A 144,179-nucleotide genomic window follows, 5' to 3' on the forward strand; every position below is an offset into this window, starting at 1 on the left:
CCAAATTATGAATGTAATGGATCTCAATTTAAAAGAAAAACTATACCCCGGAAGTGCATTAATGTACATAGTTACCATTCAGTTAAAAAAAAAAAAAACAACTAGATGCCATTTTAGAAGACAGGATATGCTCCTAAGATTACTATTTTTTTTTTTTTTTTTTGAGACAGAGTCTCAAGCTTTCCCCCTGGGTAGAGTGCTGTGGCATCACAACTCACAGCAACCTCCAACTCCTGGGCTCAAGCGAGTCTCCTCCCTCCGCCTCCTAAGTAGTTGGGACCACAGGTGCCCGCCACAATGCCTGGCTATTTTTTGGTTGCAGCCATCATTGTTGTTTGGCGGGCCTGGGCTGGATTCGAACCCGCCACCTTAGGTGTATATGGCTGGTGCCTTAGCCACTTGAGCCACAGGTGCTGCCAAGATTACTATTCTTTATGTATTTGAGGATTTTCATTAAACTTTATTCTTCTCTAGTCCTGCATACCAAGCAGTTTTCCTCATTTCTGTCAATATCTTTTATATTAGTCATCTGCAAATAAAACAACATAATTTACTCTTTTCACAATGTACTGTTCTAACTGACTGAACAGCTGAAAACTACTACAGCACAAAGTCAATGCATTTAAAAATTTTTGCAACAAAAGAATAAAAATATTTTATATTAAGTTAAAAAGTCATTATTTAATTTTTCTCCAAATAATTATAAGAAAATCAGTCTAAAGTAAAAGATGTAAACAATTTCATTTACTGAAATTAATCAACGAATTAAATGAAAACAGATTTAATTACATCATAAAAGTGAAAAAAAATCCCACTATATTAGTTATTTCTGTTATGAAGATTACCCTTGATAATACCTACTTCTTTCCAATCTGTGTCTCGAACTCTGACAGTATTATCTACAAAGGAAAAACAAAAAACAAGAGATTTAAAATCACTTCACTCATCAGCCATTAAACAGTGGGTTGTGTTTTTCCCCTGAGGAAGTTGAAACTTACTCCTCAAGCACAAAAAAATAAAAACCCATGAATCACTTGTACTTTCTTCACTCTGATTCAAATCCTTTCTTTTTTTTTGAGACGGAGCCTCAAGCTATCCCCCTGGGCAAAGTGCCATGGCATCACAGCTCACAGCAACCTCCAACTCCTGGGCTCAAGAGAGTCTCCTGCCTCAGCCTCCCAAGTAGCTGGGACCACAGGTGCCCACCACAATGCCCAGCCATTTTTTGGTTGCAGCCATCATTGTTGTTTGGCGGGCCCAGGCTGGGGATTAGAATCCGCCACCTTAGGTGTATGTGGCTGGTGCCCTAGCCGCCTAAGCCACAGGTGCCGAGCCCAAATCCTTTCTTGATGGTGAAGCATGATCACCTCTGTGTGGTAATTCAACCCCGTGATCCCTCAGGGGGCACTGAGAGGTCCGTGGCTGCTCTCTCCCTTCACTGACTGATCCCACTACTTCTCCCCTCTACCTCCTCTGCTGTGTCAGCTGCTGCTAAACTAACTCCACCTCTCCTGTTACACCAAATGGGGGAACCACCTCTGAGTTCCTATATTACAGCCCACGTTCATTACTGGAGGTCAGGCTGACTCAGGCTTTTTTTCATATTGGGGTTAGATTATTTTCTCACAACCATATTCTGAATGATTCAACTATCAAAAGTATGACCATGACTAAGTATTTTTAATGTATTTATTTATTTGAATTTGTGAAACTGGAAAAAGGAACCCATTCAACTTTATATCTAAGGAAGACTTTGGATAAAAATAGTAATGTCTTCTCTGTAACTTAGCAGGTTAGCATAGAAGTAAGATTTATAAAAGCTCTAGTCCCATAACATTACATCTATAGAAAAATACATTATAAAATCTGAACAGCTTAGAAATGACCCTGTGGACCATAATCTGGAAATTAGAGTCTGACTATCTTATAAACTTAACTACATAAATGAGACAGTACCTGTTCCTTTTATGAGTATTTATATCATAGCCTGTTTTTAATTTGTCCATTATTCTATACAGGGCAGCCATAAAGTTTGCTTGCACACTATTTTAAATTGCACATGAACTTTATACCACCCTGTATATGTTAGTCACTCTGTATTTTCTTTTTGACTACAATTGGGTTTTTTTTGAGACAGAGTCTCACTTTATTTCCCTTGGTAGAGTGCTGTGGCATCACAGCTCACAGCAACCTCAAACTCTTGGGCTTAAGCAATTTTTTGCCTCAGCCTCCCAAGCAGCTGGGACTACAGGCACTGCCACAACACCCAACTATGACTATAATTTTTTTAAAAAATGTTTTTTGACAATTATCTAGGCAATTTGGTGGATGCCATCATAGGAGGTACCCTATACTCCTAGCTACTTGGGAGGCTGAGGTAGGAGGATCACTTGAACCCAGGAGCTTGAGGTTGCTGTGAGCTAGGCAGAAGCCACGGCCCCCTAGCCTGGACAACAGCGTGAAACTCTGTTTCAAAACATACAAAATAAATGAACAGTTTTTTGAGATGATAATTACTTGCTGGTGATTATGGCAAAATAACATTTTAAAGTTTGGATTCAGGAACATAAATAAAGTAGAAAGAGGGCCTTAGGACTCAAAGAGGAAAAAAAGGAACAAACTAGGTCATATTTACACCTCTTATATTTTGAAGTTTTAAAATAAAACAAATTTAACTATCAAAATGATTCTAAATGATATTCTGTTTTAAAAAAGGAGAAAGAGGGAACTGGGGAGGCAAGGTAGCTCACACCTATTATCCCAGCACTTTGGGAGGCTGAGGCAGGAGGATTACTTGAGGCCAGGGGTTTGAGACTCCAGTGAGCTATGACTGTGCCACTGCAGTTCAAACCCTGTGTTAAAAAAACAAAAAAGGGAGGGACCTACCCACCATATTTTTACAGTTACTAAGTTGCTAAGGTGGTATGCTAACATTGTACATAGCATTATCATGCAAATATTTTTAATGTGAACCACATAAAAATTCTGCATTGCATAGGTATATGCCTATACATATAATTGAAACAGAAGTCTCCTCCTATTTTATAACTGGGAGTACTATTTATAAAATAAATACTGATTTTTCTATTGTGATCTCTTTGTTAGTTTTGAGTTTTTTTGTAAAGTGACCCATTAAATTGATTTCATGACCCATCCCAAACTCAAACAACAATTTGAAAACACTGCCATGTAGTAAAATAATGGTGTCAGGAAAGAAGTTCCACAACTGGCTTCTGGCATTGCAGCAGGAAATCCTGGTGAGCCCTTCTACTGTCATTACTGCCACAATGTCACCAAAATGTAACCACACAGAAATAACGCTGCCCTAGCAGCATGGCACAAATTAGCAAGACTCTCTTAACTCACACACAGGTCTTAAATCACAGAAGCAGTTTAGAAATGCAGCTCATTTCTAAGTCAGACACTGAGGCTGGTCTTTAAAGAGAGAATAAACCTGTCTTACTTCCATTTTTCTTTCCTGAAATAATCTTCTTAACTTAATGAGTGATTTGTGTTCCAGAGAACACAGAAACGAATGGGGAAGAGTTCTCAAGACACAGGCAAAAGTATATGATGCTTAGAATCCCTTTCAGGATACCACACATGATGATCATTTGCAACTCTTACAAAAAACAGCCCACAACTAAACTCTTTTGGTGAGCTGAGTAATTAAGATCATGGCACAAACACATTAACATGTCATTATGGAAATCACCTCGAAAATCCCGCAGATACAAACACCTCCACAGGAGTGGGTCATTGGAAGCAATGAAGAGGTCACGACAAACCGCAGACAAAGACAGGACAGAACGAACATCCAAAAGTCGGAAGATCCGTAGTTTTAACTCCAATGGAAGGACAACCAGCCCAAATGCGTCTGGCAAGTTCAGTGCTAAAAGAAAAAAAGAGAAGTTAACAGGTATTATGGAGTAAGAAGCATCCAACTTTTCCCCACACGGTCAACAAAACTACCACTTGTTCCTCTCTAAAGAGGTGACAAATTAGATGGTAGTCTGAATTATCTGAGTATCAAGGTCTGACAATTAAGTTTGCAAACTTGCCACCCTGTGCTTATGCCGGCAGTACGGTACAAACAACTTGGTAAGGTTCCATAACCTTGGTATATCAGTGTCTCACTGTTGTATCTGTGTTGACATGTGGTGGTGTCTTGCTGAGTGGCATTCATTGTTGTTGTGTGTTCTTGTGTGCCCTTGCAAGAATGTCAGAGCTTGAATTAGAGCAATGAACAAATATTCATAAATTTCTTGTTAAACTTGGCAAGAGTAGAAGTGAAATCAGGGACATGTTAGTCCAAATTTACAGATACAATGCCATGAAGAAAAACACAGTGTAAAAGAAACTGAACATTTTTCTGAGGGGAGAGAAAGTGTCACCAATAAGGAGAAGTCAGGGTAGCCAGTCATGAGCAGAACTGACAAAAACTCTCTGACCACCAACTAAAGAGGAAACCTCTGTGCCACCATACAACTTGAAACCCAAACCATTATTGATTTCTCTACATAGAGCAATAAAGCCACATATCTATTTGTGTAATGGTGAAACTACTTACCAGCTAAAAGACCATGGCATCATGGTTCTCAATCACTTCCTATGCTATCTATACTTCCCCGACTCGCTACCATCAGGCTTGGCCATATTTTGCTTGTTCTGTCCAGTGAAATGTGAGTAGAAGTGAAATACAGTGTATCATTTCTGAGCAAAAGCTTTAAGAACCAACTCATGGGGCGGTGCCTGTGGCTCAAGGAGTAGGGCATCAGCCCCATATACTAGAGATGGCAGGTTCAAACCCAGCCCCAGCCAAAAACTGCAACCAAAGGGAAAAAAAAAAGAACCAACTCATGGTTAGGCCATGAGATTTTAGAATATTTTTTACTGTAACATGGGAGAGAAAGCTGGCTAATAAGGATCTTGAGTGAATTATAAATCTCACGGAATTACAATGTCATCACGTATGAGTATGACAAAATTTATTTCAAAGTTATTAGCATTAAATAAGAATGCATATGAAACATCTAATGAACGTTGGTTTTAAAAAAAACTTAGATCTGATTTCCACATTAATAATTTATATATTTATTGAATATCTATTATGGACCGTACCCTGTGGTAGATGTCCGATTATTATTAAATTATAGATTATTAATTATAATAAATCTAAAACTTAGATCTGATTATTATTAAATTATAGATTATTAATTTATACATTTATTATCTATTATGGACCACACCCTGTAATAGATGTGAGAGCACAAAAATGAGTAAGACATAGTCCCTACCTTCAAGGTACTCACAACCTTAGGTGGAAAGAAATCCTATCAACAATTACCGTACACTGGAAAAAAGACTATAATAAAATACAAAACTGTATGGAAATACAAAGAAACCCATTATGCTTAAATGTTAACATTCTGCTTAAAAGAGCAGAATTTCACTAGGAAGAGAAAAGAGGGCAGTCACTAAGGATATTAAGTGTGCTTGCTACTCCTTACAGCCACTCAGATGGTGACAACTTATCATCTCTCACCTTGTCGGGTAAATGCCAGGAGAGGATACACCAGCTGGTCTTTAAAGAGACGGGAGAGCTTCGGAAGATCTTTGTAAATCTTGGCTACATTTTCCCCTGGGATATTTTTCAAAAGTGAAAAATCAAAACACAAAATCAAGTGGAAAAACTGTCTTCTACTTCTGCCAAAACAAATCAAGGTAGTAAATGCATATTCACAAATAATTCACAAAGGTAAGCATGAACCAAAGACCCTAGTAGAAGGGGAGGTACACAGTGCGTGCTTTTTAAAAAACTGAATCTTAGATCTGAAATTTAAAATTCCAAGATATCAAATTAGTAGAGCTCTGCTCAACCTATATAGCTCATAGTTTACAAATGTAGAAAAAATTGTGTGAAATCTGTACATACAACAAAGATTCACTAAGCATTTACCAATTGGTGGGGAACTGCTCTTGTGGAACTGGGATTCTAGTAAAATCACAGCATTTATTACATGACCATTATGTATATAAGTAACTGTGTCAAACACTTTTCAAGCTTTTACATCAGCTCTCCCCCATCCAAGTAAGAGGCTGGTATTATTACCTCCACTTGTAGAGAGGCTGTCCAAGGCACAGTCAGTGGCAGAGCAAAGTACACACCTAAGTTTGGGCCCAAAGCACTCATTTTTAGCTGCTACGCTACTACTCAAAGTGTGATCCACAGATCACCAGAACTGACATCACCAAGGAACTGTTTAGACCTACCAAATCACAGGCCCCACTACACCTGTGGAATCAGAACCTGCATTTTAGTGAGATCCCCAGGTGATTCACATATACTTTAAAATAGGAAAACACTGTCAATTGCACCTGAGGTTCATTTCCATTTTGCTATTTATCACGTGTATAACCTTGGACAGATCACTCTCTGATGCTCACCTGTTTGCTAAACTGTTTAAAGAGGACACAACCACTACACCAGAGAAGAGTGGTTACAATTGAAAGCTCCATGCACAGTGCCTAGTATATCAGTAGATAGTTTGTGTTTGCATTTCACTATCCACAACAAAATACTGATTATGACTTAAGAACAGGGAAAGAAATATACAGATAAACTCTGAAATCTGTGTTGTGGGACTTGCAATGTTGAGTTGACAACTGATGTCAAGATTTCATTTCTAAAAATCAGTTTGGCTCAAGGGCTTTTTTCAAGCGCAAACACTGATTTTCTTTAAATAATTTTTTTCCTTCGGCAAGCCATAATAGAGGGTGGCCATAAAGTTCGTGTGCAATTTAAAATAGTGTGCCATCTAAATTTGCATACGGACTTTATGGCCATCCTGTATAAGTAATTAGGAATCTGTGAATAAAAGAATAAAAGTGCCTAGTAATAGTTACTAGACACTACACGATAAGCCACAGTAAAAATTCATTGAAATGACTTGCCAAATGAGCAGCATCTTCCTACCCAACACAGAATACTTCACTAAAAATAAACATAACAGTCACAAAATTGTCATAGAGCCGCATTTAACCTTCTTCCTCCCTTTCACTTACTTTTTCCTTATTTAAGAGAAACCAGATAAAGAATAGGAATCTGAGCTACATTCCTATATAAGTCATTTTTAAAAGGCTGGGAGTCACAGCTAAACCTATTCCAATCCTAAATTCCACCACTTATTAGCTCTGTGACCCTGAAGTACTGTACCTTCCTCTAGACCCATTTTCAGGTCTATAAAATAAGCATTAAAAACCACTACCGCTGTAGGGTGTAGAGTATTTCTACTCCCCATAGCTAAGTCCTCCTGGTATGGTGATGAATACAGACTGTTATAGGCAAGGAATGTCAAGTTTTTGTGATCCTCATGGTAAGAGACCATGTCTACAGATTCATCAGTCTAGTTCATGCATTCTTGATAGAGGCATGATCGCCCACAATAGAGCAAAAGCTGGTTCTTGCAAGGCAAAAAAAAAAAAAAACTTCTAGCTATTACACTGGTTTGTGACCCCCCCCCCAAAAATGGTCACAGTATATAAATAAATATATAGTAAGTCTGTGGTATTAAAATTTCAAGAGGGAAAATGATTAGGGAAAAAAAATCCTTAAAGACTCTTTAAAGGAATGTTAACAAAAAAAGATTAAGAAATACCGGTCTGTTCTGACATCAAATGTTCAATTGAGCTAATGCCCAAATTCTGATTCTATGTGTCCAATCAGAGACTATTTCAAATATGTATTCTGCTGCCTCCTTTTCCTGTCAGTTTTAGTTAGCATAAGGCAACTTCTCAAGACTGATCTCACCTGGTAACTAACAAGTCTCTAGGCCTTCAAAGCAACAATCTAGATCTAGCGACCTGTCCCTAAAAGACGCTGCTATTAATGCTTCCTCCCACTGCACCACAACACTTGAACCTGGCTCCTAAAACCGTCCTAAGTTTACTATGAGGATTAAATGGAATAACATATGTGAGAGCACAAATCCAGCACAAAACAAGCACGTAAAACATCTGAGTTCCCCTCTCCACGCATCTCTTCTCCTTCCACCACTAACTGTCTCACAATTGGGCTTTACCTGAAAAACAATACAAAGGAAAACTGCCTTCTTTGCAACTACTAATCATTTTCTAGAATTTAAGCCAAACCATGCCCATAAGGAATACTTCTGGTAAAGTTCCAATCTGCACCAAATAGCAATCAAATTCATACAGGTTTAAACAAACATTTTGAGTACAATTTTTCCTCCAATAACCTTCGAATATGAGGCTGCACTGAATTACTTCCTCAGAACACATATCCTCTCTATGATGACTAAATACAATGCCAGAGAGATCGCCAAAGATTAATACAGAAGCTACAAAGCATCACGATGTGATAAATTACTAGCCTAGTGTTAGTACATGATAGCAGTGTACATATAATTCAGCCCTAAGAGCCTAAGAAAAACAGGAAATAAACTCAAATTATGGAGATACAAGATTTTCTTGAATGTTGCTTTAATCTCATTTAGAAATTTGGAATCTTTTTGAATGTTATCTTTAAAAAAAATAAATTAATAAAAACTTTGGATCTCTCTCAAAGCTTCATACCAGAAGTTAAATCATGGTTACATTACCTGGTTCCTCTTTGCAAATAAAAGATTCTGGCAGCAGCTGCAATCTTTTCACACTTCTAATCTCATTGTTTATTTTTAGTGTAGCTATGAAGAAAAGAAAGATGATAAAAAACTGTCACTTCATCAATTGCCTTCCTTTTTTTATTAAAAGTATGAACTTGCGTTTCCTTTCCCCTAGTACACTAAGGACCCACAGAACAAAACAAACTGCTCTGTGCCTATTTCTTTCCCTCACAGCAAGGTCAAGAGCGTCAACCTGCCATCACATCAGGGAAAATCACTGTACACCACCACCTGTAAAAAGTACAGTTAGCGTCTTTATGGAGAATCCATTGAGTATTACCAACAGCAGCTTATTGGTAATTGAAAGATATGCAACAAGGCTAATAGGAGGCAAGAAGCACAATACAATCATTATTTCTAATGCAGTCACTAAAGACTCCATTTATTTTTTATTTAACCCTTGGCAATGAGTCTTCCCTTGTTCATTAAAAGAACCCTGCTAGTTTTCACGGCAACATCTCTCTCTAGACCCAAAGGACAAATATTGTTGACATCACCAGAGGGTTCGATTTTAACCGTGTGTACAATGGCACACTTCATCTCCTGCCATGAAAGAGCCAGTGACATGCTTATGCACATGTGCACCAAGCCGCGTGCCCTGGGCGAGGGAAAGACTGAAAGACACACTGCTCCCTTTCAGAGCATCAGGGCTGGCGGGCCAGCTGCCAGCAAGTCTGCAAGGAGCTGATGTGCCAAGAACAGTCAAGGGACAAAACATCAGAAACCAAGAAATCATCAGAACAGTTAGCAGTTATTCATTTTATGTTAAGTATCTTAAAACTGGCAAATAGGGGTTATTATATACTTTCCATTAAGTGCTTTTATAAGAAATTGAGGCAAAAACTACAACTCACATTTACTATTTGTAACTTCAACCTTCTAAATTAGTGTGTGATGCAACAGAGTGACTAGACGGAGGCGGAACTCTCGACACTCGGTGGCCAAACTAAAAGCCACATTTGCTAATTGTGATGAATTGCTGAAGAGACATTGGTAGGTCCTAGCACCATCAAACAGTTAAATTCTGACAAATGTGGAATACCATCAAAGCTGCGAAAGCTGAAATTTTGAGACTTTTAAATAACATTTCAAAGAATATGGTGATTAAATAGAAACAGCAGAAATTTTCTAAGAAGTGGCTTTCAACCACTTTCCATTTCAAAGATCAAGACAGCTTATGTCAGTAACTTTTAAAATAAATTTTAGCCGCAAAAATACTTTTCAAACAAAATCTTACATAAGACCTCAATAAATAGACAGAACCACGTGTTGCTCGAGGTTTCAGTGGTGATAGTTCTACCTTATTTGCATCTCAGCAGCAACAAGCTGCCACAGAACATGTTGAAAACCCCTGATTTAAAGCACATCCAGGCTGGGCACAGGGGCTCACATCTATAATCCTAGCCCTCGGGGAGGCCCAGGCAGGTGGACTGCTTGAGCTCAGGAGTTCAAGACCAGCCTGAGCAAGAGCAAGATCCTGTCTCTACTAAAAACAGAAAAACCAGCTGGGCATGGTGGTGCACTCCCAGGCTACTTGGAAGGCTGAGGCAAGAAGTTTGAGCTTGCTATGAGCTAGGATGCCATAGCACTCTACCTAGGGCAACAGAGTGAGACTGTGTCTTAAAAAAATTAAAAAAATAAAAAGCCTATCAAAATGACTACCTTTGCTAAACAAGAGATGAGCTCCACTGAATAAACAAAATAAAACTACAGACCTAGTATGGTGGTTCACATCTATAATTCCAGTTTTTTGGGAACCAAAATGGAAGAACCATCTGAGGCCAGAAATTCAAGAGTAGCCTGAAGAATATAGTGAGATCCTATTTTTTAAAAAATTTAATTAGCTCTGCATAGTGGCACACAGTCCTGTAGTTCCAGCTACTTGGGGGCTGAGGTGGGAGAATAGCTTGAGCCTAGGAGTTCCAGCTATGATCACACCGCTGCACTGAACGCGTGAGTGATGGAGTGAGACCCTGTCAAAACAAACAAAACAGAATAAAAATGAAAGCTCCTAGTGGATCTCCAAAATGTGTTATCATGAGACTATTCCACAGACCACTAGGAGCTGATTCGGACCAAAGTGGCGTCAGAGAATTGGGCTTAAAATAAAATACAAAGATGGAATGTATTGCTATCCCAGAGAAATTTCTTAATACGAAAAAGGAGAAACAGAAAACAGAAAGTCTTTATTCAGAGTGACTTTTGTGCGAGGGAGAGAGACAAATAAAACCTCAGAAGCCTGAGCAGTGTTTCTGCACACTGCTGTTCCCAGAGATGCCAAACTGGATAAATTGAGACCTAAGCTCTATCCCCCCATCTCTTAGTTCAAGATCTTCACTTAAAAATTAAAAATAAAGCCATTTGCAGACATAAAGGGAAAACATATTCTTCCCAGAGTTCACATGTAATAGACTCATTTCACTCCTATATCACCACTCCCCCTGCAACAGTAGGTTACAAAGGTTAGGACTTCAGAAGAGAATGGCTGCCCACAGACTGGCCTAAACCCCAACCTCATATTCCACAGTCTGCCAGCAACATGCGACCAGTGGTTTAGAAATTAAATAAAGTTAAAAAAGACCCACAACTACATCCTGATAACCAATCACATCTGGAAAGAAACATGTGTGTGTTCACAAACCAGCAGCCGTGACCATGCTATCCAATTACCGTTTACAACAATTAGGTTTCCCAAAGGCACACAGGTGAGAGCAGCAGAGCCCCCCTCACAGAGAGGATGCATGTACTGCAGCTTATACACCCCACTTGACTTCCACTTCTCCGGCATGGACACAGCTTTGGCTTCGGTCCCCTGAAGAATGAAATGGAAACAAATAATGAAGATGTTTCTCCCAAAAAGATTAAAAGTCAAAAGACCTCTGACTTGTTTAGAAATAAGCATTCCCTATACAGTCCCCTTAGTAAAATGCATCAAATCATAAATCTCGCTATTAATGGGGAACAACATATTGCAATATTTCTCTATGAAAATATTTGTTCAAATAGGTAAAATTACTTCATGGAAATGGGAACCGATTTCTCTCTTCAAAGACTTACTTCACCTGGCAAAGCCACATGAATTATGTAAGACCCCAACTCAAATATCACTACCTTTGTAAAGCCTTAAAAAGAATCCTGTTTCTCATTCCCTCTCTCCTCCTCTATCATTCTGTCCATGTTTCTCCTGTTACATATTTCTACCATGTTATTTATCTATGTTTATTTATGTTTTCTAGACATTATGCTAGCTAGTCATGCTTAATCCATACTCACTAACCACCCTTTACATATTCTCATATATAATCTTTTCTTTTTTAAAAACCATAGTTACCATTTTCTCTGTAATACTAACTAAAAACTGCCCAGGGAGAGGGAGGAAAAAAGGAAGAGAGCGAGGGGGGCCACATTTCCGGAGCGCCTGCCGCAGCCCAGCACTGTGTATAGTGCTGTATGCCCAATACCCAACCCATTTAATAAAGAAACCAGAACACCACGGCAGCCTCGTGGTGTCCACTGATCCTGACACGCCTCCATTCCCACAGGAAACCACGCTAACCAGACGTTTGGGTTCTGCGTGCCCTGCTTACCTGAGGTATGTAACCCGACTCCAACATGAGCAGATGTATCAACACTATCAAGGCGTCATTGGCGTCAGAACAGTCAGCTGACTGGTACAGGGTCTCCAAGGAATGTGGCACTTGCCCTTCTTGGGATTCACTGCAGAGCATGGGTTCTGCGGGAGAGAAACCTGCGCCCTCTTCCACATCCACATCTTGCATTGACTCGGCTCCAAAATTCTGACTAGTCCCTGACTGAAAAGGATAACAAAAACAATGAATTCATTAAAAAGACGTATTTGTACATAGTACATTTTGTGCCCTAAAGTAAACTGAGATGAGTGCTCAAAGCCAAAGCACAACGTTGGCCTCAGAGTGGGGAGATGTTTTAAGGGAGCTCTCACAAATAAATGAGCCTGCGACCCAGTCCTCCTTCCGGAATTCCTGATCTCCATGCCAAAAACACGGAAATCATCCTAGACTCCTCCCTCTAGCTTACTAAACCTCACCCCAAATCTGGTCAGTCTTCAGAGTTCACCGAAACAAACTCCTAAATACCTCTAACCTTTGCCCCTTCTACTTCAGTGGTACTTCAGCCTCTCACCACCCAGCCCTGACCTCCAGCTATAGCGGCTTTTCAAGGATCCCTATTCCTGCCTCCACTTTCTCATCTTCCAAGACATTCCAACCACTGCTGCCAGAGTTTCTGCCAATTAAAACTCAATTATGTTCTAGATATTTAAGCATAATATTCACCAGTGTTTCCCTCAATTGTGCCTTAGAATGTGGCCCTGGATGTTCTTAGGGCACATGCTGGTACCCACTAAGTAAGTGTTGAGAATGCCACAGGCCACAGCCACCTCACTTCACCCTCCAAATTCACAAAAAACATTAACAACATTACAAACGTCTAACAATAATGTACACATAACATTTAACAAAAAACACCATCTTCCTTCCTCAACACTCTAGTTCCTATAACACTAATTTACAATCTCATGAAATAAGTTTTTCATAGAAGATTGTCTGAAAAATGCAGGCTTACAAACTTACGTCTAAACTCCTAAACTCCTGAGCATACGAGGCCCTTTACACCCTGACCCCCAGCTTGTTACTGAAGTCACTTTCTGCCAGTCCCTTCATAGTCGCTGCAGTGTTCCCTTCAACAGAGGTCATTTCCATAGGTCACCACCCTGCCTTACAAAGCCCTTGATAACCACACCTTATCACACTGTAGTGCAATTTTCTGATTATGTATCTGTATACTTCCATGACTGCAAGTTCACAAAGAACCAAGACTATATGTCACCCTTGTTTAACCCCAGTACAGTACCTGGCACATAGCAGGTATTCAATATAGATGCTTGTTGAGCAAACCCTGAAGGATTGTATCTTAAAATGTCATAGTATTTTCGTTTTCAAAGTACTTACTTGCATCCTACAGCAATCCTATAGAACAGGTGAGACAGATAATAATGCCTTTTTATAGATGCTATAACTGTAACTCAGAAAGATTAAAACATCATCAAGATTACTAGCTAATAAAAATTTGAAATGAACCCCAACCTCCAAACTCGCACGTCAAGGCTTTTCAGCATAATACACTGCTTCAATAAGACTAACCAGCATTAAGTTTGCTCTGAAAGCTTATTTCTTAGGCATGTGCTCAAGTCTTAATGCAAAGCACATTTCTTCTTTGTATTTGTATTTCCATTAAAGAAGGTGCAAAAGAAATTAAAGTTACATATTTATGCAAGGTTGGAGGAATGTAAGGAAGCCAGAGGTGATAGGTGTTATCCCAAACTCTGAGGACCTGAGCCCCGATGGTTTATGGAAAAGATCCAAATTCACTTTACTAGGTTAAAACCTAGAGGCCAGTGACAATTCACACTACGTAAAAAAAAAAAGGCTTGGCACGAAACCATTTCCATATTTTTTGAGCAACAGAAACTACTATTTAAAAAATTATTTCCACCAAGCTAGGTTATGAAATATAGGCTCTACTGTTCTTCACTATTGGGCTTAATTCTGGCTGTTCACTACTGACTGACAGTTGTGTAGGACAGAGTGTTTATGGAAAGTTGCCCCAAGCTGATAAGTACATGAGAGGGAGATGGCAGAGTCCTCTGGTGAGCTTATCGAACCTCACTCCTCCTCCGTGAGAATCACTGACATTCTGTGAGCCTTTCCGATATGAGTATTTATCACAGGCTTCACATGTGTGGACATGAGAAAAACGCTGAGCACCACCCCCTCTACACGGATCATCCTGCCACATGTTACAGAAGCCTAGAGCAAGCGACTCAGAGGCAGCAGAGCCATTATTAGGGTCTCCCTGTTTCTCAAGACCCAACAGGTACTGGATGAATTCCCAAGTACAGGGAAATAAGGAAATTAATTTCCATTTAATTATAACACAAGAGTAAAATTTGCCTCCCATGGTTTCTAAAGTAATTTTACCTATTTTCCTTTTCTAATGCTCCAGTCCACATTTAATTAGCAGACCAGACTGTTTCAAGTACTTAAAGCATTATTTATGAGACTTCAAGCTGGTTTCCACACCAAGTTTTAAAATCATCCTCTACAATTCCTAGAATACAAAACAATATGCTTTTAGAACTGAAATTACTAACTTGAGGCAACATAATTTCTCAAAGTTTTCCAAAAGAAAACTTGTAACTCTGACAGGCTTCATCTTACTGTATAATCTTCATAGTACACAGAAACAAAGAGAATGGGCCTTCTACCAAAGTCATCTCTATGAGCAAAAAAACTCCAAAATGTAATTTAAATAAGTAGCTACAGAAACCCATATAGCTACACATCAAATGACTTTCAACTAAGCATCCTGGGGAAAGGACCCCCTATTCAATAAATGGTTCTGGGAAACTGTATAGCTACATGCAGGAAAATGAAACAGGCTCCCTGTCTCTTGCCACATACAAAAATTAACTCAAGATGGACTGAAGACTTAAATGTAAGGCCTCGATCCATAAAAATTCTAGAAGAAAACAAAGGAAAAACTACCCTATCAACAGCCTAGGCAAAGAATTATGGTTAAGACTCTAAAGGCAAACAGCAACAACAGAAAATAAATAAATGGGACTTAATTTAAAAGTTTCTGCACAGCAAGGGACAGAGTAAACAGACAAAGCACAGAACGGGAGAAAATATTCCCCATCCAACACATCCAACAAAGGACTAATATCCAGAATCTACGAAGAACTCAAACAGCCCCATCAAAAAGGGGGCAAAAGACATGAACAGAGTTTTTTCAAAAGAAGGCAAACGGTAGAAAAATACACACAAAAAATGCTCAATCAGAGCAATGAAAATTAAAACCACAATGAGACACCACGTTACCCCTATCAGAATCACCATTATTAAAAAAGAAAAAAACAATAGACATTGGTGCAGATGAAGTGAAAAACTACTCAGCCATAGAAAGGAATGGAATGATGTCATTTTTGGCAATTCCGGATGGAACTAGAGAATGTTACCCGAAGTGAAGTACCTCAGGAATGAAAAAACAAACACCACAAGTTCTCACTAGGAAGCTGGAGCTAAATGATGGTTCCATGTTCATGATGGTGTAAAGGACACTGGAGACTGAGGGGCGGGGATGGCGGGAAGGAGGGAAGGGGAAGAAACTTACGTACGGGGACAACGTACCTTATTCTGGAGACAGGCAAGCTAGTAGCCCTGATTCCAGCGTTATACAAATCATCCAGATAACAAAATACTTGTACTCCCTTAATATTTTTAAATAAAAAATTTTTTAATTATATATTCTTACTCCCTAGAATACTTCTATAAGGCAGATACATGCAGAGATATAATAATAATTTCTAAAATAAATTAAAATCCTTGTATCTGGATGTAGATGACTTTCACAATTTACTTACCTATTGAAAGCTATTTTTTAATATGTCTATACTTAATGTCATGATGGCACTATGAATACTTATAAACGGTTAAGGTTAGCAAAAGAATTTAAGTTGAGGTGATTAAGTATACACACAAAACAATTAACAAGATGGCATGTGTATTTGCATTCAGTAATAAATAAAATTGATCATTTGCACCATTCAGGAAATTAAAAGGCGGGATAAACAATGAGGCATGTATAAGGCAATAAAGATGATCAATACAAAGAAATGAAAGGAAACCATCAGGCATCAAAAGACAGGAAAACAGCAGTTCCTCTGATGGACAGAGACAAGTAGCTGGTTTGGGAAGAACAGAACATCAGGATATATATTTCTGAACATAAAAAGTCTGTAATGACAACTTTAAAAAACAGGTACAGACACCCCGCAAATCACTTGGAAATAAATGGACTACATGTAGCCTTTAAACCCTTTCTGATCCTACACTGGACCTCGTCCAACATAATGATTTTCCTGTTCTGCTCTGATGTCAGAAGACACATTTTTTTTTTTTTTGGTGCTTCTCATTCATCCCATGACATGAGGTTAATGACAACACTGAGTATCAGCTTTGGCCTCAAGCACAGCTGATTACTGGTTATAAGTAGAAACAGCCTGTTCAATTTGAAAAACCAACAGTTCCTTTAGAAGACACAAAGTTTACGGGAAGAGTGGACAGAGCTGATCAGTACTGTGGATGGAAGTGGCAGTTGTGAACAGCTACGGCCTTTACCCATTAGATGAGGAGGAGAGGGGAGAAAAAGTGCAGACATCTGTGAGACCGAGAAATCTCATCCCTTAGCCTGTGAACAGTATGAGGAACAGAAATTCAAGGAAGAGGGGAAGACCGTCATCTTCCGACATTGAGGAAAGAGTCAATGGGAAGATGCATTTTATACTGCAAAATGAAAAAAAAAAAAAAACCCAGCAAAAGATTGTACAGTTTGCAGCAGAAGAAATGGGAAAGATGGGAGGAGACAGACCATTTTCTACTGTGAGACACATAAGAGGAAGCCTGGACTTCATCCTGGAGATCGCTTCAAGAAGTATCACAAGCAAAAAAAATTATGAACAAAAAATAAACAAAAACACTTTAATTATTTTATGTAACCTAAAACATATAATAAAATCATCAGGCGAGTTCATATTTGCTTTTTCTCTTTTAAAACTGCAGGATAATTACAAGTAACTCACCAACCTCTTTATCACCCAAAATAAATAAGAGTCGGGGAGTATGTGGGTGGCAGAAAAATTGGGTAGTAAAGGGAATGTGACATAGACCAGAGAAGTAACACTGGAAATTGTGAGCTAGATACAAAACTGGAAGCCAAGCAATAATTTATCTAAAGGAATATCTGAGCAAAATAAATAAATAAATAGGTAAAACCAGGTACTTCGGAATGCCAGGCCAATATTGGTACAGACATTTAGCAGTTTAAAAAAAAATGTTCTATGAGAATATAATCTGCAGCTACTGATGATAACTGCTGACTGGCATGGGATTCAAACAGAGGCATCAAGGGGATTTATCACCTGCTCTATCTCATAGCTTGGTCTTTAATACCCACCATACTATCATCATTCCAGACATCAGATTGGGCTGCCTGTCCTTGAAATGAATCACTCAGTTGTTCATCCTGTATGCAGGCCTGACTGGAGCTGGCGGCCAAAGAGGGTTGGTCATTATTCTGGAGTGAGGAATGTTCTGAATCTGTGGATGAAGGTAAATTAGGTGCTGGAATGGCATCTTCAAGAATCAAACATATCAAGTCCCCAGAAACAATCCCATATGAAGCCAAGGTCTCTTCATCTCCAGTAAGGGCATCCTTGTTGTTCAATGTAATTGCAAATCGGGTATCAGAACTGCCAAGAAAGACGGATAAGGATAGTAAGAGCTACCTATTACCATTACCCTCAATAATACATTTTTGGAACATATATAAGATACATGGTATGACCCTAGGTCAACTAAGTAATGAAAATCAGGAGGCCAAAGTTTTGAAATTATCAAAATTATTTATCATACCAATCCCTACTTTATAGATTTCCAATGGCTGAAAGTATAGCCTGGGGAACAGGATACAGTTAATTCACTATTATTGACCCATGTTTCCATCAATTCTAACATACACACTTTTTTGACAGCTTTGAAATTCAGATACTTCTTAAAATCAAGGACTTTATTGGTTTAACAGATAGGGTTTTCCCCTCAGTGTTATATAAAACAATGTGTCTTACATTTGATAGTAACTAAGATTCAGTGAAATGCCCTTTTGAAAACATAAATTTTATTTACATTTTATTTTCTCTTTTAAACCCTCCAATGGCTTCTATTTTAACTTGAAATAGAATCCTTAACATACAGCCTCCAAAGCACAACATCTGACCCCTTCACACTTCTCTTCCCGTACCTTGTGACGTCCACCCTCTCCCTGCTCTCTATTCACATGAGCTTTCCATCTGTCCCAAAAAGTAGATCAATTTCTTTGCAGCCTTTGGACTTTGCATTTGCTCTTTCAGATTTTCAAATGACTGACTCCTCATCACCATTCAGGACTTGGTTCAAACAGTACCTCTTCAGGGTTGCCTTCCATTCAGACTCCAGCACTCTTATTCTAATACTACCATTTGAAAACATATTTATTTATCAGTTACCTGTCTACCCCACCCCACTGCTAGAACTTAAGTCTCTTAAGATTAAGGATCCCCTCTGTACAGTTCAAAACTGTACCCCCAGCACTTGGCAAATACAGTATTTGTGAAATAAATGCAACCACTAAATGTTAGCTGGGACAATCAAGAGGTGAGAGGAATCAGGTCAGGGCTGCCTGTTCAATGTCCTTACAGGACAGTTTACATTGGTTCCAAAATAACAGATCCATGTCCTGAATGAATACGCATAAACACACAAAGTTAGATGAGTACATGTCCACGGCTGATACAAATTTATCCCTCCTACTGATGATGACAAGTACAAGTTCACCCTCCCTACTAATGATTAATTACGGTATCTTTTACATGGAACACAGTTCAAACCCCAAAACCCACTGCTTAACAAGCTCAGAGTTTATACAAGCCTGAGGCAATCAACTCTCATCCTTTCTGCATCACAGATTATTTGATTTGGAAGAATATCATCCATTTTTCATCACATAGTGGTGAGGAATAATTAAACATTGTAAAATATTCTTTAAAGTATTTATACTCAGCAATGCTAATTTCATTATTTTTGAGAAGTTAATGAAAGATGAAGTCCTTTGAAAATCACGCTCTATTTACTTTTCCTCACAATGCTGAGTTTTGAAAAGAGCTTTGAATATCCAACTGTTTTTATTTTACTCATAAATATATTTTTTCTTACCAATTAAAGTGTCTTTGATAGGGAAGTTAGTGAACTAGAAATTAATCTTGTCCATTAGAAAATAAGTAGCCCTGCTTTTGATTTCCAAATTCTTTGGTAAACGACATGTTGAAAATCTGCCAGCTGCCCACAAAAACAGCATCCTGACTTTGGCACAAAAAAGAAAAACGCCTCAAATGAACTATGTATTTACAGATCATTTTGTCACAGCAAAAGGCTGTTTCTGTAAACGTACAATGTCCAAATATCTATTAGAAATGGTAAAGAACAGTTTGCTTGGTAAAAACGTCCCAGCTGAGACGCTGTGAATGGGGGGGGGGGGGGGAGAATAAAGGCTGCTTACACACACTCCAGAAAATGGGAAGAGCTATTTCTAAAATATAGTTTTCCAAGGTTCTATTTTCTGAAATTGGGGTTGGGGGCGGTAGGGAGTAATAGTTAACTTTACCAGGAAATGAAATTCTAGAAACTCTTGGCTTTTAAAAAATATCTTATGGCAATCCTAGATCCAGGTGCTCAGTTAGAGACATTTTTAAAATAACAATATATACACACATTTCAAAACTGTGTATTAGAAAATGAACATACTTTCAAAAAATGAATTTTCTTTCACATTCTAAAGCTTACATTCCTTCCAATTAACCAGACTCAAACGGCAAAAACAAACCTGAAAGAGAAACTAACTTGGGCTCTTGGGCAAATAGTTATATTTAGTTGCTTTCATACATTCTTTCAAGACAGTACTGCCTAATTAAAAAATAACACACACACGGAAACACCTTAAAAAGATAAGTTAATTTTGAAGATTTATGGCAGGGCAATAATGCCAGCATATTAAGCACTCACATTTAATGCCAAGGCATAACAGCAGGCATGCCACTTCTATAATGTGTAAAAGGAATTATGTCAATATCTTGTTTTTTGTTTTGTTTAATCCAGAAGAAAATGGATTTACTCTCGATCTAATAATATCTTAACCCAGAAAATGAAGGGTGAGAAATTCAGAATATGGCCTCATTTTACTAAATTCTCTAAAAATAAAATGAAATAGTGTAATCATAAAAAGAGCCAATTAGCAGAAAGTTTTTTCTCTGGTTTTGAATAAGTCACCAAAAAAGCCGTAGGGAACATTTTTTTGTAAGTGGCCTTAGCACACTCCTAAATTTCAGATTCACTATTTGAAGCTCACTATTTGGAGAGCAGCACTCTTACAATGCCCCTCTACTCCCAGATTACTGTCCTCAGAAAGTATCTTCTGGGTAAACAAAGCAGCTTCCGAATTTGAATTCTTTCTCAGCTTCACCAACCCAAACGGCAAGTTCTCCGGGGTCATCAGAGGCCACTGACCTCAGTTTTAGCAAAAAGGGAAAAAAGGCAACATTTCGCCCAGGAAAATCAAAGAATCCTAAACACGCCTACACGCCTTACTTTCCAAAACTTTGCAGTGGGTAACCCAAAGCGGTGACCGCGGTGCCCTCCACACGGACACTCAATGGGGACACAAATTATTAGTGGTCTCGGACGGAGGGCAGATTTTTTTAACTTCTAGTACTTCCCAAACTTTTTTTCCCCGAAAGAAGGTGACATTAAACACCTGACAGTTTTGAAAAGTCTGACCCATGCCAAGTTCAAATTTTCCAACTCGAAAGTTAAACCAGCTGTGTTCAGTTTGCGTTCCCTTCCCACTCCCCGGCTCCGTTTGCTGCAAAACCAGAAGCGACTACTCACCCAGGATGCGACCGGAGCCCCTGGGAGGTTGGGCCATGTCCTCCTGGCACGGGACCGGCGACCACGGCGCGCGTCGCAGTCACCGGTACCCTAGGGCCGGCGACGCCCTGGAGAGCCCAGCCTCATGTGACAACCCCAGCGTCCCCGCACCCCGGCCACGCCCGCGCCGCGCCCGCAGTCGCGCAGACGGCCCCAGGCCGAGGCGCCTTTCCCCCGCGGCCCCCGCGTACCTGTACCCCCAGGTGGGCAGCAGGGCCTGGCTCAGGTGCGCACGCAGCTGCCCCAGGGTCGGCTCCGCTTCGTGCATCTCCAGCGGCCGCGTCTGCTTCTGGAGCCGTACGCGCAGCCTCATGGCGGCGGCGGCGGGAGGGCCGAGGGGCTTGGGCCCGCAGCGGCGACCACCAGCGCTGAGGGGGTGCTGACGTGTAACCGGGAAGAGGCCCGGCCGCGGCGGCCGCCCTGCCGGCTGCTCTCTGGAATAGGAGCGCTCCGCCCCTCTCGTGAGGGCGCCCCCTAGAGCCGACCCGCGAGCGGGCAGCTGGCGGCCCGCGGGGAGCTGGAGCCTCTGTTCGACTACTCCGCGCGCAACTGCGCTGCCTGAAACGCCAGCAGTGCACTGCGCAGGCGCGAAACCAGACGCCGGCCTCCCGAGTTCCCGCTGGTCCTCAGCGGGGATGGTGGCCCTTGTTTTGCATGTTCCTGGAAGACCATATCACTGAAAGGGGTACTGCAGACCGCCAGTACAACTGCCACGCCCCTGTGACCCCGAGTTACCCCAATCTCCCGTGGCTCCCGGCTCCAGCGCCATCTGCTCTGAGAGGCCTTAGGTTGAGCCCAGGCTCCCGTAGGTAGTTAACAGCTATTACAGCAAAATGCAAGACAGCTTGTACTCAGTGATCTCATCAAACAGTGTATTAGAAATCTGTTCCTGCATTACAGTCATCCCTAAACCTTTATTATTACCATTATGGTTGTTATTTCAGAACCCACAGCTTCTATAGGTCAGGAATTGGGGGGGTTGCGCAGCTGAGCTGTTGTGTCTCAGGGCTTCTCATGTACAACCAAGGCCAGGGCTGTGGTCATCTCAAGTCTTGGCTCTGCTGGAAGATCCGCTTCCAAGTTGGCTTGGCTGGAGGATTGGCTTCCGAGTTGGCTCAAGCACAGTGAGGGAGGATACCCTGGAAAAGTAAATCTAAAAAAACAAAGACTCCTCATCGAAGCCCAAGGACACTCCTACAAGGTTCTCCCCATGGTAACCCAGCCGCTAAGAATTTGTAAAACTTAACTTCCTGGGCCCTTGCAACTAATCCTTGCTGCTTGCTTCCACTTCTGTAAACCCTGCATATGATTTGACACCTCCAGGGAGATAATGTGATAATTCCTTTGTCTGTCTACTTGTGAGTCCAGTAAAAGGACAGGGACATAGCCAATGGGGATGGGGGCCCTTATTAAGAATGATGGCCTACTGAGTTTCCCTGCCAGCAAACAAAATTCCTTCCCCTATAATCTTGGGTGAAAGCCTATTGGTTTCAATTTTCTCCAGTCTTAGAACAGGAGTGTTGACAAGAGGCCTCAGTTTTTGACCCCATGAATCTCCCCCACACGGCTTGAGAGTCCACCCTCCCATGGCATGGCCGCTGGCTTCCCTAGTGGGGAGAAACCAAAAGTCACAGTGTGTTCTACCATCTAGCCTCGGAAATCACAAACCATTACATCTGTCATTTTGGTTTGGTTACAGACCAACCCTTCTATGTGGGAGGATCAACCTAAAGGCATGGACACCGAAAGATGAGGGTCACTGGGTGGTTCTGAAGATTGGCTAGAGGGTCTGACCATAAAAACTTAGACAAGGAAAAAAGAGTATCCTAGTATGGTATTGTCCAAGTCATTGTAGAAAAGTTGAATAAAGTTCCTCCCAATAGGTGGCAGCACTTGTCCACACCCTACCCTTTATTCCTTAAACACGTATGGATTGCCTGCTTTGGGGCAGATACCCTACTGGCTGGATACTCAAAAGAGCAAAAAGACATGTTCCTGCCCCTGCAGAGTTTAAGGCCAAGTGCATCAACTCTTGCAGTAGAATGTAAAAAGTGTCTCATTTATGACAGGAATAAATACAGACCTGGGGATTGAGGTACAAAGAGGAGGGTTGCTGTGCCAGCAGGATTCCTTAGCAGTAAGCAATTTGGGATTGAGGAAGGGTGCCGGGACCAGAACAACTCTGACCAGAGTGAAAGACTGAGTGGATACAGCCCAGGTAAATAAGAGTCTTGGGCCAAGAAAAGGATTTGGGACACATTTTGAAATGTATGGGAAGCCTCTGGAAAGTTTTAAGCAAGGGAGTCTTTACTAACAGGGTCCTTAGTTCTGCAAGAGAAGCTACCTTTGGCCAACTAACCAGAAAATGTGTGTATGGAGAGGATACTGTATAGCTCAGGGAATTCTAGAGAGGACTAGAGAAGTTCCCCTCTGCCCCCACTAAGCTTCTGAGAATGAACTTCAAAACGAAGCTAAAGAACTGGCCTGATGAGGAACTATCATGACTGGGATTGCTGCTACCTCCCCACCCTACACTCAAGAAAACTGCTGTCACCACTGCCAGGCAGGACTGGGGAACAGATGCCACTGCTAGCATCAAATGCTACCACATACCTCCTGAAAAATAGCAAACTTCCATAAGAACCTGTTCACCTTGCTCACTGTTAGACAAAGCAGTGCAGGGCTTAAGGTGGTGGCCACAGCTGAAAGGAAGCCATGGCCATAGCTGAAAGAATCAGACAGGTGTACACCACCAGGGGCAAGCTCAGGTCTATATGTGAATCTCTCACTGGAGATTGTGATAGAATGTGGGCGACAGATTAGATCAGGGTTTCTCAACCTCAGCACTGTTGATATTTTAGGCCACATAAGTCTTTGTTGTGGGGGACTATTCTATACATTGCATGCTATTTAGCACTCCCCGGTCTCCATCAATAAAATGCCAGTAGAACCCTTTCACTCCCAGTTTTAAGAACTAAAGATGTGTCATAACACTGCTAAATATCCCCTGGGAAAAAGAATCACCTTGAGAACCACTAGATTGGAGACCATCTCAGTTAGGAGGCTCTTTTGGTAATGGAGAGAAGAAAGGAGTTAGTGGAATGACAATGGGGATGGAGACAATGGGTCAGCAGGAAAGACATTTCAGAACTTGGGAAATGACTGTACAGTATTTGAAAGCCGTATTAGCTTCAGTTCAGTTGCTCCAACAGAAATCACATAGAGCAAAGGTCTAAACAAAATAAAAGTTTATTTCTCTCCAAAATAGCACTCTTGGACAGAGCAGTACAAGGTTAAGGTGGTGGCCATCTTTGGAGGCATCTGCCTCTGAGAACGCTGTAAACCTGTATAGGTTTTACCTATTTACTACCTACTAAATGATAAGAAGAAGAATATGTCAGACAGGTGTGTCATAAAGATGCACACCTGTCTTTTTGTTTTGTTTAAGCCAGTAAGTTTATAATAATTGGTTACAGCAACAACAGAAAACGAATACATCTGGAATCCTTGTCGCAATTTTTTGTCCCACGGTGCATAAGTGTGGGGATGGAGGAAGTATCTAACCACAGGAGCGTGGGAGGAGGGAGGATCCTGGCAGAGAACCAGAGCATCCCCGGGGGCACTGCCAAGATTCAAGGTAGTCTGGGGGATGGTCCCTCGAAAACCTCAGAGGGCTGTGAGAATATCACACACCCCTTCGCTCAGCCATCTCCCTCCCCAAGAATTTTTTTTTCTTTTGGCAGCGTGCCACCTTAATGGGGCTGCAAGCAATGGGCACTGCAATTTTCACAGAGTTAAGAAATTTAAATTTCTTTTTGAAAAAAAAAAAAAAAAGGACCATTTCGTAGAATCCTACAAAGAGATGGTCCCACTCTCTTGTGGGAATCCATTCATTGGTTCCCTTTAGGTGTTTGTATTTTTAGTAAAAAAATTTAGGCCAATTTTAGATTTATAGAATTATTTCAGAGAGTTCCCCTATTCCACATACCCAGGGACCCAATGGTCCCTATTAACATCCTAGATTATTATGGTATATTTGTCGCAATTAATAAATTGATATTGATATATTTTTGTTAACTAAAGTCCATACTTCATTGAGATTTCTTAAGGTTTTTATTTTCCTAATGCTCTTTTTCTGTTTCAGGATCCCCTATAAGAAATCACATTGCCTTTAGTCACCATGTCTCCTGAGGCTCCTCTTAGTAGGGTAGTTTGTTCATCTATTTGTTTGTTGTTAATCAGCCAGGGTCTTGCTCTCTTGCCCAGACTAGAGTGCAGTGGTGCAATCACAGCTTGCTGAAACCTCAAGCTCCTAGGCTCAAGCGATTCTCCCATTTCAGCCTCCCAAGCAGCTGCAACTATGTCTCAGTGATACCACACCTGGCTAACTTTTTTTAATTTTTTGTAGCGGTAGGAAAAAAAAATTGCTATCTTGCCCAGGCTGGTCTCAAACTCTTGATCTCAAGAGATCCTCTTGCCTCAGCCTCCCAGAGTGTTTGGATTACAGGCGAAAGCCACCAGACCTGGCCTAGAAATTTTCTTAATGAAGTTTTGACTCTTTTGAGGAGTAATGGTCAGGTATTTTGTAGACTGTCTCAACTGGAGTTCTTCTGATGTTTATCTCATGATTAGACTGAGGTAATGTGTTCTTGTAAGGAAGGCCACAGAGGTAAAGGGCCATTCTCATCACATCCTGTCAATGGTCCATGCTATCAACATGACGTAGCACGGTTAGTAATGACCCTGACCACTTGGCTTCTCCACTGTAGAGTTACTTTTTTTCTCCCTCATTGTACCTTTGGAAGAATGTCAGTATGTGCAGCCCACACATAGAGTGGTAGTTATACTTCACCTTCTCAAGCAGGAAGTATCTATATAAATTACTTAGATTTCTTCTGCACAGATTTATTTATTCTTTATTGATTCAATCATTTCTATCAGTACGGACTTATGGATTTTTTTATACTGTGCCTTACAGTACAATACTACTTCATTTCTTTGTTGCTCAGCTTTAGCCATTGGGAGATCTTTCCATTGGCCACGGCATTCATTTGGCATCCTTGTGAATTTTGGTGTATATATTTATTTCATTCTGTTCTATTTTTGAGCACTTTCTTATTTTTTTGTCACCACAAGATGCTACAGGATCGTTTTGTGTATTTCCTGCCCCCGTCCCCAAATCAGTCATTTTTCCAATGAGCCCTACCTTGTACCTTTTATTGGAGAATGACATTAGAAACCAAGACTTAGGCGACAGGTAACATCACTGCTATTGGGGTGTTTCTAGGCTCTCTCAACGGACAAAGCAAAGATATACATACACACACGTGTGTGTACATGTATGTACTATTTCTAAATGTAACCACATATAACTATACTATTTCTAAATGTAACCACATATGTCTATATAAAGTTAAGCATGCGTTGATTCTGATGTCTCCACCTCTAATCTATTACTACATGAGTGATACGAACCTTTTCCTTTGCTTATCTGTAACTTCCCAGGCCAACTGTGAGAACCCTAGCTTCAACCATCCACTATCCATGTACTTCATTATTTAGTTTCAGTATACATGTACAGTGTCTTCAGCATTGCTAACCAATATCCCTGTGGGAAATAACATTATCAATTAGAGCACGTGGCTAGTGTATAGTTCCCGTCACCATCAGTCTCACAGGCTCCATTCATTCCTAAAGTTACTTAAGTCAGCCCCTTATTCCCCCATCAGTTAGGTTGTTTCCAATATCTGTAATATAGTTAGATTTCTTTTGTCACGTTTTGCATTCCATCCTGAACACCCCAATCTTAGATTTTTTTTTTTTTTTTACTTTATACACATTAAGGTTTACTCTACGAATTTAAGCTCCTTTTGAACTGCTAGAATGAAATGTGCCTCCCTTCCAGGTAACTAGTAATAACGGGAGAGACTAGAGTGAGTGGGTTGGTTTGTTTGTTGTTAAACCAAGAGAGGGAGTCACTGCTGTAAACTGTTCTAGAGTGTGACCCATAGGAGAGGTCATGGTCTGAGTCAGTCATAGGTGTCCACCCAGAAATGTCATCACACAGACATCAAGGAAGTGTGGCCTGGGACACAGCAGGGAGAAGGGGAGCTACTACTGAAGGAAGGATGATTCTGCCAGACTTCTCAGCCCTCCCAGAGGGAACTGTAAGGCCACAAACACATCTCTCCCCAGGGCTACACGAATTCCAGGCTCCCTCTGCTTAGGAATAAACAAGTAATTCCAAACAAACCCATATAGCTCTGTCACACAGATTCAATTAGCAGCTTGGAAAACCACATGGGTTGCCTAGCAACAGCATCCTTCTCCCTTCCCACATTCCACATACCCCTGAGTGTGGGTTGCCCTTTAGTAACCTTCCTAAAAGGGCAGCACAGGGGAGTGGTTATGAGGGTGGACTCCTGGAAGCAGAACACGTGGGTCTTGAATTCTTTGTTCCAGGACTTACCTAAGCTTAAGCAAGTTACCCCACCTATCAATGGAGATAATATTAGTTCCTTATATCATACGATCTCAGTGGGAATTCAGTGAGTTGATATGTTACAAATTTTAATAAGTTAATAACATAGTAATAAGTTAATGACACATACTCAATAAACTTTTGACATATTAATAAGTTAATAACAAATGCTCAATAAACGTTTGCTCTTATTTTTCTCTACCTCTTATATCCCTTTTATAAACCCTTATATCCCAGGGTTTCTCTTTAAGCAGATTCCAACAACACAAATGGTGAAGGGCAATGAGGCAATGTCTTTTGCCCCCCACCTGCCTTCTCTGGCTCATCCCTCCACTTACGCTTTTGTCTCCTCCAAAAGATAACGTAATTTATCTTCCAACTTCAAAACAAGTTTGATCTTCAGATAGCATCTTTCTGTATGGGAATAGCCCAGACATTCTAGAAACCAAGAACTGAGATATCCATTTCCCTAACACCTGTCTCTTAAAACATCTTTCTTTAATGAATGATTATTTCTACCAAGTTAATTATGATTTTTCTTTTGGAGTGTTAATTAAGAATGTCCCTTGATCTACAAAGGCAAAGACACCATCAGCCATTCTGCAGTGTGCTAATTAATCTTTCATTCCAGATTGCCATCTGAGGAGGAAGGAGTTCCCAGCAAATCTTCAGTTAAATATAGAAATCTAAGATAAACAATGAAACTAGATAGAGTACTGCTGGCTGTTGTGATGGTGGTTGTTTTTCACAACTCATTTGGAGAATTTGCCCTAAAATGATTCTTGAATAGAAAGGAAAGCTAATGAGCTGAATTCAAAAGCCCCTTCCAAAGGAAAGAAAACAGACCAGCGATGCATCTGAGATCTTTATTTCCTGACCTTTGATTACTGGAGCCCCCTTTTCAGCTCTGTGTCCCATGGGTGCTGCACTGTCCTTTACTGTATTCCCCATAAATCAACCCACTTCTGAAAATGTATATGGCGTGGGCTGTCCAGAAAGTCTATACTATGTCTATACTATGAAAAATAGAGCGATTCATGGCTGGGTACTTTCCAGACAGAACCTTATACATTTGTTTAAAGGAAAAAAGTTATATAAAGAGGAAAATTCCATTAATTGCCAAATCGAGGGTAAGTGTAAAAACGAAATACAGTGAAAACTAAATGCCATGTACTTTTTTTAAAAGAAAAGTTGTTTTGAAATACCTTTCCAGTTATTCATTTCAAATAAAAATAGATGAAACGCAAGCAATATGCATCTAACTTCTTGACACTGTGTGGAAAACTTAGTAGGTGCTACCTCATCTTACGTAAGTCTGATGGTAATTTTTTTTTTTTTTTTGAGACAGAGTCACTGTCACTATGTTGCCCTCGGTAGAGTGCTGTGGTGTCACAGCTCACAGCAACCTCAAACTCTTGGGCTTAAGCAATTCTTTTGCCTCCCAAGGAGCTGGGACTACAGGCGCCCACCACAATGCCCAGCTATTTTTTGGTTGCTGTTGTTATTGTTGTTTAGCAGGCCTGGGTCTGGCTCAAACCTGCCAGCTTTGGTATATATGACTGGTGCCCTACTCACTGAGTTATGGGCACCAAACCAATGAATTTTTGTTTTGGGGGGTTTTTTTTGGTTTTTTTGTTTGTTTGTTTTTTTGAGACAGGGTCTTACTCTGTCGCCCTGGCTAGAGTGCAGAGGCATCATAATAGCTCATAACAACTGCAAACTCCTAGGCTCAACGATCCTCCTGCCTTGGCCTCCCAAGTAGCTGGGACTATAGGTGTGTACCACTATGACTGGCTGAAATTTTTGTAGCGATGGAGTCTCACTATCTTACCCAGGCTCATCTTTAATCCCTGGGCTCAAGCGATCCTCCCTTCTGGGCCTCCCAAAGTGCTAGCCACTATACCTGGCCTCAAGCCCACTCTTCAAAATGAATGTGAGCTCCATTTTTAGAGATGATGGCTCTGAGACTGAGAGGAGTGAGGCAAATTGCCCAGAGTCTCAGAGTTTGAAAGGATAAAGCAGGACCTGGCCCAGGTGAAGCGAGAGCCCTCCAGACAGCAGGATGAGTCACTGTATCTTGCATTCTCTCTCCATCATTCATCTAAATCATCCTCCCTGAGACCTCCCCCTCAAACCCATCTTACAGCAGAATCCCAGGACATGCAACAGTGACTCTGGGGTTTTCGCCCAGATGTGGTTAGACACTCAAGTCTTTTGTAACACGAAGAAAAATCATTTTCACTAGAAAAGGTACTGTTATTTTATCGTTTTCATCTTCCTTCTAAGTCCAGTAGCTGCTAAGCAGCTAGCCAATGGATGTGAGACGCATATAAGAGGCTGAATACGATCTAATCTGTCTGAAAGAGGAAAGAAATTGAAGGGCAGAGGACAGTGAGATGGAGCTATGCTGCTCTGAGAGGAGAGAGATATGAAAGAGGAGACTCCGGATGTAGACAGAGACCAGGAGAGAAGGGGCAGGGTGCCACCCAGGGAAGATACTGAGAAAAAGAAATGTTTAGATGTATTTTGTGAAGTTTTTTCCATTTGATGTGCGATGTTATTCATCTTCTGCTATGCCCAGTTCTGTAATTTTTCTAATGCACTAAAAATAATCACAGGGGCAGCACCTGTAGCTCAAAGGAGTAGGGCACTGGCCCCATATGCTGGAGGTGGCAGGTTCAAACCCAGCCCTGGCCAAAAACTGCAAACAAAAATAATAATAATAATAATCACAGTACAATTTCAGGTGTTCACCTGCACAGCGCCTGAAGCCATCTCTCAACCTTCCAGCAGTGAACACATCGTGGGAAACCTCAGAGGATCTCATTCACTTCTGTGGCTTTACCTCCCCCTCCAGGATGATGACTTAGGAATCCCTATTTCTCCCTGACTCTTCCCTGAGCTCCAGCTACCCACCTGACACCACTATGGAGATATCCAACACCATTATTCTATTCTAGACATACTGGCCCACCATCGCTGTTCCCTTTGCCTTGTCCCTCCAGTGCTTCGCCTTCCTGACTCCTAATGGTCAGGTCTCAGCTCAGAACAGATATCACCTCCTCAGGGAAGCCTGCCTGGATTTCCTAACAAAGTCAGCCCACCCAGTTATATCAGCCTACCAATTACAAGACCGCCCCACCAACCACATTCCCCTGTTTCCTTCGTAGTACATGACACAGTCTATACATTTCTGTTTATTCTGTTGGTGGGGTGTGTGTTTTGTTTCCATCTGTTTGGCTCATAAACTCCATGTGGACAGAGATACTCTTTTTTTGCTGAAGAGGATGTCACACCTAGTTGGAGCTCAATAAATGCTTGTTGATTGAATGGATTAATTTATGCTAAGAAAGGATGATTCTATGAAGAAAGTGTCTGCAGATTCGTATCACCATTGATATGGCCATGAATGAGGAAAAGTTTACAGTGCTTTTCAGTTTTGATCCATTGTAGCACATTGTTATACGATATCAATGTGTTTCTTCATCAGAACCTGTCAAGGAAGATACTACTTTTTTAAATTTCTGATTAAGATGAGGAAACAAATGTTTAGGTTACACTGTTTTCATTTCTAAGGTAAAGTTCAAGTTGTAGTTGAGCCCTTCACCGAGGGGAGTGCTAAACACCCTTCCGTTGTGTGTATTAGCTGAGATCCCTCTTATCACCCTCCCTCCTCTCCCCTCCCCCTTGCTCACCCACACTTGTGTTTTTCTTTCGTGCAGGTGTGTGGTTGTTTATTTATTGGTTTCATATTAGAATTGAGTACCCTGGATACTTGTTTATTCATTTTTGTGATACTTGACTAAGAAGAATGTGTTTCGACCCAACTCCATTCTGTTTTTTATCTCCATTTTACCCCTGAGGAAACTCAGTTCAAATAGGCAAATATAACTCCAGGTGTAACTCACCTGAAAAGCTATCAGAAGTATGGACAATGCCAAGGGAATGTGCCTGTTGTTTCTTTTACAGTGACTAATCCTCCTTATTCGCCCGGGACTGTTCTGGTTTTAGTACCAAAAATTCTGAATTCTGGGAAAACCAGGACAGTTGGTCACCCTGTCTTACCCAGAGAATTGGGGATAAGACATAAGACACCTCATACAATCAGATCCCTGGCCGTCTAAACTACACAGACTAAAATGCATTTATAGGAGATGGGAGTAGAAATGGGGTTTAGAATCCAAAGGTATCAACTTACATAATAGTTGACGCATCTACCCAACTCGCTCCAAAGGAATGCTGGGACAGGAAGTCATCAATACCATTCTGAGAAGGAGCGAACAGTTACAGATGCCTGAATGATAAAGTTGGTAAGTAGGTCGGTCGGCCTGGTTATCAAACCTCAGGCTTTCAGATGAATCTGATGGTCCATCAAAAGTCCAAAGGTATACTTCTGTGGTTTATCTTACAAGGGTACAAGTGAATCTTTCTATGAGTAGAATATGAACGTTTTAACACAATAACTAAGAAAATTACATGAAGGCTATGTTGACCAGTTTGATGGAAGTGTTTCGGATTGTGTGTGAAAACACCACACTGTACCCTAGAAGTGCATTAATGTACACAGTTACCATTCAATAAAAAAAAATTGTTTAATTGAAACATTTGGTCCAGATAAAGCCCAATTAATTAATCATATACTTGGCTTTAAATATACTTCCTACTTGTTTTCATTTGATTTTATGGGTTTCTTTATTAACTTCTTGTGTATAAATCAAGCCTTTTTATTATTCCATTTTTTTCTTCTATGATCAGCTTTTTAGTGACACTGTATTTTATAATTCTCTTGATAGTCACAATAGTAATATAAAGATAATACACATCCTTTACAACTATTGAATAATTAGGATTTGTGTTTTCCTGTTATTAAATTGAATTTCTATTTGACTTGCTTTTATAGATTCCAGGTATCTTTTGAAAATACAAATACACTCCTCTATTTTCTTGAACTTATTGTGTTCACTTTAAAGAACTGAAAATAAAAATATCTAAATCATCAAAAAAAAAAAAAAAGTCCAAAGGTATTCTGGGCAGTAGTGGTGCCATCCGCTGCAGGTACGCTAACCAGAGAGGATCAGCTTATTATGCCAGAAAAAAGAATTTCTGTCTCTTCCAATTCAGTTTAACAATGCCTTTGTCAATACACTAGTCCTAATCATTTTGGTAATGCAGCCACAGCAATTTCCCAGATACGATGTGTGTGTTGGTGTGTGTGTGTGTGTGTGTGTATGTGTATTTTGTGCAGAGGTAATTATTGCATAAGCAGCACTGTCTGTTCATCTAGGCAGAGACTGTAGCGTTCATTCAAGCCATTGGGTAATTGAAGTGAAGCAATTGCGTATCACCTTTTGAAAGAGGCATTAAAAAAACCCACTGCTGAGATGATTCAGACTTAATTATCTTGGCTTTTCGGCAGCTGAGTTGAAGCGCAAGGTGGAGAACACATTGGCTTCAAAGGCAGAAGGAATCACAGGTGTTCCTGAGACTGGGATACGTCCTCCACTTGAGGTAAGACTCAGGAACAAACTTTAGAGCTCTGCCAGTGTACGATCCCCGTGGGTGATGTCCCAGATCTGGTGGGACGCTGAACAATCAGCTGTCACATGACCCGGGTGGCTGTTATGGTCTGCTCAGGGGGTTCTGTGTCTTGTTTATTTGTTTGTTTGATGTCACCCATGTCCACCTGGATGCTTCTTAGGTAAGAGGTTAGTGAAGACTGAACCGCTCTAAGAAAGAGAAAAGAGTTGGTTTGAACCACACACTGACTTTTGCATCATGATGCAAAGGGGATTGCTCAGTGATCTGAACTTATTTTTTGCCTCCATTTCAGAGGAGAACCCAGGACAATGGCAGAAAATTCTGTCTTGTTTCTGGGTCAGCATCATTAGCACTAAAAAGCTGTCATGATCCGGAGGTTTTGGAGGCAGGTCTTAAACCTCATCAGTGACCTAGATCCTGCCAGAGCAAAACTACCCTCCCACTTGCCGGAATTGTTGAACTTGTTGGCCATGAGTGTGGAGTCTGGGGAGGAAAGACACGGTGGGAATTTTCAAGGTCCTTTGTCATTGAAGATCTTGCTGTAAAATCAGATATATGGGCTGAATCTCTTGAAATAGTCCCCAATCCTGCCTGTACTCTGTACTCACTGATTTAAACTCCTTATGTATATTTTGTCTTAACCAGTATGTTAAAAAAAAACCTTATGGTCTAGACTTTTTTAACTTGTTGAACCTAATTTTTCAACCTGCACCTCTGTTTTGAAGGCTGTGTTTCACTCACTCATCACTACCCTAAGCGGTTTTTCCAGAGTGTGTCAAAACTCTTGCCAATACCAGTGGTGATAAGCCAACCGGTGAGTGTCAGGAATCGTTCCAAATTGGACTGGCATTTTCTTATTCCTAGTCATCAGGATGGCTCAGGCAAGGACCATTTAATGGAGGAGTGTTATTCTGTCAGTGTCTTGGCAGGGAGACATAATGATTCCTGAGGTTTTGAACCTTGAAAACAAGCAACTCCTCAGACTCCTCTCCTGGGCAGAGCAGGTAACTTGCTGGCCAGGTTTTTAAGTCATCTTGGATTCTTTCTTTTAACAGGCAACTAGCCCTGCCCTCACTTGTCAGCCAAATTACTTAACCTTTTAGGATTCATCACCTTGCCTGACAAGGTTCCTTTCCTCCTCTGCCCATAAATTATCATCCTAACCAAACAGTTCATCTGAAAGTTAATATACACTTCATCCCTGTATACCCCAGGCATTTCCTTCACTCATAAAATTTCTGGTGGAAAAATATGTTTTTCTATCTGCGATTCAGGTTTCTGGATCATCATCAAAGTATACCACTTCAGAAATGTCCTTTATCCAGGAAGGGAAAACAAGTTTCTACTTCTGGAAAGGAATTTAAAACTCCAATTGTGCCCTAGGAACATGCGAGAGGATTTGCACTTTGATGCTTCAAAATCTCCAGATGCTTACTGGATTTTTCCACATTGAAGGTGGCATTGAGCAAATCCTATTTAAAATCCCCAGGTGAAAATGAAAATCCTGGCATTTATTGAGTCAGTCAATGAAAAGAAATTCATAGACACTAGAATTAGGAGCCAGAAGACTAAGGTTTGATTCCAAAGTGCCTGACTTACTGTGGGATCTTGGACAGGTCATCCCGATTCCCCAGGCTTTCATGTCCACATGTCTTAAATGGGGGTCACACAATAATAACATCTACCTTAAAGAATTACGAGTTTTGTAAATGGTTAAAAAAAAGGAAAATTGCAAATGTACTATTTCAGTTGTTATCCCATTAGTGACTAATATTTCTGCTTTGGTTTATCATGCTTTTTCACTGTGGAAATAGAGAGTTTTATATATGTGATGGTTTAGCTTTCATTAACCAGAATCTTGTAAGCCACCCAGCTACTCAGTTAGCAACTCTTCATTGAGGTCCTACTATGTGCCAAGCAGAGATATCATTCCTGCCTTAATTTGCATTCAGTCTACCAGGTTACAAGATTCGGAATCTTGTAAGCCACCCAGCTGCTCAGTTAGCAACTCTTCATTGAGGTCCTACTATGTGCCAAGCACAGATATCATTCCTGCCTTAATTTGCATTCAGTCTACTAGGTTCAGATATTTTAGCCTAACATTCTTTCCCATGCTTTCTACTGCTATGAAAGTATTTTTCTCTATATAAAACATCCCTCTGATGCAAGCTCTGGCATGATGCATCCATTTATAAGTCTTTGCCTACAGTGATATTAGCATGGCTGTATATCAGTATGGCCTTATCATTGATTAAAATACAGAAATGGTTCTATGTTGGTTGGTAAAAACTAACCTACACCTCAGGAGTGTTCCTATCACTCCCAAAGTCCCACCCATGTTGGCCTATTCCCCTCTCCAGGACAGTTAGCTAAGGATCAAGGAAAGCCTAGCACAGCAGGAGGCCCACTGGACCCAGCTCCTGCACAGGGGCCTGCATCCATTCTGCCATAAGACGCTGTTCATATGCAGGTATCACGCTGCCTGCAGGCTGTGGAGGGCTTCACGCTGCCTTCTCCCACTCCTTACATGTCCTCCAACCCTCAGGTCACTCGTTGCTTGGCTAGAGACCCTCTTGTCCTACTCAAGTCCCGTCCCCTCAGCTCTGACTCCCATTCTTCTGTGCTTCCCTGAGAATTGTCTGCACCCTGACTGTCCTCAAGCCACCCCTCCTTAGCCCTGCACCCAGCACTGATGTAGCTACAGCACAGGTGTAGCTTGTGTTTGGAACCCCAATCAATCCACAGGGCTGGAACATCACCCTGGATGCATCTGGCCATATCGCTGTTAAAATATTGAAATGCTTCAGTATCTAATGGTAAACAGCCACTGCTCTGAGTGCCTCCCTCCAATCCAGTGTCCCAGCTACCCTGGTCACTCTTCCAAGACATCCTCTGTCCTCTCCTGATGCAACAGCCAGCCTCCTAGACCCGGCTCCAACACTGTGCTCAACCTCAGTTTCGCTGGGTGCCTGCACTCTACTAAGGCGCAAATGCTTTCTTAGTCACCTCTGGAAAGAAGGTGACTGTATACAGTGTAGCGTACTGTACAGGCTATTCCTTCATTGGTTAATTCATTGGTTCATGCCACCAGCGCTTACCAATCTCCCAGTGTATCACAGGGACTGAGCCAGATCTGAGATCTCCAAACCAAATGCAGTTTCTGCCTTGATGCCCTTATGTTCTGGCAAGGGAGACAGATGATAAGCAGGAAAAAAAATACACACACATGAATAAATGTGCCTTTTGATCAAGGGTTAAGGAGAAAAATAAGCTTTGCTCAGAGGAGTCAGAAATGGCTTCAGGAAAATAGACGGGGTTTAAACTGGACTTTAAGGAAGCATAAGGTATCTCCAAGCCCAACTGGAGGGGGACAGCATGGTCACCTGTATTCAGTAGAAAACACGGCATGTGTTTAGGGACCAGGAGATGAGCTGGGATAGACAGCAGGGTACACAGAGGGGGCTCTCGCGAGATTAGGTGAGAGATGTACCAGGTTGACCGAGCTAGCCTTCTCAGACCTGGAGTTGGACTTATGCAAAGACAGGTCAAGACCCTAATTCTGAACCTTATGGCCCTCCATCAAAATACCCACATGAACATGCACTAATATGAGCATAGACCCGCTGTAAAAGTCTGCCAGTTTGTGTACTAGACAGAATGCCAGCCAAGAGGGAAGTGGAGTAACCCTTGCTCTCCCCACCCAGCTGCATACACTGGGGTGGGGAAGTCCCTAAAATACTTCCTATTGGTCCCACTTTTTGTCAACAGGCTGGCATCTCTCCTGAGGGGTACAAAAGACCAAGGTAGTCTAGCAATAGTCTTGCCTGGACACCTCCGTCCCTCATCAGTCTGCTCTGTTCTTTCCAAGCAAATTCTCTAGAAAACTCTACATCATCCCATGCCTACCTCCATGGCCTTACCTTTAAGCCTATATAACCCCCTTAAACCTCTCGCCTACTCTGGCCGAGCACCCCCTACCTCTTACAGTGACCTCTTTCCCATCAGCCAGGCTGCTCCTGAGCCCTAGTCCTCTTTGAAGCCTTCCCTGACCAGCTGGCCTGACCCCCCCCTGTGATTCCCACAACCTCCTCTCCCTTGACCGCTCCACAAGGTCACCTTCCTTGGTCTTCCTTGATTTGTTTCATGTTTGGGTGTTAACCCCGTGGTACCGGCCCCCTGGGGGTCATCAGCCTGTGTGAATGCAGCAGTGAGAGCTCACCCAGATTGTAAACTCCCAAAACTAGAAGCAAGGCCAGTGAATACGTTATCCACTTGGCCTTCATTGAGAGAAACCCACATCACTGTTGCCGTTGGGTCTTATGCTTTATCCACCAAGAAAATGGAATGGCATTAATTCACAGGGTCCATTAATCAACAAGCATGCACGGTCACTCGAGTATGCCAAACACAGGTGATATAACAGTGGATATGATGTGGTCCCTCTCCTTGGAGAGGACTTAATTTATTTAATAGCAGACTTTTATATGTCTACTGTACGACAGGCATTGTACAAGACTCTGGAGAATTAAGACACAATTCCTGTGACAAAAAGACAGATAAGTAAATAGACAGTCACAATACAGAGTAGTACATACTAAGACCAAGGACTTCCCCAAGTGCTACAGGAACCCATAAAACTCATATACCCCAGATCACGGTCTCATGGACGATACAATAATTCATTCATTCACCCCATCGTTCAAGGTTTATCCATTGTCTACTGCGTGCCAGTTCAGAGCCAAAAGCCCTCTGCCAAACCTTTGAAATTCTTCCTCATGAAGTCTGAAAAAATCCATTACAGGAGACACGCAATAAACAAACCAAGGGAGACCTCATCTCTAGAAAAAAAAATTTAATTATCTGGGTACAGGCATGCACACTTCTAGTCCCAGCTACTCGAGAGGCTGACACAGGAAAAGCACTCAAGCTTAGGAATCTGAGGTTGCAGTGAGCTAGGACCATACTACTGCACTCCAGCTAGGTGACAGAGCAAAGCCATGTCTTTAAAAACAAATAAACAAATTAGCAACTCTATACTATGCTAGATGATGATAAGTGCTTCGGAGAAAAATTAAGCAAGTGGGGAGGCATAGGTGATATCAGGGTCTCAGGGAAGATGTCCTTATTCTGCAGGGGGTGGTAAGGAAATACTTCACAGAAGTGACATTTGAGACATCTGAAGAAGTGAAAGACCGGTGGTTATCTGGGGTAAACTGTACCAGGCAGAGGAAACAGCAAGTGCAAAGACCCTGGGGCACAGCCGCTTACAGTACTCTAGACAGATCACGTTAGCCAGTGCCACTGGGGCCACATGAGCCACGCATGTGGTTAAGGACAGAGGTGGATGAGGAAGTGGAGAGGCATTGAGTGGGGAGGGCCTTGAAGCTGGTGGAAGGGCCCATAAAGCCCTGTAAGCCCATAAAGCCTTATAAAGTCATAAGGCTTTAACAGGGTAGGGGTGATATGCTCTGACTTTCATTTTAAGAGCCCCACCCTGGCTGTGGAGTGGAGAACATCCAGAAAGGGGCAAAGGATGAAGCTGGAAGGCCAGCGTGAAATCATCACAAACAGCCAAGTAAATGGTTCTAGCTTAGACCAGGGTGTAGCAGTGCACGGAGGAGAGGAGACCTGCCTTCCCCAGGCAGCAACACGGTCAGATGTTCCAATGGGGTGCAGGGCAGCGTGTGATGAGCCCAGTGGGAAATGATATGGTGAGGGCAGTGTTCACAGTGGGGGACGCTGGAGCTGGCCCTGGAGGATGCCTTCAGCAGACAGAATGTGGGTGATGTGTGATAGAGACAGAGGGAAAGCGTGTGAGTATGCCTGAGTGTTGAACAGAGAGCACCCAAGCAGGAAAGAACTGGCAAATTGAAGAGTAGTAAATAGTTCCTAGTGGCCAGCTCAGGCCACTAGCTGGACAGGAAAGAAGGGACAGGAGCTAAGAAGAAGTTTGGAGCCAGATGTGAAAGATCTTAATTGCCAGGCTAAAAGCTTAAATGCTTTCCTGTGGGAAAAGAGTCACCAAGATCTTTAAGCAGATGGCTGATGGCCTCACAGCCATGAAGGCCATCTTTGCAAATTATTGACTTGTTTGTTCTAAAAATGTCAAGAATCCTCAATCCCCCAGCACCCTTCAAAGGGCCTATCTCTTAGAATTTACGGCAAGTCTATCTCATTATATTATATCATGTTATAATCATATGTGTGTGAGAGAGAGAAAAAGACTCACCCACTAGTCTGTGAGAAGCAGAGGTCACAGGGACCATGTGTAGGTCACCTCTCCTTCCTCAGCACCTGTAATAGATCACACCTGTTGTGTCCACTAAATGATGACTGAGTGGATGAATAGATGTGTGAGTAGGTTGATGGATGGATGGATGGATGGATGGAGAGAGTTCTGGAAGTGAGCAATGAAAATGAGAAATCCTGGAAATGTCGGATGGAATTGATCAATAAGAAAGTCAAAGATCATAAAGGAACCATTAACATTGGTTAATTGCAGATGCGTACAAAGGCAATCCCAGTCCTCTGGGGGTGCTTCCTCCTCCTCTGGAATCTCTGCACCTCATCCTCTCAGACCATTTACCCTGGAATCAAGGTGAGAGCTACTCAGCGCGCACTGGACTATGGTGAGTTGAATGCTTTCCGAAGCCAGGTTGCAGATTCTCTCCCAGGGGTGGGGTCTAGGATCCAAACCCCCAGCTCAAACAAGGGCTGTCTCATGACCCAGATGAGCTCTACTGTGGGGCGATCTAGTCCCTTATGCAGAAGCTGCTAAGATGGCTGGGAAGAAAGTATTGTCAGAAAAATGGTCACACAGAAGCCAGCATATCCAGACACAGCCAGAGTCTCTCTCTCCCTCCCCTTCCCTGACACACACACCGTAAACATCGCAGAGCTTTAAATAAGACTGCATTAGAGGAGAGAAGAAAGGAGTTTGAGAGTAAAAGTAACTGACACCTTAGAGCTTGAGAAAGGACTGGATTTCAAAAGGAACTTACAATTCTCTAAAATCGTGTGCCAAAGGCGGTGTGGATGATGATTAGTGCATTTTTCTTGACAGAGGCTCCCCAGTGTTTAATACAGGTGCTGAGGAGTCAGATCACCGAAAGGTTAGGAACTACTCCTTTCCAGCCTAGAGGGTGTTTGCACGTAAACACCAGGGAGAGAAAAATGTTGGCATATGATTTTACTTGGGCTCAGGTGGGGGCAAATTGTGGAGAGGAAAGGGACTCCAAAATCAAAGTATTCATTTAGGGACCTGTTTTTCTCCTATAAAATTTTGCCTACGATTAGCTGAATGGAGATGGACAAATATATCCCAGTCCTCTTTACCTAAAGCAGTCAACCCAGGCACCCCCAGTCTAATCAAGAAATGCCTCTCCTGCTCTCCCAGAAAAGAAATACACAAAGGAAGGAAAGAAGAAGAAAAGGAAGGGAGGAAGGGAGGATTGATTTGGGGAAAGTCCTTGTTCTCCCCTAGAACCTTGTCTGGTACGGCGGATCTGAAATTGATCGATCTTGAACAATTGTTTGTGAACTCTGATGTGTTTTCAAATACATACGAGGATTATGTGGGTAGATGTGTGCGTATCTTGTTTCTATGTGCTGGTGTGGATAGAAGTGCATATCGGAAATAGATATAACAGTGTTCAAGTTGGGCAAACATTCTTTTCACCCATAGAGCAGAGCCATTAGGAGATCGGATCTGAAATGCATACACACGGGTGGGAACGTCACTGCTGCCCCTTTCCTCAATACGTGGCCTTGGGCAAGTGGGTTTTCTCACGTGATGAAAATGGGGCCCATCTACCTGAAGTGTATACAGTCTCCATGGAAATACAGCACAGAGTCATGGAGACTCTTTAAAATCAGAATCCCTTCTTGAGTATTTACCAAGGCGAGGCTCTTTGAATGTGCTTTCTGAGCCTTACAGTGACTTAATTCCAATAAGAACCCTAAGAAGAAATTGTCATTTTACAGACATTTTACAGTGTCCCCCATTTTACAGAGGACACTAAAATTTCCCAAGGCGCACACCAGTAAGGGGCTGAGACCTGATAGGAACCTGATCTTGTCTCTCCTCTGCTCCTATTCCTCCAAGTTCACTAGCTGTGGGCTCTTGGGCAGGCTAGTGAACCTCTCGGAGCCTGAGCTGCCTCCTCCGTGAAATAGGAATGATAATACCAATGTCACTGGGTTGCTGTGAGGATCCAAGAACAGATGTGTGAGGAGTGTGCACCGTCCTGGCACAAACGGACACTCAGTATAAATTACCTGTTATTATTTTTATCTCCTCTATTAGTTATGCCCCCACATTTTCCAAAAAGAGATCTGATGTGTCTATTATTAGCGGTACCTGAAAACTGTTTATTAAAATAGAGGCGATAATAATAGCACCTATCTATGGGGTTACTATGGAAAACAAATGAATTAACATATTGTAGAAAGCACTTAGAATAAGGTCTGGCAATAGCAAATGCCTAACAAATATTGGCTACTGTTATCCTCACGTGTGTGAACAGAGCCCTCCAGAGTTACTGCTGTCCTCGTGTCACAGATGAGGAAAGTGAGGGACAGAGAGTTTATGTACCTGGCAGAGTCACACAAGGCAGTAAGTGGCAAAGTTGGAATTCACACCTAAGCTCCTGCTAGTGCCTTTGGTTCTATCTTTACGTCCTTTCTATCCTCTCTTTACAAAATTGCTCCCATATTACTATGTGCAATATTATTCCTGGCCTTTCAGAGGATAAAATCTGTTCTTCTTCACCTCCAACCAAGATAGAATAGCCAGAAATAAACTTAAATTGCAAAATAAGGAATCAAGGCAAAATGTTCTCCTTGAGAAGGTTAAAATTGAAAGATCATACTCGAGAGGCTGAGGCAGGAGGATGGCTTGTGCCCAGAAGTTTGAGACAAGCTTGGACAACATAGTGAGACCCTATCTTTTAAAAATCATTTTTAAAAAAAATTTTTAATGGATTATTCTTTGTCAACTGTGCAAGTTAATGTTTTTCAAGCTCTTTAATGTGGACGAGGGCTCTTCCCCCCATGAGCTGAAAGAAAAGCGTTCTTCAGCACTTCCAAATAAAGAAGCTGATGAATGATTTCAAGTAAAAGTCATGGTACAACCTTTTTTAAGTCAAAGGATCTTTTGACAATCTGGTGAAAATGTGGATTCTCTCCCCTGAAAAATGAGACACCTATGTACACACCACTTACTCACAGTCATTTATTAGAATTTTAGGTAGTTCAAGAGCTCCCTACAGCCCATGGACCTCAGGACAAAAATTCTCAGCTTAAAGGAGCTGGAAGGAATGGAGAATGTGGAATTTTCTAGAACTGGCCATAGCACACAGATTCTGGAGCCAAAGTACCTGGCTTTGACTGCTGGCTGCCATCGGCCTTAGCTGTATGATTTGGGTGGGAATTCACCTCTCTGACACTATTTCCTCACCTGTGAAATGTGCAGGAAGTTAATAGTAATATACTATGTACTTTGAAGGGTATTTTACCCTTTTCCTATCACATCGTCATATAACGCCCTGGCCACATAATGAAAAGTTCTCATGATGTTATTAGCTCTGTGGTCTTGGGCAAGATACTTAGTTTCTCTGAGGAGGAATGTTTTGATCTTTAAAGTGGGGGCTGGAATCCTCACTTCACAGGGTTGCTATTTTCTAAGTATCTAAGAGCTTGTCTTAATAAATTGCATTGGTGTGGTGAATGATGTTATGTATGATCCTCTCGTCATTATCAATAGATACTGTCCCATTTCCTTCGCAGGGGTTCAGGCTGGCATGGAGATGATTGAACACATGGTCAAGGAAAAGAACATCCCAGATATAAATGGTTCCGAGTCTCTTGACTTCCTAAAGGTTGATTATGTGAACTACAACTTTTCAAAGTAAGTAAAGGGCATTTTGTCTCACATGTGAGAAGCTCAAAAGAAACAGGGGAGGAACATGGAGTGTCTGGTCCTAGGATTTCCTCAGAATCCTGCCTCCTTATTATTTTCTACTTTGGCAGCCTTCACTCTGACTTCTAGGCCCCAGTTTGCCTCATGGCTCAATATGGCCAGTCCAGTTCCAGCCATCAAATCCGTGTTTCAGGCAGCTGGAAGGAGCAAAAGGCAAGGGTAAAAGGGATCTCAGAAGCTCTCCTCTTTTACTGAGTTTTTTCCTGAGGCCCTACCCTAATAAAATCCCGCCTAGACAACAACATCAGATCTTAGTCATATACACACTTACTAGCAAGAAAGATCAGGCAATCAGTTTTCCAACCGGACAACTTTGTCATCCCAACAAATTCAGGAATATGTACGAAAGATGGGGAAGTGGATGTTCAGCACCTGACAACCTCTGGCATAGTCACCCACAAGACCCTCCTGAGAGAGCCCTATAGAGAGAGGATGTCCTTGTCCAACTTGAACTCAATCTTCAGGGTTAGGGGACAGCCTAACTCTTCTAAGGAATTCTCTGTGACTGTGATTCATAATTTGTCTCCATGCTTTAATAATCCAGTGATAATTCCCTGCTACTCCAACCCTTTGGTATAACAATTACCCTCCTGTCCATGGTAACATTCTACAAAACCACGGGATCTTTTTATGGGGGCTGAGAGATGGACATACAGGGAAAGTTCCTGGCTAATGCCCTCATCTGTATAAGGTTAGCCATCCAACAAGTATTTATTGAGCACCGACTTTGTTCTAGACAAAGGGGATAATGAAGTGAACAACATACCTGCCTATAATGTCCAGTGGGAGAGACGGACACTAACTATATTTTAAAAACAAATTAATTACATTATTATAATTAAATGCAATAATACTCGATTATCGTAATATATTATAAATAATAAGGTAATTTAAAAATTACCATAATCACACAGCAGAAAATTACAGAGAGAGTCGTATAATATCAAGTGCAAGTAAAAACGAGGAGAAGTGGTATCCTCGTGCATCATGGGTGGGAGCAGACAGACCAAGGCAATCGTTTCAGGGTTGTGCTGTTCAAAGAGCACCTCTAGGCGCCTGGCTATTGAGTGCTCGACATGTGGCTGGTGCCACAGAGGAACTGCATTTTTTATTTATTTAGGTTCAATTCATTTTAATTTTAAAAAACTGACGGTTTGGTTACCGAAAAAACAATTTTAAGTATGTTTGGGAAAATGTTGTAAGTTGACTTTTTCGACTCTAAATTTTACCAAATCTAAATACAGGTTGAAAATCCTTGGGACCAGAAGAGCTTCAGATTTCAAATTAGGGGGGGTGGAGGTTACAGGATATTTGCATGACGCTTACATACTGGCTCAGCCTCTCTAAATCCCAAGATCCGAAATGTGAAATGCTCCGAGGAGCATTTCCTTTGAGTGTCCTGTCAGTACTCAAAAAGCTTTGCATTTGGGATGTTCAACCTGTACGTGTCAGGTATTTCTGATGAAATCCAGTATCAAAATTGAGGTGTCTTGGGAGTGTCAAATACACACCAGATTTTGAAGACTGACCTTAGAAGAAAAGAAAATATCTCATTAATAATCTTCATATCAATTATATGTTGATCAGATAATATTTTTGGATCTGTTGGATTAAGTAAAAATATAAAGAAAACTAATTTTCTCTATTGTAATTTGATTACTAGAAATTTTTAAGTCACGCATTGCTTAACATTCTGAGAAATGCATTATGAGGCAATTTTTGTTATTGTGCAAGCATCACAGTGTATGCCTACTACACACCTGGACTACACGGGATAGCCTGTTGCTCTTAGGCTGTAAACCTACACAGCCTGTTACTGTACTGAATACTGTAACACAGCGGTATTTGTGTATCTAAATATATCTTAACACAGAAAAGTACACTGTTGTAATTTTATGGGCCCAATGTCATATGGGCAGTTCATCATTGGTGGAATGCTAATATGCAGTGCACATATGTGTGTATGGGGCTCACGTTCCTCTTGGAAGGCGCTGTTTTAGAAGGTGATTTACAAATATCTTTCGTGTCTTTGGAGATATAGATATACAGATATACACATGCGTGCCCTTTGACCCAACAAGTCCACTCCTCAGCAGCCTCCCTGGGGAAGCCCGTGTGTTATACAAAAGGAGTAGGTATGAGGATGCTCACGGGCTTGTTGCTTATAACGCAGAAGCACTAGGAACAACCTAGATTTCTGCCAACAAACGAATGATGAGGTTTTGGGGGGAGGGTTTCCCCACGTGGACATTTTTATTTTTATTTTCAGTTTTTGGCCAGGGCAGGGTTTGAACCCACCACCTCCAGTATATGGGGCTGGAGCCCTTAATTTTTTATTAAATCAGGAACACATAGATCATGTATACATGATGTATTTCCAGGGTACAATGTGCTGATTTCGTATAGAATTAGGAACGCTTACATCACACTGGTTAATATAGACTTCATCTTGTTTACTTGGTTATTGTGTTAACACATTTATACTCTATACTAATAGATCCAACAGGTACCCTTGCCGTTATGCACGGTAGGTGTGATCCCACCATTCACCCTCCCTCGATCTGACCTCCCCTCTTCCCTGAATGATGTTTTTTAATGGTACATCCACAGCTTGGAATACTCGGTAGCAGTTATAAAGAATTGGTTAGAGCTACATATATGTATGAAAATGAAAGTATTTCTAAGATACATTGAACGACTCTCAGCCATCCTCCTCCCACAGGAGGACTGACTTGTGATGTGTGACAGAGAGTAGGTAAGGATGCATCGAAGAGGAAACAGCAGATAATCATTTATCAGCGATCACATTTGTGTTTTAATATTTTCCCAATTTTAGTTCAGAACAGTGCCTTTGCCTGTGCAGCAGTTATGCACTCATGAACTCACTCTGTCTCCCCAATCTACCTTTGAGTGATTGTCTGGAAGATGTTAAGTGCCTTGCTGCAGGTTGTTCAACCCCGATACCACTTAACTCCAAGTCAAGTGCTCTCTGCACAATATGTGAAGTAGCACAGCCTCATGGTGAAAAGCACAGACTCAAGTCAGACTGTGGAGGGTTCCAGGTCTGGTTCTACCGCTTACAGATGACTTCAACTACTTTTCTTATCTTCTCATCTCTGAAAGAGAGATTGCAAAAACAGCAACTGCCCCGTAGGATTGCTGAGAGTCAAGATGAGCTAAGGCATGGGAAGTGCTCACCACAGGCCTGGCAGGTAGAAATTGCTCAACAGACATTCATAATAATGTGTCACAGTGCATACAGCCACCTGCCTATGTAGATAACATGCAACCCACTGTCTGCTGGTTTCCTGTTGGACAGCCCAGAGAATCCAAGGGGACGTCAACTCTAAAATACATTTCTGAACAAGGGAAGATATTGTCCACATAGAAGGCATTTGCTGGGGGAAGGCACGTTTCTGGTTGTCCCAAATGACAGGTGGGGAGAGATACTTCTGGCATATGTGTCAAACTTTCTTGTGATGCGTACGACATTCCTCTGCAAAAATAGCTGTTCATTCCCAAACACGAACATCACTCCCTTTGGGAAACACTGAAACTGCTGAAGGAAAAATAAGGATGGCAATGTTGTACCTGTATTTACCTCTAAAGAAACTAAAGAAGTAGATTGGGCTCGGCACCTGTGGCTCAAGTGGCTAAGGTGCCAGCCACATACACCTAAGGTGGCAGGTTCGAATCCAGCCCGGACCCGCCAAACAACAATGACGGCTGCAACCAAAAAATAGCCAGGCTTTGTGGCGGGCACCTGTGGTTCCAGCTACTTGGGAGGTAGAGGCAAGAGACTCACTTGAGCCCAGGAGTTGGAGGTTGCTGTGAGCTGTGATGCCATAGCACTCTACCTAGGGGAACAGCTTGAGGCTCTGTCTCAAAAAAAAAAAAAAAGAAGAAGTAGATTGCTTGATTATTTACAGGTTGATTTCTTCTTTTTGAGACAGAGTCTCACTATGTCACCCTCAATAGAGTACCATGGTGTCACAGCTCACAGCAACCTCTAACTCTTGGGCTTAAGTGATTCTGTCGCCTCAGCTTCCCAGTAGCTGGGACTACAGGCGCCTCCCATAATGCCCGGCTATTTTTTTGTTGCAGTTGTCAGGCCCGGGCCAGGCTCGAACCCGCCTGCCTTGGTGTATGTGGCTGGCACCCTAACCACTGAGCTACAGGTGCTGAGCCTACAGGTTGATTTCTAAGTTTGCCATTTCCCCTTCAAGTAGATACAAGAGACTGTCCACTAATACTTTGAGGGGAATGAGTAGGCAGTGCCCAGAGACCCACCACATGTGGGAGGTTCCTCTGTCTGCAGGAATTCTCGATTGCCTCAGCATGGCACTTGGACAACTACATCTCCAATTCTGCTTGACTTAAATGATGTGTCCCCAGAGTTACCCTAACTCATTTGTTTCTTGTTTTACAGCATCAAAATCAATGCCTTTTCATTTCCAAATACGTCATTAGCCTTTGTGCCTGGAGTGGGGATCAAAGTCCTGACCAACCACGGCACTGCCAATATCAGCACAGACTGGGAAATCAAGTCTCCACTTTTGTGAGTATCCCACTGAAACGTCTGCTGCTGTTCTGGGGGCAAGTGGAGCACAGAATGGAAAACGTATACATTTGCTGATGGTTTCATTGTTAGGCTTCTTTCTCAAGAACATTTTTTTCCAGGTGAGATTTAAATCAGGAAATCCCTGCTAGGTGTGGGAGGAGGTGTGAAAAGCATCCTTGCCTTAAAGGCAGAGCAAATGACCCCGTCATTTAAGATTCTCTAAGAACTAGAAGTCCCAGATTACAGGAGGAACAGACCTGTGCCCAGCATTTCAGATCCACCAACAAATCATGGCATAATCCTGAGCCATACAACACAGTACTCCATCCACACTGGCAGCTTCCTACCTCACACGAAGGGTAGAGGATGGAGGTCAGCTCGAGTCCAATTCTCTCCCAACCAAAAGGCCTTTGCATCTCATATAGAAGGGAGAAGTCAAATTTAAGGTACATCTACAGACCAGCTACCCTTACAAGTTACTGTCTTGGCGGTAACGCTTATTCCTTCCCTGGTTGATGCCCCAAGAATAATAGATAACACATTCATTTATCCGGTAAGTCAGTCAATGATCAATTTTTGAGTGTCTACCATTGATCCCCATCTTAAGAGCTTCAGTACTGTAGATGAAGATGGGATATTTCCTCATAAACAACATACATTTATGTATTGATCCATTTATTTGATGGCTCATCAACCATATGCTGAACGCTGTGTCAGAGATGAATAAACAGAGTCCACTCCCTCGAGGAGTTCACAGACTCCATCTGTCACTTCCCCGTCTATCCCCCTCCTGAATAAGGTGTTGCCAACTTTACCCCTGATGTTCTTTCTCCAAGCAAACATTGTATATGAATGGTGCTCAATATGTGCTCAACCACTACCAATGCCAGAGCACTCAGGATGAAATAACTATAGCACAGTATCCCCAAAGCTGTGATCATTCTCGTGTTCGTTACAGCATTTGTTCAGTAAATATCCATCCAGCACCTACTCTGCTCCCATTTGCTGTAGGTGCCAGGAATCCACAGGGGAACGTGACAAATTCCCTGCCCTCCAGGAGCTTAGAGAGTCTCTGGCTTATTAGAGAAGCAAGATCTCTCTGCATGCCTGACCCAGTCTTGAGTAACCTTGTACTTTTTCTCTACACAGCCAAGATGCAGGAGGGGCTGATCTCTTTCTCTCTGGAGTCTACTTTATCGGTATTGTTATCCTGACCCGAAATGACTCTGGGCATCCAATCCTGAGGCTGCAAGACTGCTACGCCCAAGTGAGCCACGCCCATGTCTCATTTTCTGGAGAGCTCAGGTTAGGAGGAGCACCACGCCGGGCAGTGATGAGTCTGGGAGATTCAGAGGGAGTCTAGGGGAGGTTTATAACTGACCTGAGTAAGTTCTTTTTTTCTTTATTTTTTTTCCCCTAGTGTCCTATATAACTCCTTTGCTGACCCCATGGAAAAACCCATTTTAAAGAACTTAAATGAAATGGTAAGCCTTTAGACATTGGACAACCACAGGAAAATGCCCTCAGCAGCAGTTCTACTAACCTTTAATTTATTCTTAATGAACTTGTCGGTGTGATAGGCATAATCCAGGGCACTAAGTGTCCTTTGTAATTTAATCAGTCTCTTAAGTCCCTTTCACGTGCCAAACTCTGTGCAGGTGCCGGGAATGGAGACATGAATCAAACAACAGCCCTTCCTTAAAGTTTCTCACCATAGGGTGGGCAAGAAATCTACACCAATTTCTTTATTATGCACCTATTGCATGCCCAGCATTTATATAGGTTCTGTTGGGGATATGAAAGAGGAATGAAGCTGTCTTTTTAGAAAAACCAAATTTAGGCTTATGAAACAATAATTGAATGAGTAGTGAATTTAATACATAATTCCATGATCATTAGATTGAAATGAAGAGGTTCAGAGAAAATAAAAAGTAAAGAAATAAGACCTGAAAATGTCCTGGGAGATAGATAGATAGATAGATAGATAGATAGATTTTTTTTAAGAGGATGCATCACTTGATCTAGGCCTCAAAGTATAGGCAGGATTTGTATAGGTGAGGAAGGAGGGAGAAAGAAAAATATTTCTAAAAAATAGAATAAGTTAAGAAAATAGAATTTCCTCCCAAAGGTCTAAGTATCCTGATTCCAGAAGTCAGTGTTTGAGGAAGGGAGCAGTGGAGTTGGCTGATCCCAACCACATCTTCCTGGAACCCTTCACCTGCATTTGGGGGGTTGACAGACAGGGATGAGGAGGAGTAGAAAAGAAGAAAGATTCTTCTGAAAAAGGCCAGGACAGGATCTGGCTATCACCATGTCTCTGGTGCTCAGCTCCATGCTTGGCAGACAGTAGGTGCTTAATGAAAGTTAGTGAGGGAGGAAAGCATCAGGGAGCCTTGTCTAAGAAAGTCACACAGCTGGTCAGGGGACTCAGAAGCCTCACAGCCTTCCTCCCTCCTTGCCCAACAGGTCCTGAGCGCTAGTGAATATGCACATTCAGGAGTGACTGGGAAAGTGCACTGTCACCTCCAGGACCCCATCTTGATCATTCCTTTGTTGAAAACAAGGTGTGGTCCTTTGGCTTCTGTCAGGAGGCCAGTGAAGAATAAATTATGTCACAAAAGCTAATAGTCAAGTTTGCCTGGAGTTTATAGACGGCCTAGAGATCACAAATGCTTTGCTTCCATGGTTTTGTCTGTGCCTCTGGAATAGGGGTCCTCAAACTTTTTTAACAGGGGGCCAGTTCACTGTCCCTCAGATTGTTGGAGGGCCAGACTATAGTTTAAAGGATAGGCAGCGGCTAAGCAGGACAGGCATCCGCAGCAAAAACACCTGGCAGGCCAGATAAATGTCCTCGGTGGGCTGCATGTGGCCCGCAGGCCGTAGTTTGAGGACACCTGCTCTGGAAGATAGTAAAGAAGGCTCAGACCACAGCTGTCCAGCTATGTGAGACCAGATTGCAAATCCTGGCAACTCACTCAACCTCTCTAAGCTTTGCTTTTCCTGTCTATAAATAGGGGACAAGAGTGTCTATTTCTCAAGGCTGTAGTGAGGATGAGATGGGGTTAATATTGGCTAACATTTACTGGATGCTTGTAATTAGCTGGGAAATTTTACATAGATTATAATTTCTACTCACAACAACTTCATGAGGCAGATAATTGTCATCCTTATGTTGCAGAGGAGGAAACTGAGGCCAGAGGCTTCCAGCCGCTGCTGTAACCACTCTCCTGAGTACATCACTGAGCACAAAACAGGCACATTGTTGGCACTTGTGCCCCTTCCTAAAGATATTAGCCTGATTCTAGACTAATTTTCTAATTCAGAAAGGGAAAAACAAAATAGATTTCTTCATGGATCTCTGGTCTAATGGGCTCTCAAACTAGCTCAGGGGTAGTGTTAGAGGCTGCAGCTCCCACCACTCCAGGCAGGACATGGAGCTGCTGCTAGAGGATATGGGAGGTGGGCAGCAGCCCCAGCAGTCGGGAAAGACACGGTGGCTCCAGCAACAGGTTACTCAGGTGTGACAGCAACGTCATGGACTGGGCACATGCCCTGTCATGTCACAGCAAGAGAAGCCAAGGCGTCACTTTTTTATGGAGCTGACTAGGTGTCGTCTCAGTTGCTATGAAGTTTAGCAAGCATTCAGTAACATGCTGCCCATAGGTACATAACTTGAGACCTCTAAGTGTCAAATAACTTAAGGGAAAGTTTTGATAACCAAAGGGACAATGTCTCCAGCCACAAGGCCTTTATTTGTAAGATCTAGGCCCATCAACAGGGTTCCCAGTATAATATGATAATCTGCATTTTATTTTTTATTTCTTTTGTGGCCAGCTGTGTCCTATTATCACAAGAGAGGTTGAAGCGCTAAATGCCAATCTCAGCACACTGGAAGGTGAGTCCTAGAACTGTCTTTCTTCTCTTCTTCAAACACGGTGCTCTCCGAGTCTGCTTTTCAAAGCAGTCTAGCTTTGATGCTCTGGATGCCAGAGTCACGGGAAAGTGGGTGTAAGGACACACCTTGGGCACAGAGCATGCACTCTTGGGCTAATAAACTTCACCACTGAAAGACAGGGCAGCTCTTGGGGACAAGATGCAGGGCCAGGAATTAAACCCTCAGGAACTCTAATCCCAGCTGTAGCACTTGTTCTCTCCAAGAGAATTAACACTAATCTTGACCAGGCCATTTTGGGATTCTAACCCCTGAAGTGGCTGCCTTCAGCATCAATTCCAAAGACCTTAGCATGGACTAAAGGACTCACCACACCCTGCTTCCTGTTTCCCTCCCTCTGTTTCCTCTTGTACCTTCCTTGCCCCAAAAATCTACTGCCCCCCAACCTCTTGCCCTGGCTCTTGCTGTCCTGTCTACCTGGAAGAGCATCCTTTCCCCTCCATTTTTTTCATTCCTTTAACATGTATGTATGGAGTGCTCCATTCTGTGCCAGCATTGCGCTAAGCCTGTGAGGGTTCAATCCCTTCTAAAGAAGGGTAGGTCCACTCTTCTTTATCTTTCAGACTCAGCTAAGGTATGGTCCCTTCCAAAAACTCTTACGTGACAGCCCCCACACCCACAAAGTTATGCCTCCTCTCTGTTCACATGATGCTTTGGGAGTATCTCTCTTTCTCTACACTCCATACATTCATTTACCAGTGTTTTGATGGGCATCTGAGACAGGCTGTGCATTGTTCTTAGTGCTAGGGGTGCAGTTGTCTAGGATACAGACATCCCTGCCATCATGAGACTAGTGAACAGAGACAGATAGAAGCAAAGTAGCAAGTATGATCTATATTACAGCAGTGATAGGTGGTAAGAAAAAAAATTGAAGCAGAGCAGGAGCTGGGGACGGGTCTCCATGTTAGATAGCACGGCCGGGGAATGCACCAGTGAGCAGGTGGCATTACTGGAAGAACCTGAAGGGAGCAGAGAGTGAGTCACTGCTGGATCTGGATGAAGAACATTCCAGAGAGAGAAAACTACAAGCACAAAGGCCCCTAAGTGGCAGCACGCCAAGTGTGCCAGGGGAGCTGTGAGGAGCCTATGCTAAGAGCAGAGGGAGGTGGGGCAGGAACATGAGACCAAAGATGTGCAAAGGGGCTGGTTAGATCGTCAGGGCTCTCTAGGGTACTGCAAAGCCTGCCTTTGGAGAGTTCTGAGCAAAGCTGTGATGATGTGATTTACAATTTAAAGACATCACTCTGCTTCTATGCTAATAATGGGCAGGAAAGAAGGGGAGCTAGAGATGGAGCATAAAGGGCACTTAAAACATGAGTGTAGTGACCCATAGGAGCCATGAGGGTAGCTGGTCTGGGAAGATGACAAGACCTGTGTGGATTCTGGACATGCATTAAAAGTTAAGATAACAGTATTTGCCAACAGATCCAATGTGAGTCACAAGGCGTGAAGGCCAACCTGAGCAAGAGCAAGACCCTGTCTCTACTAAAAATAGGAAAGTTAACTAGGCATGATGCTGCACAGCTGTAGTCCCAGCTACTTAGGAGGTTGAGGCAGAAGGATCATCGGAGCCCTGGAGTTTGAGATTGCAGTGAACTATGGTGATGCCACTGTGCTCTAGCCCAGGCAACAGAATGAGACCCTGTCTCTAAATAAATAAATAAGAAAAGTGAAAGGTGGCTAGGGTTTTATTCTGAGCAATGGAAAATTGGCAGAATAGAATTAGCATTTACTGAGTTGGAAAAAATCAGGTTTGTAGCCCACCTATCAGGGGCTCCGTGTAGAGCTGCTCTCACTGTCCTGTGTTAGAACTTCCAACCACTAGGTCTATCTCCTCTCCCAGACTGTGAGTTCCTGGTGGACAGGAACATTGATTCATTTCTGTGTGCCCACCCTAGCCCATACTGGGTTAACACAGATTGGATTGACAAATGGATGCAGGTGAATGAACTAAAATGAATGGCTCAGAGAGGCAGGGGGAGAGAGACGATGTTGCAGAGGAAGAGCTGGTCAAGGATTCCCACATCCTACCTTGTCTTGTGTGAGTCTCTTGACCTGTGAGCCTCACTGGCCTCCCCTGTAAAATGACTACTGTCCTGCTTCCCTCACAGAGTAAGGACTTGAAATCATTTTAAAACTACAGCAACAGAGGATCATACTGACCCTTTCCTTAGCAAGCCACTTCTGCTCTTCTTGCTTCTCATGTCCATCTATGGAATAAATTGAACGTGATGAGCAAGAAGAAAAGACGTGATGCTTGGGTACCTTCCTCTAGAGCACGTGATGTTCAGGAGAGCAGCTGTCCCCAAGCCAAGAGGGAAACCTGAGCCCTGCATCAGGGCACACTCAGCCTGTTTCAGACACTGAAATCCTGCTTTCTGGGACCTTCACCCACCCCTGCCCCTGGTCTTCTTGTCTGCTACCTAATCCTGAAAATCACAATACGAAACATGACTTGAATTAAGAGCTCTGCGCACCAGAATTCCCTTGGCCTCTTCAATTTCATGGATTTTATTTTCTCTCTCATAATATCTTTTTTAAAAAAATATTTCTGCTTACTATAGCCATGCATATCCATTGTGAAAATATGAAAATACGAAGTAATAACTGCACAGAAATTCATAATGTCAAACTGGAAAGTCTCCCATTATACCAGCCTGATATATACAGCTTAATTTGGATAAAGGACTTTTATTAGTGATCTTTTTTTAAAAAGGACTACATATGCATTTGGAGTGTTTATATGTATGTGCACTTAGAAAGGTACACAGTAGTCTCCCCTTATCTGTGGTTTTGCTTTGCATAACCAGTCAATGGTTGTCTCCAAAACTTAAAATATCTCAATATGTCTCTTAAAGAAATAGAGCAAGAGACCACATTCACATAATTTTTATTACAGTATATATAGGGTTTAGTACTGTCCGCAGTTTCAGACATCCACTTGGGGTTCTTGGAATGTATCCCCCAAGGATAAGGGGGGACTACTGTATACCAAAATTTTACTGACCTTTCTCTCAGAGTCATATGATTGAAAAGTGAACATATATTACTTACAAAATGGGAGAATTTATATCTTAAACAGACAATTAAAAATCATCTTGTTCTAGACAGACTTTGTACATGTACTATGCTTTTAATTAATGTAGATTTTCTTTTTCCTTTGTTGGCTATTTAGTTTTAACCAAGATCGACAACTATACTGTGCTGGATTATTCCCTAATCGATTCTCCAGAAATTACTGAAAACTACCTTGACCTGAACTTGAAGGTAACTTTTAACAAAATCCCCATCCTGGCTGTCAACAGCCAACATTTAGAGAACAGAGATTATGTGCAGAGGAATTACATATGCATGCTCTTTGAATAATTAAATTTTCTTTCAAGCAATTCCCTGTTTTCAGAAGACTCTTAAACATTTTCCTAATGGGCAAATTGATCACTAGAATTGTACAGCATATGTGTTCCTTCTTCAAGACAAGTCTCAGGATGTCTTTGACCCTAAGAGAAGGTTTGATGTTAGGAGGTGGCAAGTAGACATGTCTGCATTTACTAGAACTTTCCACATCAGTAGGTGGTGCATGTTGGCACCTCCATACCTAACCCTCAGGTTAGTGGATTTAACTGAGAGCTGCTGCCAAGACCTTAAGCACATGGAAATGGTATTTACTGGTCTTAGAAAAACATTTGTTGTGCTTACATTTAGTTTTTCCCCAAAGTTAATATCGTTATCTATTAAAATGCATATTAGCTTATATTTCACTTGCCAGAATCTTTCACATCAGTTGATTATTGTATAAGACATTTTGTAATAATGCCCTATAGCTAATGAGAGCAGCATTAGGAAGGCCATGAAAATGCTTTGAACTACTTGGAGTCTTGGTCCTTCTGAGCCTTTCCGTGACTCCCCAGGTACTCAGCAAACACAGATTTTGAAGGGTTTGACACCTCTCCATGGCACCTCGGGCAGTACTCAGAGGTGTCTCCTGCTAAATGCACAGTCTTCTTCCTTTGTCTGAGAAAAGTGGCAGCCAGGGCCTTCTCACTGGGTCACACCCCAGCGTGAGCAGAAACATGCCTAAATATGCTCAAGACTCATCAGAGCTTTGAAACACAGCCACTGGTCCAGGGGTCAGAAGGCCTTATCGTTTTTTTACATCCCTCCGTCTGTTTCCTGATCTGAGAGGGGCCACCTTCTGCACAGTTGAGTTCTCGCCCAGCACGCTGATCTTTCTCTTTCCCCCCAGGGCGTGTTCTACCCACTGGAAGACCTCACCGACCCCCCATTCTCACCAGTTCCTTTCGTGCTCCCGGAACGTACTGACTCCATGCTCTACATTGGAATCTCCGAGTATTTCTTTAAGTCGGCTTCCTTTGCTTATTTCATTGCTGGGGCTTTCGACGTCATGCTCTCCACCAGAGAGGTGAGGAGGGTAAACTGATGAAGACAATTAGCACCATCGTTCACCCTTTTGTATAAATATCTCGTTGTGAAATTTTTATTTCATGGTTTTGATTACCGGGGGCCGTTTTAGACTTTGACTCCAGCTAGACAATGAATAAAGGAAGGGATTATGGGGTGAATGTTGTGACCAGGTTCAGTATCCCTTATCCGAAATGCTTGGGACCAGAAGTGCTTTGGATTGGGGATTTTTTTCAGATTTTAGAATATTTGAATCATATATACTTACTATCTAGTTGAGCATCCCTGGTCTGAAACTCCAAAATGCTCCAGTGGGCATTTCCTTTCAGCTCCTTATTGGGCACTGAAAAGTTTTTGGATTTTGGAGCATTTCAGATTTCAGATTTTCAGATTAAGGGTACTCAACCTATGTTCACTAGGGAGTACTGGGCTTCCAGTTCTGCGAAATTTAGGTTTCGTTCATGATAGCTTGCCACCCTTCTAGATGACTGTTAATTATTGCCAGGATCCCCTTTTACCATTCATTGCCTAGGACTTTAGGCAATTTCAATGTATTTAACTTCTATGTTCCAGAGTTTTCTCATTTGGAAAGGGTGATAAATAATAGTTCCCTACTCAAAGGGTCAATATGGGCATTTAAAAGGTTAAATATACACAAAGTATTCAGATGAATGCCCAGCACAGAATAAGTGCTGGATGGCTGCTACTTGTCATCACCATTATTATTATTATTCTTTGTGTTATGCCAGCATAAGGCGTTCTGATTGTAATCACAACTGACTCGACTACAATGACCAGTCGTAGTACAGATACTCTTGGGCTTTCTGTCACCTACCTCCCTGTTATGATGGGTGCACTGTCTCCAGCCAGTCACCCCAAAACTTTTATTGAGCATCGCTTTGAATCTTCTCATTCTATAGATCCTAATTATATAAGTCATTATAAATCTTATGTTCAAAATGTTGAGTGTGGCAGCACCAGCTACTTCCCAATGCTGAGAGTTAGACACTCCTGGCTTCAGACTTGAAATCAATTCATCTGTGAAGGCAAATCACTTACATGTAAGCATCTTATATCTCATTGATCTCTGAAAATAAGGACAATAACACAAGACTTACTGTTAAGGACTGTAGAATGTTTATACATGGATTGTACATATGCAATGGCTGTCTGGAAGAGTTTCTAGCCATGTGAGGTGGAAAATGGTATTAATAATGTCTGGATACTTTCTGGGCATCCCCATATAGTATAGACAGTGTTCCCGAGGTCAAAAGGAATATAACTTCCTGTGAGACCTTGAGCACGTCACTTGACTACACTGGGCCTCAGATTCCCTATGATTGAGCTACAAAATGGTAAGTCACCTTCAAACACTAAACATGTTATGATACAATAGCTTCACAATTCATAAAACTATAGGAAATGCTACATTTTTCCTGCAAAGACAACCCAGGTAAAAACCTTACAGTGACAGGATGGACTTTATTTTCCAGATTTCCAACCACTTTGTTCAAAACTCTCAAGGCCTTGGCAACGTGCTCTCCCGGGTGAGTGCTCAAGCTTCAATTCCTTGGTGATCTATTTGGCTTTCATTGCAGTTACTTCTGGAAGGCTTGTGGGTTCTTTATATTCCTCTCTGGTGCAAGTATGAACCTATCTTTCTACTCTTAAGAATTGTTTTTGCTTAATCAAATAACCCTAAGTATTTACTGAACCGTACAAGTGAAAATACAATTAATGTAAAGTTAGAGTAAAATCAAAGACATGGTTAAGTTGATAAACTAAATCACCTCTTCCTTCTGCAAAGCTCCACCACATTTGAAATACTTAGCTTAAATAAAACATTTATTCACGTAAATGATGTATTTAATCCTTAAATGAGTGATTAGTGCCCAACCTGTGAATTCAGTAAAGCAACTATTAATATAATGCCTTCCTAGGAAACTAAGCCTTGAACATAATGTGCGTATAGGCTCAGTTTTGCCCTTGAGTACAGAGAGATGTTCATGTGGCATCTTGGTTTTAGAGCAAAGATCTAACCTAAATGTGAAATGGTCTTTATGAAAGAGATTTTTTCTATTCTAACTGCATAATGTAAGATTTAGTCACCACGGACCACCCTAAAGTTGTGATTTCCCCTCATCAACTCACGACTCTCAATCTCCATTTCTTTTCCTGCATGTGGGCAGATCGCTGAGATATACATCTTGTCCCAGCCCTTCATGGTGCGGATCATGGCCACAAAGCCCCCCGTGGTCCATTTACTACCAGGTAACTTCACCCTGGACATCCCTGCCTCCATCATCATGCTTACGCAACCCAAGAACTCTACGGTGGAAACCATCGTTTCCATGGACTTTGTAAGTCTGGGGAGACAGGAGGGCAGTGTGTGGATACCAATCCTATTCCTGCTACGGGCCGCTGATCAGCAGTCCCTAAATGCTGGCACATGGGGGAGGAGATACATCACTTTGGAGCGAGAACAAAGCTGAGGCTGGAAGAGGGGCACGTGTTGGGATGGGAGCCGTGCGCACACTCCCATCCACTGTAAAATCCCGTTCCTATCTCTACTTCTGTCTGTTCTTCCACCACCTCAGTTACGTGGATAGCTAAATGTTTTTTCTCCTCGGAATCAGTCAAGCAGTATGGAATTCCAGTTTACTTGAGCAGGTGAAGGCCAAGTGTAATCTGATACAAGAAAACTAATACAATGAACCTAATCAATATGAGACACACACACATGCCAAAGAGAGAATAGGGAAAAAAAGAAAAAGGATCAAAAGTTCTTCAAACAAAAGAGTATTCCTAGTTAGTTTCCCTGCCTCCTCGGACTATATCTGAGAAGAGAATTCAAAATATATCTTTCCAATATATTTTTAGAATAAGACAGAAATTTGGTCTTAGGATGTTCCCTCTGTAGGAAATTATGGGCAGTCAAAATAGACAGGTTTACTCATCTTAGTAATGAATTCTTTTGTTGTCTGTAGGTTGCTAGTACCAGTGTTGGCCTGGCTATTTTGGGACAAAGACTGATCTGCTCCTTGTCTCTGAACAGGTAAGTCCAATTGATTTGAAACCTTAGTAATAAGTGAGTCAACAGAGCACAGAGACATTGAGTCCATTAAAGGAGCAAGTGAATTTAACCACTGGGTGAGCACAATTTAGTCAAGCACTTCTCCTGTAATGGACCAGAGCATTTTAAAGGATAGACTTAACCCCAAATTGCACTGTAAAGTTTTTCTTTTTTCTTCCCATTATAGTCATATTAAAATAAAAAGGGGAAACAATAATTATACATATAATTCTGTAATGAAAGTGTACATTCTAATGGTATAGCAATGTAAACTAAATGATCTCTTCATCAGATTCATACAGCATGATATGGAGGAAAGAGCGTAAAACTTGAAGGGTTAGGGAGCCAAGGGCCAAGTCCCCGCACACTGTCCGTATAACCATCATCAAGTCTGTTAACCTCTTTAAGCCTCAGTTTCCTTATCTGTAAAATAGTGCAGTTGGACAACTGCCTCAGGCCTACAGCAGTTGCAGGTGGCTCTACAATCATGTCACAGGTACCTTCAGATTCTGATGCTCTGATCCCATTGCCAGAACATAGAATTTCACAAGATCTTGCCCCTTGGCCTAGCTCTCAAATGCAAGTGAGGCAGGATGAGGGGACAGGAGACACAGACCCCTGAACACCAAGTGCCATTAGGAAAAAGCATCTTCAAAGATCCTTTCCCAGCCCTGTAAAGCTGGTAGCTGAAGTCAGACTACCTGTGGGGAAGATTCACAGAAGGAGCAGGTGGCCCAGACCAAATTCACAGAAGGAAGAAAAGGAAGCAATCAAACATAGTTACAGCAGAGTCAGAAAGGAATTGAAATACCAGTGTGGGGCATGGGGGTGGGGGGAGGTAGGAAAGTACGTCAGCCGCCATACCGCCATACCGCAACATGATGGCTACAAAGACTATTACACAAACGTGGAAAACGTTTTCTGCAAAGTCATGTTCAATGGGAAAAGGCAGCATACAAAAACTGCGTAAACACGGGAGCCATCAGCTGTATAAAACAGCTTCCCATGCAGCAGAAGAAAACAGCTTTGCATTTAGACAAGGAAGTGAGTCACCCAAATGAAAAGACTTGTGTCAGGATATGGGATTATGAGTGGGTTGTTTTTTTCATTAAATTTTTCTTTGTAACTCTACTGTTTTTCCAACAAAAAGAATAAAATTATTCTTAAAAGGTAGTGTGGTTTCCCTGAGAGAGGTAGTTTCAAGAAGGCTTCCCTCAGCTCCACCAAGCCCTTCAAAGCAGAGCTGACTTCTCTTTGAGGCTCAGTGGATGCTACAGGAACCCATGAAAATGGTTTAATATATCTTAAAATAAGAATTTAGAAAATAAACACAATCCAGACTTGATGATACTTCACTTTATACCTATACAGTTTTAAATTATAATTTTTTAATTTTTTTTTCCAGAAGAGGGTTCCCCACCCCTCTCACCCCCTACAAGGCAAAAGTGCCTCGGGCCTGCAGCAGTCGTAGGTGTCTCTATCTCTAGGAGATCAGGCTGATGAAACGCTAATCATGATGGGGAACCTTGACGTGGCAGTTCTAATAGTTGAGAAGAGGGAGGCCAGAGAGCAGGAGGGTGAGGCGGGCAAGGACTGAAGGTGAGGAGTCAGCTGCTTCGGAGGTCAGCCGCCAGGAGAAGGAAGGGAGAGTTTGGGTCGTGCTTCCCAAGTGGCAGGAGTGTACGTCCAGGTGAGACCTCAGACTCTTAGAAGGCAGAAAGGAAAGGGTCAGGCAGAAAGGAGAGGCTGGAAATGGGGGTGACTGGGGGAGAATGGAGCAGGGCTGCTAACTGAGGCAGCAGGGACACCAGGGTCACATCTGCTCAGGTCCAGCTGACCCTCCTCTCCACCATTCCTACTAGTGAGCCTCAGCACGCTTAGTGGGTATGATCTTCACTTACAGAAGTCATTGGAAAAAATGCTTTTAATCTGCTCAATTTGTATTATCCCAAGAAATGTATGAATTCATCCTCTGGCTTCCTGTGGTCTACAGGGTGTCTTGACCTCATAAACGTGAACCCTGAAAGTAGGATCCCTGCCTGGTCCCTTTCCCTGCTGTCTCCTGCAGGTTCTGTGTTGAGGAAGTTCCCTGATGACAATCTGCAGGGCTTGTTGCAAAATAAAAATGAGGGGAGGGTCCCCTTTTCAATAATTATTAATAATTTCAGGGAGATGGCAGGGTGTTAAGCCAAGCGTGGGGCCCTTCTGAGCAGGAGGTCCTGTGCACGGCCACTGAGTTTGAGAGTGACTCCTACGGGGGATGTTACAGCAAACGTCAGGTGGGCAAGGTGGGGGTGGGGAGTCCACTCCAACTGCAGGCAGCAGAACAGAGAAGAAGCCTGGCCCTGCCCCCCACACAGGCCGCCCCAGCCAGTTCCCCCTACTCCGCTCCCCAAGCATTGCTTTTCAGGATGAGCTGGTTTGGTCTTGGGTATTATCAGAGAGACACAGGAAAGATGTACATCAGGTGGGGATCAGTGGACCATCCCTGAGAACCGGGGAACACGGGTTTCCCAATAAGGCGCCCCAGAACACCAGGGCCCTTATAACCATCCCTATTTGAATGTGCCGCTTCTTGGAGCCACACAGGGCTGGCTGTGTAGACACAAGAGGCAGAAATCAGAGACAAACCAAAGGTGGTAAGGTGGTGGTTTAGACAGGTGGTAGCATCACAAGCTTCGGAGTCAGGTTACCTGGGTTCAATCCCAGCCATGCCACAGTGGGGTCTCAGGCAAGTGTCTCAACCTGTCTAGGTCTCTTCCTCCTCCTCTACAAAATGACGATAAAACAAAACCTACCTCAAGAGGTTATGGTGAGGAGTATGTGAGTTATTTCATATAAAGTATATTGCAAACTGCTCAGGAAATATTGGCTATAACTATTATGGGAAATTTGGGGCCAAGAAGGTGCCCAAGTACACAAGAGCATTTCAAGAATCTTCTGATTCAGAATATACCTCACTTTCTTGCCTTTGCCCAGGGACAGCTAAAAGAGAATCAATCTTCTGTTCCACAATTTGTGACTATTCCTTATTATTGCATCTTTATGTCTGTTAGGTCCTGAGCCAAGCACAGCACCTATATTACTTCGTGTAAGCCCTGCAACTCTACCCCCCAAAGTCTGGCACATTGTCCAAAAAATGTCAATATCTTAAATGAACAGTTGGGTAGACATTATTATCTCCATTTGACAGTTTAGAGAGTTTAAATAACTTGCTCAAGGTTACAGAGCTGTTGAATGGCTAAGCCAGAACCTGAACCTGGGTTGGTCTCCTTGCAAAGCCATAGGTCTTACTACATTCTATTGCCTTTGATGTGGCGAAGAGCTAAGACTTAGATACTTGATCTTAGCCAAAGGCCAAGAAGTGATAAGAGTTAAGAAAATAAGACTTAGACTTAAGACTTAGGGAATAAATACTCTTCCTTAGAAGAGGGCAGCCATGATGGGGGAGTCACACTAAATTGAAACAGCCAGCATGGCCTTTTTCAATGTTAAGTATTGATGGAAGAAAAAGAAAGACTGGAACTGGGTGTTCTAAAAGGGAAAAAGTACATCAACCCTTTTTTCATTTCATCAAGGAATTGAATGAAAGATAGGATAAAGAAAGCCAAAGCTATGAATATTAATAATAACCTTGACCTCTTTGGGTATGTTTAGTTAAGAGCACAATCTCTGGAGTCGGGCATATCTAGATTTGGATTCTACTCCAGTCACTTGCTAGCCATGTCACCTTGAACAAGTCACTTAACCTATTTAGTTAAATAGGTCAAGCAAAACAAAGCACCTTATACCATAGGGTCATTGTAGGGTAGAAGAGATGACATGTATACATCCCTTAGCCTGACACCCAGCACAGAATCATTGCTTGAGAAATATTTGTTACTACTAGCAATAATAGTTCATCCTCTTTCTCCATTCTAGAATCAAAGTTTGCCCAAATAAGAGGGAGAAATGGATCTCAAGAGACTTGACATGTCAGGTGGAGTTGGCCTCAAAGTCATGAACTAGGTTCTTACAGCTCCATCTACAACTGAGTTTTTTGGTACCAAACACAGTTCTATTGGGAGGCAACCTCAGTACAAGTTAATCCACATTGTGGACATTTTTTAGATGACTTCAGAGGCCAAGTTAAATGGCACTTTCTCTTTTTCTGGTTTTTATCTCGATAACTTACTTCTAACCCTCTTCTCCTAATCAAATGGAAAGTTCAAGGCAATCAAATGTAACTTACTGTTGAACCATTAGAACGTCAGAACATTTTTTTTTTGGCATTGCATTGATTGAGGCTTTATATGCTCCCAAATTGCACCCCACACCACTACCATCAATACACACACACACACACACACACACACACACATCCTACAAGCCCTCCCAAGCAACATAGTCAGACAATGCAAATATACAGATGGGATGACTACCTAATTCCACTCCTCACAGCTTGGGAAGGTAAATATTTCCCAGCATGAGCCATCTGGAAAGAAACCCCGAAAAGAAAACAGGTCCAGCCAGAATGGATTCACAGTTTCTATTGGAATGATGCTTTGGAGAGTTCCGTGGAGCTCACCTTGGCACCTGAGCTGACCCAGAACACCACCCTCCCTCTGAGCTCCTGTCGAAGCAGGGCAAAGGAATGTCACAGTGGGGCGAGGAGGAAATCCCAAATGGAACCTTGTCCCAGAATTTCTAGGCTTCAGGAGACAAGGAGGTTAAAACATCAGGAAACTCTTGGCTTGGCTCCCATAGCTCAATGAGTAGGGCGCCAGCCACATACACCAAAGCTGGCGGGTTTGAGCCTGGCCTGGGCCTGCCAAGCAACAATGACAACTGCAAAAAATAGCCAGGTGTTGTGGCAGGCACCTGTAGTCCCAGCTACTTGGGAGGCTGAGGTAAGAGAATCGCTTTAGCCCAAGAATTTGAGGTTGCTGTGAGCTGTCATGCTATAGCACTGTACTGAGGGTGACCAAGTGAGACTCTGTCTCAAAGAAAAACTTTAGGAAACACTCATTCAGCAAGAGGGTCCTTTAAGGGTGGGTTCAACACATTCCTTCACTCAAAACTCCTCATGGTTGGATTAAATCCACAGCCCGGGATTGTCAAGCCCTTCCTGTACTGCCCCTACCTCCCGAGCCAGCCAACTTCAACTCCCTCAGCTCTTTAAAATGGTCCTTCTGCTTTGAACCAACTCACCCTCAGTGATCCCAATCCCAACAAATACTCCCACCCCCACCCACATTCTTTACCTGCTCATCTATTCATGAATCCGTTCAATGAGAATTTGTTGAACGCCTATTATAAGCTCTTCACTGTTCTTAACCCAGACAGTAGAGAGATGGGTGATGGCAGAGAAGGATAATACCCTCTGGTCCTCAGACTGGTGAGAGAAACACCACATTACCAGCCAATCACAATACTGGGTGCTGAGGACTGGGCTAGAGATGTACAGACTGATTCTGCATGAGGACAACTCATTTTCCCCTGACATTGCCCCTATCATACACACACACACACGCACATACCACACACACACATTTCAGCCCACACTGGCTTTGTTTTTCCCCCACACTGGTTTCTTTATCTTTTCCCACGTTTTCAGAATTTCAGCAGCAAGTGTGTGTGTGGCCCAGAAACCCACAGAGAAGCACCTGACGACACATCCCTTCCTCTTGTTCTCTGATTGTTTCCCACAAACCGCTTCTCTCCACTCCTCATAATTACAGATCATAAATTAAATTCTTCACATCGCCTCGCACATTACTGAGCCGAGAATGAGCACCTGGGAAATCTCCTGGCCTGCCACTCTCTTCTCCAAATTGCATCCAGAGCGAGCTTCACAAAACACAGGCATTACCTCCCTTAAATCTTTAGTAGATTCCTGGCTTTGAGGATAAAGATCAAAATCCTAACAAGACTGGAAACACCCGACCTGGTCAACCCGTCTGACTGTCCAATGTCATCTTGCTACACTCTACCCAGCTTTCTCTGCCCTCCCCAAGGCCTTGGCAACCCCTGCCCAGACCTCTTCCTGCTTCCGTGCCCATTGTGCGTGGTTTTTTTCCCCTGTTACACAAACAAGGAGAAGGAAACCATTGTGCCTTTTGAATCCTACTCATTCCTATTTCAGCTCAAAGATCCCTTCCTTGGAAACTTTCCCACATCTACCAAACAAGCTCAAGTTCCTTTGTCACTTGACTCGGTGAACAAACTCCTTTCTGTCCTTTGGAGCCCTTATCTCTATTTGAACTGAAGCTTCAATTAGTGGGGTTACTCCAGGGCTGCCTCCCCACTAGGCTATAAGCTACATGAGAATAGTGGCTGTGTGTGGTTTTGCTCACAATAGTATCTCCAGCACCTGCCCCAATACTGATACATATTAAGCGTTCCACAAATATCTGCAGGCTGAATTAAGCAATGAATAAATAAAAGAAAACTAAGTGCCTAAATGTGCCAAGCTCTGTACTCAATCCCGGGAATCCATGGGTAGTAAAGACTGGATCTCTACCCTCAAGGAGTTCAAAGTCAATGCGCAAAGACAAGAGATCTTGACACAACTTTGACATTTGACCTTCATTATTCATTCACTGCTCTATTCCAAGGGTCTTTGCCCTTTAGCTCTGGTTTTCAGTCAAGGCAGTAAAACTTTGAAACTTTGTTTAAAGTTTTATTTTATTTTTAACTGACACATAATAATTGTACATATGGATGGGCTATGGTATAACATAGGCTATGTTTTTATATGTCTGCTAGGTAGGGCTGTTTGCTCTCCCTTCTCCCTAAACTCTACAGCTCTGCCCGGGGCCGGGGCTTTAAATAGCAGGTTAGGAGGGTGAAAGGGAAAAGACGGAAGTCGGACGCCACCTAGTGGCCTGAGTTGAGCTTATCTGTTTGTCAGAACCAGGGACAGGGAGAGTTTACTCTTTACCCCACCTGTTTCTCTGCAGTTCGTGAAAAGTGTCCATAAGTAAAACTAACCTGAGCAGTGTGCCTAGAAAACTAAGAAAGAGGCATAATTAAGATGTCCCTAGGCAGAAAGGACCGTCTGATTGATGGGATACCCCAAATATGCTTAACCATAACAGGCAGTCTTGAGGAGGCGGGGCATGGCTCGGGCTTGTAATGAAAGTAAAGAAATTAAACTCACATGTGTGTTCCACCATTATGCAGGCTGAATGTCTAAACTGGAATAGCTTTGTCCATCCTAAAAGATGGTGTGGCTGGGGGAGGCCTCCCCTCCCGTTTCTTCTGCACTGCCTTCAGGAATGCCCCTTGGATCTGGTCCTTGCTTTTTATGGCAATCTGTTTGAGCCTTAGTGCCACGGATGTCCTTTCCAATCCTTGCCAAATATAAATTTCCTTCTGGTTTTGGTTCTTAGCTGTCACTAGGAAGCGATTCAAAACCTAATTCAGCTAATAACATTCGGTGAATATCTGCCCTTTAAACATAGTGGTGAGAGTTTCTCAGAATGGTAACACCTGAGTTAAATTGTAACTGACAGAAGGGAGTTAACCCGTCAAGGATAAAGCAAAAGGATAAGTCCATAAAGAGGACAGCTTGGGCTCGGCGCCTATAGCTCAACCGGCTAAGGCGCCAGCCATGTACACCTAAGGTGGCGGGTTCGAATCCCCAGCCCGGACCCGCCAAACAACAATGACGGCTGCAACCAAAAAATAGCCAGGCGTTGTGGCGGGCGCCTGTGGTCCCAGCTACTTGGGAGGCGGAGGCAGGAGACTCGCTTGAGCCCAGGAGTTGGAGGTTGCTGTGAGCTGTAATGCCACGGCACTCTGCCCAGGAGGGCAGCTTGAGGCTCTGTCTCAAAAAAAAAAAAAAAAAGAGTACAACTTGAGCAAAGGCATCAGGGCTAAAATCATCACGGAACGTGCAAGGAAATGCCTCCCGCTTATTTTAAGATGTCCTTTGGCCTTGCCACTCTGAAGTTTGGAAACTCTAGCCCAAAGTATATTCTACAAATTCAAATGCAGTCCACATTAAATATAACTTATTTCCAACTATGAATGGGGTTGACTCGTAGCGACTTCTGGCCATGAGGTTACTTTCTGTAGGCATTTATGAATTTTAATTTTTTTAAAGATTTTTTTTGTGGCATGTGTGGTCAAGCCAATGCATTTTTTTTAACCTTCGGTCTTTAGCCCCTGATGAATCAAACAGCAGAGCTCCAGGAAGTTCAGAATTAGGATAATATTCAAATTAGAGAACAAAGAGGGGAGGGGAGAGAGAGGGGAAATCTCGCGTGCCATTTAAGTGACTTGGACTTTATGACAAGCCACTGAAGAATTTTAACCAGAAAAGTGCCCTTATCAGTCATGCCTGAAATATAACTCACTCTAGGGGTGGTGTGGAAGGTGGGTCGGAGAAGATCAAGGCTGAAGACAGGGAGAGTCATTAGAAGGCTGGTGCAGAAGCGAGGCATCCTTTAATGGGTGGGAGCTCTAGGATGGGCCTCAAGGGATCCGAGTCCACTAATCTGCCACTAGTCTCCCCATCTGCAAATTGAAGGTGGGGGACCCTATCAATTACTATTTCTTCGGGTCACTAATACCACTGCATAGAAAATCAAGGGTCTGTATCTGGAGGACCCTATGGAGCGGGCCTCAACTAAATTGAGAAAGAGACAATGTTGGCCGTGAGCTTTCTCATCAAAGTCCCCAAAATATCTTAGCATCGGGACTTGCCGTCACTCACTCTCACCAGTTTGAGGGTGGGAGGACTCCCTGCTGCTTGGCTCTGCAGCAAGTTTGTGACAAAGAATATCAAAGACATGATGTTCTTGCCGACCTGTTACCATTTCTTCTCATAATAAAAATGGTTCTTGTTCATAGAGCAATGGGCTATGCTTGGCCTATAAGCACTTTATGCGTATGATCTCATTCAATTGTTACTACACGCAATAAGGCAGGCATTGTTCTTTTTCATTTTATTTTGTAATTACATGTGATGATTGTACATATTCACGGGGTACATAGTGATGTGCTGATGAATATAATGTAGAGTGATCAGATCAGAGAGCTTAGCATATCCATTATCTCAAAATTTTTTCATTTCTTTGTGTTGGGAACACTCAGTATTCTCTTTTGAGCTATTTGACACTACACAATGCACTATCGTTAACTGTAGTTAGCCCACATCGTCTTACTCACATTTTATAGCTGAGAAAATTAAGATCGAGAGGAATGAGGTAAATCTACAGAGTAAGAGGCAGAAATGGGGTTAAAAGTCAGGCTTTCTGCTAACAACTATTCGGTATCTCCATATCAGATAGACCTCTTAGATCATGCTTCCTTCATGTGCTATGGTTGAAGAACTAAAAAACTGGTACGACAAATATGGCCTTCTACGGAGCGTAACCTTGACTTAGAATCAAGTAATGGCGTGGTAATGGATCAGGGAAGTAACAGGGTTGAATCCAGAGCCAGATGACCCGAAAAGTTTCTTATGATTGTTCTGCATTCCAGGTCGCCAACATTAAGTTCCATATAGCAAACGCTGGCGGAGCCCACCGTGGTCACGAATTGCCTTCCTGTTTCTTAAGCAACAAAATATAGGGGTAGAAGATGTAATGGAACTCCGTGTCCTCCCAAGTTCATTTGTATTGTTTTTAATAGTGACTTTCTGAACAACAACGTCCCCCTTCTTTCTTTTTTTTTTCCTACTAAAGCTGTTTTTAAATCTGCCCTCCTCTAACCTTTTCCTGTTTGCTTTCAGATTCCGCCTCTCTTTGCCAGAATCCAATCGCAGCAATATTGAGGTAGGAATCAGAGCATGCACGATGGGGTGGGGTTCCCTGGCAGTGGAAAAATGAGAGTTCTCTTACTGTAGTTAGAGAACAGGTTGGTTATAGCAGATATAGCAGGTTGGTTGTTTCTATGCCTCCTGGGTTCTTTGTTTGCTTTTTTTTTTTTTTTTGAGATAGTTTTATTTGTCACCCTCAATAGAGTGCTGTGGCATCATAGCTCACAACCACCTCCAACTCTTGGGCTCAAGTGATCCTCTTGCCTCAGCTTCCCAAGTAGCTGGAACTACAGGCGCTGGCCACAGTTCCTAGCTATTTTTAGAGATAGGGTCTCACTCTTTTTTTTTTTTTTGAGACAGTGTCTGACTATGTTGCCCTCAATAGAGCGCTGTGGCATCACAGCTCACAGCAACCTCTAACTCTTGGGCTTAAGTGATTCTCTTGCCTCAACCTCCCAAGTAGCTGGGACTACAGGCACCCACCACAACGCCTGGCTATTTTTTTGTTGTAGTTGTCATTGTTGTTTAGCAAGCCCAGGCTGGGCTCTAACCCGCCACCCTTGGTGTATATGGCTGGCGGGGTAACCACTGTGCTATGAGTGCTGAGCCCAGGGTCTCACTCTCATTCAGGCTGTTCTTGAACTCTTGAGCTCAGGCAATCTACCCTCTTTGACCTCCCAGAGTGCTAGGATTATAGGCATGAGCCACTAAGCCGGGCTTGATTTCCCGATTTCTCCATGACTGTAGATTTGAACACTGAATTTCTTTATAACTCACTTATTGAACCCTTTAACTATTAAACAAGAGAGGAACTCTCCAATTTACTTTTATTTATGCAGAAAGAATTTTTTTTTAAATGCTCAAAAGACTGGTAAGACATTGTATCATCCAGGAAAAATAGGCATTCTCAGGGAGATTTCATTTCCTTCATAAAATCCTCCAGAGTTAAATCTAAAGCCCAGAACCAAAGGAAGAGTCCATATGTAAATTATAAGTCAATGATTAGGTTTGTTCTATTCAGCTCCTAAAATTAGGTCAAGGCCGGCTGTCTAGATACCTTTGTTGAGGGATGGCAGTCTAACCTGGTGAATTCCTTACTGAAAGAAAACACCCCAACATGCATGGTGGAAATCCCCTTTCCCCAGGCTTCAGGGAGTTCTGCCAAATTACTACTTCATTCTTTCATGAATGACACTACCATGAAGTCAAGAGCATGAGCACTGGTGTTGGAATGCCTAAGTAGAAGGCTGCCTAGTTCATTGGCAGCCCTACGTAAATCATTATTAGCATTAACAGTTGTTTGTTTACAAATACTTATTGAACCTGGACTGTTCTAAACAAAATAGATAAAGTTTCTATCCTCAAGGCACTTGCATTCTAGAGCAGTGGCTCTGAACTAGGGTCAATTTTGCCACCCAAGGACATTTGGCAATGTCTACAGACATTTTTGGTTGTCATGATGTGGCGTGGGAGGATGGATGCTATAGTCACTTAACAGGTGGAGGTGTGTGTGACAGGCTGAGGGTGACAAACAACAGACAAATGTATGTTGTACGTCCTGAACAATACTACAGAGAAAAGTAAATCAGAATAGGCAGTGGGGGTTGGTATGGAGCTGGGGATTACAACCTTGGGCTTGTTGAAAGGATTAGCTGACATCATACATGAGATGCACTGAGCATATTGACTACATGGTAGACAGTAAATGAATTATGGCCATTGTATTTGCATTTATAATAGTTATTTCCTTCATTGTGACATCTATGTCAAGGGCCAGTAGAGCATAATAGTTTCAGACATAAACTCTGAGGCCTAACTGCAAGATCGAACTCCCACTTTAGGGGTAAGTGGCCTTGGACAGGTCACTTAGTCTCTCACAAGGAAATGCTCGGGACATGGCAAATACTGAAATTATTACATTGTTCAACAGAAACAGCTATAATATAGAAATAGATCTGGAGTAATAGCCACAAAGTCCAAGAATTTAGCCAGGAAGCCAAATAAGAGGCATGTATGCTTGTTTGTTTAATTTTAAAGGAGCAACCTGATTTTCAGGTTGGGAAGATTAGAAGCCAGGAGCAGTAGTGTTAATAATCTGCAAAATGAGCCAGGCCTGTCAAGCCAGACACTGAGGTCTAAAATATCACTATTAGCCCATGCACCGTTGGTTAGCAACCCCATGACATAGCCATTTGGTAGATGACAGATTATCATCAATAAGAATCTATAGCTGACCTCCTCATAAATAGTATTTCCTGAGTCTGGAGAAGAGGAAAAATGAGTCTAAGTCTGGCCTGTAATCCTCATACTCTGGGAGGCCGAGGTGGGAGGATCTCTTGAGCTCAGGAGTTCGAGACCAGCCTGAGCAAGAGTGAGACCTGTGGCTACTAAAAATAGAAAAATTAGCTGGGCGTGGTGGCAGGCACCTGTAGTCCCAGCTGCCCAGGAGGCTGAGGCAGGAGGATCGCGTGAACCCAGGAGTTTGAGGTTGCTGTGAGCCCGACCAACACCATGGCACTCTAGGCTGAGTAACAGAGTGAGACTCTGTGTGGAAAAAAAAAAAAAAAAAAAAAAGAGTCCAAGTCTTTCAGGAAGACTCAGGTAAACCACTTAGTATCAACAGCAGAATGTGCTAAGCATGGCATTTCTGAAAAAATGGCAAAGATATATGCCAGGCATTTCACGTATAAGAACTTGAGAATCCTGACAACAACCCTATGAGACTAGTATAGTACTACCATCTTCATTTTGTGGTTGAGGAAATTAAGGCACAGAGAGGCTCAGTAATTTCCCTAACATCAGAGCTACTATTAAAAACTGGTAAAACAAGAGGTAAGTCCAATAAGTCTGACTTCAGGGCCTCTAAGCTGCAAAAGGCCTCTTATTATTGTTAAGCATATAATAGTCTCAACAAGTATTCATTGAATGAATGGATGTTCATGATGGGTCATTCATTTCTAATATCTGAATCTTCCCAGGCACCAATACTCTGCTTAAGTTATACGACTATCATAGTTTATTAAAGATAAATTGGGTATTCTGGTGATGCCATTGGTGTCAGAGCATAAGGTGACACACAGAAACTCCTGTAGCTGAGGTTCCCTATAAATAAGGGCAGACATGGGCGGTGCCTGCGGCTCAGTGAGTAGGGTGCCAGTCCTATGTACCAAGGGTGGTGAGCTCAAATCCAGCCCTGGCCAAACTGCAACCAAAAAAAAAAAAGTAATAATAATAATAAGGGCAGATTGCCAAATGGGAATCATATCAATTGTTCTTGATTATTTTGATAGGTTGCCACATTTGCTGCCACTACGTGGTCTCCTTGCCTTTGCTATCACCAAGAACCGATGCAAAGGGAAGCAGACATCCGTCTGGGGTGTGGGAGGATGGGAGGGTACGAGGGTGAGGGTGGGGATTAGGAAACCCTATGATATGTTTTCCTACACGGCTAGCGCACCCTTGTGGGAGAATCTGGGTACTGCTTTCTCTCCTTTAAGTTCTGGGAAAGTACACATTCAAACCAACCGCGGTACTTTCAGAGTGCCCTGATTTGGCAACTGATTTCCTTTCCTCTTTTATTTTAGGTCTTGAGGTTTGAAAACATTCTGTCCTCCATTCTTCACTTCGGAGTCCTCCCACTGGCCAATGGTAAGGGAGTCTCGGGAAACAATGTGACTCAGATTAGGGTAAATATGGAAGATTGTCTGGGACTTTCTATCCAGAAGCCTGTACTTCCAGAGTGTTATGACGATTCCGGAGCAGAGCCAGAATTTACAAAGTTTGTGCCATCGATGATAGGGCTGCAAAATTAGCTAATTTAGGTATTGAAGGCCCAAGCCTTGTTAGCAACTCTCTTTGCAAACGCAGCAAGAATGGCTAACCGTGGTTGAGTTAAGGAGATGGAAACCACTATTTTTAGGCAATGAAGAGTCTCCTTCAAGTCAACCAGAAATGAGATGATTTTCCCTGTGGAGTATCTTGTGATTCCTATGCAAGGACCATTAACTAGATGGACACAGTTTTAATCAGTGACAGTCCCAGACCTTCTCCTTGCACTGTAGTTGTTAGCAAACTGCACCGTCTGGCGCTTGGCTCAGTTAAAATATTTTTAATATCACAAGCAGAAATTTTCTTAGGACCCAGTAATCAGTTATTTTCAAAATAAACTGAGCAAGTTGAAAATAGTATTTTTCTGCTGTCCAGATGTACATAATAACTGGTGCTTTTTTAAAATTTATTTTTGAGACAGAGTCTCACTCTGCTGTCCCAGGCTACAGTGCTGTGGAGTCACAGCTCACAGAAAACTCCTGGGCTCAAGTGATCCTCTTGCCTCAGCCTCCTGAGTAGCTGGGACTACAGGCATCTGCCACAGTGCCCAGCTAGTGTTTCTATTGTTACCAGAGATCCAGAGTCTTTCTCTTGCTCAGGCTGGTCTTAAACACTTGAGCTCAGTCCACCCACCTCACCCTCCCAGAGGGCTAGGATTATAGGCACGAGCCACAGCACACCAATAGGTGCATTTTTATTAAACATGGATGGTTAACAGTTCTTTCAAGAAAATGCTAGAGACGTATCAGAAAGAATGGAACCATGGAACCCGGAAGAAAGAAAAGATAAATTATTTTAAAAGCAGCTTGTCAGTCTCTTACTAAAACGTTTGCTGAAACCTCTATGCTCGTGCCCAGATACATTACATCTTGTTCTATATTTCAGCAAAATTGCAGCAAGGATTTCCTCTGCCCAACCCACACAAAATCTCATTTGTCAATTCAGATATTGAGGTTCTTGAGGTAAGAATGCAAATCTCTTCCCTGACTCTTTTTTTTTTTTTTAGTGGAATAAGCCTCCCCCTGCTTTATATTTGATTTCGCCTGCTTACCTTTTTCCCAGATTAAGGAATTTAATGCACAAAATGTTTCTCTCTTAAACCACAAATAACAATTACAAAATTGATTTAAAAGCCAGACCAAGACCCACTTCACTTAGCAGCCAAATTTATTCACTCCACGGTACAGGAAGATGCTCTTTGCCATGCTTGATGTTACTTACTCCACAAGACAACCTGTAATGGGATGTTTCTTCCCATTTTATAGGCGAGGAAAGTAGAATTTAGAGAGGAGAAATGAATGGCTCAGGTGTCGAGGAAAGGGTGTGACCAGAAACCAAAGACCTTGCTCTGGGTCCAGGGATCTGTTGCGATCTCTTTCCTGACAAATCATTATAAACTTAACTCTAGAACATCTTTTTTTCCTTTCTTTTTGGCATATCTTTTAATCAAGGAGGTAGAAATAAGTTTCTGAAGGAACCCTCCAATCCTGTACACTCCCCTCCCGGCGTTTCCCCCACCCCTCCTACAGCTACATAAGTCATATCAGATGACTCCCAAATGGCCCGTTCCTTTGTCTGAAGCACTCACAAAGGGGCAGGGGCAGGGCCCCTGGGTACTCACAAAGCACCCAAATGCAGCAGAAGCTGGTAAAGAAACCATCTCCCCATCGCCCTTCAGGCAAACCCAGACATGTCCAAGGTTTGATGATATCTTCATTATTGCCTCCTTTCCAGGGTTTCCTTTTGATTTCCACCGACCTGAAGTATGAAACAGCCTCAAAGCAGCAGCCAAGCTTCCACAGTTGGGAAGGTCTGAACCAGATAAGCCGACAGTGGAGCAAGAAGTCATCCCCTTGATTGTCATTGGCACTTCACCCCAAGGATAAATATGGCCTTAGTACCACAGCTGCTGTAAACCCAGGGGGGAGACAGTGCATGCTGGAATTTTAAGGCTCCGTGTGAATTGCTTAGGCAGAAAGTTTCTCTTCTCAAGCCTTCAGGGACCTAGAACACGGCAGGCTGTGTTAAAGGCCTGAATAGAGGTGTTTGAATGTGAGTGTATGATGCTGCGTGTGCCTGTGTTTGTGTTTGTTCGGGACAAGAAAGATTCTGAGACAAGAGCTAAGCATGTATTTTGAACAGGCGGTTGAGAAACTCTTAAGTCCATATTTATATTGACTGTATTTGTATTTGTTTGGGTGGAGATCCCTTCTACTTGCCAGGGCTTTTCCACTACCAGCATATTGAATGTTACTTTTTTTGATGTTGTTTACTGTCCTCTTCCCCCAGAGCCTTCAGATGAGATGGATGTCATGTTTTATATTTGCTGTTACTGTCCCCTGTGTTTGATTAAAATTGTGTTCTATCAATATCAATTGTTTCTTCTTAATGGAGAAATTTCCTGTTCTGAATTATTTTTTTGATAAGGCATAGAAAATGGATGAGAATTTAGATTTTTCAATACTCACAAAACTGAATATTGTGCAAATATCAAGGCTTGATTTGATTTATTTTTATTTATTTATTTTGTCACCTGCAGTAGAGTGCTGTGACATCATAGCTCACAGCAACCTCAAACTCTTGGGCTCAAGCCATCCTCTCACCTCGGCTTCCAGAGTAGCTGGGACTACAGGCGCCTGCCACGACTATTTTTTTGAGAGACAGGGTCTCGGTGTAGCTCAGGCTGGTGTCAACATCCTGAGCTCAGGCAATCCTTGCGACTTGGCCTCCCAAAATGCTGGGATCACAGGCGTGAGCCACCACACCCTATGGAAGCTTAATTTTTGAAAAGAAATTTTTTGCCTCTGAGATTTTTCCAGTAAGAAATAGAGCAACCCCAGGAAACTCTGGAATGTGTATCATTTCTTCATGCTTTAGGATGTTCCCTTCCCACAACAAATTCAATGAAAATGCAGTGCAGAATACCAAACCTAGACAATTCAATAGTTGATAATATTAATTTCGTCAAAGCACCTAATCAAAGGGGTGAAATTGGGGCAGAGGAGGAGGAGGAAAGAGGAACCCATGTAGATAATGTTAAGAAAGGAACAGTTAGAACAAACTGCCTTGCCGGGCTTACAGTCGTAGGAAAACAGAAGAGAGCCTCTCAAAGAGCGCTTGCTGTGTGCCCAACCCCATGCTGGTCACTCCACTTCATTTAGTCCCATTTTACAGATGTGGAAACAAAGGTAAAGAGGGATTGATCACTCAAAGCCAGTATATGGCACAGATAGAAATTGAATTCAAGTCTTTCAGATTCCAGAGATGCTGTTCCCTACATGAGGCAGGACTGGAAACCGAAATCACTTATCAATAAGAAGGAGAGATTGTAGAAGCAGGTCGTGGAGGTCTTAATTAACAAAGGCTGCACTGGGAAGCCTTACTCACCCTCGCAGCCCGTGTCTGGCTTTAACAAATGCCCCCCACAAGTGTTTGTTGGAATAAACGATAAACTGTCATGCTTCAGGTTTGGGGATGCTCTTTTCGGGCAGAAAAGTTATTTGGTGAATATCCACAAATTCCTTCTGAAACAGCACAAATTTTCAGACGTGGGGTTAACATGTTTATCTTTCTCAGAGGCCGGCATATTTTTCTCCCTAACTTCTAGGGATGTAAACTCCAAGCCAATGGCTTCACCAGAGCAGGTGAACTTGATCAAGGTGTTTTCATAAGCTGCTGAAAAGCACTTCCAAAACGAAACGTAACCAAGATCAAACGGAAAACCACCGGATTCCGCATAGCGGCAACCTAAAGGAAATCGACTTTAGGTGAAACAAACACACACTAGGGGGCAGCCTAGCGATTGGTACGAAGACTTTCGAGCCTCGGCGCTCGCCGTCGCTCATCCTGCCCGGAGCCGGCCGCGCCTGCGCCCTAGTCTCTAGGTGGGGCGGTGCTCTGGGAAGCCTGACGGCGAGGCGGCTGCTCTGGAAAGTTTTCGCCATCATTGTCGCCACCATGAGCCGCAACTATAATGATGAGCTGCAGTTCTTGGAAAAGATCAATAAAAACTGCTGGAGGATCAAGAAGGGCTTCGTGCCCAACATGCAGGTAAGAGGCCGAGCAGGACCCAGTGGCCGGGCCTTCCCTGCTTGGGGCCCGCGAAGTCCCCTTCCGATCCTGGCGTGCGTCCTCGGCTCCCGAGCTCTTGGCCCGCCCCCGGCGGGATTTCCCTCCTCCCCTCCCCAAGTTTCTGAGATTGCGCAACGTGTGCCGGCTCCACTTCCCTTCCGGAGAGGTCCCCGAACCCGGAGAACAGGCCGGCTCGGGGGTATCTAGGGAATCTTAAGTAAATTTGAAATTAGCGCTTACAAAGCATTTCACACTTAAGTCTCACCATAAACGCCCAGTAAAATGTATTATGTCCCTGATCCTCAAGGGACTTCGGTGGTCTTTTCCAAGCTGGCATTGCCATCCTGGGGGGGGAGTTGCGGTACTAAAACTCAGATCTTCTGAATCATGCTGAGTAGTGGTTATCTGTTGAGTTTTTGTTTGTTTGGGTTTGGGTTTTTTATATGGTATTTACTGACCTGTGTTCTCCGAACCAAGTTTCAGTATTCATTACTCCATGTTGGTTTTTAATAAAACAATTACATTCCTTGCAGGAGTCTAGAAGATTAACAGCAGGGGTTGTGTTTTAATATTCACTTCCCAGAAGGACTGTGAGGATCTGTACATGACACAGCTTCCTTTATCTCCTTAGGAGGAATCTCAGCCACTTCTTTCTTTTTACAAATGGAGACTTGGAAACCCACGAACAGATGGTTTGAAAGCCTGGGCTCACTGTGTCTCTCAAGGCTTATCACCATTTGTGCTCATATCTTTCATTCATGTAAAGAATAGTATTTGTGAGGTTTGGGTGCACATGTTATTAAAATAGTTTTTGAAATCCCTAAACACTTAAGTGCACCAAGGTTTGTGATCCTTTGTCTCAGTAAAACAGTAAATGGTTCCTGGTAGCCATTCCACTCTTTCATTCAGTATCAAAGTTTATTGAATATCCCCTGCAAATCACTTAGCCAGTTAGGGGAGAAAAAGTCCATAGGGATAAAACAGTCTTCCGTTAACTATTTGGCCAATTTCTTTGTATGGAATCTGGTGGATTCCTGAAGGAAGGAGTAGAAAATTTAAAAACACCATGATGTGATTATCTTTAGGATATAGTAACAGACCATCCTTGGCAGCTATTCTAGCTCAACTTTTTTTTTTTTGCAAAAACTGCTGCTAGTTCTATGGAGGAGCAAGTCTTTATTCCCCCCACCTCCATAGAGTGGAGACTTGAAATCTTCTCACCTCTATGGTAAAGTGAAATGTGTTTCCATCCTTGTGAAAGCAGTGAATTTCACACTAACAATTATCCCTTTTCCTTAATCTCCATTTCACCCCTCACATCTTCACACTACAAATTTTGCTTCGTTCCCTTCAAACACTTCCATCTTTATGTCTTCTTCGTCTTCAGTTCCTGAATGTTTTGCTGCTCCAGTGATGTCTCTTTAAAGAGCTAGCTCAAACAGGACCTCTGTGAAGCCTCTCCCAGCTCACTGGATTGTTGAGCCACTTCCTCATTAGATTCCTCCATAGCACTATGTCCTTCTTTTATAGCACTTTCCCCGTTGCACTCTAATTTGTTGTCTGGGCTGATCCTGCACTGGAAGCTTCTCAAAAGCAAGATCTTGTCATATTGTTTTATCTCCTCTTGTGTCCAGGACAGTGCCTTGAGCACAGTAAATTTTCAGTTACTGTTTAATGAATTAGTAAGTATGACCCACTGGAAACATTTTCTCTCAACCAGTATTAATTGTCATTCATACAGTGGTAATAAAGTCATCTTTTATGATAAAAGAAATTTAATTGTTCAGATGATTGACCAAGTGAATTTTGGTTCTCCATGACTGGACATCATATTTGATCTCTGATAAAAAATGTTCTGCCCTTTGGTGTTACATAATTATATTTTCTGTTGCCCTTGGTGTGCCTCCTGTATTGTCAGGCTGCTTTAAAACTTTATAAACTGTAGAACTCAGCACACAGCCAAGTAGCTACATACTAATTTTCTTTTTTTTTTTTAGTTAATATTTACCTGAGTATAGTCTTACAGATCAACATAAACCACAAAAAAGTGTAATTTGCTATTGTCTTAATCATGGAAAAAACTACTGGGGTCAGATAACTGCATTTTATGTACAGAATTCGAGTTTCTGATATATCTGGTTTTTCAGATTCCATTGATATTTTAGAAACTTGAGAGTAGTGAGACCTTTGGCCTTTGAGAGCATAGCTGGAAAAGTTTATCACACCCAAGAAAATGTTGTATCTTTTGGAAGCTTAAATGTGGCTTTGAGAGGAAGAGAATGAAACAATTTTTCTTTCACCATTGCAAAATACATTTTTAAGGTATAGTTAAAGTTGGAAGCAGCTCATAGTCTTTGATAGGAAGTTTTCTGCTTGCTTAGTTGTCATATACCAGAGGGGTAGGGTCAGTTGTTTTCTTTTTCTGTATTTGTTTCTATGGGACACAAACAGAACAAAAACAAGACATTGGTGGGGTCAGTGTCCAACACTGCCTCCCTCAGATATACACAATGGTTGAGCTAAGGTGGAAGCAAAATAAATCCTGCGCACAGTGTGTTGTGGTGCCTCTATTTCCTATACCCGTACTCAGAGGTCGTTTTTCCTTTTTGTTCATACCAGGTTGAAGGAGTCTTCTATGTGAATGATGCTCTGGAGAAATTGATGTTTGAGGAATTAAGGAATGCCTGTCGTGGTGGTGGTAAGTACATTGAAGTTTCATGTGTGGAGGTACAGTGGTACCTTCCTTGTGACCTGAAAAATTATAACTCAAATAATTGTAATTTAAAATATTGTCAAGGAACAAACACTACGTAAAGGGAGACCACAGAACTTCTTTGTGATCACCTTGTTAAGTCACTTGGTCTGTAAGAAAGGTTTGGAGTTGGGTAGACCAGTTTTGTTTCTCACCAAACCTTAAACAATAATAGCAAGACGGACCATTTATTTTGCTTTAGTATGTGCCAGGCAATTTCACTAGGTGCTTCACATAGATTACCTCATGTGATACTGAAAATAACTTTAAAAGGAAGATGTGTAAGTCGAAGCTCAGTGAAATTAAGTAATTTTAATTTGTTCCAGGTCACGCAACTTCTTGGTGGCAGAGCCCTAACTGAGATTCAAGAGTATCTGATTTCAAAGCCAGCATTCTTAACCAGGACACTAATTAGTTGGCCTACTGAACTTCATTTATCTATAAAAGAGGACTCATTATATACCCATATTGCAGGGTTACAGCAAGGTTTAGATAAAATGTATAAAGCTTTAAGGTAATACTTCAATGGTGATGGTATAGAAATGATCTAGTTTTGGCAGGGCGCAGTGGCTCACACTTGTAATCCTAGCACTGAGGTGGGTGGATTGCTTGAGCTCATGGGTTTGAGACCAGCCTGAGCAAAATTGAGACCCTGCCTCTACTAAAAATAGAAAAACTGAGGCAAGAGGGCAAGAGGATCGCTTGAGCCCAAGAGTTGGATGAAGAAATCATCTAGTTTTAACCCTTTCATTTTTTAGATCAGCTAACTATCCCTCCCCCAGCAGGGTATGCTCACCTGTCTGAAATGTCACACAAATATCAGAGCTGGGGCTATAGCCCCACACCCTCCAACTTCCAATTAATCGTTTCCCAGCTCTTCCATTTTGTCTTTCTTTGCCACTTAGAATAAAACCCGTGTTGATTTTTTGATAGATAATGCGGACCATTGAAAGAATACATGTTGCATTTTGAAAACATAGAATTTGATAGTTAGATTTCCCATCTCCCAGTGCAGCATTTGCAGACAGCCTTCTGGTAGTATCCACAGAACTCCGGCAGCACATTTGTGACTCTTTCCTTTGAGTTTTCTTCCTTTTGAAAGAAGCTCCTTTTCCATTTGCATCTCACATGTCCTTCCATTCTTTATCATTTTAGCAGCCCTGACCCCCATCGGCTCATTAGTGCAGTCTCGTAACATGAATCCAAGTAAAGCTAAAAGTCACGCATGTCTTCTGTCTTCTTTTCTAACATTCAATTTTTGTTTTCAGGTGTTGGTGGCTTCTTGCCAGCCATGAAACAGATTGGCAACGTGGCAGCCCTGCCTGGGATAGTTCATGTGAGTCAGAGTTCAGAGCTTTAATCATTGTATTTATATTTCTTCATCTAAAGTTTATTGAACGGATGCCTGGGTGTGCCTGACTAACCAGTCAGACAGTGACCTTTGAATAGCTAGAAATACCCTAAGGAAATACTTGAGTCTGGATAGCACCTCAGTTTCTAAATGCCTTTGGCTAGAATCTATCACCATTCGAGAACCTTTGAAGTAGTTTTTATGTTTTCTTATTTCTTTGTCATAGTAAGATAATTATTCCTTGATCAGTTGTACCACCGTTGTAGGTTTCACTGTGGCCCTGTCAAGAGGATGGTAGAGAAGGAACGGAAAGAAGTTTAAGGGATAGGACGGCGGGGAGGGAGAGGAGAGAACAGCATAGCTATTCTGGAGAGGACTGAAAAAGATGGACGGTAATAGTAACAGTGATAGGAGTGGACCCCCACCCCAGGATGACATTCATATGCCACCATTAGAGGTTGAAAATGGATCCATTCAACAGCTGTTTTCTGAGGTCTTTATGCCAGTTACTCTGCCAGAGGGCGGGGCGGGGTGGGGGGTGCAGGTATGAGATGACATGGCATTTACATTTAAGAAACAGATTTGTGTCCAGGTATATCTCCACCACGTTTGGCCTGCATTCTTCCTGGGTCATTGTCCTTTTCTAAGCCCCAGATATAGAAAATCTACAGTATTCGTACTATCAAGTGGATTCCATTAGTCTGGTAACTTAAAAGTAATGGTCTGTATAAATTGGATATTTCCCTCCCCTTAACTGGGTATGACCATGCTTTGTCAGTGTTTTAAGATTATCTTTAAAATGTTATAAAACATTAAGTTGGTTTATGGTCCTCCTGTACCGTGTTCTGAGGCTTTTCTGTTTTGAATTCCCTTAATTAGCAGTCAGGCTTTATAAAAAGGTTTTTTTCTCACTGTATTTCTACCAATAGAGAAGATTTTGTGAAAACAGAATCTTGCTGTAGGTAAGATTTCAGCCTGCAGCCTATTTAGGAATCAGTGTCACGTCCATCAGGCAACCAGAGTCTCCGGCGGATACATCTGTATTTACTTTCCAATTCTCTTACAGCGATCAATTGGGCTTCCTGATGTCCATTCAGGCTATGGGTTTGCCATTGGGAATATGGCAGCCTTTGATATGAATGACCCTGAAGCAGTGGTATCCCCAGGTAAGGTCCCTGCATGTCTGCTGTTAGGGATGTAACTTTTCTCTGTGGACCTTAGCCTTTCTGAAACAGAGTACTGCTTCTCTTTTGTGTGCATAGCTCAGTCTGATCATACTCATTTTCTCCTCACATTTAGTAAGAATTGATTGTGGACACTGAAAGACTATTAAAATACCAAGCAAAATACATACGTATTTATTAAAAATTAAAAATGCCGGCTCGGCGCCTATAGCTCAACCGGCTAAGGCGCCAGCCACGTACACCTAAGGTGGCGGGTTCGAATCCCCAGCCCGGACCTGCCAAACAACAATGATGGCTGCAACCAAAAAATGGCCGGGCGTTGTGGCGGGCGCCTGTGGTCCCAGCTACTTGGGAGGCAGAGGCAGGAGACTCGCTTGAGCCCAGGAGTTGGAGGTTGCTATGAGCTGTAATGCCACGGCACTCTACCCAGGGGGACAGCTTGAGGCTCTGTCTAAAAAAAAAAAAAAAAAATTAAAAATGCCACACACTACTTAGACATTGGCTACAAAACAAATTGGCAAATTTACATCTTTGTGACTAATCTACTTCATGGACCAACCAGGTCTGCTCGTGTTACTTAGCGTGCAGCATTATCATGACAGTTGAATCAGTTCCGCTGTGTCAAGTACTGAGAATACTGCTAAGCACAGAGGCCATATTCAGTGAGTGTTTACTCTTATCAGTGTTCATTCTATATACCTCTTGTGCTGTGGTTATAGGATTATTTCAGTGAAAACCTTCCGTATCAGAAGTAACATCTTTGCATTCAAAGAGTCTGAGTAAAAAAGGAAAGTTTAAGTAACATTTTGAGAATTCTGTTTCTGGTAATAGTGGACTAGGTTGTTTCACACCAGTCCCCTGCTGAAAATGAGAAAGCCTATTTAATATATAAACAAACAAAAAAAATCTGTTTGAAGGCATAGGAAAGCTTCTAAGATTAAGAATTTGTGAGGTCAACATGCAGAGGAAGAGAGAAAAAGATGAGGATAGGTGAGCCCAACATTTAATTCTGTTTTTCTCTTGAGATAATGGCAAATTTCAGTCAGTTAAGAGTATAGATGATTTAAGTCATCTGTGTAACAAACTTGATAACCTTGACCTGGAATATACATGTGTGGTTGGGTGTGCACATGGAGTACACCCAAGAAGTGCAAAGTACATGGTTTTTTCAAGTGTATGCAGAGGTTATGCTGAAATTAACCACATGCTAAGTCATAAAGCAGATCTCAGATTTCAAATTATTAAACTCATACTCAAGTAGACCAGCAATTCTCAAACTTTTTGTGCTCAGGATGTACTTTTCACTCATAAAAATTATTGAGGACTGATCTCAAAAGTTATATCATTGTTCACCTTATTAGAAGTTAAAACCAAGTTTTAAAAGACAAGAATACACAAGTACATGTTTCATCTTCCATCAGAACAAAAACTTCATGACATGTACCCTTTGGAATATCTCACTATACACTCATGAAAGAATATGATTAAAAAGACAAATCTCAAGAATGTGAGAAGAAAAAATATCCAATGTACTCAGTAGTATAATGAAACCAAATTACAATCACTCACACTTTCATATGAAGAATAGATCACAACTGTGGCCCAGGATGAAGGAGAGAGGAGGTCAGATCGAGGGAGGGTGAATGGTGGGATCACACCTTTGGTGCCTAATGCAAGGGTACATGTCAGATCTATTAGTATAGAGTATAAATGTCTTAACACAATAGTTAAGTAAATGAGACGAGGTATATATATTAACCAGAGTGATGTAAATGCTCCCAATTCTATATGAAATCAGCACAGAGTACCCCATAAATGCATTAATGTATACATGATCTGTTTATGATTTAATAAAAGTAAATAATAAAATAATAAAGATACAAAGACAAATCTTACAGCCCTGAAAGAGTCTTGCTTCCTCATCTTCACTCTAGGGTTTGTGGACCGTACTGAGACCCACTGATAGAAAGATACCTGACTGCAGTGGAATTGAGTTAGAAATTTTTTTTTTTTAATAGAAACAAACCATGTCTTTGGGAATTAAGCAGTATATCATAATGGAAATTGGAAAACAATTTCAACTAATATTACTAAAAAAGTATTTCAGTCTGAAAATTGAGAATGTGGAGGATATAAATTGGGGCAGCCATTATGGCAAACAGTATGGCATTTCCTCAGAAAATTACAAAAAGAACTACCATATGGCCCAGCATCCCACTTCTGGGTTTATAACCACAGGAATGGCTTGAAGAGATGTCTGTACCCCCATGTTCTCTGCCTTGAAGAGATCTCTGCACCCCCATGTTCTCTGTAGCAGCATTCACAGTAGCCAAGATGTGGGAACAACATAAGTGCTTGTTGACAGGTGAATGGATAAAGAAAATATATATACAGGGTGGCCACAGAATTTTAAATTGCATGAACTTTATGCCACCCTCTATAACACATAAAATGTAATATTATTCAACCTCTTAATAGAAGGAAATCAGTTTTAAAAATCAAAGAGCAAAATACGAATAAAGCTGGAGGACACTTTGCTAAGAAATAACCCAGACGCAGAAAGTACTACACGATCTCACTAAGATGGCATCTTGAAACATCGACTGCACAGAGACAGAGCAGAGTGGTGGTTACAGGGAACAGTGGATGGATATCAGGGACATGCTGGTTACTCATCGTTCATTCTTGCCTACCTGGCCCATAAAGTCCCTCTAGTATGTACACATATGTTACTTTCAGTTATGTTGGTGTCACAACAGACCTTACTTAGCAGACAACCTTTTTTTTTGCTACTTTAAAACATAGCTATGTTTTTTTTTTGTTTGTTTGTTTTTTGAGACAGAGCCTCATGCTGTCCCCCTTTGTAGAGTGCCGTGGCGTTACAGCTCACAGCAACCTCCAACTCCCGGGCTCCAGCGAGTCTCCTGCCTCCGCCTCCCAAGTAGCTGGGACCACAGGCGCCCGCCACAACGCCCGGCTATTTTTTGGTTGCAGCCATCATTGTTGTTTGGCGGGTCCGGGCTGGGGATTCGAACCCGCCACCTTAGGTGTACGTGGCTGGCGCCTTAGCCAGTTGAGCTATAGGCGCCGAGCCAACATAGCTATGTTTAAAAGAATGGATCCTTTTAGCCAAGTATTAATGGTGAGAAGCTGTGGGAAGAGATGCCTGGCCACCTGGTTTTGCTAGTATTTGACTAATGTTCTCTATTTTGTAGGTGGTGTCGGATTTGATATCAACTGTGGTGTCCGCTTGCTAAGAACCAATTTAGATGAAAGTGATGTCCAGCCTGTGAAGGAGCAACTTGCCCAAGCTATGTTTGACCACATTCCTGTTGGGGTGGGATCAAAAGGCGTCATCCCAATGAATGCCAAGTAAGAGCACAAGTTTCCAGTAAACTGAGTGGGAGAGATGATAACAACCAAGTGATCCTCAGCTTCATTTCTTGTACAGGACACTTGAGAAATGAGGATCAGTCACTCAACTCACAGGGAGTAGTGAGAATTGTTTGTCTAAGCATGAGGTCCAGCCTATTTACTAGAATCTGGAATCTGTGTTTGTTATAACAGCGTTTTACATATGGTAATATTTGTAGTACAGTGATATCCACTGGCATTTATTGAGCACTCTATATGCAAGACACTGTGTGTCTTATTATTTCATCTAGACACTAATCCTATTATTGTCCCTAATTTATAAAAAAAGAAAACTGAGGTTTAGAGAGATAATCTTAGTGACTTAGTGAATCCTTAATTTGGTCAGGATTCAAACCAAATATCCTTTCCCCTCAGAGGCTGTATTCTGAGTCTCACTGCCTTTTGTCAGTGAATCTGTTCATCCACAATCTACTTTTTAAATGATAGCACTGAATGTATTCTTCATCTAGGTAGAGAATTAAACATAGTGCTGCAGTGTACTTACTCGCGGATAGACACTGACTATACGCTATCACAGCTTATGCAGAGTGGTGTGACTTCAACTTTGCAGAGTACTTCAGCAGCAGATTAGTGTGCTAAGTTTGTATGGTGTGTGTTTCCGTAGCATCTGCTTTATCTTGTTTTTCTTTTTTGAGATATGGTCTCCCTCTGTTGCCCAGTTCAGTGGCATAGGTCATAGCTCATTGCAGTCTGCAACTCCTGGGCCCTGAGCCCAAGTGATCGCTTGCCTCAGCCTCCAAAGTAGCTGGGACTGCACAACACCATGTCAGGCTGATTTTTTTTATTTTTTGTAGAGATGGCGTTTTGCTACTTCCAGGCTGGTCTTAAACTCCTAGGCTCAAGCTATTCTCCTGCCTTGACCTCCCAAAGTGCTAGGATTACAAGTATGAGCCACCGGCTCGGCACCTGTGGCTCAAGTGACTAAGGCGCCAGCCACATACACCTAAGGTGGCGGGTTCGAATCCAGCCCGGGCCCACCAAACAACAATGACGGCTGCAACCAAAAAAAAAATAGCCAAGCATTGTAGCGGGCGCCTGTGGTTGCAGCTACTTGGGAGGCTGAGGCAAGAAACTCGCTTGAGCCCAGGAGTTGGAGGTTGCTGTGAGCTGTGTTGCCACAGCACTCTACCCAGCGGGGACAGCTTGAGGCTCTGTCTCAGAAAAAGAAAAACAAGTATGAGCCACCATACCCAGCCTTATCTTTACAATTTAAGTGAATTTTGCATTCTAATCAAGTAATGTGTGCATAATTAATAGAAAAATGTTTTTAGCTACTACCTGTTATGTAGCCCCCCCAAAAGAGATAAAAACCTGAAGTAAAATTAACACACTTGGAAGATACTTGGTCAGTGATTTCACAGGATCCCTAACGTGGAGCCCCAATTTGAAAAGCATACATGGAACATACAAGTAAATTCCAAGCATCCTTACAAACATTTTAGGTAGGAATTTTGTCCTAATAAATAATGTCGGAAATAGGCTGGCATCTTGGCATAGTGGGAAGGGAACATTGAAAAGTGTAGTCTTTCCTGATTGTGTTTTGAAAGAGAGATGAACCTTAGATAAAGATTAAAGCTTTTTCCCTCCGAAGATTTAATGTAAGTGCACCAAAGCTGCAAAGTGCAAGTGGAACAAACTATAAAATACTGTTATTAAAGGATGGGAATGAATAGAGCTTAAAATTTAAACTGTCTCCTGGAGATATCTAGATACCTTCATTTATTGTTTGACCATACGTTCTTGTAAATTACTGCAGGTGTGTAGGTGGTCAGACTAGTCGTAGAGAGTGTTATCTGGTTAAGGTTGTAAGTCTTCTTTGGCTGTTTAGTCACCACTTTGTAGAATTCAGGAGTGGCAAATCTAATGAAAAAAAAGATCTGAAAATTACGAGGGGCCATATAAAGGTCAAGTGGGACTATAATTATGTCTAATAAGGCATTGACCATTTTATATTATAGTTATATATGTGATCACTTTCCTCAAAGAACTAGGGCTGCTGAGAGCTTCAGCTTAACCTTGGTGTCTAGCAGAAGGCCTGGTACACAGGAGAGAATAAATGCAGAGTTTTCCTCTGCCCTTGGGAGATGTGGTCCTTAGGTTTTGATCTGCCTTTATTGTGAAATGATTGCCACCTTCTACTGCTCACCAGAGACTTGGAGGAGGCCTTGGAGATGGGTGTGGACTGGTCCCTGAGAGAAGGCTATGCCTGGGCTGAAGACAAGGAGCACTGTGAGGAGTACGGAAGGATGCTGCAAGCTGACCCCACCAAGGTCTCTGCAAGGGCTAAGAAAAGAGGCCTTCCTCAGGTAACTTTCACTTTGGAGGGATAGCATGTTAAATTTTTTCCATACTTTGTTGTTGTTGAGGGGGAAAGATCTGTGTCTTCTGCTCAGCAAACGTATTCTCAGGTGTTCTGACAGAATACCAAAAAATGCAGAGGTATTTATGCTTCATTCTTATTCTATTGGGAACTTGTAAATTATTCAGAAATAAAACAAGATATCATGAATGAGAGGGGGATGGAAGAAAAATGAGACAGGATTATAAGGCTTATAACATACATGTAGATTACATAGTCACATGCTTTGACAATCTGTGCGTTTGACCAGAAGTTTTCTGGCATCTCAGATGGGAAAAGATACATTGTCAATTTGTGGTGTCCATGAGACAAGAATATACTAAGTATTTGGAATTTACAACTAACTATGAAGACTTTGCTGCTAATTCATTGTGACCTTGGGCAAGACTCTTTGGCCTCTGAGTCTCGTTTCCTCATTGAAAATTGGTATAGTTAAAATTAGGCAGTCTCTAAAGACTATTTCAGCACTGCCATTCTCTGGTTCTCTAAATCATTTGTTCACTCCAGTTGTGGGATATGTTCTTTCAACAGGAGATTATGGTCAGTTCCATGAACTCATGTTTCAAAAATCTTTTGAACTTGGACCTTCCCTATTAGTCAGCATTCATCAGCATTCATCCCAAAATTTGACCCTTCCTTTATGACGTTTATAAATGTCCCAGGAGCCATATAATGGCCTGGTTCTTACAAGGGGAGGGGTAATTATGAATCTTTTTATATTGGTGTATCTTGAGCGTATAGTGATATAATGAAATTTATTGTTTTTGTTGTGTAGAATATCATTTTAAATGAATGAAGCATTTCTAAGGCTTAGGAATTTTTTTGCATAAAACACCATGTGTATGGTTATGTTGTTATTTGTTTTTACCTGTTTGCTTTTTAAATAAATTTTTTTTAAAAAAACAGAATAGAAGCTATTTTATCTGACATTCTTACATTTGCAGTTGGGGACGCTGGGAGCAGGCAATCACTATGCAGAAATCCAGGTTGTGGATGAGATTTTCAATGAGTATGCTGCTAAGAAAATGGGCATCGACCATAAGGGACAGGTGTGTGTGATGATCCACAGTGGAAGCAGAGGCTTGGGCCACCAAGTAGCCACAGGTATTTTCTGGACTGGGTGTTAAAATGTACTTTTTATGAGAACCAAATGAAAATTTAAGACAGCTCTGGAATATTCTGGGTCTTCTAATTTGTGACCTGGAACTAAGTAAATAACTTTGCTGGGCTCTTTAACTTTCTTGTCTGGAGAAAAAAGGGTATAGTAATTATTTCATATAGTATTGTCATGGAAAGTTCATGAAATAAAAGATGTAAAGCATCTAAATCAAGGCCTGACATCAGTAAGCACTCAGTGAATGTTAGCTCCAGCTATCCGTCTCCTTCCTCTGTGGGTTACATAATGTTTGAGTTGGGCCTCGAAGTTTGGACAGTCATAAGAAAAAGCATGAACTAAAGCAGGAGGCAGGGAAATAATAGGTCACTTTAGATGACTGATGGGGCCTGGGAAAAGATTGATGACTATGAAGAAGTGCATATATAGCTGGAAATTACTGCTAACTTTAAATATCATGTTACGGGTCAGCCTTGTCTATACGTTTCATTCTGTGTGAATGTAATAATTTGTGCTAACCTGACCCTTTAAAGTGTTTAATCCCAGCCTGAGCAAGAGCGAGAAATAGCAGGGGGCTATGGAGGGCCTCCCATCTACTTGGGAAGCTGAGGCAGGAGGATCTCTTGAGCGCAGGACTTCGAGGTTATTGTGATCTCTGATGCCACAGCACTCTACCCAGGGCAGAAAATAAAATGTTGGCCCTATTAGATACATAAAGCATTGGCTAGTGTTTCAGAACATTCTGCTAAGTAGTTCTCTGTACTTTCTCATGGATTTGATTTTCCTCCAGCTCTTTTTTATATATTAAGGCATTAACAATTATTTTTAAAAACCATGATAGTAATAAAATGTGTTTTACTACTTCTCATTCATTCACATGTGGAGAACCAAGTAACTAAGACCATGTTGTTGCCATTTGTATACACATCTCATTCTCCTTACAGGTTCCTAGAGGCCAAATGTTGACTTTGTGTCTCACAAAGTGTCACCGCCCTCTGACAGAGAAGATTGTTAATAAATGTATCTTGACTAAACAAATAGATAAACTCAGAAACACATTAAAGAGAAAGTTGTATTTCACGTGATTTTTTTGTGGAATCTCTAAAAAGTAGCCTGCCTTTCTGCAGTAAATCTGAGTTCTTGAAGGGCAGTCTGACTGGTTTGGACTTACTGCTCCTTTATTTCAGATGCGCTGGTAGCTATGGAAAAGGCCATGAAGAGAGACAAGATTATAGTCAACGACCGGCAGTTGGCTTGTGCACGAATCGCTTCCCCAGAGGGTCAGGACTACCTGAAGGGAATGGCAGCAGCTGGGAACTATGCCTGGGTCAACCGCTCTTCCATGACCTTCTTAACCCGGCAGGTACAAGCAGAGTTGCTCTTTTGTTCCAGGTTACTCATGATGAAGTTAAGTGCTTTGAAACATGGTGTAGTTCAATCAAAGCCTGTAGTGTTTGGTTTTAGAAATTTACATAATAAATATTCAAACTATTAAAGAAGCGCCCATGGTTTTAAACTAAGTAGGCAGGTGTCTTAAGCTAAATAGGCAGAGTATCAGGTGTTGGGAATGAGAGAAATCAAAATGATTTCTAGAATGTGTCTTGACCAATACAGAAAATAGAAGTGCCAGGTGAGGTGATACCCACCTACAATCCTAGCATTGTGGGAGACAGGGCCAGGAGGATCACTTGAGCCCAGGAGTTCAAGGCTGCATTCAGCTCTGATCACACCACAGCTGGGATGATAGAGACCCTGTCTCAACAAGAAAATGATGGAGTAGAATTTGCTATGTGGTCTAAAAAGCAATTTTTGTCCTTTATGTGAAGATTAGTCATCCTGCTGTTTTTGAACCCTTAAATCCTTCGCTCCCTTCAGGTATAAACTAGCTGAAGAGCTAGACTAACCTGAAGAGCTAGTTCTGGCCACTTTTAATCTAAGCTTTCTCTCTTAGGCTTTTGCCAAGGTCTTCAACACAACCCCTGATGACTTGGACCTGCACGTGATCTATGATGTTTCTCACAACATTGCCAAAGTGGAGCAGCATGTGGTGGACGGGAAGGAGCGGACGCTGTTAGTGCACCGGAAGGGGTCCACCCGCGCCTTCCCTCCTCACCATCCCCTCATTGCTGTAGATTACCAAGTACGGAGCTCAGCATTTGTGGTTTTAAGTAGTACAGGCATGATCTAGATGGTTCTAAATGTGGGTTGCATTTAAACAGGAAAACAGCAATTGTGAAAATACTCTGTCACCCACTATATCAGTGATTCCTCATCTTCTCTGAAGCAGCGGCCCTCCCCATCTCGTGCTTGCAGTGTTGCCGTGCACTGTCTGAGTAGCACTGCATTACGTACATTTTACTTGGTTAAGATGAAGTCAGGTCTTTGAGCTATTGGAAAATAGAATAAGCTGTCTGTTTTATTCCTTCTTCCTTTGGGTCTGGCTCTAATAGAGCTAGAAAAACCCAGAGCCTGCTGATTTCCTTTTATAGATTAGGAAACTGAAGCCAAGAGAGGACAGATGCCTTGTGCAGGATAGTTCTAGTAACACTTCCCTACACTTTGGGATTTTGCTTTGCTCTTAAATTCAGTCTGTCTGCTGTGTATTCCCTGGTACTCAGATTTTTCACCCCCTTTCTCTTCCCTTCCATCTGAATTCCCAAAGAATCAAACTAACATCTTAATATAGTTGTAAGGGCAGTGTGTTTAGAGGTCTAGGTTTATCCTACAATGCAAGAAGAAATTTAAATTTCAGACAAAGAAAGTTTATGCTTTGCTAAATTTTAATTGTTTGATTTTTGTACGTCCTCAGCTCACTGGACAACCAGTACTCATTGGTGGCACCATGGGAACCTGTAGTTACGTTCTTACAGGCACTGAGCAGGGCATGACTGAGACCTTTGGAACAACCTGTCATGGAGCGGTAAGGAAAACAGAGACTTGCTAAGAAACACTTTCTTCGCTTTAGCTGTTGTTTTGTATTTTGCCTGATAAATGAACCTGATTGAGCATTACCAGAGTTGTGGTTTGGGTCTATTGTGCCTTCTACTTGAAATTATTTTCAGTAATTTACGCTGTTTGGTGGACTGGCTAAGGTCACCTACTGGTGTCTCCACCTTAGTGAGGTCATGGTAGGGTCAGGAACTGTTTCTAATCTCTGCAAGTTTAGAAAATCCAGACTGGAAAATTGTCACACGGGCCAAACTTACTGTAACTCATTTATAAGTAATGCAACAACTCGTGCAAATCTACACCACAGCTTATCTCAGTAAGTCACTGGGCCTGCTCTTTTGCATAGGATGCTCCTTCCTGTTGTGTACTGTCCACTTAATATTTGGGGGATATGCCTGTTGGAAATCAGAGCCCGTATGTAGTCTGCAGACCCATTTCAGCCATGACTTCTAATCTAAGCCAGGAATGAGTACAGTTTTTCTGTAAAGGACCAGACAGTAAATGTTTTAGGCTTTTGGGGCAATGTGGTATTTGTACCACCTATTCAGCTGTACCCCTTTTGGTGCAGAAGCAACCTTAGGTATTACATAAATGGTCGTTACTGTGTTCTAATAAAACTTTATTTTAAAAAGCAGTTGATGAGCTAGATGTGACCCACAAACTGTAGCTTGCTAGCCCTTATTCTAAACCATCAAGAGTGCTTGGCCATTGTTAGTATAGGAAATAGCAACTATCTACAATACCTTCTCATAGGACAGACCCTCACAAATATACTTTAACCCTACTTTTTTCTTTGACTATTTCTTATTTCTAGCTGCCTCCCAGCTCCTAAAATTAGGAGTTAAAATTAACCCAGTGATTCTCAGCCAAGGTGAACTCCCTATTCCCACAAGGACATTGGCAGTACCTAGAAGCATTTTGATTGTCACAGGGAATTGCTGTTGGCCTCTCATGGGTAGCAGCCAGGGCTGCCACTAAACACCCTACAGTACACAAGTCCCCACCACAAAGAATTGTCTGGTCAAGCAGGTGTCTAAAGCTATGGCCCATGGGCACATTTGGCCTGCTGAGGACATTTATCCAGCCAGCTGGGTATTTTTGCCTCTGGTGCCTGTCCTGCTTAGCAGCCGACTTGTCCCGGGGCCCACAATCTGGCCCTCCAACGGTCTGAGGGACAGTGAACTGGCCTCCTGTTTAAAAAGTTTGAGGACCCCTGGATCAATGTCAGTAGTTCTGAGGTTAATATGCCATCTTAAATCACAAAGAGCGCGGAGCATTTGTGGTGACAGACATACCATTTAAAATTAAAAACTCACATATTTGTATTGTGTGATTAGAAATATACAAAACTAAATCTTTAAATAGAAAATGCCTTGTGTAGGTAGAAATTTATTTTCCAAAAGGATATGATGATGCTTATGACAAAAGGCATGTAATAGATTTGATAAAGTAGGAAAAGATGATTTTATAAACTTCCTTTAGTCCTTAAAAAAGTATTAAGGAGAGGACATCTAATCCTAAGGGCCTAAATAATTACCATAATCAAACATAAAATTTACTCAGAATTTATAAAGTGCTTTCTTTGTTCCTTCCCATTCTAGGGCCGTGCATTGTCCCGGGCAAAATCTCGACGTAATTTAGATTTCCAGGATGTCTTAGACAAATTGGCAGATATGGGAATCTCAATCCGTGTTGCCTCACCCAAACTGGTTATGGAAGAAGTAAGTGAAATAAATATTCAGCATGTTCACATTTATGATGTGTGCCAGTGCAGAGATAGCACATTTTTTATTACTAACCGAAATTGTTTGGTTTCTTTTTTTATGACTTCAGTTTCTGTTTGTGTTTCTTGGTTTAACTTATTTAGGTTTTAATTGTCTTCTCTTTTGTTTGGAATTCATAAAAGTTATTTTTAAAGGCCAGGCGCAGTGGCTCATGCCTGTAATGCTAGCACTCTGGGAAGCCAAGGTAGTGGATTGCCTGAGCTCAGGAGTTAGAGACCATCCTGAGCAAGTGTGAGACCTGGTCCTACAAAGATCCACGCATTGAGGCAGGTGCCAGTAGTCTCAGCTACTGGGGAGGCTGAGGCAAGAGGATTGCCTGAGCCCAAGAGTTTGAGGTTGCTGTGAGCTATGATGCCACGCACTCAACCCCAGGGCAACTGAGTGAGACTCTGTCTCAATTCTTTTTAGGCTGGTCTGAAGGCTAAGGGCAGTGACCATCTCAATTGAGGGTTCAGTTAGTCACAGAGTGACTTTCTTTCTTTTTTTTTTTTTTTTTTTGAGACAGTCTTACTGTGTTGCCCTGGTTAGAGTGCTGTGGCATCACAGCTCACAGCATCCTCAAACTCTTGGGCTTAAGCAATTCTCTTGCTTCAGCATCCCAAGTAGCAGGGAGTACAGGTGCCCACCACAACACCTGACTATTTTTCTGTTGTAGTTGTCATTGTTGTTTAGCTGGCCCAGGCTGGGTTCGAATCCACCACCATTGGTGTATGGCCAGCACCATAACCACTGTGCTACGGGCGCTGAGGCACAGAGTGACTTTCATGTCACACTCTTCCCCTCGCTCACTTGCACTTGACTAGTCTTAAGGAAACACAATGATTTTTATGTTATTGTGTCCTCTCTTTCTACAGATTAAGCTTTAAAAATAATTTGAGCTGACTCATCTTAACCTTTTGCACAGTTGTACATTTATGTTTCAGCATGAAAGCAAATTTGAAAAAGGAAGGAGGAAATGTTTTTAAAAAACACTTTTATTTGATTCACAGGAGAGCAAAGGTTTTGTTTAAATTATCACATTACCTGTATATGTGTATACATATGAACATTTTTAAGGTAGAAGTAGCTTAAGTTCTTTCTTAAAAATTTAAGAGAGAAGACTGGAAGCTATTATCTTAAGTGAAACAAATCAGACACAAACAAACACTGTGTGATCCCACTTACCAGTGGGAGCTAAATAACATAGACACATGAAAGCAGAGTGTGGCACGATGGGCAGTAAGGACTTGGGGGAGTGAGGGGTGGGAGGATGGATCATAGGAATTTAGCACATTATTAGACAATTGTTCGTGTGACTTTTTAAAATCATTACTGTATATCCTATCTGTTGAGTGCTTAGTTTCTGCCTACAGTAGATATTTGAGTAGCTTCCCAATTTTTACTACTATAAAGTAAGTTGTAATGAGTATTTTGAAGAAGGTTTTTTCCCACCTGTTTTAATCACTGGAATTAAGTCTCACAGTACATTTACTGAGTCAGAGTATGAAAAAGTTATTTTTTTAATAAGTATTAAATGCTCCCCTTATTTTAAGAATAACATACGTTTAATTTAAAAGATTTGGGAAATACAAAGAAGAAAACAGAAAACATCTAGAATTCAGCCAACCAGGGATAACAGCTGTTAACAATTGGTTTTTCTGTCTGAGGTTTTTTTGGTTGGTTTTTTTTTCCCCTCACTTTGCAACACATGATGTTTTCATTCACTCATTTAAAATTCTGCTATAGCTAGCTCCTTCTCTATATGGCAGAGACACTATAGGGAACATAACATAAATCCCTTCCTCGTGGCACTTACCAAATAGTAAAATGGATTAACGAGTTCATGACCAGGTAAGTGTGTCGAGTAAACACAAAGCAGGGAAAGGGGCTGAGGAAAAGTAGGGAGGAGTCAGATTTAAATAGGGTGGTCAGGGAAGACTTCAGCAAGGTGATTAGCATTAAAAAACCGGAAAGGATGGAGGGGACAGGCCGTGTGGGATCTGGAAGTGTGCTTTCCAGGCAGAGAGAATAGCAGGTCAGGACCCCTGAGCCAGGTGTGCAGGAACCTTGGAGAAACAATAAGGAGTCTAGGAGTGACAGGAGCAAACAAGAGGGACAGTGGGCAGGGGGAGATGGGCGGCCAGACTGTGTGGGACTTTCACTTTTACTCTGATTAACATGGAAAGACATTGGAGTATTTTGAGCAGAAGAATGACATGATCTGACTGGTGTGTTTGCATGCTGATGAGAAGAATCTAAAGCAGGAATTCATGATGCAGGAAAGGGGGGTGGAATTATTGCAGAAGTGGCTTTGAGTAGAGGAGGGGATCTGGTATACCGGTGGATGGGGTTGGTCATTACTAAGAACGCAGATAATTCACCCTTAATAAAAAGACAGAGGGTGTGGATGCAGGTAGGTGGCAAGGATAATTAAGAGTTCATGAAAATTCTATCCTGGCTGCTTTTCTTTTTTTTAAGTGTAATAGGAAATAGGGCAGCAACTGTGAATGTGGATAGAGGGGAAGGTATGAAATAGTCCTAACTTTAGGAGAGAGAGTAATTGGCCCAGTGCAATTTTGGATGATTGCCAGGCAGCACTAAAAGACCTGTTTAGGCTAAATCCGGTGGTTGGGTGTTTTTTAAACCATGTCCGGCTGTATAGGTGCAGGCATGAAATAGGTGCTGAGTTACCTTTGTTCAGGGTCACAAGTACAGCACAGTGAAAGAGAAGCAAGGTTATTGACGTGGTGCAGAGGGATCGTAGGTCCTGGACGGGATGGGATTGTTGGAGATAGAAGACAAGGGGGATTGAGCAGTTAACTTGGTCCATGATCACTGGTATGGAATGCTTGGAAGTGAGGTTATGGAGAGGTAGTGATCTTGGTAGTGATAAGCTCTGGGGTATGATGCTGGAGTGAAGCATTGGCATAAGCAGAGCCATACTCATGGGCAGAGCAGAAATCAGAGAAGAAGCCATAGTACTGAAAGGATCCTCTCCCTGGATCCTAATTAAACTATAGGTTCCTAATTAAACTATATAATTAGTTTAAATTATATAGAAAGGGAGAATGAGACTGAGCCAGGAGCTAAAATTCTTCAAGTAGTATTGGGCAGTAATTTAAACTTGATCAGATAAGCACAGGAGGTAGTAGAGTGTATAATACATATAATATAACTGTAAGATTCACAACTGGGATACTCAGGGAGAAAGGAAGGAGAAGGGAAACAACCATCACAGCCAGGACAATGCCTGTCCCAGCTGGGGCCAGTGGCATGACCTGGTTTAGGAAGGAAGACAACTAACACGTCTGAAAGTTGCAGGCGAAGATAATATCCTCAGGGGAGATCCATGATTTGGTGATAACAAGTAAGTGGAGAGAGTGTTCAAAGAAGGAAAGGAAGGGAGATTTTATCCCTTCCTCTGGAAGGTGTTCAGAGGCCACAGTGGGAAAGTTTCAGAAACTGAGGCTACAGGAGATGGGGAGAAGAGGGTATGTACACAGCCCCGTGGGAGCCAGCCTGGGGGGCCTTCTTGTGTCAACATGTGTAGGGGTGAAGAGGGTGTGTGATGAGATTGGTTCTAATGGTGGCAGTGAGTAGGGGTGGGAGGGAAGGGTGAGGGTCTTTCTAGCAACTCACAGACAAATTTTGTGAGCCTAGGTACACATACATACCCCCCCATACACGTACACACACATATATAGAAACGTAATAATTTTTCCTTATTATAACAATAATACATGTTCACTCCAGAAATTCTGACAACCATAGAAATATATAAAGAAGGTTAACACTGCCAGGAACTCCCATCCAGAGATAATCACCACTAACGTGATGGTTTGGCGCATTTCATTATATTTACCACTTTTCTTAATTATGCAAGTAATAAATATTCTTTGGAGAAGTTGTGAGAAATACAGAAAGAGTATAAAAAAGATGGAAGTGTTTATCTCACTGGCCTTTACCAAAATTGAGCTTACATATTTTTCTAAAATTTTACTAATTCAATAGACAAAAAGTCCCTCCGTATTATTTTAGTGCACATTTCTTCAATTACAGGTGAAATTTAGTGCTTTGAAAAATTGCATTTTCATTATGTTGTTCAATTTCTCTCCTGCAGGCTCCTGAGTCCTATAAGAACGTGACAGATGTGGTGAACACCTGCCATGACGCTGGGATCAGCAAGAAAGCCATTAAACTGAGACCAGTCGCGGTTATCAAAGGGTAGGACTTGGAACCACAGGGCTGCCGGACCCCCACTAACACTCTCTGAAGTGAAAGTGAACAGAAATGCTCTTCAGACATCAGACTCCAGAACTGACAGGTTCCAAAGGGCACAGCTGAAACTGCTCCCGCCAAGATGGCTGACAGGGAGGCTGCTGCTTTGCGGAGCCAGTGTTTTAAAATCACTTTTGGGAGGAGACACATTGTCCCCATTTGGAAAGGGAAAAATGTGCCTCCTCCATTGTCCCCAGATTTTGAGAAAAATCTATTAGAAGGTGGGTAGGGGTCAAGAAACTGCCTTACTCCATCATACACACGTTTAGCCATCAAAATGATCTTCTTTACACCAATCTGTTTACATCCCAAGAAGTGTCACGAAGAATATTCTATTAAGTAATTTGAGGGGGGATGTTTCCCTTCTTCCCTTGATTTGTCAAATTTGTCCAGCCCCCCATCCATCTAGCCACCCCCTCTATACTGAACAGAACCCTAAATACCCTTCTTCCTTAGAGCACACTCCAGGGATTGTGATCAAGATACTAGGTGAATGGATAGTGAGCTGTGTTGAGGAAGGAGTGCGTGAGCAGGTAGAAGGAAAGGGGGACCCAAAAGAAACATTTTCATGCCCGAGCTACCTTTCTCATGCTAAATACAAGGCGGAGTTTTAACTGACCTGCAACGTGACATCACTAGTATCTGTCATTATTCAGGACTATCCTGGTAAAATATTTTTGAGTAATGCCTTGCACAGCAGCAGCAAAGAACCCTCACAGAAGACTGAATATCTTTACATCTATGGTTGAATTATTATAAAACCACAGCTGTGACAGATAACAGTTGCTCTGTGTTGATAGATTTGACTAGTCTTGTGCCACTTAATCAGATGTCATAGTATATACGATGACACCACAAAGTTGTTAAAGGACTGTAGTTGAAGGTTATGAAGGCCTCTGTTGAATCTGAACAGCCAGTAAAATAGAGAATTTAATAAAGTTGTAATATGTTGCTTACATTTTGTGCTTAATGTTTTATAGCTTAGGAAAATTTAGTACTTGTATTTAATTTACTTTGGACCACATGGCTTTTGTCCAGGTTCCCTTTGAGACTCACCCAAAGAAATATTCCTTCCTAAATGTATCCCTCAGTTTATAATAAAACCCCAGTTGGAGTAGCATGTAGATCAGTGATTCTCAACCTGGGTCATGACCTGCAGGAATTGTATCAAAGGGCAAGGCATTAGGAAGGTTGAGAACCACTGGCCTAGATCCTGTTGTTTGGAAGGGTGGAGAAAAATTGGCTTCCTCTGAAAACCGTATAAGACATGAAATAGGGGTAACATTTCTTTACTCGTACTCAGAAACTTTAATTTTTTGATGGCAGAGTTTGCAAGTAATCAATAAGTTATAATCTTAATGTGATAATTGTGGATCACATATGCCTCAGACTGGCCCAGCCACTGTCACACACAGATGACTAAACATGTCGATCTCCCAGTGAGCACACAAAGATGAGAAACAGGCTCCTGGCAGGACACTGGATTCTGTAGAGGTGCGACCGCATTCGAGTGCCTGGGTAGACTCACTGTGACTGGGCTTGCCTGGTGATATGTCACTTCACACAAATTCAGAGCAAGGTCTCATCCTAAAACCAGCCGATGTCAGGAAATGACATCTTTAATACTAAGTTGAGTTTTATCAGATGAGTAACTTCCAAAGGTAAGAAGGAAGAAAAGAGAATAGTGGTTTATGCAAGGAAGTTTTCTGCTTTCATAAACTTTTCCTATATTTAGCATTCTCTAGCAAACTGGGCCCTAACCATAACCATAGAAAGTAAGCCTTCCAAACCACAGGAGAATCCATAAGAAAAAAAAGAAAGTAATGGTAAATATGCATATAACAAGTTCAAAAAGGATACATTGTTTTCCTTTCTCTAAAGATGTTATTTTCCTGTTTGAGGGAAAAGCCCCTTAAAAATAAATCTTCAAATGAAGCTGAAGTAACCAGCTATTTTTGTGCCTGAGTAGAACAAAGAACCCATCCCTGCACACATGGGAGCAGCCAGGGACACCCTTTGAGGGAGCACATTTTATTATAAACTGAAGGATGAGCCTGATTGCTGGGCAAGTCTTGGTCCTTTTTGAAAGGCCCCGAAGTCAATCAGTTCATAATTAATACTCCCCAAAGAACTGACATTTCGCATACTGATGATGTATTATCCCATTCCTGTAGCCACCATATGGTTGGGAAAACCAGTTCATAACTATAAACAACATATGGACACTTGGTAATTTTCTGACTATTTTGGAGCAGCAAAGAAATAAATAAACATTGAATAAAATCTAGCAGATTTTAAGATGTTCCCATTTTGATCTTCAGATTATTCTTCATACAACCTTTGAAAACAAACGATAGATGTATTCTTTTATCTTGTGTGTGTGTGACTGCATTTTATCCTCATGTTCATTATAAGGTTTTTTCCTATCTGTGAAAAATTCCTGGTAAGCATCACCTCTATTGCTGAAGCATTCTCTTTTATACTCTGTGTGATTCCAACCCACAACTTACACAGCTCATTCTGTCCTTTTATAAATCTTACTCTTTGTATATCTGCTCCAGTGCCTGACTACATGGGATTTTCATGTTGTCCCAAGAACATGAAAGATTTTTGTCCACTGCGATTGGTAATGTGTGAAAATGCTATTATCAGTCAGCCTCCTTGGGATATGCCAAGTCTCTTTGATAAATTCCAATCTTTAAAAGTTTCTGCTCTAAGTGGGACTTGGTGGCTCACACCTGGAATCCTAGCACTCTAGGAGGCTGAGGCGGGTGCATTGCTTGAGCTCACGGGTTCAAGACCAGCCTGCGCAAAAACGAGACCCTTTCTCTACTAAAAATGCAAAAAACTGAGGCAAGAGGATTGCTTGAGCCCAAGAGTTGGAGGTTGCTGTGAGCTATGATGACGCCGTGGCACTCTACCCAGGGCAACAGATTGAGACTCTGTCTCAAAAAAAAAAAAAAAACTCAAAAATAAATAAACATAAAAGTTTTGCTCTAAAGGATCAGCAATCCAAGAAGATAATGTGATAAGGGGGCGTGTCACAGGGAAGTGAGTAGTGATTCAAGTTTAGACAGTAAGTGAACTAGCAGAATGCCAGGTGTATTGCAAGTATTTAACACATTAAAAACCACTATTCATGCTTTTCAGTTTATCAGATGTCTTTACAAATGCTTTAGGTTCTTAATGAATGAGGGAGGGAGGGTTATATAAGCCGTTCATTCACTGGAGTTTAAGGAAACTGGAAAAGTAGGTATTATCCCTCCTTACAGATTAAAACACAGCCTGGAAAAGATCCAGCAACTTGCCTAAGAGTACCATTGACCCCACTCACATCTGTCTAGCCTACATCTGTACATCCCCAACTAGAAATTCCATAAGTGTCTCAAAAGCAACATGTTAACTCTCCATTTTTCCTCCTTTAAAATCTCAGTAAGCTCCCACCTAACAGGTGCACGTAGGGGCATATGGCACACCTCCTAGGGGAAGGACTCACCTCGTTTGTTAGCTAACAAACAAAACACAACATAATCTTAGGTACCCTTTTATTAATCCAGATAAAGAAAAAAACGTGTTCCCAATCTTAGGGAAGGTAATAGACTACCCTCCCATCCCCTAAACCAGAAATTCATAAATTAGTGTCATCTCGTGAGTCCTGCCTCGTCCCTACCCTCTAAGGCTAGTCAATTCTAACTCCTAGGTATCTAAATCCTTTCCCTCTGCATCCTCAGGGCCCACCACTGTCCAGATCCTTACCTGCCATCTGTCAGGCTGTGGCAGCTGTCTTCTGAGCTGGTAGCCTGACCCACATAAACCCTTTTTTCTCCTGGTAGCTGAACTCATGTGTCTTAGAGAGCCATCCACCTTTATTCTTAGTTCTTGTGGTTTGAGAGGACTGACTTCACCTCTAGACTCAGACCTGGATACTCAGAGCATCACTTCTTCCAGTTCCTGGTTGAGGAACTGGCACACGATCCAGTTAGAATAAAAGCTAGCTAATTCTAGTCATTCTGTATTACTCAAGAGCAAGGTGTTGCTAAGAGGATAGGACGGAGGCCTGAACCTGTTGACAGCCATCTGGCCTCACAAGCAAACTTGCTTGAGAACATGAAGGAAAGCAGAGGTAGAGCTGAGGGGTAGAAAAGGCAGGAGATTTGGACTCCCAGACTCATCCGTGGTTGGTTCAGTGATAAGATGCTAAAAGTAATGAGAGAAAGGAATTGCTGGTGAGTCTATGCTTTTGCACCAGAGTTAGTGAAAGGATAGTTCCTTTCTCAAAAATAAGGATGTACTGAGGAATATTGATTTCAAAAGGTCATGAGTTGTAGCTAGACATTGAATTCTCGGTGCTACAAGATATTTGGGCTGCAATGAAATTGCATTACAGGCACTGTGAAGGGAGGTTCTAAAAGGAACATGAGGTGTCAAAGCCAGTGAGATTCGCAGCAGAACAATATAAAGAAAAGAGGCTACAAATGCAGCTTAGGATAGAGCTCTCCTTACAGAGTGGGGGAGAAAGATGCCAAAATAATGACACAGTAGCAAGCAGGACTATTGTGTCCTCACTTAGGCTTGTCTTTCTGTGTACCAGGCACTGGTCTAAGCCTTTTACACAGTGAGTCACTTTATCCTCAGAACTATCCCAGGAAGTAGATGTAATTCCCATCTTGCATACTACCATCTTCATTTTACACCTGCTCACCCCGAAAGAACAAATGTTTCCTGCCAGATTTCTGGAAGAACATGAATTGAAAAGACCCTCAAAGTAAGGGTCATGTAATTTTCAGATGATTCATGCTCTAAACCAAAATTTCATGTCAGTACAAACTCAGTGAAAAGTCTACAGAAAGCTCAACTTGCTGAGTGCAGGTTCAACTAAATGTTCTTTGAGATATTTGTATTTATTTACTAAATCCCTAAATGAAAAGAGTTAGCAACTAAACTTGGCAACTGAACTTGCCTTTTGGGTTTGCCAGTATGGCCAGTAGTATCCTCAGCATTGGAAAGGGAAATCACCCAGAGGGTGTGCAGTGTTCTCAGGAGTCTGTTCGTTCTGCAAGAATGTCCCTTAGCTATATGTGCCTATAGCTCTTGGGAGCCCAGCTCGATCAGTCTGAGTAAGACAGACCACTCCTACACCCAGACCCATCACCGGGCCTCTCAGCACCCCTGGCCCACATGAAACTGAAAGATCACTGTGCAACCTTCTGTTTATTAGGTACATACACCTTGAGCAGACCTTGTACTTTTCTTTTGGGTTGAACCCCGCCTTCCAAAGAGGCTTTATGCAATGGTGGCAGTGGCCCATGTGACAGCTCCCTATTTTATAGGTGTGCAAATAGGCAAGATGTGACCACCAGGGAAAACACCAGATTTAGAACATCTGACACCACCCATCATGCTACCATTCTTGGATCCACCATTTCCATTTCTTTAAAACAACAGTAACAACAACACATAACATTTCTTGAGCACATAGGTGGTAGACACTTTATAAACTATCTCATTAACCCATCACAGCCACTCTTTAAGGTAGACAGTATTCCTAGTTCATAGATGAGAAAGCTGGCTCAGAGAGGCAAAGTAACTACTCCAGGTCACACAAATAAGTTGCTGAGTCAGGATTTGAACTCAAGAATGTTCAGACATTCATAATTTGCTCGGTACACTATTCTACTTCCTCAACATGCCTACACTCAGCATCCTTCATCATGTTTTTCCCCTTTCAACCTGATCCCATTTACTAAAGCAACAGCATGGTCCACCCTGATGGAGAGAGGAGGCTGGGTATAGTGCTCATGCCTGTAAGCTTAGCACTTTGGGGAGCCTGAGGCAAGAGGATGCTTGAGGCCAAGAGCTGGAGGTTGTGTGAGCTATGATTGTACCACTGTACTCCAACCTGGGTGACAGGGTGAGACCCTATCTCTTTAAAAAAAAAAAAAATGGAAAACAACAACAAAACCAAACATACAAGGAAACAGGAAAGTTAAGTCATTTTTCCAAAGTGTTCTGGATCTAGCCGTAAAGTTTTTGAGAAGTAAATAAAATTGCATCTTTCTAACATCTATTATCAAATGTTTCAAAGACACAGCCAAGGGTGGGTACTCCTTTTGAGGTATCCCTGGAAGAAATAATATTTTCTCCTGGGAGCATCTCACAGTCACACTCAGATTAGCTCTATTAGTACTATGAGAAGGGAAGGACTAAGCTCTTCCTTATCCAGAACATGAAGGCTGAGTGAAAGAACAGTCTAGATAACTCAATCTGATCTCTGAAACATCTCTCACACTGATCATAACTCAAATTACCAAAGTAATAGATTCTATTATTGTTCACATATATTCAGTGTCTCTTCCTGCATGAGACTCTGTCCCCACCTCAAGCATGGCCATACGATTGGCCTTGGCCAATGACATGTGAGTGACAGTGACATGTGTCACAGCAGAACCTTTAACAGCCAACGTATGTCCTGTTCCTCTGTCTCCGGAGCCACAGAAGCCCAGGCAGACGTAGAGCCTCAAGCTGTCAGGGTCCCTGAGTGACCACAATGAGCAAAGCCTCCCACCACTGGACAGTTGTCAACAAACATGTATCTTAAATGAGAAGGAAAATGCTTCGGGTCATTGAGATTTGGGGCCTGCTTGTTACTGCAGCATTACTTAGCCTGTTCTGACAGATACAGTTTGCCTCTTACAAGGACTTGCCTCCTAAATAGCTGCCCTGAGGAGACATAGTCATGAGGGGTGTATCATTAAATTATATGTTTGTGAAACTTGCCACTAGGTGGTGTGTGCCAAGAGCAAGCATCAGCAGAGGGAGTTAGAGGACAGGTTTCAAGGACTCTATTCTCTTGAGACTGGAGTCCTCCACAGGAGAGACAAAGTAGTCTATGACGCTTGCGTTTTTGCTTGCTGTGATCACTGTTAGTACCATAGTTCATTCCCTTCTCTGTGCCTGTGTTTCTTTTTTGGGCGATAACGAAAACAATCCTTGACCTCTATCCTACTTCACCAAACTTACAGATCTTTGTGTAAGTAAAATGAGATTAAGTTACCAAGGGCATTCATTCATTCTAGGCCTCAAGGTTACAGTGGTGAGAATGAGAGTCTGCCCATATGGTGCTTTTAGTCTGCTGGAGGAGGCACAGATCAAGCAAATAACCACACAAATGGCTGTATGTGTTCCACACTACTGCGGAGAAGCATGAGCAAATACAAGATACTTAGCCTCCGGGCCTGGCCTAGGGCTGAGGCAGGGCTCCCTTGGGAAGCACATTGAAGCAGAGACCTGACAGATGAATTAGCAGGTTAGCCAGGTAAAGAGCGGCATGGGAAGAATCCTGGGCGGAGGAAACAGTATGTGCAAAGGCCATGAGACAGGAAGAGCACAGAGCACTGGGGAAACCGACAGGTGGCCATTGGAGCCAGAGCTCAGGGTGGGACAGTGAGGCACAACCATGGAGGTACAGGGCCTGTAGGCCAGGTTAAGACCTTTGCTTCTACCCTAAAGCAGAACCTTTGAGAGAGTTTTAGCTAGAGAGAGACATAAGTTTATTTTCAGGCTCGGCGCCTATAGCTCAACCGGCTAAGGTGCCAGCCACGTACACCTAAGGTGGCGGGTTCGAATCCCCAGCCCGGACCCGCCAAACAACAATGACGGCTGCAACCAAAAAATAGCCGGGCGTTGTGGCGGGCGCCTGTGGTCCCAGCTACGTGGGAGGCAGAGGCAGGAGACTCGCTTGAGCCCAGGAGTTGGAGGTGTAATGCCACGGCACTCTACCCAGGGGGACAGCTTGAGGCTCTGTCTCAAAAAAAAAAGTTTATTTTCAAAGGGCAGGTGCAAGTCTCTTAGTGAGTTTGAGAATTGGGTATGCCGTAGGCACCCAATAAGAACATGCTGAATGAATGGAGAAGAAAGGGGCAGATGGGAGCATGAAGATGCATGTGGAAAGGCTCCTGGTGAGCTTCCTCGTGGGGAAATGGTCAGGCCCACTTCCCTTACACACTGTGCCCTAGGGCTGCTGTCTCACTTTTAACAACAACTCATCTTGGCTAAATACAGTTCATGCCACATAAATCACCAGGGCCCCAGGATTACTGCTCTTCCTACTTGAATCTTAGTATATTGCCTGCTATCATTCTCCCCTCTCTCTCCCTTCTCTCCTGCACACATGGGGGCATTCCAGAACCAAAGAGCATTCTGGAGAAGATTTAGATGGATGGGCCCTTGTATTTCTGCCCCATTTTATTCCTCTTGTCTCCTCTTCTGCCCTCCATAACCCATGGCTTGTCCACTGCCAGACCAGTAGTTTTCAAACTCGGCTAGTCATCAACATCACCCAGGGAGCTTGTAAAACTAAAAATCTTGAACCTCACTCCAGCCAGAACAGACTAAGAATGAGGCGCCATGGCTACCTTGTCTTTTCAACATCTTTTCTCTTTTTAAAACTTAGAGGACTTTGATTTCATTTGGAAAGTTTCTGGTCTTCCATACTTGCTCTTGATAATGAAAACCTTTACAGTGCAAAAGTAGCCATAGAAAAGTCACAAAGGAATTGGCACATCTGTGCTCCAATGAAATTTTATTTACAGAAACAGGCAGCGGGTCAAATCTGGCCCATGAGCCATACCTCGCCAACTTCTGAGCTATGAGGGCGCTGTGAGATATGACGCCACGGCACTCCACCCAGGGTGACAGAGTGAGACTCTGACTCAAAAAAAAAAAAAATTTGCCAGGTGTAGTGGCATGTGCCTATAGTCCAGCTACTCAGGAGGCTAAGGAGGGAGGATCACTTGAGCCCAGGAGTTTGAGATTTCTGTGAGCTATGATTATGCCACTGTTTTCCAGCCTGGGCAACAAGCAAGATGGAGGCCCGACACCTGTGGCTCAAGTGGCTAAGGTGCCAGCCACATACACCTAAGGTGGTGGGTTTGAATCCAGCCCACCCAGGGCCAAATAACAATGATGCTGCAACCAAAAAACAGCCGGGCATTGTGGCAGGCGCCTGTGGTCCCAGCTACTTGGGAGGCGGAGGCAGGAGACTCGCTTGAGCCCAGGAGTTGGAGGTTGCTGTGAGCTGGGATGCCACAGCACTCTACCCAGGGGGACAGCTTGAGGCTCTGCCTCAAAAAAAAAAAACAAGCAAGATGGTGTCTCTACAGAGAAAAAAAGAAGAAGAAGGAAAAAAAAGGAAATAGAAGTGAAAAGGAATTGAACTACAAAATTCCTCCCTTATTTTTCTTCTTAGCGATTATTACCACCTGAAACATTACATGTTTGTTAAGACTCTTCCTCTTCCTGGAGCTAAGCTTTATGTAGGCAATCAATATTTGCTTGATGAATGGATGGACAGAGGGACAGATGAATGGATGAAGAGCAAATGAATGCCATAGTAGACACTGAGCGCACAGGTTTTTCAACCACTCGTGGTTTTCTGCCACTTAACCTGTGCAATACATCACTTAATCCTCCTAAGCCTCAGTTTCCTCATCTTTAAAATGAAAGTGATATATAATTGACACCTTATAGGATGGTCATGAAGATCAGATAAGAAAAGCAAATAGAAGTACTAGCCTGCTTTACAACAGGCCTCAGGAAATGTTAGCTGGTGCAAGAAACTCGGTCTTTAGAGGTCTTTTAATAAGAGAGAGCATACAGGCTTCTGTCCTACAAGATTTAATCCTTATTTCTCTAAAACGCCTACAGGGTGGATCAGGTCATTTCCCAAGGTCCTTTCGAGTCCTGTGACTCTGAGATAGGATTCCTTCTTCAGAGACATTTTTCACTGTCAGAGAAATGAGAAATATCTTCAGGAGGGGCCCCCTCAAGGCCTGCTCCATAGGCAAAAACCAGTTTGGAGAGTTTTATCATCTGGACACACTTCCTTCTGCAGCATCCGTGGTTTCATTCTGGCCATGGTTAATGACAGTGAGTAACCCAACATGAAAGGACCGCTGACAGGTCTTCACCAAAGGACACAACTAAATAGCTATGAAAGGATTAAAAACCAATCTCACCACCCAGAGAGGCTTACGAGCAAAGCGCACACAACTCAGTGATAATAATCAAAGAGCTGGAAACAGCTCTATGGTTTCATGGTCCAATAAAGAAAATATAAAGCAACTTCAGGCCCTCTGCTCTCTCCCGGCAGCCTGTCTCCCTGACATGGAGATGAAAGAGTGGGTGATGGCTGACAGAGACGGGTCGAAAGAGCTTGCCTAGGGGTAGAGTCTGCCTGTAGAGTGATCACTCTGCAGAGGAATTTGCAGGTCAACATTGCTATCAAAAGTTTCCTAGGATGACAAATGGGATTGTTATCCATTTTTGGAGACAACAATGATAACTTTGAAAGCTTCGAAGAAAACCTTTGTCTGAACAGAAACAGTTCAGAAAGCCTTTGGCACACACCAGCCATCCGGAAACCTTTGTTGACTCAGTTACAGCCTGGAGATGCTGACACATCCTATAAATGCTTTCCCCAGCCTGATGTGACTTGGCTTTCAAATCAATCTAAGACTTTGTTACAGTCAGTTTGGGCCGCTATAACAAAGTATTGTAGACTGGATAACTTAAACAACCACTTATTGCTCACCATCCAAAATCAGGGTGCCAGCAAGGTCAGGTTCTGCTAAGGGCCCTCTTCCAGGTTGCAGGCTGCCATCTTCCCATTGTATCTTCACATGGGAGAAAGGGTGAATGAACTCTCTCTGGGGTCCGTTAATAAGGGCACTAATCTCATTCATAAGGGCTCCACCCTCTTGACCTAATCACTTCTCAGGAGTCCTATCACATTGGGGTTTAGAATCTCAATATATGAACTCAGGGGGAGGGGGACAAACATTCAATCCATTGCAAACTGAGAGCACCTGGAGTCAGGAGGACAGGAATTAACTGTAAAGGTCCAGGGCTGAAGGGGTGTTGTCCACAGACCAAAAGCTGCTCCATGAAAGGAGAAGACTCCATCTCTTCAAGATCTAGATGACTGAAGGGCAGCTCCATTCTACTCTCCTATGAAATCTTTTCCTTTTTGCTAGATTTTTTTTTTTTTTGGACCGGGGCTGGGTTTGAACCCGCCACCCTCGGTATGTGGGGCCGGTGCCCTACTCCTTGAGCCACAGGTGCTGCCCAGCTAGATTTTTTTTCTTCTCCCCTTGTCTCCAAAAATTCCATAAAGGAAAGAATATAAAGTCCTTGTTTATTTTTTCTTTCTTTCTCTCTATCCATAAATCTATTGCAATTACTCTCTACCTTGTTGATACTTTGTTGATGTTTTTCTACATGAGAAGTATATTTCTTTTACTCTAGAAGCCACAAACAAAAGGATGTTAATAAATTTTTGAGCACTTATTATCCACTGCCAGACCCTTGGGTAAAGTATGATCATCTATTATCTTTATTTCACATATTAAGCACCACAGAACTTTCTGGAGTTACTTATAACCATAAAGCTTTAAACTATAAAATAACCCAAATATCATTTAAAATTTTGTGTCATCAGAGAATGGTACTTTCTTTAACCAAGTTATTAAAAATTGTTAACTCAATGCTTTTGAAACTAGCCAGCACCTGTGAAACAAACAATGCAATCTCACTTTTCATACAACCCTCAGCTCGTTTTCATCTCCACTGTTCACAAATGGCCGACCTGGCTCCATTGTCTACAATGATTTAAACACCTACCTTAGTCTCAGACCTTCCAGCTCTCTGCCCTCCCAGTCTTTTAACCTCTCCAGTTCCTAGGACCTCCACCTCCACTTAAGCCATCAGACTCCTTGTCATCTATGGGGCCTTTGAACCAACTAGAACTATCTCACCTGTAAGACCTCCAGCTCACAAATGCCTTTGTTAGTTGATGCACCATCTTTTCCTCCATCTGGAAGCAGAAAGCGTCATCCCTGCTTGCTTTCTCTGTTCACCGTGAAGCACGCTGAAAGGGCGGTCTTCAAGTTTACCTCTATTTCTCATCCCATTTATTCTTCAATCTGCCGCGCCTTTTAAGCTTTTACAAAGGCCTCTAGTGATCTCTCCGTGCCTCCACACAATGGGTGCCCCTTATCCTTAAATCTGACACCTCATATGATTCACGGGATGCTTTCAACCACTCCCTCCTTCTTATAAAAGTATATCCTCATTTAATTGCCTTGATCTCATACTACCTTGGTTCTCCTTTCAGCCTCTCTGGCTTCTAGTTCTCTTCAAAGACATTTCTTCTGCCACACCTTCAATGCAGAATGTCCCACGGAGACTGCAACAACTCCCATTATTGCCAACGCCTCACCGATACGTGTAGGATTCTCACATCCACAGCTGTCCTTCACTTCTCTCCTGACCTTGACATCAGCATTTCCAGTTGCTTGTGGGGGAAGTAGTCTAACAGCATTTTACAGTCAGCATTTCCAAACCAAGACTTTCACCTTTTAAATCTGCTTATCTGTGTGTTCCCAATTTCAGTCGATGGGAATTAAAGTTATTTTTAGCTTCGCCCCCTTCCTCAGCACCCCCCTTCTTCCGAGTTGCCAGGATCTATCAGTTCCTCTCTGACATTGCCTGTCAGCCCGTCCGTCCCTTCCTTTCCATTCCCTCTGTCTCTGCCTCAGTTTAGACCCTCCCTTCACTTCCTCCTCCTTAATTATTGGAATACCCTGTTGGTCTGCTGCTTCCTCATCCACACCTTCTCTCCAAACCAGAAAGAAGGGCCGGGCATGGTGGCTCACACCTGTCAACCTAGCACTCTGGGACACCGGGGCAGACTTTCCAGCTCTGCCCTCCCCATCTCAGGAGTTTGAGACCAGCAAGATCCCATCTCTACTAAGAAATAGAAAAATTAGGTGAATGTGGTGGCAGGTTCCTATAGTCCCAGCTACTTGGGAGATGGAGGCAGCAGGATTGCTTGAGCCTAGGAGTTTGAGGTTGGGGTTGGGGTGACCTGGCCCTTTCGATGCCCCTAGAACCTTGTCTCAGCCTCATGTCCCATCTCCTATTACTCAGCCCCTCTGTACCCTCCAAACAACTGACTTCTTAGCACTTGGCTTCTCTTGTAACCTCTGCCTATAATTCTCATTCCACTTTCACCTGCCAATTGCTGTATCTCCAGAAGCCCTTCCTCCTGGTCCCCCTGGTCCTTGGCTCACTGGAAGCTGGACCAAATCCCTCCTTCCTCTAGACCCTCATAGCAGTTTTCTTTTTGGACCTCAGATACACATATACCATTTGTTGAGGTAAAGTGGATCTGTTTTCCCACCACTTTGTAAGATGCTTCAAATTCTATTCAACAAAAAATGATAAACCTTGCTTTTTTAAAAAATTAGGCATGGTAAGACATGAGGGACTCAGAAAGAAGAGTAGGCTGCAGCCCCAGGGCTGGATCATTCTAGTGGGAGAAGAGAAACAGAGGAGCGGAAAGCCACCGTGCTGCGTGGCAGGAAGTGGCCATCCCTGCTTCCATTTGTTCCCCCCCCCCCCCGAGGACTTTGCACATGTTGGATGATGGCACTTTAGAGCTGGAAGAGTTTAAAAAGATAACATAATCCAATCTCCACGTGTCCTAGCATAGGGAGCTGGGACCACAGAAGCTGGGGACTTGCCCCATCACCAAGTCAGTGGGTGGCAGAGGCGGACCAAGCCCTGGGGCCAGGGCCTGCCACACCCCAGCACAGCCCCCTGGCCTCTGCACACTTGGGGTGGAAGCAGGGTCACACAGCAATCACTCGGGATGGGGAGCCTCAGTGAGTATTCTAGAGGCAATAAAGCATAATCGAGAGATATGTCTGGGCTGAGTGACCAGAAAAACAGGGAACATGTTGAAGACCCTGTAAATGTTTCTTCTTTCTCTAATGCTTCGTTTCCACAAAACTCCCCTGCACGCCATTGCTTCCTCGAAACTCGGGGGGAATCCATTTTTGTTCTTTTGGAAAGCCAGATGTCTTATGGTTAATGAAATGATCGTTCACAGGAAAGAGGACATTTTAAAAAGTCCCACGCCTGGCTTGGTGCTCTTCCTGTAAGCCATCAGGAAGGTTCCAGAAGAACGCCAGATTTATTTCTTTTTTCTAAAAAAGTTGTAAGATTGACATAGATTTGTATTTTTCTTTCTTTCTTTTTTTTTTTTTGAGACAGAGCCTCAAGCTGAGCCCCTGGGTAGAGTGCCATGGCTTCACTGCTCACAGCAACCTCCAACTCCTGGGCTCAAGCGAGTCTCCTGCCTCAGCCTCCCAAGTAGCTGGGACCACAGGCGCCCGCCACAACGCCTGGCCATTTTTTGGCTGCAGCCATCATTGTTGTTCAGCAGGCCCAGGCTGGATCCGAACCCGCCACCTTAGGTGTATGTGGCTGGCGCCCTAGCCGCTTGAGCCACAGGCGCCGAGCTGATTTGTATTTTTCTAACAGGTTTTTCAAAATCATGGCCGTAGTAGGGCTTCACACCAAACCATATGAAGGTTTCCAGCCTCTTGGTTCATTAGCTTCTCCTCCAACTCAGCCAGGAAGATACAAGGGTGTTCCCTCATCTTTCCCCCTAATTAGTAAATAAACCTTACTTAGGCCTGCTTCATTGAAACCCACATTGAAACTCACATTTGGAATAACAACCTGTCTGGAGACAAACATGGACGCTTTGCAAGAGTTTTAAATCCTTTGTGAGGATTTCATTGAGTAACGGGTAGGACAAAATAGCTGGTACATCTTGCTAATTACAGCCAAAAGGCCCCAGCTTTTAAGAAAAGGGGAAGTTTGGTGTTGAATCATTGCACAAAATTTATCTGTGCAGCCCCAGACAATAGAATTTCATTATAAGTCATCATTGCAGATGTTAGTAATTATATATTTTAAACTGGCTTCAGCACTCAAGTGACGTCTCTTAGAACTTTACCATAGAAGGTAAAAGCGTGAGTTACTCCGTCCCTCTTCTGAAACACTGACGAAATGACACCAAGTCCACCTAGAGATTATTCTCAGCCAGGCTTTACTCTCCCTGCAACTGAGAAGTAGCATTTTCCCCAATTAATGATACTGTTACTAACTGATCATTGCTTTGCACCATCCACATTACCAAGGTCTTTCACTTGCAGTTCCATGAAATAGTCCTAGCAAGGAAACAGTTGCAGAGAAGTGCCATTTGCTCTGGTCACCCAGCCAGCAAAGGGCAGCAAGAGAGAGCGTGGTAAGGGAGACAGAAAGCCTGGACTTGGGGTCAGACAGACTCAGGACTGGATCTCAGCTCAGCTAATCCTTGCAACACTAAACTAGTCAAGGTATGTAACCTCTTTAAGCCTCATTTAAAACAAAAAAAAAAAACTACAAAATAAATGTACTACCCACCCCATACATTTGTGACAATGAGGACAACATGCAAAGAGCACACAACAAAATTCCTAGCATGTCAAAGACGCCCAGTGCACTGCAGCCTAGCTCAGTGGACACATCTGAGGGTGTAATAACATCCACTTCATGAGGCCACGTTAAAGAATACCCAGAAAGTGCTCTCCAGGGTTAATTCTCCTCGTCTGTTCCACTTCTCCTTCCCCTAACGCCCCTGAATCAAAGCTGCCTCCATGGAAAGGACAATTTAGCATATTAGAAAATAACTTTAGAGGAAGTTTATCATCACATATCAACAACATTTCACTTATCTACTGAATTCAAAGGTGTTTCTGAGGGAAACAAAATGACCCAAATTAAATATTTTAAAAAGATTTTGAACACAGGTAAGGCTACTCCATAATTTCAATGTACTGGCCTAGGAAGCCCTCAGAGTGATAACGTTGGAGACTATACCACTTGTCATGCATCATCCATCCCCCCTGTTCCACATCCCTTGTCCCATCCAGTTCAACCTTCAAAAGGCACTTTCAAGTATATTTCCTTTTTATTTTTAAAGTCACAGGGTCACTTTAACCAAAGGTTAGATGGAGTGAGAGCTACAAAAGGGAATGAATGCAAAGAAGAGAAAAGGAAGAAACGCAGAGAGGGAAAGTAAGGTTTCATACAGATCTGGGTTCTCTTCCAAAGAGATCATTAACTCTGAGATATTCCATCATCTGCTAAATGCTCTAAAGTTTCCAAGGGCCCCTTGTTGATATCACAGTATATATCATGCAGAATGACTTCTCTAGAACCATCTAGTGCTCAGTCAACAGTACCTGCTGGGAAATGCATTTTCAAGTGTCAGCTTAGAGTCACCTTCACCCAAAGTATGTTGTCAATTAAATTTTTTTTAATTTTTTTAAGTCAAATTTATAATACAATTCCCAAAGGATAGAATGCAAGAAGATACTTCTCTTAAGGACTGCGGTTTTCTTTGGGTTTCGTTTTTGTTTCTGATTTTGTTTAGAGGGGAGTGGTAAAGTTCTTCTTTGGTTAAGGTTTAATATTTATGTATATAATTCACTCACATTTACCACTGACTGTGGGCAGTTCCAATAGTTCACTCTTTGAGTTTTTAGAATAACTGCATTTAGAACGAGGTGCTCAGACTCTGGAACAGTTTGCATTTTGGAAGTTCAGGCAAAGAGTCTCCATAATAAGCACCTTTAAGTTGCAGACACATAAATCAATAAGGGGATGGGGGAACCCCTAAATGTCAAACTCTTCTCATTTCTTTTTCCTAAGACTTAGCTCTGGAGAAGAAATCTCATTAAAAATGCAAACCAGACCACCTTGGGAGAGCGCCCGAACACACACTGTGCAGGGGGCCGGGGCCCGCTAGCTGCCCCGCTCCTCGGGCTCGCTGCCGGGAGAAGGCTCCGAAGACGCTTTGGACTCGCCGTCGCTGTTGCAATCCGCCCTGCGCTGGGGGACAACGCCGGCCGGGCGCTCGGGGCACCGGGCATGGCGCTCCAGCAGCTCCTGGAGGTGCTTGATGTAGCCGATGGCAGCACGGAGCGTCTCCACTTTGCTGAGGCGCCTGTCGGCCAGCTCCCGGGGCAGGTGGTCCCGGAGGCGCGCGTACCCCTCGTTCACGCAGCGCACCCGCTGCCGCTCGCGCTCGTTGCGCTTGCGGAGGAAGGCAGGCTCGAAGGCGCCGTCCGGCGGTAGGGGCAAGTACTGCCGTCTCCGTGAGCAGCCCCGGTGCTCCCGCTCCCAGCACGTGGCACCCAAGCGCAAGGAGACCCTGAAGGGGTCCCTCGCCGGGAGTCGGGACAGCGTCCCCGCCATGCCCAGGGGCGCGGTGCGCAGCGGGTACGGCAAGGCCAGCAATCCCGCCGTTTTACGTTTTTCCATCATTCGCCAAAAAGCAAGCAAATCACCCAAGAGATTGATCTCTCAGCAGAAGATAAAAGACGTAAAATCTTCAAAATGGAGATGCTGGTCCATCCAGACTGCCTGGCACAGCGGGTCTGTCTTTAGAGAAGTGTGGGGGCCCAGAAACCAGGTTCCAGGACAGGCGTCAAGGAAGCTTTACATGATTCCCCTAGTTCATTACACTCCCTGATCTTTTTATAAAGATCCAGACAGAGGTAATAGGCAAAGACTTAGGACCCCTGTAATCCACGCTTCAAGCCCTGCCTTCCCCTCTGATCTTCTTATTTCAATAGGTAACAAAAGGAGTTCCTCCACTTGGTCCTCTAGCCTGGAAACGTGAGCGCACACCAAACACAGCGTAATCTTCCAAAGCCACCAAAGCTTTTCAGTTCCTGTAATCCACCGCTCCGGGTCTTCAAGAGATGAGTCGTTAGCAAAGAGCCCAAGAATCTCCAAGATTTGCGAAGGGCTCCTCCCAGGAACCCGCAGATCTTCTGGCGGCGGAGCGAAAGTTTACCAGAGGCTTTCTCCTTGAAAATCAAAACTTGGCTGCCCTTTGTGGTTTCCGGCGTCCAGGTCTAATGGAAGGAGCTTTTAGAGTGTTTGCAAACGTAACACTTGCTCTTTCATTTCTGGGGAGGTGGCGGGACGCCCTCATCAAAGGGAAGACTGCTCTCTTGTGGTTATAAGATGTGTCCAGGGAAGGAGGACCCTGAGGGTGAGGGGCGTGAGGTTTTCTTCTCTAGAACCAATAGTTCAAAAACGCAATTAGACGGTATTTTAAGGGAACACGACAAAATATATACTTTAGCAACGAGTATAAAGACCCGCATATTATTTGCCAACTTGATGTTTAGCGCGGGGACGTTTTATGTACATATGCTACTTTTAAAGAGCACTTCAAAAGGCACAGCAATAACAACCATTTTCAGCCGGTTATTCCTCGCAGTGCTTACTGTAAACACAGCCTAAATACTGCTTCCCAACCTCTTTTAATCCCACCCAGGATATAAGGACATCATCTCTCCATAGTGCAAAGAGTATTTTTCCTTTGGATTCTTCTCCTTCTTCTTCTTCTTTTTTTTTTAATGCAATTTACTTTCTCCCTGGAGGGCAAGAAAGCAACATTTGAAAGGGGTAGAGCCCCAATTCCCAGGAGAAAGGATGATGGCTTTGAAGACTTGTCTTTTTAACACACAACCAAAAAAAAAAAAAAAAGAATAATTAAATCCACCCGTGTTGGTAAAGGGCTTTGAAGATGAAAGTGTCATTAAAATCCCACTGTACCGGTTAAAGTCAAAGAATGTGTTATCACACTGAAAATCAGATTTCCTCTTCTGCAAACCAGCACATTAAAGGCATCTTCTACTTTAAAAGTCCAACTTAAAAACAAGAGAAGCAACCTCCCCACCCCCTGCACTTATGATCAGACCTTCTGCCTATCCGTAAGGAGTCGAGGTGTCGTCCTAACATGTTTTTTTTTTCCCCCTCCTGTTTACTCTAAAGGATCTGCCCGAAGGAACTGAGAAAACAGGCAAATAAAACAAAAATAATTATTCCTTTCAGGCATAAGTTCGTCACATTTTAAAAGGTGCAGCTCCCTAGGAGGCTTGCACTGGCTAACAACCTAATATGTCATGGTGATTTCTCAGCATACTTAAGGAAGCCCCTTCTGCTAGGAGGGGAGCCCATTGAGAGGCTGGTAGACCTCAAGGTGCTTTTTGGCCATGTCAAAGACTTTGATCTTTATTCTTAGAGTGACAGGAAGGTAATGAGGTATTCTGAGCAGGGAAGTGACATAATAAGATCTGTGGTTCAAAAAAGATCACTCTATCTGCAGAGGGGAGAATGTGTTAGCAGCAAAATGGTGGACACTCAAAATAGCATTTTTCATTCTCAGATGGGCAAAAATTAGAAAAGGTTGCTAACATCCGGGGCAGGCCGGGATTTGAGGAAGGGGTAGAAACAGAAAGTGCTGCAGGCTTCTGGGAAAGAGACTATTAAACTAATAAAGCACTCATAACATACCCTTTAACCCTGCAATTTTTTTTCCTACAAGAATCCATGTCCCAGCACGGGTTTATATATGTACAATCATATTTATTGCAGCATTTATCATGATTAAAAAAAGAACATAAGGACACAGTCTCACTGTTCATCAATAGGGAAAGGGTTGATGCTTTAGAATATTACACTCGTATTAAAAATAACAAGTAAGATGTCTATGCAGGAGCTGCAGAGTTATCTAGAGTGTGTTAAGTGAAAAAATAACAAATTGCATGAACATGAAACAAACAATTCCACATGGTGTATATGTCTTTTTTTTTTTTTTTTGGCGGGGGCTGGGTTTGAACCCACCACCTCTGGCATATGGGGCCGGTGCCCTACTCCTTTGAGCCTCAGGCACCACCTGTATGTCTTCTTTATATGTGTTTGTGTGAGTATAGTGAAGGAGACACACACCAAACTTTTTTTTGGGGGGGGATCATTGGTTGCCTTAAAAAGGATGGTCTTGACATGGGAGGGATGTTTATTTTTTCTTTATCTCTTTTTGGCTTCATTTATTACAAATAGTACATATGACTTTTGTATTTTTATAATTTAATGAAATTGGAAATTATAAGAAATAGTGTATAGAAAACTCAAATGGTACTTTGATGTGACTCACAGCAATTAGAACATTTTAAATTAAAGCTCTTGGACCAGGTTTTCTGGCTCCTTAAAAATTCTTTCTCTGAGGAATAAACATTTATAGGTCTTTCTCTGTCTGTCTGTCTCTCTCTCTCTCCCTCCTCCCAAATATCATAATCAAAAATGATCGGATCCTGTATAAGCAGTTTTTTGTAGGGTCCAAGTAATGTAATGATCTAATCGTATAGTCACAAAAAACTGAGTCTTTCCTAAAGCACAAAAGTATTGAGAATCGGTGGCTTGTCCAGTGAAAATAACCTGCCAAGAACCCTTAGGACTGAGTTTATGTAGTCCTTTTTGGATCCGCTCATAAGAGAGGGAATTAGAATTCCCTAACGGTCAGGTTCAGCAGATTTTAAGGTATCTCTAAGGATGAAAAAAATGTCCATCCCTGAAATTCACATCCCTCATCACCTGCCTGAAACGTGAGAGGTGAAAAAACTTAGATGGTCTCTTCTGATGAAATTTTTGATATTGTGTATACAGATGTGGGTTTCCTAGGCTCATGACTCAGAGGTGTACATACCCTTCTGGCCCCATACCTGCAGTTTGTGGCAGCTGCCACAAGGGGCACAGGGATACCTATAACTGTATTATGACCTCAAGCTTGCCATGAGATTTTTCATAGGTATAGCTAGCTAAATCTCAAATTGATTATCTAACGTGATTCTATTCAATTTGTCCTTGTCTATGTAGCTCAAGTATAAACTATCAACATCCACCTGGAGGTCTTTCTAGGCACAACTAAACCTTGAGTCTCAACAAAGACTACCATTGGTGCTCCCACCTAATGGGGACAATGTAAGGTATATGGCACACCTCCTGGGTGAGGGGCACAACTACAACAGGGACCTTACCTAAACAAACGAAAACACTGTAGCCTAATTTTTGGTACCCTCATAATAATTTGAAATAAAGGCCAGGCACGGTGGCTCATGTCTACAATCCTAGCACTCTGGGAGGCTGAGGCATGTGGATTGCTTGAGCCCAGGAGTTTGAGACCAGCCTGAGCAAGAGGAAGACCCTGTCTCTACTAAAAATAGACACATTAGCTGGGCATTGTGTTAGGCACCGGTATCTTCTTCCCATTTCAGAGAACATGATGCTTCAGGGTCCTAAGACTCTCTATCTTAAAGGGCAGCCCCTAGCTCAGCCACCTGCCCAGCAAGAAACTTCAGCCACCAGATGCTTCAAGGCAATATGTGAGAGATCTCAAAACAAATGGGGGTTAAAAGGGAGATTCCAGGAAGGAAGTACTGAAAGGAAAAGATAACAGCTATTACTAATACTCTTCACATGCAAACTGTGTGCTTGACAATCATGGGAAGGTAGGAACTGTTGTTATGGACTCCATTTTACAGACGGGAAAACAGAGGTACAGAGAGAAGTTCAAGCCACTTGACCAATATGGCTCAACCAGTAAGGTCCAAAGAAGAGAGAGAGCTAGAAGAGCTCTCACCACTCTGGAAAAACACAGCAGAAATGAATGAAAATAAGTATACAGTATACATGCATACCCCGAAGAACTGAAAACAGGTACTCAAGCAAGTACACATACAGCGTGTTCATAGCAGCACTATTCATAATAGCCAAAAAGTGGAAACAGCCCAGATGTTCACTGATGGAGGAATGGATAAATAAAGCATGCTATATCCATACTATGGACTATTACTCATCCATAAAGAGAAGTGAAGAACATGCTAGGATGGGGAGGAACCTATGCATCATGCTAAGTGAAAGAACTTAGATGCCAGGTGTCACCAAAGTCTTCTGTTATTAAAAAATACTAATACCTGTCCCCAAGGACAGTGAGCCAAACAGAGGTTCCAAGTGTTAAAGTAACTTTCCCCAAAGCCTACTACCTTAGTTAGTATCAGGACCAGGGTCCAGACCCAGGTCTCTCAGACTGTTTGACACTGCACAATACTCACCGCTCTGTCCCTGAAATATCGGAACCCCTCAGTACCCGGGAGTCACTCTGAGACTGGGAGACCACTACTGCCAACATCCAGCAACACTTTCACCCCAGCTGTTTAGCATCCTTTGGGCAAAGAGAAGGGAACTCATCTTGCCACACAAGTGCTCCCTGCCTGAGAGCAGTTTGAACTAAGAGTGGGCAGCTTGTCCGTGTGGCTTCTCATTTTCTTTCCCAAGCAGAGATGGACCAAGACTAGTCATTAGAGCTCTGAGCAATTGTTTTGTTTCTAGTGAATTAAAATAACCATCAAACCATTAAGGCCAGCTTCTGGATTCCTGCTCCAGAATTATTCAGAAGAGAAGTGTGCTTGATAAAGACCCAATCCAATTAGAGTAATAAGCCTAACATCAGAGAGAACCCAGACTCCTTCCTGCAGTCTCCAAAGTGTGGAAATGACTAAGGATCTGTCAAATACCCAAGTGAAGCCGAGAATGAAAAATGGATTAGTAATGGGTTGATATTCACAGTTCTTAAATCTGTTAACAACAACAACAAAAAATTAACAGAAGCAAAGTAAAGGTAAGGCTCATTCAAGTGAAGAAATTTGTCAAAACTGGGAAGTTCGTAGGTGCCAGCTGCTCTCCATTCCCAGAGACCACCCCCCAGGTTGGTGCCCCTCATGTTGGAATGTGGCTGCATGGTGGCTTATTCAGAAAATTGAATAAGACCAATTCTAGTGGTTCTGTTTAGAGACTGACCACTTTGTAAGGGAGCTTCAGTTATAGATAGAAGGAAATACAATGAGCTTTGAACATGGGTTCCAACCCCAGGACACCAACCAGGTGACCCAAATGAGTGAGACTCAGTTTTCTCATGTGAACAGGTAGGTGGAGTGTCATCTTCTAGTCTCACTTAATTTTTTTTTTTTTTTTTTTTTTTTGCAGAGAACACACATACGTTCTAAATCTATGGTGAAGCTTGCTGAATCCTAACAGCTTATTTACTCTGGGTCCCTACTGCATAACAGATAATGCCCACCTTGCCCTTCCTCGTATATTTTGAAAGTCTTTCCTACTTTGCTTCATCTGAGGGACCCCACACTTCCTTTCAGATTATTAGTAAATTGAAGTCTCCCCAGCTGTGCGATGATGAGAAAGTTGCTCAATTTCTTCAGAACACGCCCCCAGGGTTCTCCAGAAAACGCCCCCAGGGCACTGGAGGGAAACGCCCCCAGGGCGCCCCCACTGCCCCAGGGCGCTCCAGAGAAAAGCCCCCAGGGCGCCCCAGGGAAAATGCCCCCAGGGCACCCCAGGGAAAGCGCCCCCAGGGCGCTCCAGGAAAAACAGCCCAGGGTGCCCCAGGGAAAACGCCCCCAGGGCGCTCCAGGGAAAACGCCCCTAGGGCACAGAGTCAGCTCACCCCCAGGGCGCTCCAGGGAACTCGCCCACCTAGGCCAGATGATTCTCTGCCATAGGTGACTGTCCAGTGCATTGAAGAGCACTTAGCAGCACCCCTGACCTCTGCCTACTAGATGCCAGTAGCATCCCTCAGTAGTAGGGATGACCAGAAGTCTCCAGTCTATGACAATTTTGTCCCCTGGAGACAAAATTGACGCTAGTCAAGAACCACTGGAATCATCATAGCTATTATCATCATCAATAGTAAGAATGAGTTTCCTCAAAAGACGTGATAAAGACAGTCCCAGTCCTGGGATGCCAATACCCTATTTATGAAGATGAGGCCCTTCCCATAAAATGATTAAAAACACAAGAAATAACACTAAATGAGAGCTGGGACTTTTAATCTGGAGAAGACCTGGGAAGACATTAACACTTGTCTTCAAACAAAATGATTGTGCCACCACACGTGATCAGAGCCACGGGGTCTGCCCTGTAGTCAGCCATCCTCAACCCCCCACAAGCCTGGAGGCTGTGCTACTGTTCTGTTTTGATGGATCAGGAAATAGAGGCTAAGAAAGTTTAAAGGGCTCATCAGGGCTTGGGAACCAGGCCATTTTGGCCTCTGGTGTGGTTTTCTCTGTGTGAGTGTATTCGTTTCCTGTTGCTGCTGTAACAAATGACCATGTAGTGGTTTCAGAAAGGCAAATCTATTATTTTGCAATTCTGTAGATCTGTATGAAATTTATTTTTTATTTTGCAATTCTGTAAGCCTATATGCCTCGACTCATGTCCACCTGACTGCAAGTCCTTCTCATATCCATCCTCCTCTTCCACTTCCCTGGGCTAATCTCTCTATTTTGAAGTCAGCTGATTAGTAACCCTGATTCCCCCTTGCCATGTAACCTAACACATTCACAGGCTCCAGGGATTAGGACATGAACTTCTTTGGGGAGCCATTGTTCTGCATACTACAGATGGGGTTCAGAGGGCCATGTGTGGCTGGGGAGGCTTCTTAGCAGAGGGACTGACAAGTCAGGCCAAGAAGAGCTCCCTCCCTCTCTCTCTCCCCTTTCCCCTTCTTCTTGGGCTATAATTGGTTTCATAGTAAAACTGAGTACATTGGATACTTTTTCTTCCATTCGTGAGATACTTTGCTAAGAAGAATATGTTCCAGCTCCATCCATGTAAGCATGTAAGAGGTAAAATCTCCATCTTTCTTTAAGGCTGCATAATATTCCATGGCATACGTATACCACAATTTATTGATCCACTCGTGGGTCGATGGGCACTTGGACTTCTTCCATGACTTAGCAATTATGAATTATGCTGCAATAAACATTCTGGTACATATATCTTTGTTATAATGTGATTTTTGGTCTTCTAGATACCTAATAGACGAATTGTAGGATCGAATGGCAGGTCTATTTTTAGATCTCTAAGTGTTCACCAAGCATCTTTCCAAAAGGAATGTATTAGTTTGCATTCCCACCAGCAATGTAGAAGTGTTCCCTTTTCTCCACAACCACTCCAACATCTCTGGTTTTGGGATTTTGTGACATGGGCTAATCTTACTGGAGTTATATGATATCTCAAATTAGTTTTGATTTGCATTTCTCTTATGATTAAGGATGATGAGCATTTTTTCATGTGTCTGTAGGCCATATGCCTGTCCTCTTCAGAAAAGTTTCTCTTCAAGTCCCTTGTCCATCAGATGGGATCACTAGGCAGTTCTTAGTAATAAAAACAAGCCTGGGGCATAAGCATACCAGATTTTAGGCTGTACTACAAAGCCACAGTGGTGAAGACAGCATGGTACTGGCACAAAAATAGAGACACAGACATTTGGAATCAAATAGAAAACCAAGAAATGAAACTAACATAACTACCTAATATTCGATAAACCAAACAAAAACATACACTGGGGAAAAGACTCGCTATTCAATAAATGGTGTTGGGAGAATTGGATATCCACATGTAAAAGACCGAAATTGGAGCCACACCTTTCTCCATTCACAAAAATTGATTCAAGATGGATAAAAGACTTAAATTTAAGGCATGAAATAATAAAAATCCTCAAAGAAAGTATAGGGAAAAAAACTGGAAGATATTGGCCTGGGGAAAGACTTCATAAAGAAGATTGCCATGGCAATTGCAACAACAATAAAAATAAACAAATTGGGAATTAAACTGAAAGGCTTCTGTACAGCTAAGGAGACAACAACCAAAGCAAATAGAAAACCTATACAATGGGAAAGGATATTTGCATATTTTGAATCAGAGAAAAGCTTGATATCTAGGATCTGTAGAGAACTCAAATTAATCCTTATGAAAAAAGCCAACAAACCCACATATCAGTGGATAAGAGACATGACTAGAATCTTGTCTAAAGAAGACAGATAAATGGCTAACATATGAAAAAAATGCTCATCATCCCTAATAGAGAAATGCAGATCAAAACCACTCTGAGATACTATCTAACACCAGCGACAATGGCCCACATCACAAAATCTCTAAACTACAGTTGCTGGAGTGGATGTGGAGAGAAGGGAACACTTTTACACTGCTGGTGGGACTGCAAACTAATACAACTTTTTTAGAAGGAAGTGTGGAGAACCCTCAAAGAACTCAAGCTATACCTCCTATTTGAATCCGCAATCCCATTACTGGGCTTCTACCCAGAAGGAGAAAAATCCTTTCGCTGGACTCTCTAATTAGTTCTAAAGCTTTTTGAGGGGGAGGGATATAGCGTCTCACTCTGGCACTTTGGCTAGAATGCCGTGGGGGTCACCATAGCTCACTGCAACCTCAAACTCCTGGGCTAAAGTAATTCTGCGCCAGGTCCCCACCTTCAGGGCAGTAGAGCCAACCCTCCTTCAGGGTGCTAGAACCAACACACCCCCAGGGCATTAGAAGCACCAGCCCTCAGGGCATAAGAGCCACCATGCCCGGGGGCGGGGGGGGGGGTTAGAGGTGCTGTGCCCTCGGGGCGCTAGAGCCACCATGCCCCCAGGGCATTAGTGCCACCACGTCCTCAGGGCATTAGTGTCACCTCGCCCTCAGGGCATTTCAGACAGCTCGCCCCCAGGGCATTAGTGCCACCACGCCCCGGGGCATTAGTCTCACCACGCCCTCAGGGCATTTGAGGCACCTCGCCCTCAGGGCATTAGTGTCACCTTGCCCCCAGTGCATTAGAGCCACCAAGCATCCTGTTTTACATGCAGGAATCTGCCAAAATATAAAGAACTTGTGTAGTTTTTCACATACAGGTATAAAAAAAAAAAAAAGAAAAGAAAATTCTTTATTCTGCATGTTTTTAATGGTAAACTAGATTTCCAGACATGGTTTCACAAAACCTTTCTTTCCTCCTCAAATATGAATGATGAATTTTCCAACTTATTTTAGGGTCCAAAGAAAATACTGATGATAGTGTCCGATAGCAGGAGCAGCAAAGCTACTGCTTAAAAATCATTTCTGTTTTTTCTTCCCCAAACTCAGGATTGTCAACAGAAATTTATTGTTATAGAGAAAACTTGGGAGAATGTCATGAAGGCTGAAACCCTGAGTCTGTGGGACTCGGAACGCACCCCTGGCGTACACCAGCAGGCCTGGTTGCCTAGCAACTGTGGGTCGATCGCTCGGCACTCGATTAGATCTGGCCGCTTCCAGGGGCGGCGCTCCAGGCCGAGCCTCTTGCCGCCTGTCCGCTGCGGCCCGGTTCCCTGCGCTGCGCACGCGTGGAGGGGGACTGGGCGGGACGAGCGGGGGCGCACGCACTGGGGGCGGAGCGGCGGGCGCCCAGAGTGGCTGAGGAGCCGGAAACGCGCCGCCGAGGGTGCGGCCTAGAGGAGGGGTCGGGTCCGGCGGGAAACGTTAGTCGAGTAGCCCCTGGGCCGAGGGGGCCCGGCGGGCAGGGAGGGCCAGAGGCGAGCTCTGCCCGCATGAGGAACAAAGCGGCGGGGCAGGCGCGCGCGCTCCCTGCGCAGCCAGCAGGTGGGCTGCGCGCGGGCCCGGCTGGGGCGGGGCGAGGCGGCGCTGCCCAGCTTGCGGGCCCCATGCGGGCGGGAGACTTGGCTGCCCTTGGGTGGCGGTGTCCGCAGCTCTTGGGGCTCTCCGGTCGCGAGAGGACGGGGGCTGCATCCTCCTAGGGTTTTTGGTGACGGCTCCTGTTCCTCCCTTCCCCCAGATTGGGCAGCCTCCCCTTCCGAAGCTTTTGGAGGAAAGGCCCCGGGTGTCCCTCGGCATGCCCCATCCCGGGGCGGCGTGTGCGGCCACCAGCCCTCGGGAGAAGTTGGGCGGCCCCGGGCGGCCCCGGGGACGAGTGGCCGCGTTGGTGCAGCGGTTGTAGGCAAGATGCGGTAGCACGTGACCCTGGAAAGCAAACCCTGATGCCGGTTCCCCGCCACCCCAGCACTCTTTTCTCTGACACTTGGCCCCTAGTAGATGCATCACAGGTGAGTGGGGAGGCGGATTCACCTCTGGTGACATCTTTGGAAACCATTTGGCAAGGGAATGTCCAGAGTTGATGCCTTTTTGTGAGTGCGTGCCAGCCATTGGGAAAGTTACAGGTGTGATTTGCAAATGAGTTTCTGTCCCAAAGGGGACAAGAAGTCCAGAAACGAGTATTGGGTTGAATGTACTATCATTTATCCTGATTTATTCCAAACGTGAAAAGTTGTTCCAGATAGCTATACATTTGTTGTTGGCTGGTTGATACCTTTTTCCTGTGTCTTTCGGTTATTTGAGTGTTAGTAATGTCTTTATCTGGATTACAAGATATATTTTTATCTCATTATCATGCTTTACCTTGAGTTTTGCTGGTTACTGTATGGCAAGGCTGATAAGAGTGGGGAAACTGGCTCAGCACCTGTGGCTCAAGTGGCTAAGGCGCCAGCCACATACACCTAAGGTGGCGGGTTCGAATCCCCAGCCCGGGCCCGCCAAACAACAATGATGGCTGCAACCAAAAAATGGCCGGGCATTGTGGCGGGTGCCTGTAGTCCCAGCTACTTGGGAGGCTGAGGCAGGAGACTCGCTTGAGCCCAGGAGTTGGAGGTTGCTGTGAGCTGTGATGCCATGGCACTCTACCCAGGGGGATAGCTTGAGGCTCCTGTCTAAAAAAAAAAAAAAAAGAGTGGGGAAACTAAGTTCTTAATTCTGCAAGCTTCATGCTGATGTTTAAAGTACTTTAAGGTAACCATGCCAGTACAGTAACAGACAAAATAAATAGTTGGATTTAACCTGTTTTTTTTAGGGCCCTTGGAAAGGCTGTAAGTTTAGAATGAGAAAGGGAAAACACAACTTCATTGAAATTATTGAAATTGTCCATTGCATTTTGAAAAGTGGCTACATTTTAGTTGGCTTCTTATGTGTCCTTGTAAGAAAACGATGTGACAGAAACTGGCAGATGGTAACATAGTTTAATTAGAAACATGCGTAATCTGTAGAAGTATGTAGGAAATGATTTTACCACAAATGAATGGAGAGCGAGCTTGGTATCTTGATTCTAGCCCTTCTTTCAAGATTGCTTTTTAGCATCCCATCTAAAAGGTAGTTAGGATAGAATTGCACTATAGAATGAGAAAGTCTTATCTTATGAAGATCATACTGTAACATTCCCTTCATCTGCTTCCTCTCTGTGGGATACTAGTTACCTTCGCTTTATGGCTGCTGAGGTCATCACATTTTAGTGACTCACAACAAAGCAGAAATCTGCTGAGCTTCTGGCATTAAACTCTGGTTTGAACTGGTTTGAGAAAGCCTAGGACTCAACCTAGAAACACCATTTTATCTCGAGATTAAATACATAGATTAATATTTGGGAATTTTCAGAATGAGAGTTGAAGCTACATACAGACTTTTAGTTGCACTTTTAAAAATCACCATATCCACTTTGTTGTAGACTGTTGCTAGGCTCCAGTGATCATAGTGTTTTATAGTTAGGGTTGAGCTATAAAGAGTTACAGAAAAAGTCCGTTTTCAACCAACTGAAGCCCAGAAACTTTCAAAATTAATGTAGCTGTGTCTTCTTTAGGCTACAAGGATTTTTAAACATTCTTTTATAGCATAATATTTTCACTAATGTGCTATCCTTCATAAGGTATAACCTTATTTTCTGTGTTTCTAGCTGTCTTTCTGGTAAGGATGATGGATTTGCTTTGCTCTATCCAATCAAAAAAACATTTCAGAGGGCCTGTTCTGTACAAGGTGCTGTTCTTGGTTGGCCTTGTGCATTTTATTGATGTTTGAGAATTTAGTTTTATGGAATAGCTGGCCATCGATAAGACTGAAGCCTGTGGATATAGAATAGTGCAGGAAGCAGGTCTCTGTGGAACATTAATTATGCTCCACAATATAAATAGGTCCTAATGTACTGGCACTGTATGAAAGGTAATATATTTCTTTTATTGTAATTATATTTTTCTTATTGTAGTTAAGTACTTGGGTTTCTTAAATTAGACATATCTAAATGATTGTCTGATTAGACATATCATTTAAATCCCACCTCTGCTTCTTACTAGTGATGTGATTCTGGGTTAAGTTTCTTAGCCTCTATGAATCTTAGTTTCCTCATTTTTATTTATTTACTTTTGAGACAGAGTCTCACTGTGTCACCCTTGATAGATTGCTGTGGCATCACAGCTCACAGCAACCTCAAACTCTTGGGCCTAAGTGATTCTCTTGCCTCAGCCTCCCAAGTAGCTGGCACTACAGGTGCCCACCACAACCCCCAGCTATTTTTTTTGTTGCAGTTGTCATTCTTGTATAGCTGGCCTGGGCTGGGTTTGAACCTGCCAGCCTTGGTGTACGTGGCGGGCACTATAACCACTGTGCTACAGGCACTGAGCCAGTTTCCTCATTTTAAAAATAGGATTAAGAATAATACCTTCCTCACAGGAGTTAGGATGATTAGGGGAGAGAATTACAAGGGAAATCACTTAGCCCAGTGGCTAAGCGTGTGGTAAGAGATGACACATGTTAGCTATTATTATTTTCAAGCTGATTGATAAAACTCACAGCAACCTCAAATTCCTGGGTTCAAGTGATCCTCCTGCCTCGGGTTCCCAAGTAGCTGGGACTGCAAGTGGGTTCCACCAGGCCTGGCTAGTTTTTCTATTTTTAATAGAGAAGGGGTCTCACCTCTCTTCAGGCTGATCTGGAACTCCTGAGCACAATGGAATTCCACTGAGCCTAAAAGTAATTTTTAGTAAAGTTCTATTAAAGGTTACATGATGAACCTTCATGGGTGGAGGATATTAAATGATTAATTATTAAAACATTGGTATAGAATCTTAATAGAATGTTGACCCATGGGGAAGATACAGTGCTGCTTCTTATCACTCATAATCTGAGCCAGACCCATTATCATTTTAACTCCTAGTAAATGATTAGTAAAAATTCCGTGCGTAGGTTAACACAAACTGCCTATAAAACTACTGGGTTGACGTATAAGCCAATTGGAGAAAATAAATACTGCAAAAGGAAAAGGTCCATGACTTAAAAAAAAACAGATGGTCATTGCCATCGCAAACTTCGCTTTAGGTCCTGTGCATAGGATTTGGATCAGGATAGGCCTGAGTTCAAATCCTGTTTCTGCTATCAGGTATTGACATTGATATGTGATATTGAAATTAGTGTATGTCTCTGAATCCCAGTTTTCTTATCAATAGAAATATGGCATATAGCTGTCTAAGAGGATTGTGAGTGTAAAAATGAAGTAATAAAATGCAAGTCCCATTTCCCCATCTGTACTATGTCAAGTTTTCGAGTCACTGAGGCAGTTTTTTTCATAACTGTTAATAATTGTACATGCTCTTTTCCTAGGATGAATGAAATGAACTTGAGCCCCGTGGGGATGGAGCAGCTGACTTCATCCTCTGTGAGCAATGCCTTGCCAGTCTCAGGAAGTCACCTGGGGTTGGCTGCCTCACCCACTCACAGTGCCATCCCTGCCCCAGGTGAGTGGTAAGGGGAGCCTCTGCATTTCAGCACCAAACTGTTACCAGGGGAGCCTAGAAGAGATGAGAGCCCCTTAGTGGTGGAAGAGAAAAGCCAAGCAGGCCTGAAGGGTGGCTCTACATGTGGTAGATTAATGGGAGAAAATATTTTTGTAGAGTATTGGCGTTCTGGTGCATGGAAGGAGCAATTTTTTCTTTTATTTATTTAATTATTTATTATTTTTTGAGACAGAGCAGCCTCTAACTCTTGGGCTCAAGTGATTCTCTTGCCTCAGCCTCCAGAGTAGCTGGGACTACAGGTGCCATTCACAAAGCCCTTCTATTTTTAGAGGTGGGGTCTTGCTCTGGTTCAGGCTGGTCTCAAACCTGTGAGCTCAGGCAGTCCACCCGCCTCGGCCTCCCAGAGTGCTGGGATTATAGGCATGAGCCACCACACCTGGCCAAGGACCAGTTTTTTCTCTTTTGGTTTGGTAGCCTTTCGTCTAGAGCTGTGAACTTGGCGTTTTATCTAGGGCTACCCATTCATTTGGTTCACAGTGACAGATGTTAGCTATTATTATTTTCAAGTTGATTGATAAAACTCACGGCAACCTCAAATTCCTAGGACTACTTTGGTTAATCCTGTTTGTCAGTGTTCACAGAGTATCATCTATCTAGGGATAAAAAGAGTTACGATTTTTGCCTATTTGCAGAAACCTAAGAGTTTAGCCAATGGTTATAGGGAGAATTGTAAAGTAATTACTTTCTTTTAATTGAAAAAAATACCGTTTTTTTTTTTAGGCCTTCCAGTGGCAATTCCAAACCTGGGGCCCTCCCTTAGCTCTCTGCCTTCTGCCTTGTCTCTGATGCTCCCAATGGGTATTGGGGATCGAGGGGTGATGTGTGGGTTACCTGAAAGAAACTACACCTTACCTCCACCACCGTACCCTCACCTGGAGAGCAGTTACTTCAGAACCATTCTACCTGGTAAGTGTTAGAGTTATTTGGGGTGTTACAAAAAAAGAATAGAGGTGGTTTTTCACCTCAGCTCTGAGGATTTGAATAACACTTTTTTCTGTTTGTCACTATTAGATACTGATCTCTAGGTGGGGAAAAATATCTTTGTATTTATTTACTTTTCCTCTTAAAATGTACATGTAACACGTTGTTAATACAGCAGTTCCACTGAGCTAACCTTCTTAGTTGCACACACATGGTTTTCCTTTCTTCTCCTTCAGCATCTCCTTCATTCAGTGGCCATAATTCTGTAGTTCTAATTCTTATCCACCACTGTGGCATCCTGTTGAAGTGTTGTTTTTCAAAGTTGATTGATTTTTCTATTCTGTTATAAAAGTATCATATATTCATTTGAGAAAATAAGGCAAATAGAAAGACCAGTAAGTTGTGTCATCTTTTTGATGTACTTTCTTCTTATCTTTTATATTAGTGTATAATATAGGTTTTGACCATTTTTCTTTTTTTCTTTTTTCTTTTTTAGAGACAGGGTTTCACTCTGTACAGTGCAATGGCACAATCAGAGCTTACCGCAAACTTTGAACTTCTGGGTTCAAATGATCCCCTCATCTCAGTCTCCCAAAGTGCTGGGATTATAGGCCTGAGCCACTATGCCTGGCCCATTTTTCATAATTTAGTATCATCCTTTTTTTTTTTTTTTTTTTTTTTAAGAGAGAGAAGACCTTGATATGTTGTCCATGCTGCACTTGAACTCCTGGACTTGAGTCATCTTCTTGCCTCAGCTTTCCAGTAGCTGGGACAATTGACACACAGCTGTGCCTAGCTTAAGACCATATTTTCTAAACAATTGTTTATTTCTTTCACTTAACGTTTTTCTCTGCTTTTATGTAGTTATTTTCCTTTGCTGCTGCGTGGTTTTTATATTTATCCTTTTTAATGATGCATTGCATTCTACTAAATGGATATTTGATTGGATAGTCAATCTTTATTGTTGGATGGTTTGTTTTTTCCAGTTTTTTGATTCTTTGGTTTTTCCAAGTTTTTATTACCTTTGTGACTAATGTTCTTAATAATATCTTTGTATATAATACTTGAAAAACATATAGAGAAGATTATACCATGTAATTTTTGGGGTAGAGGGTATGAACATTTTTGAGGTTCTTTTTCTTTTTTTTTTTTTTTTGAGACAGAGCCTCAAGCTGTCCCCCTGGGTAGAGTGTCGTGGCATCACAGCTCACAGCAACCTCCAACTCCTGGGCTCAAGCAAGTCTCTTGCCTCAGCCTCCCAAGTAGCTGGTACCATAGGTGCCTGCCACAATGCCCGGCTATTTGTTGGTTGCAGCTGTCATTGTTGTTTGGCGGGCCAGGGCTGGATTCGAACCCTCCACCTTAGGTGTATGTGGCTGGCGCCTTAGCCACTTGAACCACAGGCACCGAGCCATTTTTGAGGTTCTTAATAGATGTATTTTCCAAGTCAGGTATGCTGGATGTATGCTTATAGCGCCAGCTCCTTACGAGGCTGAAGCAGGAATATCCCTTGAGCCCAGGAATTTAAGGCTGCAGCGAGCTATGATCATGCCAGTGTACTCTGTCATGGGCAAAAGAATAAAAACTTATTTCTTGGGACGGCGCCTGTGGCTCAGTGGGTGGGGTGTCAGCCCCATATACTGGAGGTGGCTGGTTCAAGCCCAGCCCTGGCCAAACTGCAACAACAACAAAAAATAAATAAAAAATAAAAACTTACTTCTTAAAAAGATACATATGTATGTACACGCACACAAAGACACACACATATACATTCCTACTTCACAAAGAGGTTTTAGTAATTGACGCTCCCACTGGCAGGAAAGCAAGCACCACTTCACCACATCGTCACAAGCATGAGTGTTGATGTTTTGTTTATTTTAATAAAGAGGTACAATTGCAACTTGTTTTGAATATATCGGTACAATAGCTTAATAAAGTAAAACTTAAATATATCTAATTTTTGTTTTTCACATAGATGATCTTTTAAATCATTTTACTTTTTAATAATAATTAGTGGAACAAATTTTAGCATCTTCAGATTCAGGAATTGTAATCACGTATATAACACTTAAATGGTTAATTGCCATTCATCATCAAGGGAATAGATTAATTTTTTAGGATTTCTGAGATTTATAGGAAATAATTATGGTATATGTATGTTGCTATTTATAAAGTATAATGATTAAAGAAGTGTGAAGTTATTTTAACTTTGTCATATTTGTAAGGACTATAACTAGTACTTGGAATTCCTTATATTTAACAATGTACTAAAAGTCTCTGATATCTCATCTTTTCTTTTTCCTAGGCATTTTATCTTACTTAGCTGACAGACCACCTCCTCAGTATATCCACCCCAACTCTATAAATGTTGATGGTAATACATCATTATCAATTGCCAATAACCCATCAGCACTCGATCCCTATCAGTCCAATGGAAATGTTGGATTAGAACCTGGCATCGTTTCAATAGACTCTCGCTCTGTGAACACACATGGTGCCCAAAGTCTTCATCCCAGTGATGGCCATGAGGTGGCCTTGGACACAACAATCACTATGGAGAATGTCTCTCGGGTTACCAGCCCGATCTCTACAGATGGAATGGCAGAGGAGCTTACAATGGATGGTGTTGCAGGCGAGCATTCCCAGATCCCAAATGGTTCCAGGAGTCATGAACCTCTCTCTGTGGATTCCGTGAGCAACAATCTTGCAGCAGACACTGTAGGACATGGTGGTGTGATACCCATTCATGGGAATGGCCTGGAGCTCCCTGTGGTCATGGAGACAGACCATATTGCAAGTCGGGTCAACGGGATGTCTGACAGTGCCCTCAGTGACTCCATCCACACTGTGGCCATGAGCACCAACTCTGTAAGCGTGGCACTCTCTACCTCACACAACCTCGCCTCCTTAGAATCTGTTTCCCTCCATGAAGTTGGCCTCAGCCTAGAACCCGTGGCTGTGTCCTCCATCACCCAGGAGGTTGCTATGGGGACAGGTCATGTAGATGTATCTTCAGACAGTCTTTCTTTTGTACCACCTTCACTGCAAATGGAAGACTCCAATTCAAACAAGGAAAACATGGCAACCTTGTTTTCAATTTGTGAGTTTGTTTAGCCTCTCTCTTTCGGAAATATTGATTAAAAGGGCCATCATCCCTCACAAGTTTCCCAAGTCTGGCATCAGTTGAGGGAGTATAGAAAGTAACTAGAGTTTGGGATTTTTCTTTGCCTTTGGATTGTCCTTTTCTTCAAGTAAGTAACATGGTACATAAACATTTAGTTGGTTCTTGCAACATCCTCCTGAAGAAATGCAACATAAAGTAGTCATTCCTGTGTTTTATAAGTAAGTGTAGCCAAGTGAAGCAAGGCAAGTTAACAGTCTTGCAAAGCAGTATGGTAAGTGTGAAGATGGGGTTGAGTGCCTGGTACTAAAGTAACCTGAAGAGCAGGCTAACCAGGCCATAGAAAGGTCAGGGAAGACTCCCTTAGCATAGACCTAAAGGACAAGGGAGAGTCAGGAATATAGTTAGCACTTGTAATGCGTACAGTCATGAGTAGGTCAGAATTGTAGAAGCATAAAATGGGGTGAAGAGAGGGGTCATGTGCGAGAAGTAGGAGCCAGAATGCAAAGGCTCTAGACCAGGAGTGAGGGTTGGAGTGGGATTCTTGTAATGTGAGGATAGATTTAGAAGCAAGCAGGGTCTGGCCTGGAAGATGATCCCATAACTTAAATGAAAAGATTATGATTTTCCAACAGAGTAGAGGCAATTAGGGTGAGGAAAAGTGGAAGATTTACAGAAAACTCAGTTGAGCTTGTTGATAGGATGAAGTTTGAGGAAGGGAAGGAGACTAAGTAGATAGGGTAATGAAAGGCAGAGGATTGGATTTTTTTTTTTTTCTGGAAGAGTGATGGTCCAATTTTTTTTGTTTTCATTTAGATCGCTTTTATTTCTCATGTAAAAGTCAGTCCACCTCTATGCATGTTGGTTTCAGTGTCTGTAAATTACCCACGAGCCATGTCTACTGAAAAAGTGACGGAGCTCAGAGAGATGTGTCTGGAAACGTTTAGGGGCTGTGAACGTTAAGATGTTAATTGGGGCCAAGGAAGTGGAACGAGGCCGTCCAGTAAGCATGGAACGGCGAGTCCAGCAGTACAGGAGCCACGGCCAGAGAAGACTGAACGGGGGTCAGAAAAGCAGGAGGAAGCCCAGGACAGTGTGGTGCCACAGAAGCCAGGCAATGGGGGACCTGTACTAACGTTTTATAGTCTCCAGCTTAGGATTTTAAAATATTTTAATCCAAGAATATATAAGACTCATGAATTGCGCAAACTATAAGAGGTGGCCTAAATAAATAAGCTTATTGATTCTTTCCTAAGTGGGTAAGCAGAACTACTTCTAAACGTGTGTCTTTTTTCATGAAATAAAATTTACAGATACATTCTAAAGTATACAATTTAGTGCTTTTCAGTATATTCACAAAATTGTGCAAGCATCAGTACTATCTAATTTTAAAACGTTTTTAAAATTAATCCCCCCCCCCCCAAAGAAACCTCATGCCCATTCACAGTCACTCCTCATTCCCTTCTTCCTCCCTGTTCTCGGGCAACCACTCATTTTCTTTCTATCTATGGATTTGCCTGTTGTGGACATGTCGTGTAAATGGAATAATAACGACACATTGCCTTGTGCGTCTAGCTTTTTTCCCGTAACATAACGTCTCAGCTCGTCCATGGTATAGCACGGCTAACACGTCACTTTTTATGGCTGGGGAACATTCTGTAATATGAATGTACCAGGTTTTGTTTATCCATTTACCAGTGGATGGACATTTGGGTTATTGTTTCTACTTCTTTGGCCATTATGAATAATGCTGCTGTGAACTACTACTCCCAAGTTTTTATATCTACATTCATAGATACCTAGGAGTAGAATATTTAACTTTGTGAGGGAGTGGCAGACTGTTTTCCAAAGTGACTGTCATTTTATAATTCTGGCAGCAACGTATGACAGTTCAATTGCTCCACATTTTTGCCAGCACTTGGTTTCATTTTCTTTTTTGTATTACAACCATCCCAGTGACTGTGAAGTGGCATGTCATTGTGGGGTATTTTGTGTGTGTGTGTGTTTTTTATAATTGGGGACAAGGCTGGACTTGAATTTCTGGGCTTAAATGATCCTCCATCTCAGCCTCCCAAGTATCGGGGACTGTAGATAGGGAACCCAAACCTGGCTACATTGTGGTTGTGATTTGCATTTTTCTAATGACCAGCAATGTTACATCTTTTATGTACTTACTGGCCATTTGTGTATCTTCTATGGAGAAACTTCTAAGTATTTTTTGCAGTATGAAATCTAGATCTCCTTTGGAGCCAATTCCCCTTCTTAAGAGCATTAGAGAATCACTTCTCTTGTGTGTAGAGGATCTTGAATCTGGTAATTCAAAGCATTTTTAATCAAGTAGTAGTTGAAGAAATGAGGTGTTATTTCTATTTTGCCTAAATTTGAAAACTTATCAATGTTTCGTGGCACAAGTAAAAATTTCTAGAGTGTTGCTTAAGAAAATCTGACCCTCAGATAGCCATGGATCTAAGGTTTATATATTGTGAATGAATTTGGAAGGTTTGAACTCAGTCATTTACTAATAGTGTCATAAATACTGTTACTTAACAGAGGGGAAGGAAAGTGTAAAGATGATCAAAAGAAGCTGTGTGGAAGACACTCCCAGGCTGGGAGAGGTGAACTTGCAGTGAGAATAGAGTATAATGTATGAAGGCAGCACTCCCCTGACAACGCAGACAGACAGACATGTGAATAATGAGAAATTAAGAGTTTTAAGCAAATATATCTGCAAGAATATGATTCTAGGCTCGGCGCCTATAGCTCAACTGGCTAAGGCGCCAGCCACGTACACCTAAGGTGGCGGGTTCGAATCCCCAGCCCCGACCCGCCAAACAACGACTGCTGCAACCAAAAAATAGCCGGGCGTTGTGGCGGGCGCCTGTGGTCCCAGCTACTTGGGAAGCGGAGGCAGGAGACTCGCTTGAGCCCAGGAGTTGGAGGTTGCTGTGAGCTGTAATGCCATGGCACTCTGCCCAGGGGGACAGCTTGAGGCTCTGTCTCAAAAAAAAAAAAAGAATATGATTCTACTTTCCCTTTAAAAGAGCAGGTTGCATATTTTATGGTCTTGAGAGCGTGTCACCATAACTTGGTTGGCCAGGTTGTGGTGAAGCAGAAGAGCACAGTGGTACCGCTGGCTCTGGCTCCACTGTCCTATAAGATCACCTGCGTATGGCCCTGTGTGACTAGCATTTCAGCTTAGTTTCCTCTTACAGTATAGCACTGGGATCTTGTAGATCTTAGGGCATCATATCTCAACCTGTTGCCTATCAGCTTACTGGAAGAGACAGTGTACTTGGTGACAGGTCTTAATGAAGTCTGAAGGGTGGTATAAAAGTGGTAGTACACATATATTTTAGTGTAAGAAAGAACCACTTTGATGGTTCTTTCTTACACTAAGAAACAGTTCTTTGATCAGAATATTTCTCATAGAAACTTGCTTCTTACTGGTTACATGTTAGTACTTGGCATTTAAATAAAAAACCGTGTGGTAACATAGCCTGCTTGAACTAAACCCGCTTGTGTTGCTCACATTTCCTCTGCAGGGTGTACTCTCTGTGACCGAGCCTATCCCTCAGACTGCCCTGATCACGGACCGGTGACTTTTGTTCCTGACACTCCAATAGAGAGCAGAGCGAGGCTTTCTCTCCCAAAGCAGCTTGTTCTCCGCCAGTCAATTGTGGGAGCGGAAGTTGGTAAGAACATTGGAACCATAAAACCCCATCAGGTCTCTCCTTCCTTTGTAGGGTAGAGTTGTAAAATGCTGTGTGTATAATTTATTGATTATTTGATTGATCCAAAACAATTTATGGTGTAAGATTTATGCTTTTAGGGAATATTTGTTTTGTCCACTGGCAGTAGCAATATATCAAGTTGAAAACTTTGTTAGGAAGCCTCTCCGCTCTTAGAATCAGAATTGAATAGAGGAAGGAATTCTGGCCTGGGCCTGTGAAGCCTTGACTTCTTTTCTTAGCTGTCTCATTCACTAGCAATTACCCTGACAATGAGCTCCTTGAAATTTAGTTTCTGTTACAGAACCATGGAAAATTTACCACTGATAATTTTATGGCACAAAAGGTATTTAGAGCAAGTGTTTATAAATTGTCTCATAACACCTTAAGAATAAGGAATGCAGACTCCGGAGTTCACTTACCCATATTTGAATTTAGCATGGCCTCTGAGTTACCATGAGTTTCTTTGAAAATAGAACATTAGGTTCATTATTTTTTAGCTACACCTTCAGCATGAAAGTACTGAACAGCTGAGATGATACAGAGTAGAGCTTTAAGCATACAAGATTTTAGAAATTTGATTTATTTTATAGTAATTGCTTTATATTTAGAATAGTGTTTTCTGGGTTTTTAAAATGTATTAACTCTAACATTATGTATATGGGGGGAGGGGTTCTGTAAGTTCCTACCCAGATGGGTACACTGTACAGGTATGTGCACCCTTCCTGGGTGAAGGGTACAATTATAGCTTGGACTTTGCCTTATAAATGCAAACAACGTAACCTAACTGTATGTGCCCTCATAGTAATCTGAAATTAAAGAAATGAATAAAATTACATATTTGGAAAGACATGGTTAGTTCCTTTTATATAAAACTGAGTTACCAGGGTCAAGAGGGTCTCACTCTGGCACCCAGGCTGAACTGCAGTGGTGAGATCATAGTTCAGTGCAGGCCCCAATTCCTGGACTCAAGCAATCCTCCTGCCTCAGTCTCTCAAGTAGGTAGGACTGTAGGCACCTAGCACTACACCCAACTAATTTCTAAAAAAATTTTATAGAGACATGGTCTTACTATGTTGCCCAGGCCAGCCTGGTCTTGAACTTCTAGCTTTAAGCAATCATTATACCTGAGCCTTCCAAAGTGCTAGAATTACAGGCATGAGCCACTGTACCTGGCCAAAAATTTGTGATACTACTCATATTTCCAAGCTAGGACGCACAGGCTTAGCTACCTCTCGGGGGTGTTAGCCTATCAGTTCTTAGGTTCACTGAAAATTATATTCTTTGCTTAGGGTAAGCACCTCTCTCTTCTGTCTCCTATTAGTTGTTTAAATAATTGAGTATGTAGTTGGAATCCTTCCACTGATAGGTGTGTGGACGGGAGAAACCATTCCTGTGCGGACTTGCTTCGGGCCTCTCATTGGCCAGCAGAGTCACTCCATGGAAGTCGCAGAATGGACAGACAAGGCAGTTAACCACATCTGGAAGGTAAGTGCCGATGAAACTTTGCTGTGACTTTTGGCGGTTTTTATTATGATGAGGTAGTTAAAAAGTGATATAAAGTCAAAATCACCTAGGACAGATACAGTGCTATTTACTTATCAGTCATTTATTTAATATGACATCCTCTCTGTCATCCTTGGTAGCCAAGTTATAATATACAACAAAGTATCAGCTACTGGAAATAGGGGCCAAACTATTTCAGTTTTCATTTTGGGAGGTAATCCAATGATTTTAGTCATTTTAATTACTAGTGGCAGCTGAGGCCATGGACTTTGTTTACATAATAAAAGTCTTACTATGTAATCACCTGAAACATTCCTCAAGTATTTACCTTGGGAAATAATTCTAGACTTAGAAGCTAAGATTATTTCTCTCGTTTTCTAATGGTAAGGGCTAGAAATGCAAGGTTTGACATGAACAGCTATTCCTATAAGTTGTTTATATAAAATCTTTGTTAATGTATTGGAAATGATGCTTGCAAAATTGAAGTGAGGGGAAAATGAGTCTTGTGATAATTGGGAAGGGAAGGTACCACTGTCATCAGGGGCTTTAATTTTGGTGTCTAAGATATAATGTAGGAATGCTAGGTCCAATTGGAAAGATGAGAGGGAATGGTCCTCTGCCCTTAGTGAACATTCATTCATTCACTGCGTACTCTGTGATAGGCGATTAAGGCAGTAGACAAGTCAGTTTTTTGTCTTCCTAGGGAAAAGGTGAATAATCAAGAACAAAGTGATTCTCTTCACTGAGCAGTAACTGTAGGTCTTTGGTGGTCTTTACTGTATTGCTGGGGAGCGGGATTAGTGAAATGACCAGGATGTAGAAGGCAATCCTGTATTTTTGCACTGACTTGGAAAGCTGGGACCTACTGCAAACGAGCAAGAGGCATTGTTGGACTGAATTTAGCATGGTCCTTTATTGCTTGTCAGTTCATTTGACACGTTTGCTTTCTCTTGGCAGATATACCACAACGGTGTCCTAGAATTCTGCATCATTACGACTGATGAAAACGAATGTAATTGGATGATGTTTGTGCGCAAAGCCAGGTAAGAGTATCTTGGATGAGACACATGGCTGCTGTTCAGAGGTTTTTAAATAGGAAGCTGCTTTTTTTTTTTTTTGGAGACAGAGTCTTTCTTTGTTGCCCTTGGTAGAGTACTATGGAGTCACAGCAACCAGCAACCTCAAACTCTTGGGCTCAAGAGATTCTCTTGCCTCAGCCTCCCAAGTAGCTAGGACTACAGGCGGCTGCCACAATACCTGGCTATTTTTTTAGAGACAGTGTTTCTCTCTGGCTCAGGCTGGTCCTGAACCTGTGAGCTCAGGCAAGCCACCCACCTCGACCTCCCAAGTGCTGGGATTACAGGCATGAGCCACTGCCCTGGCCTATGAAATAGTAAGGAATCACAGGATTCAAAATATACCTGTACCTGGGCATACTTAAAGGCTTTTCAACTTTTTCACTCCAGTAGTGGCCCAGTAATAGTGGTATAATAGTGATTATAAATTACAACACATGAAACTGTACTTCTTTTAATGAGCAATTTATTCAGCTTACCAGTGCACTGAGGAATGATGTATTCATCATTAAATGTGCAAGTGGGTGCCTTTTCATTATTTTGGCTATTAGTCACCCTGTCAGACTGTTATTGGAGCTAATTCTTACTCATCTAGCTGTTATCTCTATGTCTTTGTCACATTGTTTAAAACCTCATTTTATAGGGCAGCGCCTGTGGCTCAAAGGATTAGGGTGCCAGCCCCATATACCAGAGGTGATGGGTTCAAACCTTGCCCTGGCCAAAAACTGCAAAAAACAAAAAAACAAAAAACCACCTCATTTTATATACTTTTTTTGCTTCCTATAATAGACTCTAGTGTTTCTGACTATAAAGGGTAATCAATTCAACTGATATATGGAAAATTCTGTTTCTCTATGAACCCCTCTTTTTACGTAGTATAGGGGATTATGAAATTGTTCCAGAGAAAATATTTCTACCTAAACTTTCATACAAGATTTTGCCACGGGGGGACTGGTGTGTTTAGTACACATTTTGAAATTAATGTGCTTCATCTACTAACTGTGGTAACTTAGGAATCGGGAAGAACAGAATTTGGTGGCTTATCCTCATGATGGAAAAATCTTTTTCTGCACCTCTCAAGATATCCCTCCTGAAAATGAACTGCTTTTTTATTATAGCCGGGATTATGCTCAGCAGATTGGTAAGTTAGTGTAAGACTCGTTTGTCGTAAATCTAGCCTAGTAAAAGCACCAAGACTAGGAATAAAGTTTTGGTAATGATTTACATGTTAGCTGAAGCAAATCATATACCTTTGTATATATAAAAGCAAGCTATTACTCCTGTATTAGAAGTGTTTAAAATCTGTGCGGTTCTTCACAAGCAGTAGTCATAGAAAATGATCTTTTATGGTAGGACTTTGGCGTTTTGAAGTTCATAAGGCTACATATTTTATCTATTTTGTTTTTAATTTCAGAATATTATGAGGGTACAAGTATTTTAGCTACCTGAATTGCTTTTGTACAGTTTTATACAGTTACAAGTGTCTCCCTCACCCAAGTAGTGTGCATTATACCTGGTAGATATGATTTTACCCACCCCCTCCTCTCTCCTTCCACCTGCTTGATTTCTGTTGAGTGTTACTTCCACATGTGCATATGAGTATTGATTGATTAGTTCCAATTTAATAGTGAGTACACTGGGGTTTATTTTCCATTCTTGTTATACTTCACTTAGGAGAATGGTCTCCAGTTCCCCTAAGGCTACTTTTTGAGCCAGTATCATTAAGATTTAAGATCATGAAGTACAGCAGTGACCTTTGATTTGATTTAACCTGCATAGTCTCTTTGATAAGTGATAAGTGATGATATCACTTTTATGATAAGTGATATAAGAGTTTGTGTGTCCTGTAAAATCTAAATATTTTGCCTAGGAAGGTTTTGTAATCCGGTATTTACCAACTGCTCTCTATGTGACTGGTATATTATTTCAGATGCAGTGGATAGAGCCTTGAATACATTCTAGTTTTATAGGTAGGGAGCAAATTGGAAATTTGGGTAGGAGGGAGAAATGCAGGGAACTATTGTTAATATCAAGAACAAGTTTCAAGATTTATGTATCAGGAGACATTGAGTCATAATTTTTCCTTAATAGGTGTTCCTGAACACCCAGATGTGCACCTCTGTAACTGTGGCAAGGAGTGCAGTTCTTACACAGAGTTCAAAGCCCATCTGACCAGCCACATCCATAACCATATTCCCAGCCAGGGCCACAGCAGCCATGGGCCAAGCCACAACAAAGAGAGGAAGTGGAAGTGCTCAATGTGCCCGCAAGCCTTCATCTCTCCTTCCAAACTTCATGTCCACTTTATGGGGCACATGGGCATGAAGCCCCACAAGTGTGATTTCTGTAGCAAGGCGTTCAGTGATCCCAGCAACCTGCGGACCCACCTCAAGATACACACAGGTAAGTGTACTGGAAGATCAGATGGAATTTTCTTGGCAGTTTGAAAATGGGATAGTAAAGGCTTTGTAGAGGAGTAGTATTACAAGTGGAGTTAGGATTTTCAGAGCCAGCATGCAGATTGCTACTGGTGGGACCTCACTGGGTGGTGAACCTTGGTCTGATGATTAAGGTTCCTCTGAGAGTGCAGCTTCCAGTTTTTAAGTGCTCCACTTTCTAGGTATCCCCACTATAGTTTGAAGATGCTGGAAAAATGCACTTAATAATCAGGAAGTTGATCAGTGTGTTAAGACATGAATCAAAGGGAATTCTGTAGGAGCGGCCTGACCTTCCCATTAGTGCTCACCCTTGCTCCCCAACCAGAGCCAGTCTCCCCATTGAGTATAACTCCATAGACACTGCCAAGCTTTGTTCTATGAGCTTCCATCTACTAAACTCCATGCAAACCTACCTCTTTTTTTTTTTCTTTTTTAGCACTTATGTTTTTCATACGTTAAAAACAGTTATTTCATACAAAATAACTGATAAAAGTTTTAGTTTTCTTGGTTGGGTTGTTTGTTATTCAGATCTTTAAAAGGAGTTTTCTTCCTTATCTTTTTACATTAAGACTGAATAGTTGGAACGGAGATCATATAGCCCATAAAGCCTAAAATACTACCTACTCCTGTAAGAAAAGGGTTGCTAACCTCTAGCTCAACAGGGTCTTATTTTTTTTCTATTGAGACAGAGTCTCACTATGTTACCCACAAAAGAGTACCGTGGTGTCACAGCTCACAGCAACCTCAAACTCTTGGGCTTAAAGTGATTTTCCTGCCTCAGCCTCCCAAGTAGCTGAGTCTACAGGTGCCTGCCACAATGCCTGGCTTTTGTTTGTTTGCAGTTTTTGGCCATGCCCAGGTTTGAACCCACCACCTCCGGTATATGGGGCCAGCGCCCTACTCCTTTGAGCCATAGGCGCCACCCTGTCTGGCTATTTTGTTGTTGTTGTAGTTGTCACTGTTGTTTAGCAGACCCAGGCCGGGACCCCACCAGCCCTGGTGTATGTGACTGGCACTGTAACCACTGAGCTATGGGCGCCAAGCCTATTTTTCATTTTTGGAAGGATTTTATTTCATTCCTGGTTTATGACATCATACCATGTTGTATGTTTAGAAAAGATAGGGAGAAAACTATAAAATACAGCTTATAAAAAATATTTGCCTTTAGACAAGTTCTAGAGTTCATGAGATGTTTTTGTTTAATAATTGTGTCAGGTAGGGCACTAGGATTATGTTTTTTCAAATTTTATACAATGTATCAGCTCAGCTATGAACATCAAAAATAATGTGTATTTCTGTCAGAGATCCTAAAGGGGTCTTATTTCTTAGCTTTCCTGGCTTTGGTTGGAGAAGGCAAGCTCAGTGGCTCTGAGTGGTTCTGGGTAGACAGCCCTAGAAAGAAAGTCAAGTTTCACTTCGGGTCAGCTCTGCATTGTTCCTGCCTCTACTGTGCACTATACATGTGTCTGTTAGTCTTGAGAATGCCAGCAGTTGTTTCATTCACAGTGTGATAATTTGAGTCACTTTGCAGGTCAGAAGAACTATAGGTGTACTTTGTGTGACAAGTCTTTCACCCAGAAGGCTCACTTGGAGTCCCACATGGTCATCCACACGGGCGAGAAGAATCTTAAGTGTGATTATTGTGACAAGTTGTTTATGCGGAGGCAGGACCTCAAGCAGCACGTGCTCATCCACACACAGTAAGTTACCCTGTGGCCCAGACGTGTCCCTCAGCGGTGAGCTGTTGTGTGGCCAAGCCTGCCAGCTCAAGGGCTTAGAAGTGCTGACTCATCTCCGTGGGGCATGTAGCCAAACCAAGCTGGGAACACTAAGGTTTTGGTTTTATCCAGAAGGCTTCACTTGTTTGCTTTTTCTGTTTGTTTTTTTAATTGTTCACATCTACTCTGTATTTTTTACTCATGTTTCAAAACATAATCTCATTTGTTTCTTTTTTTTTTGAGACAGAGTCTCACTATGTCACCCTTGGTAGAGTG

General features: G+C 42.4%; 5 protein-coding genes across 7 annotated transcripts in view; 3 read left to right on the forward strand and 2 right to left on the reverse strand.

Moving 5' to 3' along the window:
* Nucleotides 1-21,818, reverse strand: part of FBXO7 (F-box protein 7) — a 25,555-nt gene extending 3,737 nt beyond the window's left edge. Inside the window, exons 1-8 of one of the 3 annotated variants that reach the window (XM_012801174.2) lie at nucleotides 21,490-21,818; nucleotides 17,739-17,881; nucleotides 12,272-12,496; nucleotides 11,355-11,496; nucleotides 8,622-8,705; nucleotides 5,546-5,641; nucleotides 3,716-3,892; nucleotides 862-899 (exon numbers count right to left, since the gene is read on the reverse strand). In XM_012801174.2, the coding sequence (XP_012656628.1) occupies nucleotides 862-899; nucleotides 3,716-3,892; nucleotides 5,546-5,641; nucleotides 8,622-8,705; nucleotides 11,355-11,496; nucleotides 12,272-12,496; nucleotides 17,739-17,741 (765 nt within the window). In that variant the 5' untranslated portion in view covers nucleotides 17,742-17,881; nucleotides 21,490-21,818. Of the gene's footprint in view, nucleotides 1-861; nucleotides 900-3,715; nucleotides 3,893-5,545; nucleotides 5,642-8,621; nucleotides 8,706-11,354; nucleotides 11,497-12,271; nucleotides 12,497-17,738; nucleotides 18,034-21,259; nucleotides 21,408-21,489 lie in introns of those variants that run through there. The other 2 variants (XM_003783267.3, XM_012801173.2) reach the window with 2 other exon arrangements.
* An 18,001-nt stretch (nucleotides 21,819-39,819) lies between these two features.
* BPIFC (BPI fold containing family C) lies at nucleotides 39,820-74,734 on the forward strand. The gene is made up of 15 exons (XM_003783268.2): nucleotides 39,820-39,946; nucleotides 43,104-43,224; nucleotides 47,726-47,854; nucleotides 49,007-49,162; nucleotides 49,278-49,341; nucleotides 51,692-51,752; nucleotides 54,985-55,076; nucleotides 56,053-56,229; nucleotides 57,722-57,775; nucleotides 58,418-58,588; nucleotides 59,216-59,283; nucleotides 69,023-69,065; nucleotides 72,634-72,697; nucleotides 73,763-73,839; nucleotides 74,612-74,734. Exons 1-15 carry the CDS (start codon nucleotides 39,820-39,822, stop codon nucleotides 74,732-74,734), a joined length of 1,527 nt encoding a protein of 508 aa, XP_003783316.1.
* A 1,985-nt stretch (nucleotides 74,735-76,719) lies between these two features.
* RTCB (RNA 2',3'-cyclic phosphate and 5'-OH ligase) lies at nucleotides 76,720-100,420 on the forward strand. The gene is made up of 12 exons (XM_003783269.3): nucleotides 76,720-76,927; nucleotides 79,568-79,646; nucleotides 80,969-81,036; nucleotides 82,118-82,217; nucleotides 85,451-85,607; nucleotides 87,820-87,976; nucleotides 88,974-89,133; nucleotides 90,331-90,506; nucleotides 91,095-91,283; nucleotides 91,953-92,063; nucleotides 93,694-93,813; nucleotides 97,976-100,420. The coding sequence occupies exons 1-12, from the start codon at nucleotides 76,835-76,837 to the stop codon at nucleotides 98,081-98,083; spliced, it is 1,518 nt and encodes a 505-aa protein (XP_003783317.1). The 5' UTR covers nucleotides 76,720-76,834; the 3' UTR covers nucleotides 98,084-100,420.
* Nucleotides 100,421-114,831: 14,411 nt separating this feature from the next.
* On the reverse strand, nucleotides 114,832-115,386 carry ASCL4 (achaete-scute family bHLH transcription factor 4). The gene has a single exon (XM_003783270.3). It carries the CDS (start codon nucleotides 115,351-115,353, stop codon nucleotides 114,832-114,834), a length of 522 nt encoding a protein of 173 aa, XP_003783318.1. The 5' UTR covers nucleotides 115,354-115,386.
* A 10,177-nt stretch (nucleotides 115,387-125,563) lies between these two features.
* Nucleotides 125,564-144,179, forward strand: part of PRDM4 (PR/SET domain 4) — a 24,919-nt gene continuing 6,303 nt past the window's right edge. The window contains exons 1-10 of the mRNA XM_023509435.1: nucleotides 125,564-125,831; nucleotides 129,202-129,335; nucleotides 130,116-130,301; nucleotides 132,622-133,416; nucleotides 136,980-137,129; nucleotides 138,535-138,653; nucleotides 139,629-139,714; nucleotides 140,761-140,888; nucleotides 141,839-142,150; nucleotides 143,717-143,885. Coding sequence (XP_023365203.1) covers nucleotides 125,821-125,831; nucleotides 129,202-129,335; nucleotides 130,116-130,301; nucleotides 132,622-133,416; nucleotides 136,980-137,129; nucleotides 138,535-138,653; nucleotides 139,629-139,714; nucleotides 140,761-140,888; nucleotides 141,839-142,150; nucleotides 143,717-143,885 — 2,090 coding nt within the window. The 5' untranslated portion in view covers nucleotides 125,564-125,820. The remainder of the gene's footprint in view (nucleotides 125,832-129,201; nucleotides 129,336-130,115; nucleotides 130,302-132,621; nucleotides 133,417-136,979; nucleotides 137,130-138,534; nucleotides 138,654-139,628; nucleotides 139,715-140,760; nucleotides 140,889-141,838; nucleotides 142,151-143,716; nucleotides 143,886-144,179) is intronic.

Source organism: Otolemur garnettii, unplaced genomic scaffold (assembly GCF_000181295.1).
Source record: "Otolemur garnettii isolate 467f Iridium unplaced genomic scaffold, OtoGar3 scaffold00007, whole genome shotgun sequence".
Classification (NCBI taxonomy): Eukaryota; Metazoa; Chordata; class Mammalia; order Primates; family Galagidae; genus Otolemur; species Otolemur garnettii.

What these genes read in the sequence shown, in the direction of transcription:
- BPIFC (XM_003783268.2), top strand. Translation starts at nt 39,820, where the DNA reads ATGCGTACAAAGGCAATCCCAGTCCTCTGGGGGTGCTTCCTCCTCCTC. An exon ending in CAATCTCAGCACACTGGAAG is followed by an intron (nt 51,753 to 54,984) that starts GTGAGTCCTAGA and finishes TTGGCTATTTAG; the next exon opens with TTTTAACCAAGATCGACAAC. An exon ending in CCATCGTTTCCATGGACTTT is followed by an intron (nt 58,589 to 59,215) that starts GTAAGTCTGGGG and finishes TGTTGTCTGTAG; the next exon opens with GTTGCTAGTACCAGTGTTGG.
- RTCB (XM_003783269.3), top strand. Translation starts at nt 76,835, where the DNA reads ATGAGCCGCAACTATAATGATGAGCTGCAGTTCTTGGAAAAGATCAAT. An exon ending in CCCTGCCTGGGATAGTTCAT is followed by an intron (nt 81,037 to 82,117) that starts GTGAGTCAGAGT and finishes ATTCTCTTACAG; the next exon opens with CGATCAATTGGGCTTCCTGA. An exon ending in TGACCTTCTTAACCCGGCAG is followed by an intron (nt 90,507 to 91,094) that starts GTACAAGCAGAG and finishes TTTCTCTCTTAG; the next exon opens with GCTTTTGCCAAGGTCTTCAA.
- ASCL4 (XM_003783270.3), bottom strand. Translation starts at nt 115,353, where the DNA reads ATGATGGAAAAACGTAAAACGGCGGGATTGCTGGCCTTGCCGTACCCG.